The 104,003-nt window shown below is 44.4% G+C and overlaps 1 protein-coding gene across 1 annotated transcript; it reads right to left on the reverse strand.

Moving 5' to 3' along the window:
* Positions 1 to 14,567: 14,567 nt before the first annotated feature.
* Positions 14,568 to 87,955, reverse strand: LOC128835882 (cytochrome c oxidase assembly protein COX16 homolog, mitochondrial). The gene is made up of 4 exons (XM_054025759.1): positions 87,831 to 87,955; positions 66,829 to 66,906; positions 40,920 to 40,982; positions 14,568 to 14,927 (listed from the first exon to the last, which is right to left on the reverse strand). The coding sequence occupies exons 1-4, from the start codon at positions 87,924 to 87,926 to the stop codon at positions 14,811 to 14,813; spliced, it is 354 nt and encodes a 117-aa protein (XP_053881734.1). The 5' UTR covers positions 87,927 to 87,955; the 3' UTR covers positions 14,568 to 14,810.
* Positions 87,956 to 104,003: the final 16,048 nt, after the last annotated feature.

Here is a 104,003-nt window from a genome sequence, read left to right on the forward strand (position 1 = left end):
TGGCTTAACAACCATGTAAAAGAAGCAGTGAGAGATAAAAAGGCATCTTTTAAAAAGTGGAAGTCAGATCCTAGTGAGGTAAATAGAAAGGAGCATAAACACTGCCAAATTAAGTGTAAAAATGTAATAAGAAATGCCAAAAAAGATTTGAAGAATAGCTAGCTAAAAACTCAAAAAACATTTTGTTATTACCTTTTAAGTACATCAGAAGCCTGCTAAACAACCAGTGGGGCCCCTGGACGATGGAGATACAAAAGGAGCTCTTAAAGATGATAAAGTCATTGTGGAGAAACTAAATGAATTCTTTGCTTCAGTCTTCACAGCTGAGGATGTTAGGAAGATTCCCAAACCTTAGCCGTCTTTTGTAGGTGACAAATCTGAGGAAGTGTCACAGATTGAAGTGTCACTAGAGGAGGTTTTGGAATTAATTGATAAACTTAACAGTAACAAGTCACTGGGACCAGATGGCATTCACCCAAGAGTTCCACAATTTCACATTTGAGTTCTTTCAGAACTATTAACTATGGTTTGTAACCTGTCCTTTAAATTGGCTTCTGTACCCAATGACTAGAAGTTACCTAATGTAACGCCAATATTTAAAAAGGGCTCCAGAGGTCCTGGCAATTACAGACCGGTAAGTCTAACATCAGTACCCGGCAAATTAGTTGAAACAATGATAAAGAATAAAATTGTCAGACACATAGAAGAACATAACTTGCTGGGCAAAAGTCAACATGGTTTCTGTAAAGGGAAATCATGTCTTACTAATCTATTAGAGTTCTTGGATGGGGTCAACAAACATTGGACAAGGGGGATCCAGTGGACATAGTGTACTTAGATTTCCAGACGGGCTCCCCCCGTCCCCGTCCCCCCTGCGGCGCGGCTCGGCTCCCCCCGTCCCCGTCCCCCCTGCGGCGCGGCGCGGCTCGGCTCCCCCCATCCCCGTCCCCGTCCCCCCTGCGGCGCGGCGCGGCTCGGCTCCCCCCGTCCCCGTCCCCCCCGCGGCACGGCTCGGCTCGGCTCCCCCCGTCCCCGTCCCCCCAGCGGCGCGGCTCGGCTCCCCCGTCCCCCCCGCAGTGCGGCGCGGCTCGGCTCCCCCGTCCCCCCCGCGGCGCTGCTCGGGTGTCCCTGTCCCCCCTGCGGCGCGGCGCGGCTCGGGTGTCCCCGTCCCTGTCCCCCCCGCGGCGCGGCGTGGCTCGGGTGTCCCCGTCCCCCCCGCGGCATGGCGCTGCTCGGGTCCCCCCGTCCCCGCGGCGCGGCGCTGCTCGGGTCCCCCCGTCCCCGCGGCTCGGGTCCCCCCGTCCCCGCGGCGCGGCACGGCTCCCCCCCCCCCGTCCCCGCGGCGTGGCTCGGGTGTCCCCGTCCCCCCCGCGGCATGGCGCTGCTCGGGTCCCCCCGTCCCCGTGGCTCGGGTCCCCGCGGCGCGGCGCTGCTCGGGTCCCCCCGTCCCCGCGGCTCGGGTCCCCCCGTCCCCGCGGCGCGGCACGGCTCCCCCCCCCGTCCCCGCGGCGTGGCTCGGGTGTCCCCGTCCCCCCCGCGGCATGGCGCTGCTCGGGTGTCCCCGTCCCCGTGGCTCGGGTCCCCCCGTCCCCGCGGCGCGGCGCTGCTCGGGTCCCCCCGTCCCCGCGGCGCGGCACGGCTCCCCCCCCCGTCCCCGCGGCGTGGCTCGGGTGTCCCCGTCCCCCCCGCGGCGCGGCATGGCTCGGGTGTCCCCGTCCCCGTCCCCCCCGCGGCGTGGCGCTGCTCGGGTCCCCCCGTCCCCGCGGCTCGGGTCCCCCCGTCCCCGCGGCGCGGCGCTGCTCGGGTCCCCCCGTCCCCGCGGCTCGGGTCCCCCCGTCCCCGCGGCGCGGCTCCCCCCCCCGTCCCCGCGGCGTGGCTCGGGTGTCCCCATCCCCCCCGCAGCGCGGCGGGGCTCGGGTCCCCCCCCGCGGCTCGGGTGTCCCCGTCCCCCCCGCGGCGCGGCGCGGGTGTCCCCGTCCCCCCCGTGGCGCGGCTCGGGTGTCCCCGTACCCCCCGTGGCGCGGCTCGGGTCCCCCCCGCGGCTCGGGTGTCCCCGTCCCCCCCGCGGCGTGGCGCGGCGTGGCTCGGGTGTCCCCGTCCCCGTCCCCCCCGCGGCGTGGCGCTGCTCGGGTCCCCCCGTCCCCGCGGCTCGGGTCCCCCCGTCCCCGCGGCGCGGCACGGCTCCCCCCCCCCCCGTCCCCGCGGCGTGGCTCGGGTCCCCCCGTCCCCCCCGCAGCGCGGCGGGGCTCGGGTCCCCCCCCGCGGCTCGGGTGTCCCCGTCCCGTCCCCCCCCCGCGGCGTGGCTCGGGTCCCCCCCACGGCGCGGCTCGGGTCCTGGGGGCGGGGCTTGCAGCAAGCTCTGCCCCCAGGAATCGGGCCCCGCTCTTGCTAAAGCCGGCCCTGTAAGTCCATTAATGGCTATTAGTAAGGATGGGTAAGGAATGGTGTCCCTAGCCCTCTGTCTGTCAGAGGGTGGAGATGGATGGCAGGAGAGAGATCACTTGATCATTACCTGTTAGGTTCACTCCCTCTGGGGCACCTGGTATTGGTCACTGTCAGTAGACAGGATCCTGGGCTGGATGGACCTTTGGTCTGACCCAGTATGGCCATTCTTATGTTCTTATACTGAGGTAAAGAATAAGCTATGCATGGGCAGTATGCACAGTTCAGGGGTTGGTTCCTACAAAGCGACCAAGCCAATCCCAAAACGTGTGATGCAATGTATAGTAAATGCAATGTAATGTGTAAATGTATATAAAGGAAGAGGCTTGCTGTGTAACTCTGGATGTGATATGCCATATACTCACCTCCTATGCTTGAGTCTGATCAACTCAGCATAGCTTTGCTGTGTGCCAAATAAAGGAACCTGAGTGATGAGACTGGAGTTGAACTGAATTGCTGGAAAAGTGAGTGGACGAGGTCTTGGGGGAACCCCAAGAGTGCTGTGTACAGTCTTATCCTTAATGGTGTAAGACATCTCAGTGTTATTCATTCTGTCGAGTTGGACGAGACTTTTAAGCCTATGGCTCTGACCTTATTGCTCATGCAACATGTGATCTCACTGAAGGGATGGTCTCGAGGCAAAACTCACCATTTTAGGTCAGAAAAGATCTGCTGGGAAAAAAATCATTTTACCCAAAGATCAGTATTTCATTTAGTCCTGCCCATGCAATCTGACAGCATTTCCACTCCCCGGGTTCTTGGGTGGTTCCCTTCCCAGAGCTGAGAGCTTTGGCAGATTACCCGAGGAGTGGACAAAGCTGGGATTGCATGCTACATCTTAATAAAGGATGACAGGGCTGGATCTTCCTCCACCTTTGTAATTTTCAGAGTAACAGCCGTGTTAGTCTGTATCCGCAAAAAGAAGAACAGGAGTACTTGTGGCACCTTAGAGACTAACAAATTTATTAGAGCATAAGCTTTCGTGGACTACAGCCCACTTCTGTATGCATCCGAAGAAGTGGGCTGTAGTCCACGAAAGCTTATGCTCTAATAAATTTGTTAGTCTCTAAGGTGCCACAAGTACTCCTGTTCACCTTTGTAATGATTATTTACTGCCATCATGAAATCATCATTGCTTTAGGTGTCTCCAAATATAAACCTCATCACAGAGCAGAGCCAAAAAAAATTAAATAAATACTACCACCCAGATCTAGGGTTGCCAACTTTCTAATCGCACAAAACCAAACACCCTAGCCCTGCCCCTTCCCCAGTCCCTAGCCCCCGCTCACTACATTCCCCCTCCCTCGGTGGCTCGCTCTCCCCCACCCTCACTAACTGTCACTGGGCTGGGGCAGGGGTTTGGGGTGTGTGTGGGGAGGAGGGCTCCGGCTGAGGGTGCAGGCTCTGGAGTAAGGCTGGGGACAAAGGGTTCAGGGTGCAGAAGGGGGCTGTGGGTTGAGGGAGGGGGTTGGGGTACAGGCTCTGGGATGGGGCCAGGGATGAGGGGTTTGGGGTGCAGGAGGGGGCTCCAGGCTGGGGGGTGGGGCAGAGGGATTCAGGGTGTGGGAGGGGGCTCTGAGATGGGGCAGAGGGTTGGGATGCAGAGGGGTGCAGGCTTTGTTTGGGGGTGCAGGCTCTGGGGTGGGGCCAGGGAGGAAGGGTTTGGGGTGCAGGACAAGGTTCCAGGCTGGGGCAGAGGGGTTCAGGGTGTAGGAGGCGGCTCTGGGCTGGGGGTTGGGGTGCAGGGGGGGTGAGGGCTCCATCTGGGGGTACAGGCTCTGGGGTGGGGCCAGGGATGAGGGGTTTGGGGTGCAATAGGGGGCTCTGGGTTTGGGGGCACTCAGGGCTGGGACAAGGATTTGGGGCTTAGGGTTGGGGCAGGGGCTTACCCCCGGCGGCTCCCAGTCAGCGGCGGGCTAAGGCAGGCTTTCTGCCCATTCTGACTCTGCGCTGTGCCCCAGAAGCGGACAGCAGGTCCGGCTCCTAGGTGGAGGCGTGGCAGGTTGCTCTGCACTCTGCTCTCGCCTGCAGGCACCACCCCTGCAGCTCCTATTGTCAACAGTTCCCAGCCAATGGGACTGTGGAGCCAATGCTTGGGGGGGGGGGGGGGGGGGGGGAACGCATGGAGCCCCGTGGCTCCCCCGCCAAGGAGCCAGACCTGCTGGCCACATCCGGGGTGCAGCGCAGAGCCAGGACAGGTAGGGACTAGCCTGCCTTCGATCCGCAACACTACTGACCGGACTTTTAATGGCCCAGTTGGTGGCGCTGACTGGAGCCGCCAGGGTCCCTTTTTAACTGGGTGTTTTGGTCAAAAACTGGACACCTGGTCACCATGCCCATATCCTGACCTACAGTCTATGGCAGTTCTTTAGAGGACCTGGGGGAAGAGGCTCAGAGAACTAGCAATGGAATATAGAGCCTTCCACTGTTTTTGCATCAAACACAAGCCAGGTAGGCCTTAAAATGGTGTCCATTACATTGGCTTTTTTTTGGCCGTGTCATGGGGTCCCTGTAGCAGGGTGGCCACCCGCTCCTGCCCTGAAGGGCTGAGAACAGCCCTGGGGGAGGGCTGTGGTAGGGGAAAACCTGAGCTGATTGGGGAAGTAGCCACAGCTGGGCCATGCGCCAATCAGGCCACAGCTGGCCCTATGAAGAGCACAGGCAGCCTCTCTAGGTGCAGAGACTGCTTGGGACTTGAGTAAAGTACTGGAGTAGAGCAGTGCTGGGGAATAGGGCAAGGGAGCCGGGGAGCTCCCGCCTGGAAAACCCCCAGGCTGCAAGCCTAGCCAAAGGCCTGAAAAGGTACTGGGGTTGCAGGGGTACAGCCCGGGGGTAGGTGGAGGCAGCAGGTTCAAACCTCCCTTGCCAACGATGAGTGATATGGACTGTAGTCTGCCCCAGAGCGTGGGGGCTAGATGAGGACTGGCAGTGAACAGTGAACACTGAGGCAAGATGGGGATAGAGGGTGGGAATTCCCCTGGGAGGGGAGCCCAGAGAGAGGGGGTACTGCCAGGGGGCAGCACCCAAGGGAGAGGGGCACCGGGGTCCGGGAGGGACATGGGGCCAGCGACAGCAGGACAGTGACTTGCAGAGGGTGCTCCAATGGCTGGAATGCGAATTCCCTGGGAGACTAGCAGGGGGTGCCGCAGGGGTGAGTCCCACATCGCTACAGTCCCACTCATCTTTAGGGTTCCTCCTCCTGGCTGCTCTGGGGATTAGCTTTTCCCAGATCTGCTGCTCATTCATGTGTCCTGCTGCGCCTCTCTCTCTCTCTGTGGTGTGGCCTTTCTGCCAGGTCATTATAGTCCTTTCACTCTTCTGGCGTATCAAAGTCTTTCCAACCGCATAGGTACTGGAACTATGGGTGCTGGCGGTGCTTCCACATCCCCTGGCTTGAAGTGATTTCCATTATATGCAGGGTTCACAGATTGGTTCAATGGCTCTCAGCACCCCCACTAAACAAATTGTTCTACCACCCTTGAGCAACTGTCTTTGTCAATCTTCTCATTCACTGCCCAGGTGGTGCCATTTCCCCTGTGGCTGGTATGGGAATCCAGGCCCAGTCTGTAGGCCGGGTTCCAGATCAGGGATCCTCCAATCAGTAGATAAGGCCTGTATGATCTTAAGCCTTGCTGCCATTTTCCTGAGCCTTTTCCTACAGCCTCTCCCCTAGGTTTCCCTCCTTCCCTCTCTAATGTCCAGAGAGTGGATGCAGGCTCCCTCATTGCACCCCCTTTCTGCTGCCAACCTCCTGGTTTTATCATAGCCCTGCCTGTTACTTCTCAGCTGGGCTCTATTCCCAATCAGGGGCTGCTTATCCAGCCTAATTCCCCTCAGGTGTGGCCTATCAAGTTAACTGGCCTCCTTCTCATCATTAATCCTTTCAAGCTTAATGTGGAGTGAACATCCCACCACACACTGTCCCCCTCAAGACTGCATCCCTCGGAGGCATGGATGCCTTCTCCCCTAGTGTTGCCAGAGCTGGGTCTGCAGGTCATCCCGCTCCTGCTCCAAGTCGCCCACCATGAGAAGCAGTTTACCCTTCTCCTCCATGGTGTCTTCAAACTTTTCCTTCTAGAATTGAATGTCCTCTATAGCTTCGTGTAAAGCCTTCTCGGTTGCCACCAATTTCTGTTGTAGCACCTTTCCTTGTTGGGTAGGCTCTCCCAGCACTCTGTCTCTCAGGGTCTGGGTTCCTACTGTTTTTAGTCTATTCTTTGTATTTGTCCCAGCATCCCTCATTCTTATCTTTGCAGGACCCTTTCTCATCTCTGGTTCTTCATTACTGCATCAGCATTCTCTACCGCACCTGTGCCCATGGTGCGCTCCACTAATGTTTTGTTCTGGTTCCTAGTCAGGACCCTCCCCTTCCCTGAGCCACAGTTGGGTTACTTGTGAGGGCAATGCCTCCTCTCATGTCCTTAGGGCCGGCCTTAGGGAAAATGGTACTCTAGGCAAACTTGGATTTTGGTGCCTTGGCCCCTGTGGCCACAGCATACACACACCCCGTTGAACAGATCAGGGAGAAGGCAGCACCTATCTTCACACAGGTCTCATGATCAGTGAATGGGCAGAAAAGGTAAGGCTGAGAGTGCTCTGAATGCATAAAGGTTAAATAGGGTTTTGTTTGCCAGCAGTGGCTGTCTTTTAAAAGTGATGAAGGAAAGCATCCATTTAGGGGGGGAAAATGATGACATTTTAAATGTTAGACAGCTGCAGAGAATCCTATATGCATCCTTCTACTGCTAGCAAAGAGGGGAAACAGCAGCAGCCTTAGGGATAAATAGATGGGAGTCTGATGCATGATATATGTAGAGAGAGTTAGCTGGCTCTCTAGAGGGGGTGGAGAAACAGGTTAGTTTGAGGTACTAATGTGTATGTCATGCTGTCTGGAGTGGCTTACAGCTGTGAGTGCCAGACTCAGGGCAGACTGTCAAAAGGCAGGGCAGAAACCCCAAACTGGTTGCAGGGCCGCCCAGAGAATTCAGGGGGCCTCTGCCATAAAAAAAAGTTGCAATACTATAGTAACAGGTATTTGGAAATGTAAAAAATAACCAGTGAAATACATTCAAAAATTTATTTTTAATAATTTGAAAATACACAAAATACATGATTTAAAAACATTAAATGCTTTAATGGTATGTATACATTTGTAATTACATAATGGGCTGTCGCTGGGTGATGGTGATGGTTGGTGCCAATGGGCTGTCGCTGCCTGGGGGTGGCGCTACTGTTGCCCAGGGCTGGGTGGGGAGCTGGACTCTTGGTTGGGGGGTGCCCGGCTCAGAGGGGCTGGGCTCGGAGCTGGGGATCAGGGCTGTGGGGGAGAATGGGGTCGGGATGTGCCCGGCTCAGAGGGGCTGGGCTCGGAGCTGGGGGTCAGGGCTGGGGGGGGGAGGATGGGGTAGGGATGGGCCCAGCTCAGAGGGGCTGGGCTCGGAGCTGGGGGTCAGGGGATGCCCAGCTCAGAGGGGCTGGGCTCAAAGCTGGGGGTCAGGGCTGGAGGGGGTGGGGTCGGGGGGTGCCCAGCTCAGAGGGACTGGGCTCAGAGCTGGGGGTCAGGGCTCAGAGGGGCTGGGCTCGGAGCTGGAGGTCGGGGGGTGCCTGGCTCAGAGGGGCTGGGCTCGGAGCTTGGGGTCGGGGGGTGCCCGGCTCAGAGGGGCTTTCCATGCCGCTTACCCCCGCCTCCTCCCTCTCCCAGAGCCTCAGCAAGCCACATCCAGGAGCTCCTGCCGCTAGGCCTGCCGGAGCTCGCAGCCCCACCTCCTTACCATGCGGCTCCGAGCGGGAGGACCTCAGGCCCTGCTCGAGCCACGCTGCTGCAGCCCTGTCCAGGGCTGCTCCTGGACGCGGTGCGCTGGGGGATGGGGGAAGGCGGAGGCGGGGGGGAGCCTCCAACAGTCTCGTGGGGACCCCTGCGGGGCCCGGTGCAAATTTCCCCACTTGCCCCCCACTAGCCGGCCCTGACTGGTTGTATGTTCTGTAATTGGATTTCATCAACCCAGTAACAAGTGTGAACTCCTAAAGCACTATAAATACATCAGAGGAATAAACAACTCCTCTCCCTCCCTGGTATTTAAGTTAAGTGCAATGTGGACACAAGAACAAATGGATATAAACTGGCCCTCAACAAGTTTAGACTCAAAATTAGGCAAAGGTTTCTAACCATCAGAGGAGTGAAGTTCTGGAACAGCCTTCCAAGGGGAGCACTGGGTGCAGAAACCTAACTGGCTTCAAGACTGAGCTTGATAACTTTCTGGAGGGGATGGTATGATGGGACTGCCTACAATGACATATGCCTATTGGCAACTGCCAGTAGAAAAATCCCCAACGCCCAGAGACGGGATACTAGATTAGGAGGGCTCTGAGTTACTATGGAAAATTCTTTCCCGGGTATCTGCCCCAAGGGTCTTGCCCATATACTCAGGGTCTAACTGCTTACCATATTTGGGACTAGGAAGGAATTTTCCCCCGGGTCAGCTTGTCAGAGACTCTTGGGGCTTTTTGTCTTCCTCTGCAGCATGGGTCACAGATCACTTGCAGGTTTAAACTAGCGTAAATGATGGATTCCCTGTAACTTAATGTCTTTAAACCATGATTTGAGGACTTCAGCGACTCAGCCAGAGGTTGTGGGTCTATTTCAGGAGTGGGTGGGTGAGGTTCTGTGGCCTACAATGTGTAGGAGGTCAGACTAGATGATCACAATGGTCTCTTCTGACCTTAAAGTCTATGAGTCTGTAACAGTCTTACCATGGAGTCACAGATAGACTAGAATGCCCAGGGGGATGATGTTGCCACCCAGGTAAGTTGGACTACGTGATAGATGGTCACTTTACACCAAAAATCACTACAATATTCAGGTTACTCCTAGTCCCAATCACTTACCACAGGTCATTTGTACTCAGATCTGAAATCAAAGACAATGCCTGTAGCCAAGCCTGTAATAAACTAATTCAAGATTTATTAAGTAAGAAAAGAGAATTATTTATAAGGGTAAAACAGAAAACAGACATACAAGACTTTACAGTCTTAGATTTAGAAAGGTAATATAATATAAGGTAATATAAGTTTCTATAATAAGCATCTCTATATGTCCTTTAGGGCTGACCCATGCCAAGCAACGTTGGGATCTCTTGCTTATGTCTGGAAATCTTTGCTCCTCAGAGTCCAGACAGTATAAAAGATCCAGTTTCTCCTTGTCAGGGATTTTTATCCCTGCTACCTCGGAATCCAAGCTGATGGGATGAGCGATCCTGCATGCAACCACTTCATTGGGGGGGGGAGGGAGGGAAGTCTTTGTTCCACAATGGCCCATTTGGATTCAATAGTCCTTCCTGATGGGCAGGAGATAACACCTCTTGTGGTAAACTAATATTTCACACTTGGTAATTCTTCTCCCCTGACTGTGAGGAATTTACAGTCTTAAACATTTTTATATTTAAACACTACCTTATAATATGGGATACCGAAAATATTATAACTAGGATTAATACATGCAGCATCCTACAAGCATTCCGTAGTCTAAACACGTAGTTATAACTCTAATATCTATTTTGATACTGCTAACCCACAGGTAAGCCAGATTGGTTTCCAGCTATGCATTTGTAAGAGTTCAATGAGGCCTAGGGACCTTAGAATGAGCTGGCACCTGGTGTGCCAGTGTCACATTGTAAACCTGACTTCTCTGGGAATTCACACCCTCGATTTGCCAGATCAAGTGTCGTATGTGTTAGAAAACTATATTAAATTGCTCTCAGAAGACTGCATCTTGTACATGGGAGAGAGGTGGAAGAAAGGAATCTATTTGAATAGATGAAAGATAAGAGCTGAAATTATTTAAGATAAAATGCAATAAGAAAGATGTATGAGCCATTATTACAGCAGTCCCTGGGAGTGACCTCTGTAGTTCAAATAGCAAAACACTGTGTAATAATTCACTGTTTAAACATTCCCACAACATTCCAAAAAAATTGCAACATTCCAATTCCATTCATCTCAGTCCAATGTAATTTTTTTAAAAAATCTGAGCAACTTTCATTCAGCCATCTTGAGGTATAATATCGTAAAAATAATACATGTATTATACTGTTATTTATTATTTTATAGACGCTATAAGTATGATAAATGCATCACAGGGAAAACATAGAAGACAGTCCTGAGAAATTTACCAACTTAGGTCTCAAATCTGCAAACATTTATGTACATGCTTAACTTTATGCAAGTCCAATTTATTTAAATGTTTGCAGGATTAGGGACTACCTGGGGATCTTGGCAGCCAAGTGAGGATAAAATATACTTCAAAAAGGGAAGGGATGAGAGTTATTCCAGAGATGCATTAGTGCAAATGAGACCAGAAACGTACCAACTATTTCCCAGTCTGATCACAAATTCATTTTTTCATAGATAACTAAAATATGGCAGAAAGTTCAAATCTGGCATGCAAACAGACCTCACTAAGGCTAAGAGGTTGTCTGATTTCAGGCAGCATGTATCATGTTAGTTCCTCTTTAAAATGAATGTAGATTTCATTAGTGTGGCCTGGGAATGGAGCTCATTGTTGGAGAACCTGTAGAAAAGTGAGTTTTGAGGGAGGGTGCATGATACACAGGATGGGGGAGGACATTCCAGGTGCATTAGACACATTATCTGGGGAAGGGATTTAAAGAGAACATGTCTCTGTGAGTTTTGAAGAGATTTAAATGTACTTGTCTCTGGAGTGCTCCGAAAGTAGCATCTTCTGTTGACCCATGTTTAACTACCCAGCTCTCCAGGAGAGGAGTTTTACATGTCTTTTGCAACACCTTAGACACAGATTCATTGTGGCTGAAAGGAACCACCCAGAAGTAGCTACAAAGACATTCTTTGCAAGAAGGTTCTAAACTTTACCATAACTACTTGCCTAAGCAGTTTTTACATATTAGTGCATGAAGGTGCAGATTCACACAAAGAAGATTGTAGAGAAAGCCAATTACACTGGTCTACAATTTTTGAGACGCCGTCTGCTTCAGAGATAAAATGTGCTATTTATTATGTATTTTGATGTGCTGAATTCAAATATGACAATTAAAACAACTGATTGGCTACTGTTTCTAAGATATTTAAGTTTTTACATTTTATGTCTATGTATATTGTGTAGATAGTAGAGTTTTAATCATAAATTGTAAACATAGGTCTTTTCTTGTGTTTATGGTTGCTTTACATGATAATATTTCACCTGTCCTGTTTATGTAACACTTTAAAAATCAGCAAAAGGGTTATAGAAATAAAATTTATTATGAAACAAAAGGCAAAAAACTATTATGTACATTGTTTAGTCCTATTCAGTGTCTACTCGGCACTTCTTGGCTTGTCTCTTGTATTCATTAAATGGAGCATCTCTTGTCACTGTCCAGCAATAGTCTGCAAACATTGATGGGCTCCATTTGCCCTGATAGCGTTTCTCCATTGTTGCAATGTCCTGGTGAAATTGCTCACCGTGCTCGTCGCTCACTGCTCCGCAGTTCGGTAGAAAAAAATCTAGAGGAGAGTGCAAAAAATTTATCTTTAGTGACATGTTGCAACCAAGGCTTTTGTATGCCTTGAGGAGGTTTTCCACCAAACAACCTGTAGTTGTCTGCCTTGTTATTTCCAAGAAAATTTATTGCCACTAACTGGAAGGCTTTCCATGCCATCTTTTCCTTGCCACGCAGCGCATGGTCAAATGAATCATCTCGAAGAAGTTCACGAATCTGAGGACCAACAAAGACACCTTCCTTTATCTTAGCTTCACTTAACCTTGGAAATTTTCCACGGAGGTACTTGAAAGCTGCTTGTGTTTTGTCAATGGCCTTGACAAAGTTCTTCATCAGACCCAGCTTGATGTGTAAGGGTGGTAACAAAATCTTCCTTGATTCAACAAGTAGCGGATACTGAACACTTTTCCTCCCAGGCTCCAATGACTGTCAGAGTGGCCAATCTTTCTTGATGTAGTAGGAATCTCTTGCACGACTATCCCATTCGCAGAGAAAACAGCAGTACTTTGTGTATCCAGTCTGTAGACCAAGCAAGAGAGCAACAACCTTCAAATCGCCACAAAGCTGCCACTGATGTTGGTCATAGTTTATGCACCTCAAAAGTTGTTTCATGTTGTCATAGGTTTCCTTCATATGGACTGCATGACCAACTGGAATTGATGGCAAAACATTGCCATTATGCAGTAAAACAGCTTTAAGACTCGTCTTCGATGAATCAATGAACAGTCTCCACTCATCTGGATTGGGAACGATGTTGAGGGCTGCCATCACACCATCAATGTTGTTGCAGGCTACAAGATCACCTTCCATGAAGAAGAATGGGACAAGATCCTTTTGACGGTCACGGAACATGGCAACCCTAACATCACCTGCCAGGAGATTCCACTGCTGTAGTCTGGAGCCCAACAGCTCTGCCTTACTCTTGGGTAGTTCCAAATCCCTGACAAGGTCATTCAGTTCACCTTGTTATGAGGTGTGGTTCAGAGGAGGATGGGAGAAAATGTGGGTTCTGTGACACTGATGGTTCAGGACCAGAAGTTTCATCCTCTTCCTCGTCTGACTCAAGTGAGAATGATTCTGGTGCATCAGGAACCGGTAGTCCTTCTCCGTGGGATACTGGGCGTATAGCTGATGGAATGTTTGGATAATGCACAGTCCACTTTTTCTTCTTTGACACACCTTTCCCAACTGGAGGCACCATGCAGAAGTAACAATTGCTGGTATGATCTGTTGGCTCTCTCCAAGTCATTGGCACTGCAAAAGGCATAGATTTTCTTTTCCTGTTCAACCACTGGCGAAGATTTGTTGCACAAGTGTTGCAGCATATGTGTGGGGCCCACCTCTTGTCCTGATCTCCAATTTTGCAGCCAAAATAAAGGTGATAGGCTTTCTTAACCATAGTGGTTATACTGCGCTTTTGTGATGCAAAAGTCACTTCACCACAAACATAGCAGAAGTTATCTGCACTGTTCACACAAGTATGAGGCATCTCTGCTCACTTTGGCTAAACAGAAATGTGTCCCTTTGCAAAATCAAACACTGACAAATAAGACGGCACGACACTGTATGACTTCTAGAGCTGATATAGGGCAATTTGTTCAGCAGAGTGATGTAAGCTTCGTTATGATTGCATCATCCATGACTTCTAGGAATAACATGATGAAATTCATATCATGTATGATGCAATACCAGCTTCAGATTGCATCATTCATTGTTTTGCCTAAAAAGCAAGTACTGTCCAAACCCAGTCATAGATTTATTCATAGATCCAGTCAAAGATGTATTTTAGTAATTTCTGGTTGAAATTGAGATCCCTTCCCTTTATAACTCACTTATCCTCCACCATTCCCAAGTCAAGGGTCGTATATACTGACCCAATAGCAGATCTTTAAAACTAAAGCCAATCAACAATTTTAAGCATCATTTTCGTTCTCAGTGATCCAGAATTAGTAAAGTTTGACTACATTTATTTCAGAAGCATTTTGGCTGTAGAGCAGTGTTACAGGTAAACAGTTTCCCTACATCTATATGTATGTGCACATACATGTATATTGTAACAGTCCTAGGGAGATTTTGCACTTCTCATATTGGGTCAAGAAGAATCTACCACTCTGCTCTGCTAGCTCACATAAAAAACAGCAAGGCTCTTAAAGAGGAAGAGCTCTTATTTAAACTGAAATGTTCCACAGGGAAAGTTGCTGCCTGCAACAGCACATCGATAAAGTGATTACAGAAATCTGACCACAGCTGAATGAAAGTTATTAAAACCATTACCTGCTGGAACTGATTAGTGTACGGGCGAGGTGCTAGAAATAAAACACAAGAGCATTATTATCCAAAAATGTGCATGCTGTTCCTTAACAGCTCTTAAGTCTGTAGAGTACCTCCCATGTTTAAAAGTCTTGAGCCTGAGATCACACAGGAGCTCTCTGCACCAACATGCATCTGGTCACACGCATCTAGAACCATCTGCAGAACCACTGCTCTCTCATTAGGGTGACAACTTGTGCTACTGACAGGCTGAATTCCTAGATGTCAGCCCTCACTGAAGCCCACACAAGATTTTGACCAGTAGCTATTAAAAATACTGAAGGAAAACACTGATATCCTCAATGAAAGAATAGGCTGATCTTTATTAAGAATTAATATACACAGTCTGTGGGCTTCCATGCAAATGGATGCAATTGAACAAAGATCTTTATTTAACATTTCATCTCGGATTGATCTCAAGTAAACCACCTGTCAACTTGTTTTTTCCCCACCCATGTCTCTCCCTGGACACAGGATTAGAAAGCAAGAAAGCCCAGTCACTGGCATAGCAGTGATTCTATAAAGATACCGGAGTGAGAGCACAAGTCAAGATGGCTTGGCATGAAGAACTTGCTGCTGCTGCTCTTGAAGAGACTTGGAATCCTCCCATGGACGGGGCCCTCTGACGTTCTTCCAGTCATCAAAGTCAGAGCTTTTCAGTTTCTATAAACAGTAACAAACATAAAGCTATGTTAGGGCATGAGTGCAGTGCTTTAAATAGAGTTCTTCCAAATGTGCTTGTTTCCTATATCACAAATGTAACATCGTCCACTGGCTGATTAACTTTCACCCAGGACCAAATGATAGTCTATAGGAGAAAAAAAGTCTACAGACAGGAGAAAGAACAGAGAAATATATTAATTGCAACGACTGTAGCTGTAACTGCTCCTCAATATCTAGGGAAGAGCGAGCCATTGGACAAGGCAGAAAAGGTTCTCTTCTTTACTTTTTCTTTTTTTTAAACTATCCTATTTTTCAGGTCAGCCCTTTGACTGCAGGAATTTCTGGTGTCAAGGTATAGAAAGATGCCAAAGAACAACCAAAACCTGGCTTTTGCAGAAGGAACTACTCTTGTGAGAGGTAGGGGAGGGAAGACAATGTCTGATCATTGGTGTCCAGAGGTAGTCTGCCTGTGCAGGGCAGATGGCCTCAAGGGAGTTTGAATCAGCATGATCCCCTTCACTCCATACTACTTTGATATAAAAGAGAGGAATGCACGGTCTTCCAGAATGTGCTTCCTAATTCCAGAAGCCACAAATGGGAGATGGGGCTATAGCCATGTTCCCAACCCACCTACCCATGTCCCCCTTTGGGGTGAGGAATACACTGCAGGGCTTGTCTATATGGTGTGTTAGTCCACACTGAGGGGTGTCCATTAGCGTGTTACACACTAATTGGCCCATGTGGACCCTGTTGGTATGTACTAAAAGCTTCTTAGTGTGCGTTAATCTGTTTGAAATGGGACTATATGAGCCGTGGTCAGATTTCTGTAATCACTTTTAGTGCATGCTAGCAGGGTCCACGGGGGCCAGTTAGTGCGCAACACACAGTCATAGAAATTCTTGTCCATTCCACCTGAGGAATAAGGACAGACGGGCACAGCTAATCAAGCAAGGAGCCCCAGGAGGGGCGAGCCATTTATTTCAATTGCAATTGGGTTCGAGCTCATAAGTCAGCAAGAACAAAGAAAACACTTACACCAAAGCATTATATGCAGTTGCTTATGATAATCTATCGCTCTATGACTGGCCAAAATATGCTATCATTACCATACATAATTAGCAAGCTACATGTATCTGCCCCTCTTATGACCCCTTATTGTTCATCTACTTGCTCCCTCCTTGAGTTATTTTGCAAACCAAGCACTTAGTTATCTACAGGACGCAGGCACAGAAAGTTCCATTGTCTCCAGGTTTGGAGTTTGGCTACATTTCCTCTCGAAGGAACTTCCTGAGTTACGACAACCTATAGCTGATGTTTTCCCTTCTTCTTTCTCCCATGTGTACGTGACAAATTTTCCCCTTGGCAGTTAAGTAGAATAATTTTATATCAACACTAGTGCACACTAGAATTTACACCCCTCTAATGCAGACTAATACATTGTGGAGACAGGCCTGGGGTGTGTTAAGTGGCCAAACAGCCTAGCACTTAAACAATGTCTAGATTTCCCACACAGGTGCTCTGGGGAGTAGACAGGATCTTTCCCCAGCCCCCTCTAGCACCCCTGTTCAAGGGCATCCACAACTGGACTCTTCATGCATTTCTGTGACTGGGTAAAAAGAAGAAATACCCTCCTGTCCTCCCCTGCAATGTACTGCTGTTGCAGAAGGCAAAGGGATGCTCAGATTCCCCCAGGAGTATGGTTGTAGCAACACACAAGACAGCATTTTGGCACAGGACGTTGCAGTTCTTGCTATAGAGAAGCTAGAGAACCTTTGCAGACTATTTTTTAAAGCCTCGCCGGTTCCCATGTCAAAGAACTACAACAGTAAAAGACAAAAGCCAAGAGAGTTTCTGTATCCAATGCATTTTAGTGCAAAGTTTAATTTCAATGCAGTTACTGAAAACAAGCTGGAAGCAAACTCCGCTGACTCTTCCTTTAGTTTAATGCACACAGATAGTGGAGAAGTAGCTGCTTATCGCAAGTCTTCTCCTTGACCATCTACTTTAGTTTGTTACTTCCCCTGCTCTCCACCTCCCATTCTCCACACTTTATTCTTGAGATAGCACATTCTGAACCAAGTCCCACAGTGGTATAAGCAGGCACCTCTCCCACTGACAACAATGTGAGTTCTGCTTGTTTACACCAGGCCAAAATTTGACCCACCTCTTCACAGTGCAGCTAGTTGAGAAATGGAAGTCCCATTTCCCACTAGGCACAGACTCTCTCTAGTCAGTAAGTTCCTAAATTTGGAGCTTCACATCTGCTAACCAGCAGACCTGTGAGGGAGTTTGCACCATCATCCCAAAGCTTCACACTGATGGGACACGGGGGCATTCCGAGTGTTACCGAAGTGGAGAAGATTGTATATTATTAATAATTAAGGCTAAGATTTTGTCATGGTTATTTTTAGTAAAATTTATGAACTGGTCACGGGCAATAAACCAAAATTCATGGAAGCCATGTCCTTCCTGTCTGTGACTTTTGCTGCTGCAGCTCCATGGTTTCCCCCACCATTGTGGTGGCTGGGAGCTGTGGGGTTCCCCCTCCGCCCACAGCAGCTGGGAGCTGTAGGGTGACCATATTTCCCAAAGAGAAAACGGAACACCCCAGCTGCTTGCCCGAGGTGTCCCCCTCCTGCCACACAAGGCTGTTGCCTGTTGCTGGAACCCTGAGGCGGGCCCCCTCAGGAGTCTGTCACCTGTCACTGGAACTTTGCAGGGGGCCTCCTATGGCTTGTCACCAGAACCCTGCCCAGGGCCCCACTGGCTGTCAGCTCCGGAGTCCTGCAGCCCTGGGGCTGAAGAAGAGAATGTCACAGAGGTCTCAGAGTCACGGATTCTGTGATTTCCATGACCTCTGTGACATTAACATAGCCTTATTAATGATACATATTGTAGTGGGACCCAACCCCCGCCTCAGGATCCAGGCCTCACTGCAATAGGAACTTTACAAATACACCAGAAGACACTACCCTTGCCCTACAGTGCTTGCATTCTAATTTGCCTACTGTCAATAGGGATGACAAACAATGAGGGACACAGAAAAAAAAGGGTCACAGAAAAATTTGGCAGCTGTAACAGGACAGGCCTGTTAGTTCATGTTATGCAAAACCTTCATGACACTTCTACAACTTGAAGAAATCTCAATGAGATTAGTCAGATTTCAAAATAAATTAAGCGAGATCCCACAGAAAACACTTGTGCACGCATATACATTCACCAGACTTTTGATATGAGGTAGCAGCAGCTGAATTTTTCATACAGTGGAGTGAGTTAGCATAAGCACTTCCTGAAAACTGTCCTTGCTACTTTATTCAAATTGTGATTAACCAGCCTTTCATTTCCACTGGAAGAAATCTGAACTGACTAGGGAGGAGGAGGAGAGGGAGTTTAGGGAAGGTGCCCCATCATCCCATGCGTCAGCAGCCATCACTGGGATTACAAGAGACCGAATTTAACACCTGACTCAAACGGAAGATTCAAAGAAAATAGACTGCAAAGAACCTTGTGCTTTACAAAGGGAAAGCATTCTGACTTTATAAAACACATATACAGTGCAGCTGTAAGTTTAGATTCTCTACCCACAATGCCTGCTCTAAAAATGTTCAGAGATATTTTCAATAAGCAGTTACTGAAAGTGAAATATATTCAGTGAAACTTACAGTATCTGAAGAGACTAGCTAAGGGACCAACACAAGCAGAATACCTAATAGAGAATAGTCTTTAACTAAAGGTCATACTCAATTGTATTGGAAACCTTAGGAAGGCTTTGAAGGGGTCACTCTCAAGACAAAGGGTTACTTACAGCACAGGGTGTTTCAAATATGTACAGTATCTAAGGAAATGAAAACAAGAAAATATTTCGGTAGTCTTTGTTCCAAATTTAGTGGTATCAGGGTTCCTGAAAAAGACATTATGAATTACATAATGAATGACTTAACATACAAGGGATGAGTATAGTCAGAGTAAATAAGTAGATTAAACTATACAATTGATGAGGTCTACTAACTGAGTTTATCCTTGTCAGTTAAAATTAAGGAGTTATAAATCTAATCAATGCACAGAGAAACCATACATTTGTTTGTTCATGAATGTAACACCTGAACATCATAAATAGCTTGTGACATTCACAATAAAGAGTTCATTTGATGCCTCATTGCAAGTCTAGGGAGAGTAGCTTCTTAAGGACACATGGCAGAATCTGCAACTATTATTAAGGCTGCGATTTAGTCTTGGAGGTCAAGGAATCCAGGACTTCCAAAGACATGTGGCAGGGCGGATCCACCGCTTCTGGCCACTGTGGGCAGCAAGAGGGACCCCCCGCTGCTCCCAGCTCCCGTGGGCAGCAGGGGGGACCTGGTGGCAGGGGGAATCCCCACCGTTCCCATGGACTGCAGGAGGCAGAGGGGATCCACGAAGCTCCCGGCCACCAGGGGTAGCAAGAGGGACTCCCGCCGCTCCCAGCAGCAGGCAGGATTTCCGCTGCCATGGGCAGCAAAAGGGACCCAGGCAGCTCACAGCTGCAGTGGGAGGGGACCCTGGAGCTCCCAGCCCCTCCCCTCCCAGCTGCCCAGGCTACCCATTTTCTCATGGGTATTTTTAGTAAAAGTCAGAGACAGGTCACGGGCTTCCGTGAATTTTTCATTATTGCCCCTGACCTGTCCGGGACTTTTACTAAAAATATGCGTGACAATAACGTAGCCTTAACTATTATCAGTCTAGAAGGGACATGTATCCAATCAGTTATACTTTCAGAACAGCCAAGCTATACAATTTCCCAAATCTGATTATGTCATAAAAGTTTTAAAAAGAAAAGGGGTCCTTTTTTATTCAGGTAAAGGTAAGAAGGAACATCAGCTATGAAAATGGACCTGAAAAAAGTCCCGATTCTCTACGGCTTAGCACCTGTAGTTATTTACATCTGTGCAAAGTGTGGGTACAACTCTACTAAACCAGAACTCTCCACTCACTCAGTCACACTGGTGAGAGCCTTTCACACCCACTTTGTACAGAGGTAAATGACTGCGCCAGTGCTGGGCAATTTGGCCTTCAACTGTTACTGTGCTATTTTTATTTTTCTTAAATAAGCCTGACAACCCTGAAGAGTTAAGTCCTCTTTCTGTCCACTGAATAGGAACAGCACAGGCAGCGGCATTACAAGCTTCCCTCAGACTGGCACACAACCATGTAGCAGGACCACATCTTTGGGTGAGAGGGTAGCTCAACCCCCAAGTTCACTCAGTCTTTGGCTTTTCTGCTGAGTATGCCAATTAGTGCTAGCTGTGATGTGGACACCTGTCCATTAGGACCAAGACTGAGACCCCCTAATTTCACAGAAGTACCACATACAAATGGCAAACTACTTTCAGCCACTCCCAACTTGAGATCTATACAAACTGGCTGTCTAGAGGTGAAAGGCTCTCTACTCTGCTACCAATCCCCTGCACTATTCAATCCACTAAACAGTCAATCACTGAAGGAGATTTAACCAGATCTGATTGACATCCCTTTTGCTACTTGTCTCAAATAGCCCAAAGGATACTGAAAATTAATTGTTTAAAGTTAGAGCAATGTAGTACATCAAACCTACTGATTCTCCTTCTAAATCAGCTAAAAGAACAGGAGTACTTGTGGCACCTTAGAGACTAACAAATTTATTAGAGCATAAGCTTCGTGGGCTACAGCCCACTTCTTCGGATGCATCGAAAGCTTATGCTCTAATAAATTTGTTAGTCTCTAAGGTGCCACAAGTACTCCTGTTCTTTTTGCGGATACAGACTAACACGGCTGCTACTCTGAAATAAATCAGCTAAAAATGCCTCTTAAAAGTCTTTGGCTGACAAGCTGTAACTAGAAGAAAGCTGCAGCTCTGTGAGTAGATGGTGTGGCTAAACAAGCATTCAGCTGCTCACTACACATTTTGCTTTTATAAGACTCCTGTTAAGCAGGTTTCAATATTAGGAATACTGGATGGTATAAGGGACAGGAAGTGGCCTAGGGAATCATTCATTCCCAGCTCACTGGTTCAAATCTGGTCCACACTGATGGTGTTTGAAAATCATTACCCTGTGAGTTTGGGTATATGTTGTCCGTAGAGGGCAAGCCTCCACACCACAAAGAACAAACTGAAGTCAATAAAAATTCATTTGGACCTGGGAGCTCTCAGCACCTCTGAAAAATCAGGCCAAGTTATTTCAAGTTGGCCACCAAAATCAGTGGTCATTTACAACTGTGACTATAGTGTCTCTGTGCTTCACTATCTCACCTGTAAAAACGAGACAATAAAAACTTGCCTCTCTGAGAAGGGTGTTAGGAGGCTTACTTCATTAGGCTTGTGAGGTGCTCAGATACTTTGGTGATAAGCACCCCAGAAATGCCTATACATAAATCAAAAGGGGCAATTACTGCCTGTCACTATGGTAACTGGCATGTAAAATTTCAGATAAAGATGGAAAGATTACAAAGAGAGGAGCATCTTCACAGTTAAAAGGAGCAGGGAAGAGAACTGCATCAAATCAGCTCGGTACGTATTAGAGCAACAAATTACTTCCAGGGCTATAGCGCGTGTAATGAAAGACCCTATTGTAACGTATAGATGTAGGGGGACAGAGTTAAAATGGGTGTTTAAAATCTCCACCTTATTGCACTAATGAAGCTCTGTTTTTGCAGGAAATCTTTCACAAGGCAATCTCTTTGCTCTTTTTATTTTCCTTAGAAAAGTTTGCTGCCACATTTGTTTAGTGATTTAAGGGTTATCACTTTGTATTTAATTATTATCTGTGATTAATCCTGCTCAGACTGGAAAGCTGCATGGAGTAATTCTTTTTAACCAGAGGGTGTTTCTTTGTAGTTTTATGTTATTCATGTATAATGCAAGTTGACAAGGGCTGAAGAAGTTGAGAGAAAAGAGAATGCAAAGTCTGAAGTAAGGTTTTTATTTAGTGAAGGAAAGAATGGTTGTGGGATTGGAGCACAGGATTTAGACCTGGATCCACAAAGGAACTTAGGCAGCGTGACACTAAGCGTTACAGCATTTCTAGGTGAGGCACCTAGAAAATTACTGGAACAACACTGCAATCCACAGAGCCCGAGTTAGGTGCTTATGCTCCCTAGACAATGAATGAGAAGAGATGGGTGCCTAAGAATGCGATCCACAAAAGCAGCACACTAGGCAGAGAGCCAGCTCAGATAGCCAGTGGAAGATGCTGATGGGAGATAATTAAAGAGTTATTGGAGCAGGGGGACTGGACCCCTGGGTCACCCACCTCCGAAATGGGGTCCACCAGGTTACAAAGTCATTCTTGCACTCTCCGGCTGAGCATTACAGCACTGTGACTAATTATATGCAACACAGAACAGCTTTGACAGGCGAGACTGAGGAGCCCTACATAAGAATATCCCCCAGCTCAGTGGTTAGAGCACTTGCCTGTTCAAATCCTTTCTTCCTCACATTCCGGGTGAGTGCTCTAACTACTGAGCTAAAAGTTATAAGGTGGGCACCACGACCACTTCTTTCCCTGGCCTCCAATTCTGAATGGAACCCAAGCCAGTGGACAGCCTCTCTGCATGCTTACCAGATTGGGCCAATGAGTGCATTAGGTGCTCCTCTGCCTATCTTCCCCTGGTTCATGAATTGCAGTGGGTCTTAGATAGGAGATAGGGAACTGGGCACCTAGAAGGAAGCAGCAGTGCACATACCCAGAGGCACAAACTTACGGGAACTTTTACCCTGAAAATGTAGATACTAAGTGAGTTTAGGCACCTACAGGGTTCAGTGGGACTTTTGTGGATTGTGATGGAGCCTAATACTGGGACTTAGGTGCCTAAGTCTGGGGCTTAAGTACCTAACTAACTTAGCATCCAAGAGATCTGGGTTCTCTTCTCAGCTCTGCTGAAGACTTGTGGTAAAATACTGATGATGCTGAGGGCAATGGGAGTTTTGCCATTAACTTCAATGGGACAGGATCTCACTCTTGGCACATGAGCTTGGGTACATCACTTAGGCCCAGATCCTCAAAAGTATTTAGGCTCCTAACTTCTATTGAAATCAGTGGAAATTAAGAGCCTGAATACCTTTGACAATCTGTGCCTTATTATCTCTGTGCATCAATTTCTCCATTTTTCAAATAGGGGCAGTACATCCCTCCTTTACAGGAGTGTGTAAAGCTTAGTTAATATTTGTAAATTGCTTTGAGAGCCTTGGATGGACGGTAGTATGGAGATCCAAACTATTTAATAGCCAGAGTATTTAATGCACTCAGTAATCTGTGGGGTTACATAGCCTTTCCATTTTTAAACTAACCCCACACTGTATTGGCCAGAGGTTTCACCTCCTACACCCCAGAGGGCCCCAGAATACACGCACACGGCAGGAGATCAGCAGTGACAGAAGGCCATTCTTGTATTGCTTTTGGTTCAGAGAATTCACAAGCTCCAGTAATAAAGCCGACAGAACTTGGCCATTTACTTCTACATTATCTTCTTTCCTTAAACAAAAAATCTGGAAAATTAAAAGCAAAATAGTAGTATTAACACAATGTTAAGTCTGCAAGAACAGGCACTGAAAATTCAGTGAGTTCCAACCTTAACTAGGCCAGGATGCACATATGTAATATTTTCTGTTCCTCTTTCCCTTGTTTATGGGAGGTTAGCATATTAAGATACAAGACCTTAGAAATGCTCAGAAAGAGACGGAAGTATTGCTCTTTGTCTCTGAGATGTGCCATAAAATTTACAGCAGGTGCACCGGGGCTAAGGAATTTCTTTACTTTTGAGTGCTTAATCTTGCCATCTTAATATTGTATTAAAACTTTTAGAAGTAAATCCTAGCCAGTATTTTACTACTTTAAAGGGCCCCCTTCCAGCAGAACCAGCAGGGCAGACATTTGAGAGGTGTTCTCTTTCTGCCTGGAGTCCACCTCCATGGGTACTCTCTATGCATCTATGTGCCGTGAGATCTGGGGTGGGGTTGGCCAAAGTGTGAGGCTCCCCTGCTGTGCAGCTTCTCTGGTCTTTCCCCATCCCCCATACACTGCAGGATGAGCACGGTAGGAGAATGGGGGCTAGGGGCATAGTCCAATTGTATGGATGGAGTACAATCTGCAGAGCACCTCAGGTCTTTCTCCTGGACCTAGGTGGGGAGAGGAATACAGATTCCTCCAGCACTTCCCTCTATAGCGGTCCCCTGCAGTCAGCTGAATTTGTCAGGGTGGGCACCAGGGAGAAGACCTACTCCTTTATCTTGCTTTGACTGTAAGCAATTTGAGGCAGTGACCATCTTTTCATTGTGTGTGTACAATGCCTAGCACAATGAGACCCAATCCCTGATCTCCTAGCACTGATGCAATACAAATAATTAACTAAAAACACTCTTTCAAATTTATATACTAAAAACAGAAGATGCACTACTAGGGAGGAAGAAGAAAGGGAAGCATTTCACATATGAGTGCTACCAGAAGGTTTATCCTCTGAAAATTTTTGTAATATAAAAGTTTCCAGGGGCTTCTGGCAAGTGGAAGGGAAGGGCTGAGATGCATGTGAAGGAGTGAGCCAAGGACCCACCATAGCAAGAGGTGATTACCTGCCAAACTAATACATGATGGTGGCATCCCTAAAAACTGTCATGTCAGAATACAGGTTTCAGAGTAGCAGCCGTGTTAGTTCTCCTGTTCTTTATGTCGGAATACAGGCTCCCATAAGACAAGGCTCAAGGAACAGATCTCGAATATAGCTAGGGCCCTTCATTTTCAGTTTTTATTTTAATTTTCCCCAGGAATTTATTAGTGTTCATTACCACAACAACAAAAGCAGGTAAAAAATCAGTACAAAAAACTTAATTTTTTGGGGTAAATATCGGGATTTATTTTGATGGACGGAAAGACGGGGAAAAAGTATTCAGTAAATTAATGCTTTGAATTCCATTCAATCAATGTGGTTTGCTACAGAACTCAAAACACAATGCCCCCTCTGAGTTTATGAAAACAATGCATCTCTAATCCCCAAATAAAACTTTTCATTTGAATAAACAGTTTACTGTTGTAGACTTAGAACTATTAGCCTATAAATATTTACATTTTATAATTGGGCCACACCATTTGCAGCACATACACTCAACTCCAGCCTTGTCTCCTGTGTGTTTTTTAAAAACTTTCAAATACTTCCGGTGTTCTGAAACGTACTCTGATACAGATTTTTGTTTTCTTCCCATTTTAGTGTGTCAAATCTTTAAACCGTTATCTGATAAAAGCTTGAAATGTGTACGTGGTGGGCGTAAGATTCATTAGTATGTTCAGATGTGCATGAACTTCAGACCTTGCATGCGTGCCTGCTTGTTTATTGTGTGTATAGACTAATACATAGCCTTACTTCAACAGGCAGCTTTGCATATACACCCAGACTAATTATTATCATAATACATCTATCTCATGCAATATGTATTTTCCTAATAAAACAAGTTATTTTTTATATATTTGAATAATACAAAAGTAGGGTGAAAATCAGAAAAAAATGAATACTACTTTTTGTAAAGCCCCAGAATTTTTTGGTAAAGATCGGTTTAAACTGAAAACAAAGGGGCTTAAATATAGCCTACACTTAGGCCATTAAGAGCTTTGAAAAGAAAAAATTAAAAAACCCACGTAGCAGATATAACTTAGAAACTAATTCACCCCTCTATATTTGTAAACTGCACTTTCTGTTTCTCAGATGTTACTGTTTATAGACCAGCTGTTGGTTTAGGCAGTGTTCACACTGAGTCTTTTTAGTTAGCTCTCTGTCTCTTATCCACACTCTCCTGCAGATTTTCCACTCATCTCTTCCAGGAGCTTGCTTGACAATTTATAGTCCCAAAACAGAAAGGTTTTGTCTCTGTTAGTAATTCTGATTTTGGCCGGATGCAACACAGCAGCTTCAATTCCTCCAGCTATAAATTATTTCTTCAGTGATGCCAATGCCCACCTTTTGCTTTGTGTTTCTGAGCAAATGCCTGGGAAAAAAATATAAAATAAATCAACCATTCCATGCCACCTCTTGTTTCTTCATTTTGGCTAAAATTCTGTTTTTTTATTTGATAAGGCTGGTAACACTGCTCCCTTTCCCCCAGGACGTTCTTTTTTCAGGCAGATTTCTGGGTGGCACCCTCAAGCTGTGCAGGATGTAGAATAAGTAAATAAAATAAAATAAAATAAATAAATATTGCTTGCAAATAAATTGTACCTTTCTTTCTGAGGGATCCAAAAGGATACTGCAATCACTTCACCTTTGTAGACACATCTGGGATGGAACCAGGCAGCCATTTAACTCTATACAAGAATTGGAGCTATAGAGGGAATTTAGGAAGGAAGAATGCAATTACCTAAAGTGGAATTTGGTCAAGTGATAGTGGTTACAGTCCCTTTTGTTAGAAAAGGGGGTCAGGACTTTGGGGTGGGGAGTTATGACACAACTGTAAAATGGCACTTTTAGCAGCACAGTGCACCTGAGCACTACACCGAGATACTGGCTCTGTACTGATCCAGGGGAGCGTGCTATGGACTATAATCACCAACTACTGTACACTTCCTGAAGCACCTTGACTTACCACAACAGTTTCCCAACCTAAGCACTAACCAGGCCCAACCCTTATGAATGAACGAACTCACAGAACATTCAATTCCCATAGTAAGTGGGATTAATTTGTGTGTGTTGCGGAGCGGGGCGGAACCCTGCACGATCCACTCCCCTCATCAGCAACTGCGATTCCCTACAACTGAATGCTCTTACTAACTACTTTATACTCCCGTATTCCTAATTGTCACTATAAAGTACAACGTCTTTTTCATCAAAAATATAATCAGTGTTGTGATGGGTTGGATCACAGAAACCCCCTTGGGACTGCCATCTAATGTGCTGAGACTACTTCTAACCTGTTTTCCCTGCCAGCTTGGGACTCCAGAACCTTGCCAGTTTGAGCCAGACACACTAGCTTGTTACAAACTCAGACCCAGGTCTGAACCAGGTCCCTCAAAAGCTGCAGGCTAAACTGAAAACAGGTTAAGAAGTGTTCCTGTCTCCAAAACTCAGACACCCAGCTCCCAATGGGATGCATATTAAGAGTCATGAATATATGCTGGAATTATAACTAAAGTGTGTGTGAACCAGGTATGTCCGGGTGAATTGTTAATCAGGTCTATCCTAAACAAAGGAATTTGCATTTACCTCAATTTACATATATGCAGTAAACAAACTGTGACCGTTGGTGCCTTGGAGGGGCCAGTGAGATTGCTCAATCAGGGTTAAGTGCAAAGAATGGGACAGACGATCCCCCAAACTGGTGGTTATTCCAATAAGGAGATTAACCAAACCAGCAACAAAACAGCTTCTACAATACCTTACTGGTTACCCAGAAGCCAAAACCACAGCTTCCTTAAAGCTTCCTGGGCTTCTACCCAGACAGCCAAATCAAATATGATGAGGATTACTGAAAATCTTGTTAATCAGATATAAAGTTTTACCAATCCCAAGGGATCAGACATTACCCACCACATCAATGAATATTTCAGATCTTGTCCTAATACACGCTTACAGCCAATGCTTATTAACTAAACTAAGATGTATAAAAAAAAAAAAGAAAAACGAGAAAGAGTATTGGTTAAAAGGTCATTACACATAAAGATATGAATAAAATTCTTAGGTCAGTTTCATGGTAGAGGGTGCGAGCTGCCGAGTTGCAAAAAGTTATTGCCAGAATCACTTAATCAGGTTATAGTCCAAATAGGTAGTCCATATATAGAGTTTGTTCAAATTCATCCATGAGAATTAGCAGGATACTCCAGCTAATTTTTGATATTATATTTTAAAGTGTGTGGCCAAAGGAAGTTCCCGCCCAGACAAGGAATGGGGGCAGACATTTATCTGTCTCCTGTGTAAATTAAGCATAATAGAATCAAAACAGAAGCCCCATTTGCATAGAAATCAGAAGGGGGAAAGAGAACAGCATGAGGTCAGCTTCTTAGTGGATGGACACAGCAAGCAGAGCACACAGAAGAGCTTCCTGTCTCTTGGCCATTGAGCTTTGGGAGATATAAGCAAGGGCAAAAAAATCATTTTTTGGTATCCATTTCTCGACAGACACAAGGGAACAGAGCTCTTGCAAGCTGAGAAAGATGGGTCCTTCAAACAAGGGGGGGTTGAAGTCTCTGAAACTGAATAGAGGTGAGAAGCCTGTTTAAGCAAAGATCTTTCACCTAAGATGACAAGGGAAGCTAGCACCATGTACCTTTTTGGAAGCTCCTGACTGACGGAAAGTTAGCCATGGCTGGTGATGGAAGAAGCATGACTGGTGATGGAAACCATCTTGAACAAAGGCTGTATCTTGCTAGATTAATTTTTAGACTCTTAGATGTGTGTTTTCACTTTTATTTCCTTGTAACCCTTTCTAACCTTATTCTTTTTACTTAGCATCACTTAACCTATGTCCTATTGTTAATAAATTTGTTTTATTTTACTATAAACCAACTTACTGCGGTGTTTAAAGGGAAGGATGTATTAACCCCAGTTGAGTCAATAAGCTGTGATGTGTGTTGTGTCTTTAGAGAAACAAGTGAACCATATTATTTCTCTGAACTGTCCAGGGCTGGACACTGTAGAGCACATGGTTTTGGGAAAATTCAGGACAGGGAGCGGGCTAGGGTCACCCTGCAAGTAGTAACCAAGGCTAGTGGAAGCCAGAGTGGGGCTGTAGATGGGCTGCTGGGGTGAGAACTGCAGAACCAGGGCTGTCTAGCGCGCGCACACACACACTCAGGGTGTGACCTGCCTGCTGGTAGGCTGGTGGGAGCAGCCCAGGTTGGGAGCTGTAACAGCAAAGCATTGCAAGGCACCCAAAGTTCCATGGCAGGCATGACACAGCCCCGCACTGGTCTGGATTTTATCCCAGAATGTGATGGCATATGAACTGAGTAAAGTTTGGCAAGATGGCACTTAGTGCAGGCAGGCTTCAGGACAGAAACTAGACAGTCTCTGGACCATTCTAATCTCACTGTGAAACATTTTTACATTATTGTAAATATGACACTCTTGGTCACTGCCAAATCTGGACAAATCAGATCCAATCATGCTCTAAAACAGTTGCTATGCACTGTTTAATTGTGTGGTTCAATGTATCTTGCATTGCTGGATAAACATTATTCCCTATATTAATGATTATTATTACTACTACTATTGCTTTTGTTTTGTTACAGAAGGATAATATGAAGCAGACAGAAGTTAAGTGATTTGCCCAAGATCACAAAGCAAGAGAGTGACAGGTGATAATGGATCGCGGCCCACATTTTTGAAGGTATGTAAGCGTTACTGTGCTCAGTATTGTAACACCTAACTGATTCAGGAGCAAAAGTCTCATTTTCAAAAGGGATTTAGGCACTTAGTAGCCTAAAACACTTAAATACATTTTAAAATTTGGGCCCTCTTGTCTCCTGCCTCCTATTGCCCAGCGCTGTACGCAGTGCTGTTGCGGCTGTGTTGGTCCCAGGATATTAGAGAGACAAGACGGGTGAGGTAGTATGTTTTGTTGGAACAACTTCTGTTTCTCTCACCAACAGAAGTTGGTCCAATAAAAGATATTACCTCATCCACCTGGTTTCCTATCTCTTTACTCAAACAACCCTTCTAATTGTAGTTAGCACCCAGTGTGAACAGGGATTTTTTTAAAGTAATCTCTTTAGTGGAAAGTATGCTATAGTCTACTCCATGAGCATGTCTACAGAATAGTTTAACAAGTTAGTTTTTATTTCCCACTACTCTGACCTTGTCCTTCCCCATCCATGAATCTCTGCATTAGCTTCCATTCTCTTCTGCATCAAACTTCAAGCTTCTCCTCAACTCTGCCCTTGTATACAACTCTCACTTGCCTCATTTTCTCCTACATCTACTCCTGATTTCAATTTAAGTTTTCCTCTTCTCCAACCTATGTGTTATCTTAGCCCCTTCCAACTCCACAACATCTTCCATGCTGTCCTAATGCTTGCAATGAACCCCCTACTGCTATATGCTAAAAACTTCTTCAATCTCCTTCATGAAGCATCCAAACTCTAATGGCCAATCCCTACTATCGTCTTGTACATTTGGTTTCCCTTTTGCTCTTAGACAGTATGTTTTTCAGAGCAGGGACTGGTTCACTGTTTGGCCCCCACCTAATACTGCACAGTGCCATGTACACTTAGAGTATTATATAAACGTTTAATAACCACCCCTTGATGTGCAGCTTACAGACTATGTTATAACAGCGTTCTTCTGGAATCATGCTTGAAAAGCATTTCAAACACAGATACTGTTACTTAGGGTTTTTAGAACCCCCAACAGGGGTAATTTAACTATTTCACTCCAGGCGCTGTCAGGAATAAATCAATGGGAGCACAGCAATTCCATCTGATAAAAGATTAATGAAAGTAAGTGTGCTCTATCTAAAACTACAGTTTATTAGATTTAAGCACACAGACACAAGCAATAGGTTTAGAACATCCCAGATATTTACCTAACATCTGGAACCAGATTGCTGGCACTTAAAATGTAAAAGGTTGTAGAGCAGTTTTTAAACTAAGGGCTGGGGGAAAGCCAACAGGTGAGGAGGAGCACGTGGTTCGGACAGAGACATCCCTTAGGGGAGGATCTACTAATGGAGACTCTCTGTGTCCTAGTAAGAAGGAGAGTATGGAAAATGATAAAATACAGGTAGGATCAGATGAGAAACAGTCAAATGAAAAATAGTCTCATTCAATTACATCATGTAATGGGAGACAGCTAAAAGGTGACAGATTTTTAAAGTGCTTATATACCAATGCTAGAAGTCTAAATAATAAGATGGGTGAACTAAAGTGCCTCGTATTAAATGAGGATATTGATATAATAGGCATCCCAGAAATTTGGTGGAATGAGGATAACCAATGGGACACGGTAATACAGGATACAAAATATATCAGGAGGACAGAACAGGTCGTGCTGATGGGGGAGTGGCACTATCTGTGAAAGAAAGCGTAGAATCAAATGAAGTAAAAATCTTAAATGAACTAAACTGTACCCTAGAATCTCTATGGATAGTAATACCATGCTCGAATAATAAGAATATAGCAGTAGGAATATATTACCAACTAGATGACCAGGATGCTGATAGTGACTGTGAAATGCTCAGGGAGATTAGAGAGGCTATAAAAATAAAAAACTCAATAATAATGGGGGATTTCAACTATCCCCATATTGATTGGGTACATGTCACCTCAGGATGGGATGCAGAGATAAAGTTTCTTGACATTTTAAATGAGTGCTTCTTGGAGCAACTAGTCCTGGAACCCACAAGACGATAGACAATTCTTGATTTAGTCCTAAGTGGAGCACAGGATCAGGTCTAAGAGGTGCCTATAGCTGGACCGCTTGGTAAAAGTGACCATAATATAATTAACTTTAACATCCTTGTGGCGGGAAAAACACCCCAGTGGCCGAACATTGTAGCATTTAATTTCAGAAAGGGGAACTACACAAAAATGAGGAGGTTAGTTAAACAGAAATTAAAAGGTACAGCACCAAAAGAAAAATCCCTGCAAGCTGCATAGAAACTTTTTAAAGACACCATAATAGAGGCTCCACTTAAATGTATACCCCAAATTAAAAAACAGTGTAAGAGAACCAAAGAAGAGCCACCGTGGCTAAACAACAAAGTAAGAGAAGCAGTGAGAGGCAAAAAGGCATTCTTTAAAAAGTGGAAGTTAAATCCTAGTGAGGAAAATAGAAAGGAGCATAAACTCTGGCAAATGAAGTGTAAAAATATACAGTAATTAGGAAGGCCAAATAAGAATTTGAAGAACAGCTAGCCAAAGACTCAAAAAGTAATAGCAAAAAAAAATTTTTTTTAAGTACATCAGAAGTAGGAAACCTGCTGAACAACCAGTGGGGCCACTGGACGATCGAGGTGCTAAAGGAGCACTCCAGGATGATAAGGCCATTGCGGAGAAACTAAATGAATTCTTTGCATCGGTCTTCATGGTTGAGGATGTGAAGGAGATTCCCAAACCTGAGCCATTCTTTTTAGGTGACAGATCTGAGGAACTGTCCCAGATTGAGGTGTCATCAGAGGTGGTTTTGGAACAAATTGATAAACTAAACAGTAATAAATCACCAGGACCAGACGGTTTTCACCCAAGAGTTCTGAAGGAATTCAAATGGAAATTGCAGAACTACTACCTGTAGTCTGTAACCTATCATTTAAATCAGCTTCTGTACCAAATGACTGGAGGATAGCTAATGTGACACCAATTTTTAAAAAGGGCTCGAGAGGTGATCCCAACAATTACAGGCCGGTAAACCTGACTTCAGTATCAGGCAAACTGGTTGAAACTATAGTAAAGAACAAAATTGTCAGACACACAGATGAACATAATTTGTTGGGGAAGAGTCCACATGGTTTTTGTAAAGGGAAATCATGCCTCACCAATCTACTAGAATTCTTTGAGGAGGTCAACAAGCATGTGGACAAGGGGGATCCAGTGGATAAAGTGTCCTTATATGTTCAGAAAGCCTTTGACATGGTCCTTCACCAAAGGCTCTTAAGCAAAGTAAGCCGTCATGGGATAACAGGAAAAGTCCTCTTGTGGACTGGTAACTGGTTAAAAGATAGGAAACAAAGGGTAGGAATAAATGGTCAGTTTTCAGAATGGAGAGAGTGGTGTCCCCCAAGGGTCTGTACTGGGTCCAGTCCTATTTAACAAATTCATAAATGATCTGGAAAAAGAGATAAACAGTGAGGTGGCAAAATTTGCAGATGATACAAAACTACTCAAGATAGTTAAGTCCCAGGCAGACTGTGAAGAGCTACAAAAGGATCTCTCAAAACTGGGTGACTGGGCAACAAAATGGCAGGTGAAATTCAATGTTGATAAATGCAAAGTAATGCACACTGAAAAACATAATCCCAACTATACATATAAAATGATGGGGTCTAGATTAGGTCTTACCACTCAAGAGAAAGATCTTGGAGTCATTGTGGATAGTTCTCTGAAAACATCCACTCAATGTGCAGCGGCAGTCAAAAAAGCGAACAGAATGTTGGGAATCATTAAGAAAGGGATAGATAATAAGACAGAAAATATCATATTGCCTTTATAAAAATCCACAGTATGCCCACATCTTGAATACTGCATGCAGATGTGGTCTCCCCATCTCAAAAAAGACATATTGAAATTGGAAAAGGTTCAGAAAAGGGCAACAAAAATTATTAGGGGTATGGAATGGCTGCCATATGAAGAGAGGTTATTAAGACTGGGACTTTTCGGCTTGGAAAAGAGATGACTCGGGGGGGCTATGACAGAGGTCTATAAAATCATAACTGGTGTGGAGAAAGTAAATAATGAAGTGTTATTTACTCCTTCTCATAACACAAGAACTAGGGGTCACCCAATGAAATTAATAGGCAGCAGGTTTAAAACAAGCTAAAGGAAGTACTTCTTCACACAACGCACTGTCATCCTGTGGAACTCCTTGCCAGAGGATGTTGTGAAGGCCAAGACTATAACTGGGTTCAAAAAAGAACTAAATAAATTCATGGAGGATAGGTCCATCAACGGCTATTAGCCAGGATGAGCAGGGATGGTGTCCCTAGCCTGTTTGCCAGAAGCTGGGAATGGGCAACAGGGTATGAGATCACTTGATGATTACCTATTCTGTTCATTCTCTCTGGGGCACCTGGCCTTGGCTACTGTCGGATTACAGGATACTGGGCTAGATGGACCTTTGGTCTGACCCAGTTTGGCCGTTCTTATGTTCTTATGAACGGTATTGAGTAATTAACAGCAGGTTTGCAGTGGCCAGTTGCTCACCCACCATGGAGAAAAAGTGTCAGGAAATAGGTCTCTCAAAATGGCTTCAGAGGACTGCTGCAAAGTACACTTTATTAGCTAAATTTTTATAACTAACTTTTACAAAAACATAGATCAGAATGACCCAACTGGATCATTATTTTTTCTAACTTTTAATAAGCTTTTAATATTAGAGATGTTTAGACTCAAGGCTTTTATTTACTTTTTAGAAAAAAATTGATTAGCAAAAACTGCCAGCTACATTTTAACCTTGTTTTTAAAAGCCTATCTCCAAATTAACCCTTAACTATGCAGTGTTCTATTTCAATACTTTATAGTAGCTAAGTACACATAATATGGTTGCAATTAGCTTAATCACATTCTGGGGTATACACAACCCTCAAATCCAGGGCAACAATGAAACCGTGAATGTGGACATGGCCAAAACTCACTAGAATAATACATTTTCAAAGTAATGCTTAAGGAGTTCACAAAAAAGAGTAAAGAATGAACATGGTAACACAACTACAAGGAAACAACTGTGAAAGACCACTTTACACCATTACTCAAATGATAGCTCCTGGGCTATGTGGAACTAGCGGCCCTGGTGCACTTCCTTGAGGGGCAGTCAATTAGGGGAATGCCTAGAGATTTAGCTGTGTGGCTAAATCCCCATCCACTGCATTAAAATTTTTCCTGCAAGATACTTTATACCAAAGACTTAGTGATTCCCCACAGGGGCACATTTTTTCACTGTATTCTCTGGTGGCTGAGATAATGCATAATGCTGGCATTGAAATGTGGTAATAATCAATCAGTCCCTGTGGCACAGAGATAAAAACACCAAGAAGAGCAGATGAACTGCAAACCATTATGGATAGCTCCATTTTGAAGAGGGGGAGAGAGGAGGTTATTTATTTCAGGCATTTGTATGATACTGATCACAGTAACACTGTAGATGGCTTAGATGAATATCAACCCTCCCAGAAAAAGTTCTATCTAAGGGGAGCCAATGACACTTTAAGCACTAAGGATAGAGATGAAAAGGAGGCTGCCACTCAGCAAATGAAGAAAGAGTTGGCACTTATGGAAAATCTAGTACAAAGAGACGTGTCTTACACTGGGTTATCAATGTGGCCAGACTGGGGCTTTCGTGAATATCTAGCAATAGTGAATTCAAGAGGTGAGGGCCAGCTACTGAGAAGTCCTGGCCCCCTCAAACCTCATTTATAGGACGGTTAACTTAAATGTTCAGGACAAGCACAGATTGGGTGGCAGGTCAGAAAGGGAGACAGTGCCTGGACTAGCTGTGCCCTAGGCTAATTAGGGCTTTATAGATAATAACCAGCATCCTGGCAGGAATGTGTGGTACAAGAATATTAAGTTCTTTCTGGCATGGCCTGCTCTTAATCAACTAGTGGAGAGAGCACTCAGTGTAAGTTCTGGGTGGCGTACCCTACCCGAACGGAAACAAAGGCTTGGATAAGCCAACATTTTCAACAGAGAGAAAAGTCTTGTTGGGAAAGTAAGAACCTTCCTCCTCGTACTAAAGCTCTATTGCCAGAATTTATCTTAGGAGCTTGTTCCATAATTGCTGCCCTGCTTCACCTTCCTGTAATACTTTGACCTTTCCCCAGGACCCACATCTTGAACCACAGGTTTATGAGATTTTTGAAAGAGGAAGAAGGGAGAACAAGATAACTTATGTATATATTGTACATTCACTCAACAAATACAGTACTTAAACACAAAAACTGCCCTAACTAAAATCCACTTGCTGTCATACCTACTGCTAGTCTTGGCATGTGAAAGACTAATAATTAAGGCTATGTTTTAGTCAGGGGTATTTTTTGTAAAAGTCATGGACAGGTTGCAGGCTGTAAACAAAAATTCACAGGCCCGTTACCTGTCCATGACTTTTACTAAAGATACCCGCCATGACTAAAACTTGGGCGTGTGTGTGTGCGGGCGGTCCGGGATCCCCACAGGTGCAGGGGCCGGGCCCAAATTCAATTAATAAGAGATGTAAATGGCACTAACCAGCTTATCAGAGATAATACATATATTATTTCCTTTCACTCACAAGGCATCTTGTGTAGGAAGCAGCCTTCCCAAACCTCTTGCTCTGCTGTTTGAAGACTGAGATGCCATTTAATAATTTTGCAATATTTGCCAGCAATCTCACATGATAAGTAAACAGTTACACATTCCTCATCCAGGGACAAATGTTGCCGCCTCCTCCATGGATGCCAGGGTCATTCCATGCAGCAGAACTGATGTAGTTCTATTGTGCAAAGTATGGGGCATGATTTGGGTGGGCCATTGGACAGGGGATGTGAACCCATTGCATGTGGTAGAGTTCAGTCATATTTCCTCACGCAGACTTCTTAGCTAATCTAATAAACTATGCAAGGTGGAAGTGGATCAGTATCTGGTTTCATATATCATAGAGTTTAAGGCCAGAAAGTACCATTAATCACCTCATCTGACTTTCTGTATATCACAGGCTATTAAGTTTCACCCAGTTATCTCTGTACTGAGCCCAATAATTTGTTTGACTAAAGCATGTCTTCCAGAAGGGCATCCAGTCTTGGTTCGAGGACATCAAGAGATGGAGAATCCACCATTCCCTTTGGATGTTTGTTCCCGTGGTTGATCACTCTCACTGTTAAAAATGTATGCCTAGTTTCTAATTTGAATTTGGTCTGGCTTCAGCTTCCAGCTACTGGTTCTTGATATGCCTTTCTCTGCTAGACTGAAGAGCCCTTTAGTACCTGGTTTGTTATCCTGGATACCTTTGCTAAATTCCAACCCAGGTAATTATGTTTTGTCTTGAAAAATTCTTACTGCAACTATGTATTTGCAGTTAGTTAGTTAAAAGGAAAACTGATAACTCGAAATCTAGTCAGTTAAAGAAAAGACAGAGAGAGAGGATGCTAAAAGTAGTTTCAGGTTCTTCACATGCTCCTGAGTCCCTCTTCCTGCCATTTTTGGGGGGTTTTACAATCATATTTTCCAATTTAAAAATATTTTTCTCTTCTCTTCCGCTGTTGGAAAGACTCACACAAATAATAGGGGAAACTAAGTAAGGCCCCAATCCTGCAAATTTATGTATGTGCTTCATTTTAGGCTTTGACTTCAATGGGAGTACTTCTGTAAGTTAAGTTAAACACAGGCTTTAAGTTAAGTGCTATGCTGGATGTAGGGACATTGAAAGTGATTGCCCACAAAGTACAAAATCTGAAAAGAAAAAAAAAAAGAAAAGAAGAAAAAAACCACCCTAATCTCTTTCAGGTATAGTAATCTTCAGGGTAACATATAATTTAGTAAATAACCAATTTCAAACAGAATTGTGATTAAAAGTTGACTGTGACCCTTTACATTTGCAAACCACTTTAGATCCTGGAGGATGAAAGATACCGTAGAAAAAAAAATTATGATTAGAAAGAATTTTTTTTTGGGGTGTTCAAAATAAATTATTTGATAGGGAACAATGTGCCAATTGGGAAAATAATTCCCCTCCTTGCTTTAATTTTTTAAGTGCCACTTTAGCACTTAAAAAAAAAAAAATACTCTAGACCTCTGTCTTAGCATAAGTTATATACTACACCTCTACCTTGATATAACACGACCCGATATAACATGAATTCGGATATAACGCGGTAAAGCAGCACTCCAGGGGGCCGGGGCTGCACACTCTGGCAGATCAAAGCAAGTTCGATATAACGCGGTTTCACCTATAACACAGTAAGATTTTTTGGCTCCCGAGGACAGCGTTATATCGGGGTAGAGCTGTACTTTGCATTTTTTACAGTTTGTTTAACAAGGCTCAAGCATGGAACATTCACATTAGTACTAATTTCAGCTATGGAAAGGGCAATGATTTATTAGGCAAATGAGAGCAGCAAGGACTAGCTGGCTGTGTGAGAACACAAGGCAAAAGGGAACGTGTGTAAAGGCAGTTTGCTCCTTTGGCACGTCCCAAAGCACAAGATGGATGGAACCAATGATAGACCCGAGAGATTAACACTTCAGTATAGATTATACACACAAATGGTTGCCTCTACTGCAGTCCTTGAAATAACATCAATACCAACTATGCTCCTATGTGGGATAAACTGAACTTCGCACAACTATTAAGTTATAGTGAAAAAAATGTCTTTACATGAAACTTATCACTTTAAATCATGACTTGATGATATCTTAACTCACAAAATTCATATTGAGTCAGGATATAATGTTATAGTACATTGGAAATATCTTTGCCCTGTGAGCCAGGACTCAAAAGGCGGTAGGTAAGCTTTAAGCAGTAATCTCAGCATACCAAAAGAATTCAACACATATATTCTGATAAGAAGAAGAAGAAGAAGAAGTCAACAGAAGGTTTTTATACATCAGACAGTCAAATTTCAAGAAGGACAGTTGTCTTCAACAGCAGCTGTGTAAATTAATGCTGTTAGTATAGCAAAATTGTAAAATAATGCCCTTCTCCTTTGAGTATTACATAATAATTATGCAACCATTTTAGGGCCCTTGGCATTTTACTATTACTGTCCTTAATAAGAGGCACTATTATAACCCTCTAAGTAGTTCTATATATAAAATTCCAAGATGTTCTTAAGCAGCCATATTTTGGGTGGCCTACAGAGTAGTGTAGGGAAAAGGTAGAATATAGGGTCCACAGAGGAGAAAGTTTACTGTACTCAAGGAGAGAGATGACAAAGGACTTGTCCAGTAATCTTTTCAGTAGGAATGGAGAGGAAACAATGGATTAAATAGTCAAACACTCTGATACAGTCTAATCCTGTGAGGTGATATACAACCCTGCTGGGGCACTGAGCTCCTTTAACTTGCACTATAGTGAGAATTTAGGATGCTCAGCACTTAGCAGGTTTGGGCCCATAGTAAAGTTTTTATAATTTATATACTTTTATATATTTGTATTTTGACATTAGAGATGGGCCCCGAACTGATCTGAATCCACCTTAATTATGAGGAATTTCAAATCCTGATGCAATCCAAATAACATATATTGGTCCTCTCTCTATAATCAATCACACTGGAATGCAAGATCTGAATGCTGTGTTGTTTGGTAAAGTTTGGCTCTAGATCTGAACTCTGTGGCGTGGGGCTCACCCGCAGTTTAGATTAAAAAACAAAAATTAAGAATATTTCAGTCATTTCTGCTAACAGGAATGAACCTCACAAGAATTATCTGAACATGCATTTAAGATTGTGTTATGCCATTTTCATTTGATTAACACTGATGTCCCCTACAAGAGTCAGTGCAATTATGGCCGTTTAAATATGGTCCTTCAACCATGTACTTAATTGTGGTTGGGAGAAAGTGTGGCTTATCCAAACACACGTACAGTTCCATTCTGAGCTTAGAGTTATGCACCATGTTAAAAGGACAGGGACTGAAAATGTTATTTTCATTGCACTGTGGTTCTTTCACATTAATAAATCACACCAGAGTTAGAATGCATATAAGGGAGCGCACAAGACTAAAGGCTCCCAAAAGGCAAACGGAACTGTCATTAGTGGATTGTAAATTATGAATTTCAGGCTGGGATTTTCCATTCATACTCAGAGTATGAAGCTTTCTGCCCCCTAAACAGTACAAAACAAAGTTATTTGTAAAAAGTGCAATGCCCCAAATTTGTTTCCAGTCATCTTAATTTAATAACTTTACCATTCTAGAGAAGGAAAAGTCTGTGTGCTTGCATAAGAAAAGCAAAAAAAGAGTACATATTATTATTCTGATATAGATAATTCATGATGGATGGGATAGTGTGATAGAACAGTTTTATTAGCAAGTCCAGTTACTATTAAGGATGTAAATATCGGTTAAAAAAGTTAACTGGTTAAATGATTAAAATTATATCGTTTAATTAACCGTTAACCGAGGTAGCTCTGGCATAGCAAGGGCTGGGTCCGCTTTGGATGGCAGGCCTGGTGCGGCTGTGTCTCACCGGCTGGCCTGGTGCAGCTGAGTCCCACCGGCCGTCCTGGCGCGACTGGGGCTGGGATCCCACTGGCCTGGCGTGGCTGAGGTCCCGCCGGCCAGCCCAGCACGGCCAGGGCTGAGGTCCCTCTGGCCAGCTGCAGCCGGGGCGTGGGTGCCTGCTGCCTGCGCGGGGCCGTCAGGGTTAACGGTTAAGGTTGGTTACCGGGTAAGCCTAATGCTTACTGGTTAACCTTTTACATCCCTAGTTTCTATCATTTGAATATTTAAGTAGGGTGAAATCAAGTACTTGACACCCATGTGTCAGGAATTTCACCTGCAAGTAACTGTAGGCAAAAAACTGTACCCCAAATTATTTGTGCCCTTTTATCCCTCTCCCCCCCACTCAATAACAAAACAAACCAAGTGCAGAAACAATGAGCAGATAATTTGTTGCATTGAATTTTATAAAACTCTACAATTACCTAAAAAACCTTTTCTATATATCAGCGTCATAATTTTAAGGTCTAATATCTTGGAAGGGACTGAGCCTGAAACAAACACCTTTTATCTGTGGAAAGGGATAACAGCTTTCCTCAGGGATAACAAACCCATTTCCAGCCTTGAAGACTTATGAGATACTGGACATTAAACCTGTTGTTAGCTCAGGCCTCCATCTTAGAGCAGTGTAATTGTGGGAAGAAATACATTTGGGGGAAAGGAGGAAATATTTCTCCGTGATATATATATATATATATTGATGGACAAAAGGGGAATGGCAGCTGTGTGAAAACTGCACACATGTTTGGAATATAAGTAGTAGTTATGGAGGCAGATAGATTAGTGGGTAGTGTCAGCTAGGCAGTCACATGGTGCTGCAATTTCTCACAAGGATCTCATCACATCATATGTAGCATAAATGCTGACATGCACATATTCTATCCAAGTCCAGCGTAAGCTTTACTTTTATAGACTAGGCTAGCCACAGAAATTGTTAGCTTCATTTGTAGTGCTGTACTTGGCAACTGGAGATCAAAGCAGGGCTGTGTTTAGAAAGAAACATTGCATGTTCAAAATCTTTTATCAAAAAACCCTAGTTTTACTGGACAGTAGTGAATTAAAGACAAAGAGTTGGTTTAATTTTAATTATGGGCAGGCACACCTGACCAACAGCTAGGGTAGGCAAGACAAGGCTACAAGCCCTGAGCAAGAAGCCTACAGTACCTCATATTCAGATTCCAATGTTATCTTATTCTTTCTGATTCTTTCTTCCAAAGCTGGATCCATCTGTAAGGCAAACAGAAAAGACATCCAAAATGTTTATTTATAAAATATACCCAAATTTGAAAGAAAAAAAAATTCTCAATCTTCTTTTAAAAATAAACTAAATGCATTGCCCAGATACCACGGTGATGGGTGCAATATATGAACCCGAATAGAACAAAGGTCAACAGATTCTAGCTCTTTCAGACTAGCGGGGGGGGGGGGGGGGGGGGGAGGGAGGGGGAGGGAGAGAGGAGGAGGAACTCCAAGTACAATAAAGTAACCTTTATGTTACTTAATTTTATATTACCTGAATTTTATTTTACTCTGCCCATAAATTTTCAATGTACCACTGTTGTTTATATTGCAATGCATGGGAGGGTGTGTGTGTGTGGGGGGGGGGTGGTTCACAGCTGGATGCTAAGAGTATTAGTACTCAGGAAGCAGTTGAAGTTTTGATACTGGAGAGGTAAATTCCTCATTTCCCACTCCAGCAACACTGTATTAGCTGTCCCATTGCCAACTCCCCCATTCCAATAGCTTCTCTTGTGTCAAACAAATGTGGAAATGATAATAATACTCAATACACATTAGACTGAGGTTTTTGCTCAGATGAACAGCACAGGTCCATGGAAATGTCTTAAAATGGTTTGCGTTCTTTCAGAACTAACCCAGAGAGGTGTTATGGGCAACTATTCCTCTGCCCTGAAAGTGCGCTCTTGCCTTGCTGCAAGGCTCTCTCTGTCCTTTCCCCAATATTATTCAATATCTATATGAAGACACTGGGGGAGCTGGTTACACACTGAAAAATGTCAGCAATATACAGATAATACCCCACTGTATGTCTCCTTCACATCAGATGTAAACAGGACCAACTCTCTGCATTCCTAATCCTTAGCACAGATCAACACTTGAATGAAGAGCAGCTGGCTAAAACTGAACCCAGGCATGACAGAATTGGTAAAGGTAGGTGCTCTGAGCACCTGTCTCCTCCATAATATTTCCCTTGATCTAAGGCACCTAACTGCCGACTGTAAAGTCAATATATAGCCTTGGGGTCCTCTTGCATATCTAAGTTCCTAAAGATGCTCAGACAGCTGTGGCTGTGAAAAATTATCATTACCATCTGTGAATGGCTAGAAGACTTCGGACATGTCTACACTACAGCTGCTACAGTGGCACAGCTATGGAACTGCAGCTCTGTCACAGTAGTGCTGTAATGTAGAAGCTTTCTACATCAACGGAAGGAGTTTTTCTGTGACACAATACATCCACCTCTCCGAGAGGCAGTAATGAGGTCAACAGAAGAATTCTTCCATCGACTTAGCTGCATCTACGCCGGGAATTAGGTCAACCTAACTACAGTGCTCAGAATTTTTCACAGCCCTGTGGGACGTAGCTAGATTGAGCTAATTTTTAAATGTACACTAGGCCTTAGTCCCATTGCATGAGTCACAGATCTAGCTACTGTAATACACGTATTTGTGACTTCCAGACTCTACTGCAGCTCATTACATCTGGGAATTAAGCCAGACAGACTAAAAAAGCTAACCTGGTACAAAATGCAGAAGCCTGTCCGGTGAGCAAAACAGGCTTCTGTGAAAAGGCTCCGCTCTTCACACTGCGGGAGAGAGAACTCTCTCTGGAGCAAGAGGAAAAAACCTCTGGACCTCATGGCTAAATGCAAACTTCTCCTTAGTGTCCTCACAATAGCTCTTCACATAGTCCACACACACACACAGGGAAGGTGGAAATTAATTCTTATGCTTTTCAAGCTTTTCAAGCTACTTCTCCAGATGGAGAAGGGAGCAGGGACTGGGGGGCACTCAGATATCATGGTGGTGAGTCCCATAAAAGTACCTACGTAGTTAAATCTGTGTTTTTATTTCAATTACATCAGGCAAAATGTACCTATATGATTATTTTTGTTTTGACTGTTACCATAAACATCTCAATATCCCCTATTTATCTGATTTATTTTACTTATGTCTAGTGATTCTAGTTCATATGGCTACATTTGTGAAAACTCAGGGGATCACTGCTGTTGCTCCACTCCAGGCCCCCTCTGCTCTCAGCCCACTTCCTGTGCATTAATTCCCCTCCACTTGAGGAAGGAGAGGGGAGCATCTAAGTCTAATACACAGAAATCCTGCAAATTTGTAACTAGCTTGACTCAGTCACAGCAATGTTGCCCAAAATAAACCTGGTCAGCCTGAAATTGCTCAAGCAGATGTGCGACAGGTTGCCCCCTTAGGATGCCACCTGATGTGCTGAGATACCACTGATACCATTATGCCAGCCTGGGTACCCTTTTTACCTGTCTTGCTTGAGCCAAGCTATGCTACTAAGCCTCCTCCAGCACACACACAGGCAGGGCCACACCAAACTGCAGGATGAAACAGACACTGAGATCAGTTCTGGGAAGGCTCAGCTTAAGGGACGTGCCCCAGCACTCAGGTGTCCCCCTCCCTTGGGGTGCAGACCCAAAGATAGGTTATGAAATCCGCTTCCTCCCTCAATGTAGAGGAAGGTATGCACAGCCAAGAAATAAGTTTATTAACTACAGAAGGTGAATTTTAAGTGAATATAAGAGATAAAAGTCAGAACAAAGCAGATTACTGAGCAAATAAAATGAAATACGCACGCTAAGCTCAATATACTTAAGAAACAGGTTACAAAATGTAATTTCTCACCCTAGATATTGTCACAGGTAGATTACAGAAAGTATTGAAAGGCAGCTGCACTGGCCTGCAGCTGGAGATTTCAGGTATATCCACTCTCAGACTGGACACCCTCCCAGCCTGGGTTCAACCCTTCTCCCATCAATTCAGTTCTTGCTTTCAGGTGTTTTTCACTGTCTCTTTGGGTGGGGAGGCAGAGGAGAACCACGATGATGTCACTCCCCTGCTTTATATAGCTCTTATGTATGGCAGGAACCCTTTGTCTCCCAGTGGAAAAACAAGTGTTCAGATACAGAAATATCACAGGCCTACGAATTGGATAATCACATTCAGTAAATCATAACCTTTCCAATTATATCTTACATAAGCCATCTTGCATATCTCAGTTATGTCATTCATATAATAAGCATATTTTCATAAATATGGAGTGAAACGTCACAAGATGTTATTCTGTTAACGCTCTCTGGCAAGTACACAGAAAACGCTTCTTCAAGATCCCACATTTCAGTCACCAGGTCTAATCAGAAGAGTTAAACAAGAATACATGTCTTTGGAACCAATGCATTGATCCTGATGGCTGACCATGGAGAAAACGTCTCTTACAAAGCTCCACTTCCCACGACTCCAAGTCTCAGTGAACCACATCTGCAACATTATGGAAAGGAAAGAAAGACAGAATGGGCATATCTTCCCTCTAATAAAGCATTCATTAGTACATGCTACAATTATGAACAGCATGTCAAGCCATAATCAAGCACCATCAGAGAACATTTAGAGTATGGCTATGACCAGGAAAGTAACTATGTCAAAATGACAATGGCAACTCCTTACTCTATAGATCTCCCTGTAAGCAGTCAGACCTCCCCATTTCACAGACACAAACATAGTTGTATTTCCATTATCCTTGCCTAGCCAATACAGTACAGTGAGCTGGAATCTATTCTACTGCGCACATCAGCAAAAGAATCATCAGCTGAATTTTGAGGGCAGAATCTTGAGGCAGACAAAGCTCTGCTGAATTCTCAGATCCCAGTTGGAGTTTGCAGCACTGGCCTGGCAGCTTGAAAATGTTCTTTGGTTTATAAAATGGACTCTTTTGAAATGGAATCACTGAGAGAAACTAACAATCAAATCCAGGAGTCCATCCTTCCACACCTGGATAAGGAAGGGGGCGTGCACAAAGGTAGCTATGCAACATTTTTGCTTTCTTGACCTCGGAGGCTGCTGTGCATTACACCAGCTGACCAGAAGCCCCTATGGGCCATTCTAGTGGCCAGAGATTGTCAAGGTGCAGGAAGAACAAGACTGTGTCCAATGTACCATGGGTTAAGAGGCACAGTGTTCCTATGCCACTGAAGAATTCCTTCAAATCCTCAGGGAGTCCTTTCAGACGGGTTTAAGGTAGAAAGCAGGCTTTGTATTTTACTTTTCTAGGAAGTATTTTTTTTAAAATGCCTGTAGTGGGGCGGCTGCCCCACTCCTGGTGAATTTAGGCTGCAGCAGGCCAGTGGGCCTGCGCAGACGTGCAGCCAATCAGGGCCAGGCTCCGCCCTATAAAAAGGCTGCTCAGGGAGAGAGCAGGCAGTCTGTCCCAGGCCTTTGAAAGGGGAAGCTGTCTCCAGAGGTGGGAGACTAGCACCGTGGACAGTACAGTGCTGGCCAGGCTCGGGGAACAAAAGGGAGCTCTAGCCCATAGCCTGCCAGGCTGCAGGCCCTGAAGGGAAGGGCCTAGTGGGTGCAAGGGGCCGTAGGGGAAGCGGCCCAGGGAAGAGGACAGACGAGGGGAGAGAAGGAGGACAGCAAGGCTGCTGCCAGAGGGTCCCTGGGCCGGGACCCAGAGTAGCGGGCGGGCCTGGGTCCCCCCCAACCCCCCTTGCAGTACACCCAGCCATTGGCCATAGGAAGTGGCCATCATAGACTACGCCAGATCCCTGACAAGAGGGATTAGACTTTGGGGTGTGTGGTTGGACATGGCGGCTGGGGCGTAGAGAGACTGCTGATCAACCCCCCTCGGAAGGGGGTGTGGATGGACTGAGGGGCACTGCCGGAGGGCAGTGGTCCGGAAAAGGACGCTGCGAGTTGATGAGCAACGTGGGTCCACACGCCAACCAAGGGCGAGACAATGGACGGGACACCACCAGGAGAGGGCGCTCCACTGGACTGAGCTAATTCCCAGAGATAACCAGCAGGAGGCCCCAGGTGGTGAGTCCCAACCCTGCTACAATGCCTACTTACATATAAGACCCATTCAAATTAACATTATTTGCCAGAGTATTTTGCACTGCATAGGTTCATTGAAACTATTTAAATGAAAAAAATCCTAAAAAATTGATTGAAGACCAAGTTATTTCCCCAGAAACCTGCCCCAATTTACCCTTCCATTTCTTTCTGAATTTTATCCTTCCCAACACTCAACTGCAGTGATCCGACAGGAACCCAGGATTTTCAGAAGTGTCCAGGCATTTAAGATCAGTTGGAAGATCAATACCTGCCTAGATACACTGAAAATCCTACTAGGTGCATGTCTACATCTTTCGGTATCTACATACCTTTAAAAATCTGTACCCCACTCTTTAGCTTAAGGCTGCCATTATCCAACTGGAGCCAGCTGATAAATGCCCTTCCAAGCACTGGTCAGATTATGGGGGTGGAGGAAGGGTGTCACTTGGGAGCAATGTGAAGCACTTCAGTGCTTGCAGCCCGTCAGCCCAGCGACTCCTGCAACATGCTGCTTGCTACTAGAGTGTTGGCCTCTTCATGTACTTTTGAGCCAAAGGAAATTTTTGTTTGTGACAAGAAGCTGTTTGGCACAAATATAACTAACTGTGCTAACACTAAAAACACTCCCAAGCTAAACACCTTACGCTGATCCTGAGTGACCATCATGCTCATTTTAGTCTAGTAATAAAAAATAGTCTCAGAGAGATGACTGTGAAATTTGTGCATGCAACTAACTACCTCAAGGCGGAGCTGACCCTAGGGGATGGCGAATCAGGGCAAATGCTCCAGGCCCCACGGGCTAGGGCCACATGGGCAGCAGGTGAACCACTGGTTGGGGGAGGCTACCCCTAGCCCCATCCCTTCCACCAGAGGGAGAGTGCACCGGGGGGGGGGGGGGGGGAGAGTGCATGGCGGCAGCGTCGCAGCCTCCCCAGCCCCAGGAAGGCGGGTGGTGTGGCCCCAGCCCCCTGAAGCCCAGTGGTGCTGCTGAAGCAAGGCCCTGTGGGGGCCAGAGTGTGGCCAGGGCCACACCTGGCTGTTTGCGGGAGCACCACCTCATCCAGCCTCCCCTACCTGCCCCCAGCAAGTTTGGTCCTGGAAGCGATGTCGCTTCCGCCCCGGGCCCCAAAGCCCTCTAGGGATGGCCCTGCCTCAAGGGCTAGGGAAGAGGTAGCTTTCCAAAAAAGACCTTTGACACTGAGTGGAGGAATCCAAAGCAGACTGGCAGCATCCCTTCCATTCATCATCCAGAAAGGATGAAAGGGAAGTTTTTTCCCAATGTTCAGAGTAGAATCACAGTAACCAATTATAAACATGAGCTTAGAACGGGGGTTTTAAAAATGAATTTTTGCAACAGCAACTCACACTCTTCTAGTTGTAATTGTAACATTTATTTGTGTGCACACATGTACCGTTTCTGGTCAGGGGCTCTGGTGCAGATCTAGGCTTTAGGACATTTTTGGGACCAATGTTAAGGGCCCACCTACACTGCAAAATGAAACTCCATAAGGGTACAACTGTGCTGGAACCAGCTCCCTTTAGCATAAGTAGCTGTAATGTTGACTAGATCTTAATCTGGTAAACTGGTAAAGTTACATCCAAAGATTGGCAAGCACTGACCAAATATTTGTACTTCAGAACTTCATGGGCTATAAAATCTTTCCAAGTGGGCAGCAGAAGATATTTCTGTGTTAAAACTAATTATTTAGGACTCTTACTACTAAAATATGAGTTTCTTGCCTCCCATCCCCCCACTTAACAATACTAAATTAAAAAGGATTTCAACTTTCATTCTGTAAATAGAGAAACTCTCGTGGTTGGATTTACTGAACAAGGTTTAAACCAAGTTTTTTTTTTTTTTTTTTTTTACCTGCTCACTCCAGTACAAGCAGAGTGGACACAATCTTTCGGAGTATGACTAACACCAGGGCAAGGCCCAGAGTGTGACCATGTACACTAGAACCAGATGAATTCTGTTCCCCCCACAAAGTACTTTATTATCTGAAATAATCCAGAGTAGCAACAGTTGAAGCCTTACAAGTGGGGAAACAGCTTCCTAGAGCTCACACATCATACTTCTACTCCTATAAAAGGCAAAACAGCAATTCATTTCAGAGATTCAGCCAGGTTGGATCTTTCTTGAGAAAGGAGAGGGGGGAAAAATACACTTTAACCTCGTCACATGGATCTCTAACATCAGGCTACTGAACTGTGGTTTATGAGCAGATTTAAAAGCTACAGGCAAGAAGGGATAAATCCCAGAGCTTAAAAGTGCAATGTATAATTACACGGAAGCAACTAAATTAGATGCTATTTTACTTCCCAGGAGGCAAGGGAACAGCAGGGAAGGGTGTAAGTAATATAGTGAAAAGACAGAGAAGGTATTTACAAAATACATTTACCTACAGTTCTTTGTAATACTCTTTAGTTTTATTATATTAATCCAGGGGTCGGCAACGTTGGCACGCGGCTCGCCAGGGTAAGCACCGTGGCGGGCCGGGCCAGTTTTATTTACCTGCTGACGCGGCAGGTTTGGCCGATTGCGGCCCCCACATTGCTCGCCAGCGCCGCTTCTTGCCACCCCACATTGGCCTGGGACGGCGAACCGCGGCCAGCACATCGCTCACCCGTGCCGCTTCTCGCCGCCCCCATTGGCCCGGGACAGCGAACCGCAGCCAGTGGGGGCCGCGATCGGCCGAACCTGCCGCGTCAGCAGATAAATAAAACTGGCCTGGCCCGCCAGGGTGCTTACCCTGGCGAGCCGCATGCCAATGTTGCCGACCCCTGTATTAATCATTTCAGCCGTATAAAATATAGAGATGGGCCCATCTCATCACTCTAGATCTGACCACCTCCAACCACCAGAGACTTCTGAATCCAGATTTGAACTTTATGGTTTGGGCCCATCTCTTTAAAAAAAAAAAAAAAGTGGGTCGATGTAGGAACTCTGAACTTGCCACACAAGGAAGGACCAGTAGTCCAACTGATAGCTGACAATAGCCAAGCTTATGATTCAGAAAATTGCATATAAAACCCTGTAAGGCAGCAGTTCTCAAAACGTGAGCCATAGAGACAAGAGTTGCTGGTCAAGTGGTGTCAGCACTCCTCCTTATTTCCAGCTGTCAAATTGCATTGAGAGAGGCTAAAAATACATTAAGTTCTTCCCTACTATTTTTCCATGTGAACATCTGCTGTAATTGCAGGGGTGTTATGTGGTCAGGAATGGGAAGGGAGATGGTCTGCGCAATCAGAAATGGAAAAGGAATTGTGCACGAGACAATTTATTAAATTTCAGTCCATATAATGAAAAAAATTGAGAATCCCTGCCATAAGCATCCAAATTAGCAATACCATAGATGGGGAGGGATCAACTCGTGCCCCACGATATGAAGACTTATGGCCCTTCTAACTGTGACCTGGTCAGTTTATAGTGGGTGCTATTTTTCTCAATTTTTAAAAATATACTAAGCTGAAGATCACAAATGAGAGTGTTTATTTGCCCCCTACTTAATTTATTGCTAGATTTGCCCTAAGAGCCTGAAACAGGGGATGGATGGAGGGTGCTTTGGCTGCAACTTGAGCACCCTCTAGCTGTTTGGCATAATATTTAAATGTTTCTATATTTTTCTCACATACGTGGGCCATCGGGAAATGGCAGGGGTTGTCAGCCCTCATCTCAAAAAAAAAAAAAAAAAATGTTCTCATGGAATTAATCAATTATTTCTATGCCCTCACAGTCTGCTTCATTTCTAGGTGCATACTGATTTATTTGATTTATATAAACAAAACTAGAGATCCCCTTCCCAAGCTCTGGGCACCCAGCCAATAAATTTAATTTCACAGTAACATTTTAATACAATGGACTGTTCTTTCCCATGTATAATAAATATGATCCAATACATAAAATAACCCCCACTACTAACAACAAGACCTGCAATCCTCCCCAAATGCCTTGGGGGGGGGAAAAGGTGGGCCTTGCAGCATGCCCTGAAGGTTAACAGATTCCAAGCACTGTCCATGCATCTTTCCCAGATCAGACTCGGCAGGACATAACTCTCTAAAAGGAGCTTTCAAAGCCAAGTCCCCTGAGCTTTACTACATCTTGATTTTTCTATACCTCCAATGGTAGGAAGGAAAGAACTTGCTGTGCCTTTTTGTGCACTTTTTCGTGCATTTCTGGCCCTTCAGTGATCCCCCTTCTAAAGATGTAAGCAAGTGTAGATCTCTCTAAGGAATTAGGCAGACCTGACCATGAATGCCACAACTTCCCAATACTCCAGCACAAGGCATTTTGAGAAAGGCAAGAGTTGTTCAGCCTGCCTTTTTCATCAAGGGACTTGGTGCTCTTAGCCCTCATTTCAGTCTAGAGGAAATAAAAAGCAGGCACATGTGCTTTCCTTTGAGGCCAAAAAGTGGACTGTTGTGTTGTTCACAAATAGCACAACCCGCAGTAGGATTTTACTCTGGAGTTCTGCTGCAGCAGAATTTGATGACTCAGCTAAAATAAAATGGTGATGGGTGGAGGGAAGGGAGCGAGAAAAGTAAGACACCCATCTTTAAAATATTAAAAGACAATTCCTCAAGGTGCCTTTGTAAAGCCTCTTTAATATGCTGTACCTGTCCTGTTACAAACCACTTAAACAGCCTGAAGTGCAGGATTTAAACTAAATGCCCTTAGGGTATCAGCTGAGAAAAAGGAAATGTTATATAAGGCAGAGCTTCAAAAACTCTCTCTCCTTTTTCCTTGTCTCCTCAAAGTGGGTATAATTTATGAAAAATTCATTCATTCATATTTCCTTGTAAAAGAACTGAAATCTTTAAATGTTGATTATACCATATGCGATCTTATCTGCAAGTACTCTTTGTTAATCTAACAAACCTCTCTACAAAATTCCTTTTGCTGCTAATTTTTGTCTGACATTTATATTTTCAAAATCTGTTTTTATGCATTTCTAATTTTCCCATCATTGGTATCTGGCTCCTATTGTTAAAACGTTTGATCTTTTTTAGGGTATACAAAGGTACCTAACGTTCCACTCTGAAAAATAACTGTAAAAATGTGTTTTCAAAGACATATCTGCTCATTAGTGATCAAAAAAAAAAAGTTTGCACTCCCTCTATCCCTGCAGAGCTAACACAGGTAAGGGAGAGTGATCTGAAATTCCATTCCTTTTTGTGCATCAAACAGAATTATTTCCTAAGCACTAACTATAGGGTTAATCAGATACACTTGCAGAAGCTTTGTGAAGGCAATGGAGCCACACATGTCACTGAAGACAATCTTTATTACTAGTATCAGGGGGTAGCCGTGTTAGTCTGTATCCACAAAAACAACAAGGAGTCCGGTGGCACCTTAAAGGCTAACAGATTTATTTGGGCATAAGCTTTAGTGGGTAAAAAAAACTCACTTCTTCAGATGCATGGAGTAAAGTTACAGATGCAGGCATTATATGATGACACATGAAGAGAAGGGAGTACCTCACAAGTGGAGAACCAGTGTTGACAGGGCCAATTCAATCAGGGTGGATGTAGTCCACTCCCAATAATAGATGGGGAGGGGTCTCACAGCATGAATTTGCAGGACTAACAGTTTGAAAAAACATCTCTTAGTCTGGATGCCGTTCTCCCAGAGTCACTTTTCATAATATTTATTAAAAGGTTGCTTTTTAATGTATGTGTCAGATTCAGAGCTACAGCCTAAGTGCACACAGTACAAGTCAGCAATGGGGAGAAGGTGCAACTTTGGCATAAACTTCACCTTTACACTCTTAATCATGCTAACGTTCTATACAGCACCAGTTCCCTTCTGCCAAGTTAGGGCAACCTAAGGGCTGCTCTAATTTTGACAGCAAACAACTCCAGGAGATAAAAATGCAGCCGGAGATAAGCATGGCGCAGGAGCATCCTGGCTACGTCCCCATGCCTCCAACACCTCTGTGCACTGCCATACCAGCTGCAAAGAAGGGGAGTGGTATAAGAGCCTTTACATTGGCTCTATGCTTCTGGAGGACCACCTTTGCACTGAGGACTTCCCCCATGAGTCAGTTAACTGAAGGTGGGTCCAGTTTATACTGACAATGCAGCAAAAATAATGGCACCACATACTAGAAGTTCTGGCCCATTATCTTTTGTGCAGCTAGCCAATGCAGATATGCAAAGGAAGTCGTTTAAAAGAAATACTTGACAACGGAGTATGCCCGTTAGAAGAATTAACTTCAAGGGCTCTAAAGTCCCAATTCAGGAAATAATTAAGCATGTGCTTAAATTTAAAGTACATGCTTAATTCTCATTGACTTCAGTAGGACATAAGAACCCTTCCTGATCAAGGATGCTTGATCAGGGTCTAAAAAAGGAAAAATTGATTTTATTTTTTAAAAGAACAGATGTGTTAAAGTAACGTTTTTGCCATCCTAAAACATACTTCATGAAAATGGTAATGACTTCCTGAAGTAGTACGTGCTAAAGGAATTAGACCTTTTATTAAACTGGCTCACTTTCCTGCTATACTGAGAGGGAGAAAAACCCACACTCTCTACAAAGCTCACTGAACAGCGTATAAGTAAAAATGGTTTCTATACTGACATCTAGTGAAATTCTACAGTAACAAAAATAAACTCAACTTTGTCCTAACACTAAACACTCAGATTTTCATATTCACAGTGATTTATTAACTAATTAGTCCTCACAACACCCTTGGAAAGTAGTTGCTACATATTTGTATAATTTTATGCTTTAGAATTAAACTATAATCCCCTTGAAAAGATATTTGTATTTTGAACATTTTTTTGTTAAATAAAAAATAGTGTACATGTTGGCAGTGTCTCAGACACTCTGATGGATACATTAAAATACCTAGAAAGATTAGATTGGGTAGATCAGATCTAATTACATTTAAACATAACTGGTAAAATTGCCAGTTGTCTCACATATTGCCAGTAGGTGTTCTTATTAATTGGATAATTTGACTCTTTTTTTTAAATGCAATTTATCTATTTATAGCAAAATGAAAGAGAAAAATAAATAGCACAAGGAAGACAGTGCCATACTTACAGTTTTTTATTATTAATATTAACAGTAGAGCCAAGCAGGGAGCAGATTCTCTCCACTCTGGCCATTATGCTATTTTTGAGCAGTAGAGGCCCAATACAGTAATCTTAGCTAAGTTAATACTTCCATTAAAGTTAATGCAAGTTTTGACTGACTAAGGACTTTAGTCATAGGTAAGGCTGCAAGTTTGTCACGGAGGTCATGGATTCCGTGACTTTCCATGACTTCTGCAGTGGCCGCTGTGCCTGGCTCGGGGCAGCTCAGGCGCACCGGCCGCTGCTAGGGCAGTCTCGGCCCCCCAACCCTAGGAGCATAGTTTGGGCATGGAGGAGGCAGGGGCATGGGATGAGGTGAGGGGGGCTCTGGGCAGTGCTAACCTGGGGGTCTCCCCAGAAGCGGCAACATCCCCCTTGCTCAGCTGCTAGGTGGAGGCACGACCAGGCAGCTCTGCAGACTGCCTCTGTCCAGAGTGCTGGCTTCACAGCTCCAATTGGCCAGGAACAGAGGGGACAGAGCACCACACCCAGGTGGCGTGTGGGTTACACCAGGCCACTACCACCTCCCCACTGGGGGAGAGAATGCAAGTTCACCTTTCTCCTGCTCTTATCAGGCAGCTTCCTAGAGAGGTGAAACATGACATCACACCAGACCCTAGACTCTTTACCATTCTAAAAGCTAAGCTGCATTTTTGCACCTTATCAAAAAGATGCAGCTTACAACTGCCTAACACCACTCACAGTGGTACTGATTCAGCACTGACTCCAGGGGAAATGCGTCACCTCCTGAATCACCAGTGAAGCTGTAAATGACAAGTTCAGGGACAACTACTGGAAGAGAGTGACAGGTTCTCTTTTCCCCCCTCTCAATTGCCATTGTATTTCCAAAGGGTTTGGGTTCTGCTACTTCAGAATTCTGCAGAACATTAGTCAACAAAAAAACACAAATTAAAACCACAAAGAAACATAAAAAGTAAGGTCATCTAGACACAGCTCACTCTTAAAACTGTTAGAGATGAGGTGGATGAGGTAATCTCTCTTCAGAAGAGTTCTGTGTAAGCTCAAATGCTTGCCTCTTTCACCAACAGAAGTTGGTCCAATAAAAGATATTACCTCTATTGTTTCTCTGAAATCCTGGGACCAACATGGCTACAACTCTTAAAACAATTCACAGTCTAGGGACCGATACATCAGCTCTACATTTAAAGTGCTTCTGTTCTTGAGTTTTGAGCTACTCTCTGGTATCTAATGCTGTTGTCACTTGTTTTGCAATAAAAGTCTGCCAAGTAAAATGGGTCCAGGGCTGTGTTCCTTCTAGCTGCACGGTTGGACGGCCACCCAGGAGCGATTCAAGTGCCACCCAGTTGATAAACAGTGCGCACACATCCGGCAGCATGTGTTCAGGTGCCTCTTCCCCTGTTGCTTTGCAGCCATGTTGCTCTGTCCTGCTGCTGCTGTCAGGACCCTCCTGCTGGTTGTGCAAAGCAGGGGGGTACTGATGTCAGTGTCCCCCTCTCTTTGCCCCTGTACCGCATCTCCGCACAGCAGGGGATAGGGGACAGCCTGGCTTAGGATTGGAGCTGCAGCGGTCTGATCGGTGCGCGAGTGCCTTTCTTAAAGAGACAGTGCATGGTTTGAGACTTCCCCAACAGCCAGCTCTGACTCAGAGAGAGAGAGAGAGAGAGAGAGAGACGGACACACACACACACACAGAGTCTCTTTCACATTCACCTCCCAACACATATTTATATTGTTGTTACTTCTTGGTACCTCCTGCAATGCACATATATTATTTGTACATTTATTCTTTCGAAGTGTGTTATTTTAGTGTTTTGACTGGTCTATGCATTTCATAATGTTTTTCTCTTGCACTTAAATTTAATTCTTTGAGTAGTGAGCTCTAAAATGCCTAACCTGTCCTGGCTGAAGTAATTATCCCTATGGTAACTTTTTAAATATAATCTAGATTTGTTTGTTTCTGCTGGTGGCTCACATCCGCACATACTGTGGTGCACATGACAAAAATTATTCCGCACATGGATGGGAAAAATTAGAGGGAACATTGGTCCAGGGCCCTGCTTCAGGCTACCAAACAAGACAAATAACGGAGATACAGTGTGTGAAAGGCTGCTAAGCATCATAAGTACTTGAAAAAGACCAAGGGAAACACTGCTGAATATTAAATTATGCTTTAGCAAAAATGTGTTGAGAAACTATATGCCAGGGGTTCATTTCAACTGCAATGGAAGAAGACTACTAATTAATTATGGAAGTGTAGTAGAACTCAAAGCAACCAACTAGAATTGTTGGTACTGCAGAAAATTTAACCACCTCAAAACTAACAGCATTATATATGCTGATGTTATTTCCAGCTAGCATGATATCCAACTCAATTTCTACAAGGTAATTTGATATGAACCTATTTTTGATAAAGAAAAAATAAAGCAAACTAATAAGGGAAAGATGTTTTTGTGTTTAAGCACAAGGCTGGGAGACCTGTTTCTATTCCCAGCTTTGTCAAAGAACAGCTTGGTGACCTTGGGCAAGTCACTTGATGCCCAATCTTTAAAAGCATGCATTATTTTATGTAAGTGCACAAGCAAACTATGTTCTGTGTCTGTGCATCAAGTCATTTTATATAGAAGTCAGGTATGAGCAGCAATGTCCACATACTTTTGTGTGCATATGCCTGAAGAGGTAGACCTTTGATACTGAAGACTTATCTAGGATCTTTGGTCACATTCAGAAAAGTTACACTAGCGCAGCACTAAAAGTTTTATAATTACAAAAGCCAGCTAATTCAAAGCTTTAAGGCTCACACAGCAACCTTAACTCTACCCCACTGAGCTTATGTATTATGATCAAGGTCTCTTGGTATTATTACACAACTAGGGTTACCAATATGTCCTGGTTTAACAAGATTGTTGTCCAGGAGGCTTATGTCTATTTTAGGTATTTATAAGGGGCATATGGCCTTGTCATTTATGTATCAACTTTTTAATCTGTTTCACTAGGGTGGTCCTGGTCTAGTTTTTCCTCTCCCCATCTACATTCTATTGGTGTCAGATCCAGCCATGCTCGTAAGACAAAGCCTCCTAGTGCATTAACTACAAGTAGTCAAGCTTGGTGCAAGGAGATAACACAGGGTCAGGGAGGGAGCAAACTACTCCCTCCAGATTGCCCTGCTGGAAGGTCTCCCACTGTGATGCAGAGTAAATTTTTAATCCTAAAGTGTAGCACCAGGGTAGTCCCCTTATCCTGAATAGGATTTTGTTTACCTCGTTTGTTTTGGGTTTTTTGTTGTTTTTTTTTTCCAGTGCGACCACCACTGTTGCTGAGCTAAGGAGAAGCCAGATCAGAGTGAGGGCTTTCACTCCACAATAGTGTATTGGGAGGAGTTGCAGTAGAGCTGCTGACCTTTACAGGAGCAATAACCAGTGGAACCACATAGACCTGGCCCCAAAACTCCCTCCTGTGGCACACAGATGGTGTTGATCTCTACAGAGTCAAAAATCTTACCATCTCCACCACAGCTGAGAGGTGGGGCAACAGTATTAGTCCCTTTCTGAATTGGGGGAAAATGATGCACAATCTCAGCTGATCCATAATCCAGTGCATGGTATCATTAAATTCAATAAGAAAGCATCCAGCAAAGAGAGGGAGTGGCTCAGTTAAGCCCAGGAAAGTGAAAGAATGATTCCTGCTGCTGCCATAACCTATGCGAAAGTCCAGGAGTTCAACATTAGTAGCTGGGCTCTAAACTCTGTAATGGGAGAGGGAAAATAAACAGACTTCCCCATCCAAACAATCCTTTTGGAAGAGCTAATGCTTGAACACCTGGTATGATTAACATATGGAGTATGAAAAACTCCTTTCATTCCTCTGTCATGTTGCAGGTCAGAACTTACTAACTTGGATGATTCAGAACTGGGAACTAAAATGAGATAATGGGATCTAAGACCCCTTTGCTAATAGAAGCAAAGCTATCATAACAGTATCATGTCCCCCACCAATCAGAAGCAAGGCTACTGTACTAAAATATCAAACTACCTCAAATCCTCCACCAAATAGGCAATGCAATGCTTGAAAACAGAAGTATGTTTTAATTCAGTAAAATGCCTCTATTAAATACAGACAAATGGCTGACACAGCTTTGGGTTTTGTAATAAGAACTCATAAATTTGTGCCTCTCACAAGCCCTTTAAACCACCAAAACATTTTAATGTGTTTTTTTTTTTAAAATGACTTACAGCCAAGCTCATTAATGAATTTAGTCTCTGAAAAATCAACTTACACCAAGAAATTAGCTGATGTTTGTCTTCATTAGACTTGAGAGTCAGGCCAACCTGACCTGCTTAAGGAGAAAGAAAAAAAAAAAAAATGAACAGCAGTCATCATCAATCCCCTGCCACACAGCGTTCGTGTGACTAGCTTGCTGAAAACCAATTAAAAACAAGCAGCACAGATAGATGAGAAGACTTAATTATTCTTCAAAGTTCAGTGACAGACAATGCAATGACTCTGTTCCCTAGCTGACAAACTGAAGTTATTTTCCTATCCCCCCAAGTCCCCACCAAATAGGGAGTGTTCAGACAAAAATACACAGATCTTTTTAAACAACCTGCTATGAATTTAAGGGACAGACAGGCAGAGAAAAGCTCTTTCCAGAATCTCACTGTGCCTCAGGGAAAAAACAACATATAGTGGAATAATTCAAAGAGACCCTCCACTTCTCTCCCACTGCCTATTCATCAATACTAGTTTGCTGACAGAGCATCCTGGTAACAATCTTTAGTGTACAGTGCTTCTGCATGTATAAAAAAATTAGATTTAGTTAGGCAGTGAATAAAATATTTATTTTATATCAATGGATTGCTAAAAAACATTGAGCTATAAGTTATTCAAGAGTTTTATTATATTATTATTTTTAATTTTAAGTAAACTACGTTGGTGAAGGGAGTTGGCCTATTTGAATTCCAGAAGGTGAGTCGAAACCTACATGGGACAAAAGGCTCATCTCCTCCACAGAACTCAGAAGAAAACTGATTGCATGGAACAAAAATAAATAAATAAAATGAAAAAGCAAAAATAGAGATGAAGTGTGTTGGGCTGACTTTGCTAAAGAATAAAGTCCTCTGTTTATCTTAGGGACAAGCTGTAGTTGCATGATCTTCCCCCGCTTCACCCCATCCACCTGCCTAAACTCTAGATCGGGGTAGGCAACCTATGGCACGTGTGCTGAAGGCGGCACACGAGCGGATTTCCAGGGGCACTCAAACTGCCCAGGTCCTGGCCACCGATCCGGAGGGCTCTGCATTTTAATTTAATTTTAAATGAAGCTTCTTAAACATTTTGAAACCTTATTTACTTTACATACGACAATAGTTTAGTTATATATTATAGACTTATAGAAAGACCTTCTAAAAACATTAAAATGTATGACTGGCACGCGAAACTTTAAATTAGAGAGTGAATAAATGAAGATTCGGCACACCACTTCTGAAAGGCTGCCGACCCCTGCTCTAGGTAGATGCTTCTAAACATGAGAAAGACATTCAGAAGTTGGCCACACTGCTGAGACTTGCCTGCAAGAAGGTATATTGTGATAGTAGCTTTTAAGATGTGGATATCTATTAGGAACTGAACTGACACAAAACTTATAATGGCCTTCAGTCACTCTCCTGGGCTGGATCTGTACCAGTGACAGAGATGAAAGGCGCCATATGCTACTAATGAGCTATTTCAATCCCATAGGTTTATAATAACCCATTGACTTACTACCATAATTCATTGATTTCCTATGAACAAAATGCGTTGCTGAGACACAAAAATAGAGGGCCAGAGTCTCAGATGGTTTAAATCTACATAGCTTCACTGATTTCAATTCCCTTCTCTGCCAGCTAAATCCTAATGCCAAGCCTCTAAAGAGAGATTCTTGTGTAGTTTCATTATACACAAAATGTGTACAAAGTGCATTTTCTAACACATCTGGAGGTCTTCAAAGGAAGAAAAAAAAAGGGCAGCTCACAGAAAGGAGGCAACAACTATCAGAGCAGCTAGGAATATGCCTGCTGGCAGAAGAAAAGCTGGAAACTTACAAAACATTGTTGCTATCATATGTATTTTACATTGTAATAAAATATTGACATTCCAAACTCCATGATTAGAAAAAAAAATTGGTTTCATCCATGTATTGTTGATGCTACTGACTTGCAATTAAAGATTTGGTCTTATCTTCATTTTACCTGCTGCATTTGTTTTACAGGAAGAACGCACATGAAACACATTTTCCAAAAAAAAAAATGGAAAGTGACGCACAGATCATCATACATTAAGTACATTTCTGGGAATATTTATTTTCCAGTAAGAGAAACAGGCACTTCCTGCTTCAAGGATATTGCCAGAGTCTGTAGTGCACAAAAATCCAGACTAGAATTTACATATGACTATCTCAGGAAAAAACAGTAACCACTAGATATAAAGCTTACAAATGGTATCTAACGGGCAGTCCCTATTACATTCTGAGGATTCATTCGGGAAAAGGAGAAACTCCCAGACTGGATTTCTGGTCCCTCCTGAGATGCATGCTGGATTTATACCTGTTGAGATTCCCTCCGAGACCTTTTCCACTCCACTTACCCAGAACACCTCATCTGGTTCTGGGAGAACACTTTATCCAATACTCTGGAATCCAAAAGCTTGGTTTGAATCAGGTCTTGTCACTGAGGTGTCTTTACTGACATTTCATAAAGCTACAAATGAGGTGATCATGCCCAAATATCAGGAGGTGGGTTAGGGTGCCCCACAATTCCAAAAGCACATAATACATGAGATTACAGATGCAGACTAAACACATATACATTACATAAACAAATCCTAAACTGTCCATAAGATACAAAATATGCTAGTAAACAAAGCTGCAGCTGCAAACTTATCACACATTACTCTCCTTACCATTTCTTTATCTACTAACTACAAGTTTGTTACAAGGTCACTTGTGAATTAATATTTTGTCCACTGTTAACCTCTGTTTCCTTACTTCTATTCTCTTTCACTGTCCCTGGCCCTCATCTAATCCCAAAGGGACTGGTCAACTTTGTGCTCCCATTTCATCCTTATCTGTTTCATCCTGACCCAAATCACTGAATGGAGATTACTTGAGCAATTTCTACCTGAAATAATAATTTACACTCAAATAGTGCCTTCTATATGAAGATCTGAAAATACTTTAAAAACATGTGAATTAATTAAACTCTGAAACCTCACTATGAGATACAGCAGCATTATCATCTCCATTTTACAGATGGGGAAATTGAGACTCATTGAAATTAAATGACTTGTCCAAGTTCATAAAGGGATTTTGCTGCACATTGGGAATAGAATCCAGGAGCCCAATTCTTTCTGAACAGGATATAGGTAAAATGCCTATTAGGGTCAGTGAGGGTTACTTAAACCCTGCCTGGATGGGGACCGAGAGAGATCATGGGGCCTACCTGTGGTCTCTTGACTCCCATTCCTGTGCCTTAACCACCAGGTTGAATGCCAACAACAGGGACCCCAACAATAGGCTGAAGCCCTAAAAATGAATGGGACTAACCTGAATATAGGCACACTGCAGTATTGCCAACCCTAAGGGTTCAAAAATAATGAGTCAGCCCCCCAAAATCATGTAGTGGCTTAAAATTTTAAAATATGGTAAATATTTGGATGATTCTCAAACTTTTGTACTGGTGACTCCTTTCACACAGCAAGCCTCTAAGTGCGACCACCCCTTATAAATTAAACCCCTCTTTTTACATTTAAACACCAGTATAAACGCTGGAGGCAAAGCAGAGTTTGGGGGTGGATGCTGCCAGCTTACTCTTCCTTGTAATAACCTCACAACCCCCAGTTTGAGAACCCCTGCCTCTGAATTTCTGAGCCTGTAGGGGTCATGTTTTCCAGCTTTTCGCCACAACCATGAGGGCTAGAATTGTCCTTTTGTAAAATTAAAGCTGAAATTCTCATGTAATCGCTTGACTCCAGGAGCTGGGCTTTAATAACAAGTATTGTGAGACTCAGGCCATGGCTACACTCAAAACTTCAAAGCGCTGCCGTGGCTGCAGGTACTCCACCTCCACGAGGGGATTAGCTTACAGCGCTGGGGCACCGTTTACACTGGTGCTTTACAGCGCTGTAACTTGCTGCGCTCAGGGGGGTGTTTTTTCACACCCCGAGCAGGAAAGTTGCAGCGCTGTAAAACGCCAGTGTAGCCATAGCCTCACAATAAAGTCCTAAGAGTTGTCAATAGCACAATGACTCATTGGAACAGCCTACAAGTCATCTCTAATCAACGGCTAAATGCAACTCAATTGGTCAGAGGGATTAGCTGATGGGCTCAAAGCACTGCCCTTCTCCCTGGAGCTGAATGCACTGCTTCTGCACTTGTACTGCTGATCACTGCCTCCCCTACTGGTTGCCTGCATCGGAAAATGGCTTTTCCCTCTGGGGAGAAGATGACAGAACACACATGTGACAGATGAGTAGAAACATTGCTTAATGCACTATTGGAAGGCACTCAGATACAATGGTGATATACATGTATAAAAACCTATATAGAATAGAATGGGGCATTTGGAATCAAAGCTGGATCTCCCGCAGCACAGTGCAGTAACTAAATGGCCAACAGGACAGCTGTGAAAAGACATTCCTATGTCTCCTGTTTCGATGGTCCAAAATTTGATCTTCAGAGAAGGTATGTCATGGTTTGGATGGCTACAGTACCTGTCTATTAAAAAATATTCAGGTTCAAATTCCTGTCCTTACAGAAAAGTTTCCTGGAATTTAATAGAAGAATATTTTTTTTCTATAAAGTTTTTGAAGGATTCAACGGAATTCTATAGCAGGAATAAGTTTCACTATTAAATTGAATATATTGGTTGGAATAAAAATGATATAGAAAGGATCTCATTTTCTATTAAAGTCTATACGGTTTTTAGAGTAATTTCTATACAAAGCTATTGCTTTTGCTCCATTAAATTCTATAGGACTTTTGCATAAAGATATTTATTTTTCTATAAGCAATTTTGCTTTGCATCTAATCTTCCCAGAAGTGGGAATAATTAGGCAACCTAACAGGAGTGCAATTTAAATGTTATCTGGGTTTTTATTGCAAAAATTACTTGTGTGTCAATGGAAGTTTTCTTTTCTGAAGGCCAAATCCTCAAGTCCCTACTCACGCATAACTCCCATTGGTTTCAGGAGGAGTTTGCAGAATTATGGACCTCAACATATGGCCCATGGTAAATAAACAAATTGGAATGTTCAGTGTACTGACATAATGTGAGTAATCTAGTTATCTGACTCCTGGGTAATTTAAATGGCTCAGCTCATTCTAAAACATGTTTTTGCTGAGGAAAAGGATGGGCTTTTACCACTCTCAAACCCAAAGAAGTTACTCTAAATAGCTATAACATCTGTTGTTGGGACATTGTCAGTTCAATGGCTGTTACACACTGACATTACTGTTCAGGCCATCATTTTAGCTAGCATGGCAATACTTTTATCAAATGCAAAAATGTCACACGCTAACCTTCTTCCCAACTCCTGGTATCTGACAACAAGCTAGAAAGGTATTAATAACTTAGGAATGTCCTTAATGGGGTCTTCTGTTCATTAAACCATAACAGTGAGAAAAGAAAGTGGTGCTTAGCTGCATTATTCTTGCAACAAGGCCAGCTGCTCTACTGCAGGCTCCTCTCAAATACTGTTGTGGAGTGAAAACCCTCACGCTGATCTGGCTGTCAGTTAGCTCAGCAACACTGGTGGTCACACTGAAGAAAAAAACCCAGGTAGACAAACCCTATTCAGGATAAGGGGACTACCCTGGTGCTAGTTTAGGATTAAAAATTTACTGTGCATCACCGAGGGAGACCCGCCAATAGAGGTGCCCAAACCATGCCTAACCAAAGGCTGCATTAGAAAATTGCCAAGAGACCAAGTTACAGTACCACTTGTCACAAAATGGAGAAGATTGTATTCACAATGAAGCAGCTACAATCAAAAGTGGAACCAACTGAGCCTACAGCTCTTAGTATGCAATGCTCCCATTCACAGTATCCTGGCCATATGCACTTCCATGTTGAGATGGGAAGAAATGAGCTCCTGGATTTTATTCCCAGCTCTGCCACAAAGTCCCTATATGAACGCAGCCAAGTTACCGTATATAGATTAATAGATTATAGGACTGGAAGGGACCTCGAGAGGTCATCGAGTCCAGTCCCCTGCCCGCTTGGCAGGACCAAATACTGTCTAGACCATCCCTGATAGACATTTATCTAACCTACTCTTAAATATCTCCAGAGACAGAGATTCCACAACCTCCCTAGGCAATTTGTTCCAGTGTTTAACCACCCTGACAGTTAGGAACTTTTTCCTAATGTCCAACCTAGACCTCCCTTGCTGCAGTTTAAACCCATTGTTTCTGGTTCTATCCTTAGAGGCTAAGGTGAACAAGTTTTCTCCCTCCTCCTTATGACACCCTTTTAGATACCTGAAAACTGCTATCATGTCCCCTCTCAGTCTTCTCTTTTCCAAACTAAACAAACCCAATTCTTTCAGCCTTCCTTCATAGGTCATGTTCTCAAGACCTTTAATCATTCTTGTTGCTCTTCTTTGGACCCTTTCCAATTTCTCCACATCTTTTTTAAAATGCGGCGCCCAGAACTATCTATTTACTCATTCCTAAGCCGAATTTTTTTAGTAAAAAAGGGAAGCACCACAGAAGGGGGTCGGCTTATGAATGGTATAGAGAGAAAAAGTGGGACACAGCCCTTCCCGCCAACAGAGGGAGCAAGGAGAGGCAGCAGAGCCAGAAGGGAAGAATCAGGCCAGAGTCTCTCTGCTTCTGGCCACACTGCTCTCCCCCCAGCCTCCAAAGCAGCTGCAGCTCCGGGGCTGGCAGGCTGCAGCCGTGCCGCTCGGACCCGCAACCCCAGAGCAGGCTGTGGCTGCACCGCCTGGCCCGCCAGACCATGCTGTGGCCACGCCGCCCGGTCCAGCCTGCTGGAACATGCTGTGGCTGCGTCGCCCAGTCTGGCCCGCCAGAGCAGGATGCGGCCATGCCGCCAGGTGTGCTGGAGCAGCTCCAGCCAGGCCAGAGACATCCTCCCCTGGCCCTCCCCAGATAAGGTGGGAAGGGATGGGACAGGGAGAATGTGGGGGTCCCAGGTTAGGAGTGGGGGGGGGTGTCATGTGGAGGGTGGTCACAGGGGTTACTCCCCTGACCCCCAGCTTCTCCCCCCCCCAAAAAAATTTCCCCACCAATTGCTGTCCCCCAATGCAGGCACAGCTGTAAGGCTGTCCTTCAAGAACCTCTTGCAAAACCTGATACAGGAGGTATGTTGGAGGTGGGACTGTACCATGCAGAGCTTCAGAGTCTCTGGGCAGTGCTGCCTCCCAAAGGATAGCCCAGGGAGGTGGTGTTTGACCCCAGGGTCATCTAAGTTATAAGGGCTTTTCCAGGGCCTAGAGCAGCCAAGGATTGGAATGGAGCTAAGGTGCTGTCTAGCTACATTAACCCACCAAGTTCTGTTCTTCACCTCTTAAAATAATCCAATGATTTTTACAAAAAGTGCCATGGAATCTTTAATGATTACAAAGGGTTAAAAGCTCATTTCTACATCTCACTGGAAAGTCAGCAGCTGAATGACTCCGAGCACTGCTATGACACTCTCTACGTCAAAGTAGCACTCTGGAACCACCATATTCACCAGGGTGATACGAGTATGATATGTTTTGTATAAAGTATATATTGTGAGGTATAATTTTAAAAGTCTTGATCTGTTGAATATTAATATCCTGTTGGATTGTATGTACTATCATTGTATGTGAAGTTATGAAGCATTACTGTTTGTGGTACTGAAATATGTTGTGAGGTTGGGAACACCCACAACCATCCTTTCAGTTACACAGGAGTAGGCATCAGTAGTCAGACAGCGTTAATGGCTCATCAACACCCATCAAGAAAAGAATCCACTATCCTAGAGACTTCTCAGAGAGTAACTCACATCACAGCAAAGATCTTTCCAGCAAGCTGAAAGGAAATATAAGAGAGACAGTGACATCATCACTTGGCCACTCCCCACCCCCAACGCAACACCTGGCGGACAAAGACTTTCAACTGCAGAAGAGTGGTCCCAGTCTGTGTATTGAGGATTTGTAATCTGCTTGTACCATCTGTCAGGGTGAGACACTGCTTGATTCAAATCCTGCTTAGTTTGTAGAACTGAGGCCTTGGCTACACTTGCGGATTCACAGCGCTGCCACAGCAGCGCTAAGCGCGAGTGTAGTCGCGCTGCCAGCGCTGCGAGAGCTCCACCTCTCCAAGGGGAATAGCTTGCAGCGCTGCAGGCGCTGATTACACTGGCGCTTTACAGCGCTGCACTCAGGGGGGGTGTTTTTTCACACCCCTGAGCGCAGCAAGTGCAGCGCTGTGAATTGCCAGTGTAGCCAAGGCCTTAGACAGTGAATTTATTTTTGTTTCTTAAGTAGCCAACTCTGATCTCTATGCCTACTACTTACAATCACTTAAAAAAAAAAATCTATCTTTCTGTAGTTAATAAACCTGTTTTATATTTTACCTAAATCAGTGTGTTTTGGTTGAAGTGCTTGTGAAATCTCAGTTCAGTTTACAAAGGCTAGTGTGAGTCCATTGCACATTGAGGGAGTGGCGAACTACTTAATTTACACTGGCCAGGCTTTTGACCAGTGCAAGACAATACAATTCTGGGGTGCAAAGCTGGGGGGAATTGACTGGAGCCTCACTATTGATGGTTCATGAGTGGCTGGAAGATCATTCATGTAACACAGTTGGGTGTGTCCCTGCCCATGGATATCTGTGTAAGTGCAGTGCCTATCAAAGGTTTGTAGCTTGACATCAGCATCACAGTGAGAGAGGCAGCCCAGGCTGGTGGGTTTGAAGGGCTCAGCAGTCACACAGTCTAGGTTGTACACCGGGGACCCAGTCACAGCCACACACTGGGGCATTGATTCAGTAATGATTCAGAAGTGAGAGTACCACTCAGTGAATCACCAGCACCACTTGCTGCAGTACTCAGTGAAAGGTTCCATATCTAATGTACTTACTTCCCCCAGTTATGGGTTTTCAGTTACAGTACAAGATTCTTTCCCCCCATCCCTTTAGTACAAGTTTCATATATGCGGGAAGATTGGGAGGTGAAGATGGGTCCTCTATCTCCCTCGGGGACCATAGAGCAACCCTCAGTGGGTATGTCTAAACTGGGAAAATGTGACATTTTAAAATGTGTGAACTAATACATGTTGATTAACACAAAATTTTAAACACCACTTATAACGTAAGAGAGATATGGTTTAACGCTTTTTAAAAGTGTGTTAGCTGGTCTTGGTCAACCCTAGGCTCCTCCTACCCCACCTCACTGCCACCTTGGGTTGACCAGAACCATTTAATACCATTTTTTAAGGAGTAACACCCTGTCTACTCTAGGCACTAAATGGTATTTAAAAACATGTCCGTTAAAACATATTAGCTAGCAACTTCTAAAACATCACCTATTTTTCTGGTCTAAATAGGGCCATTGTAACCACCATCCTTCTGGCAAAATCACCCCCCTTCACTGTAACTCATCATTGCTCCCCTTTAAGTCAGAGGGGCTGCTGCACCTAAGCCATGCAAGATGTAGCAGCACTCATCTTACTTTTGCTCTCCAACCTGCCACCCAGGAAAAGTTTTAAAGTTTCATTATCATCATTATTTGTTTTGTGGCGTGCCTCCCATGGAGCCCCAACCATGGATGAGGGCCACACTATGCTAGGCACGCTACAAATACCAAATCATACTATTTTTCCAGTCCTTGCTATTTTTTGGTGCTCTCTACATTTGAAAAACCAACAAACCACTTAACTTACCTTGCTGTGGAGTTTTTGAGCATCATAACGGATTTGAGTGAACTCACGGAGACCAAAGGACCCACCAATAATCAGGAGCTGAAATATTAAACAAAGAAAGAGCACTCACTAAAAAGACAGCACAGTACAACACACACTGGACTACTACAAGAGAACACTGACCTGCACCCATTGCAAGTGTCAGGAGGCCTCACATTCTTCCCAAGGCAGAATAAAAAACAAGGGGTGCATCACCTGATAAGCGGGAGCATCAGAGCTTCCATCCATGATAGTCTGTCTATGGATCTCACCAAATTTCTAATTTATGCAGAAAGGACTGTAGGGGGACTCCGATTTTCTCAGTGCCTGTTCCCCCCCCCCCCCCATCTTCATATATAAATTGTTTTTCAAATGGCTCCTTGATTTGTCAGCAGCAGAGGACACTGCTACTGGATTTCTTCTCACTATTTTCATACCAATGACAGGGAAGTAACAATGCCCAGTTGGTTTATTCTTATGCCTGGGCATAAAAGGACCCAATTAAGTTTCTGGAACAAACAAGCAAGATTGGAACAATGGTCCTGTCGTCATTTATGATGTTGCTGAAGAAATCAAACCCACTGCACTTGTATCTTCATTATTGTCCCATTTATTTTGTTGGAGCTCCCGCCACACCACTGAAGCTTATGGAAAGGAATAATAAAGGAAGAAATAGGCAAGGCAGAGTCTCATGTCAGCATGAAGAAAATCATGAAATGATTCGTTTTTACGACAGGCAGAGAGACGTCACAAAGTGTAAACATCTATTTTAACCTTTAGAGAGCCCTGCCATACTCAGACAAACCTAAAGATCAAGTGCACCATTAAGGGCTGGCCAAGTAATCTAGTTGCCACATGGAAGATCAGAGTTCTGACTCTTGCTCTGGCCTGACACACTCCTTCTGCTGTTCTCTGGCAAGGCCCATTGGCTGACATACAGAATGGGAGGGCAACAGGCTTCAAAGAGAGGCATGTCTGAGGAAGGCAATGGGAGGGGGATGTTCCGAGGACCCCAGAAGAAAAACTATCCTGTATTTTCTCTCTCTCTCTCTCCTCACTGCTAGTTAACTCCTTTTCTGCAGGCTACTGCAATTCACATGGTAGCAGTTCTCCATACAATGCTGGTGTTCAAATTAAATGCATCATGCTCATAACACAGCACGACAACATGCTGAGTCTCATACTTGTTAAAATCATGCTGCATAGACATGGTTAAAAATGTGTGCCCTTCCTAACTAGCACATTACCCCTGACAGATTATTTCAGAGATGCAGTATTTGTTGTTGTTTTTTTGTTTTTTAATGTGACTTTTCTTCTCAGTTTATTCCTCCTGAAAGGTGCTGGCCAAATTGATTTTCCACTGGAAGAGGTCGGGCTGCCCCACAACAGAAACAGCAATAGGTATAACCTCCCCTCAGAAGCTGAAAGGTGACAGATTGATAGCACTGGAAACTGAACCCTTATGGATAGCCTTAGAAATGGGCACCCTTTGGCAAGTGGCAATGAGTGCTCAAAGGAGTGAAGTCTGCACAGTCTCATTCTATCTTGATCTTTTGGATGTACACCTCTACCTCGATATAACGTGACCTGATATAACATGAATTCAGATACAACGCGGTAAAGCAGTGCTCCCGCGGGGCGGGGCTGCGCACTCCGGTGGATCAAAGCAAGTTCAATATAACGGGTTAAGATTTTTTGGCTCCCGAGGACAGCGTTATATTGAGGTAGAGGTGTACATGACAATTGGAGCCAAATGTAGCAGTGGCTTTTGTGATATGGACACCTACCTGATAGGAACTGGACCCAGAACTACAACTCATTTCACAAAGCCAATCAAAGAACCATCAAGTGGTAGCAAATAATTTTCAGTAGCTAACAACCTGGACCATTATGAACCAAACTGGGCCAGATTTCTGACTCCACCATTCAAGGAAGTGATGATATTGTCGTAGATGCTGGATCAACAAAAACACATACTGCAGAAAGCAGGGATTTATATGGGAAAAGCTTCTGCTCACTAACAAATATTTTGGTAATAAGATCGGAGAAGGAAAAAAAAAAACAAAAACCCCAATATGCTGATTCAAAGATCTGCCTAAATATGGCACGGGTGATTAGTCAGCAAATACATTCATTCTTCTCGTTAAAGTTCAATTGCATGAAGCACTGAGCATCTCACAGGATCAGGCAATAACTCTAACCAAATGTGGTTTGAGTCACAGCATTTATTCTCATTAAAACAAGAATCTCCTTTGAAACTGATCCTCTTTCATAGAAAATGACTAGTGTGTTAATTAACAGCCCAATGATTTACCTCACATTCTTAAAGCTCTAATGAACAGACTGCAAGATTGGTTTCAAGAAGTTTATTGCTATCACACACAATAGTTTACCAGCTGGAATCACTCGAACATACAGTATGAAGAATGCAGGTCTGAAGCAGCTGCACTAGAAAAGTATCTGGTACCCAGTTGTCAAACTACTCAGAAATCAATAATTAATCTCGTTAGATCCATTAAGCATTAGTTTGCCCAGCAATGAGCACTCATAAAATTATATTATACAACAGGGGTAAGCAGCCTTTCAAAAGTGGTGTGCCGAGTCTTCATTTATTCACTTTAATTTAAGGTTTCGTGTGCCGGTAATACATGTTAACGTTTTTTAGAAGATCTCTCTCTAAGTCTATATTACATACAACAATAGTTTAGTTATATAAAGTAAACAAGATTTTCAAAATGTTTAAGAAGCTTCCTTTAAAATTAAATTAAAATGCTGATCTTACGCTGCCAGCCTGCTCAGCCCGCTTCCAGCCTGGGGTTCTGTTCACCTAGGCCTGCAGCGGGCTGAGCGGGGCGACTTGAGGTCAGGGCAGAGGGCTAGGGTGTGTGTGGAGGTGCAGGGCAGAGGGCTGGGTGTGGGGGGGATGCAGGGCAGAAGGCTGGGTGTGGGGGGCGACTCAAGGTCAGGACAGAGGGCTGGGGGTGTGTGGAGGTGCAAGGCACAAGGCTGGGTGGGGGGGGGGAATCAAGGCAGAGGGCTGGGGTGCTCGGCTCCTGGGCTGCTCCCAGCCCCCTGCCCTGAGCAGCTCATGGCAGGGGGCTGGGAAGGATATGCCCTGTTCCACCCCCTTCCCCAAGGCCCGTCCCTACCTCTCTCTGCCTCCTCTACGGAGCAGCGAGCATGCTGCCGCTCGGCTCTGCTCTGCTCCGCTCCCCCTCACAAGGGCCGTCACTGGCAGGGAGAGGGGGGGAGGAGGAGTGGCCGGAATGCACCACGGTGTGGGAAAAAAACAGGGGAGGAGGAGAGCTTGGCTGCCGCAGGACCAAGCTTCTGCCCCCTGCCCCAGCAGGGGAGAGCGGTGGGGGTTGAGTGGGGCTGGGGGCCAGGATACCCCCCCCACCGCTCTCCCCTGCAGGGGCAGGAGGCAGAAGCTTGGTCCTGCGGCAGCCAAGCTTCTCTCCTACCCCTTCTTCCCCCAGCGTGGTGCTTTCCGGCCCCTCCGCCCCCTCCTCTCACCGGGCAGGCAGCGTGCCACTCAGAATCGGCTCGCGTGCCATGTTTGGCACGCGTGCTGTAGGTTGCCAACCCCTTCTATACAATGTATGTTCACTTTGTGTCTTATTCACATTAACAAAGACTTACAGCTAGCCTGTTCCTCATAAGCCAAGCCCTACTAAATTAAGAATGGTCAATATACTGTGGTTTGTGAAGCCACTCTTTAACCAAAAGGAAATGACAACGCACACTCTTACTTTGCTGCATCTAAAACACTGTATATAATATGATTTAATAATCATCACCCTTTTGTCTGTGCCATAACGATGGAAAAACACTCAAAATTTCATGAAACAATAGTCATACCACGCTGTATATGTTCTGTCCTGTCTTGATTGGCAGAGACCATTTACTATATACTACCCAGCACAAAAACAACAAGGAGTCTGGTGGCACCTTAAAGACTAACAGATTTATTTGGGCAATAGCTTTCGTGAGTAAAAACCTCACTTCTTCGGATGCATAGAGTGAAAGTTACAGATGCAGGCATTATATACTGACACATGGAGAGCAGGGAGTTACTTCACAAGTGGAGAACCAGTGTTGACAGAGCCAATTCAATCAGGGTGGATGTAGTCCACTCCCAATAATAGATGAGGAGGTGTCAATTCCAGGAGAGGAAAAGCTGCTTCTGTAGTGAGCCAGCCACTCCCAGTCCCTATTCAAGCCCAGATTAATGGTGTTGAATTTGCAAATGAATTTTAGTTCTGCTGTTTCTCTTTGAAGTCTGTTTCTGAAGTTTTTTTGTTCAATGATGGTGACTTTTAAATCTGTAATAGAATGACCAGGGAGATTGAAGTGTTCACTTACTGGCTTATGTATGTTACCATTCCTGATGTCTGATTTGTGTCCATTTATTCTTTTGCGGAGGGACTGTCCGGTTTGGCCAATGTACATGGCAGAGGGGCATTGCTGGCACATGATGGCATATATGACATTAGTGGATGTGCAGGTGAATGAGCCCCTGATGGTGTGGCTGATGTGGTTGGGTCCTGTGATGCTGTTTCCAGAGTAGATATGGGGACAGAGTAGGCAACGAGGTTTGCTACAGGGATAGGTTCCTGGGTTGATGTTTCTGTGGTGTGGTGTGTAGTTGCTGGTGAGTATTTGCTTCAGGTTGGGGGGTTGTCTGTAAGCGAGGACTGGCCTGCCTCCCAAGCTCTGTGAGAGTGAGGGATCATTTTCTAGGATAGGTTGTAGATCGTGGATAATGCGCTGGAGAGGTTTTAGCTGGGGGCTGTATGTGATGGCCAGTGGTGTTCTGTTATTGTCCTTGTGGGGCCTGTCCTGCAGTAGGTGATTTCTGGGTACCCGTCTAGCTCTGTCAATCTGTTTCCTCACTTCCCCAGGTGGGTATTGTAGTTTTACGAATGCTTGATAAAGATCTTGTAGGTGTTTGTCTCTGTCTGAGGGGTTGGAGCAAATTCGGTTGTATCTTAGGGCTTGGCTGTAGACAATGGATCGTGTGATGTGTCTTGGATGGAAGCTGGAGGCATGTAGGTACGTATAGCGGTCAGTAGGTTTCCGGTATAGGGTGGTGTTTATGTGACCATCAATTATTTGTATTGTAGTGTCCAGGAAGTGGATCTCTTGTGTGGACTGGTCCAGGCTGAGGTTGATGGTGGGGTGGAAATTGTTGAAGTCCAGGTGGAATTCTTCAAGGGCCTCCTTTCCGTGGGTCCATATGAGGAAGATGTCATCAATATAGCACAAGTAGAGGAGGGGCATTAGGGGACGAGAGCTGAGGAAGCGTTGTTCTAAGTCAGCCATAAAAATGTTGGCATACTGTGGGGCCATGCGAGTACCCATAGCAGTGCCACTGACTTGAAGGTATAAGTTGTCCCCAAATCTGAAGTGGTTGTGGGTGAGGACAAAGTCACAAAGCTCAGCCACCAGGCTTGCTGTGGCCTCATCAGGGATACTGTTCCTGACAGCTTGTAGTCCATCCTCATGTGGAATATTGGTGTAAAGTGCTTCTACATCCATGGTGGCCAGGATGGTGTTTTCAGGAAGAACATCAGCATTGTAGTTTCCTCAGGAAGTCGGTGGTGTCTCGAAGATAGCTGGGAGTGCTGGTAGCATAGGGTCTGAGGAGAGAGTCCAAGTGTACCCAGCACACTTTCAGCTATATATCACATGATAAATAAAAATGCTACATACACAGACATACAAAAGGGGGCTGGTGATTAGAGTATCTATTTTTCTTGAAAGTCAATATCTGAACTGCACTAACCTAATTTAGATTGTAACACCAAGATGCCGTCTTCCTCCAAATATAGTACAGCACTGAGCACTACAGTATTAAATAAAATATAATCATCATCAAAGGCCTAACTTGAGGCTCTAAGCAAAACAGATCGGTGGTTTCAGACTTGTACACATTACTTGTTTGTTCAGATCACAAAACCACCACCAGCCTCTGCAGTGGAGAGAGAGGCTATGACTCAGCTGGTGTGACTAATTTACTCTGTTCCTTAGAATACAGTTCCAAACCTTTACCTGCCCTAATTTTACTGACATCACCGTTATATCATGAAATCTAAAGAATGTTTAAATTCTGTTTACTTTTTGCCCTTCACACAGTGAAACCAGATGGGTTGGTTCCATTTTCTCATTTCCAAATCAGAAATAGTCATCTTCCCTAACAGGGACCATTGGGTGTGCCATAATATAAATATTTCCTACCACCACTAATAATAAATAATAATTCTTACCAATGTTACAATTATGTATATAATGCTGAGCAACTGAAGGAGGAGCAGTAATTAAGTACATACTGAAAATTAAAACCAGGGTGGATTTGAATCACTAGTGAGGAAGACTCGATTTAATCATGGATTTCTACATAAAAGTGCATTCTTGTTGGTTGTTATAACCTTAATACATATTCTTCACAACTCAGAGATGTAGGTTTCATTTTTAGAAGGTACACACTCTACATGTTTAAAGTGATTTATTTTGAAAACTTTTCAGAATAATTTTACAGCTATATCAGAAAATGAATGATTGTTTGGTTATTTCATTTACCAAAAGGTAATTGAAGCAGATATTTATGAACTCACTGGGAGGTGAACTATCTCCAATTCAACAGGTTAATCATTAATATTTGGAGGATTTTCTTGCCATGCTGTATTAGGAGGAGAACATCAGACAGACATTTAAATTGTTTTATTTAACTAAAACAAAGTTATGCATTTGGATTTTTTCTTCAACAGCAAACATAATATTTTACAAAACAAGCATATGGATTTTTGAAAAATCAAGTTTGTTTTTGTTAAAATTGTTTTTAACTAAAAATAGTTAAATGAAATATTAAAAAAAATTAAATTGGCTATGTCAGACAGGTCAACATGAGAAATTTAAAATATTGGCTTCTGCAGCTAACAGTCAGTCATCTTCACCTTCATTTTCCTGTTTGTTCATAATTCGGAAAAGAAAAAACAAGCTTTCCTGCTTTTTCAGGTCACAAACGATTTCTCAGTTTGGAATGAATTAGTCCAAAGAAAGAAAATATAGTCTTTCTACACCGGCAGAAGCAGCTACTGCTGTTAAAAGTGAGATTATCTCACTTCAACAGTCTCTGAATCCAAGTGCTTAAGTGACTTCCACCAGTGAACTGGTGGGACTTTCTTTAAAACATCATCAGCAAACATATTTCTTAAATGGTTCACCCTTAGCTCTGAAGTTTATTATAGTTGATATTATGGAGGAATGATTGCTGGATGTCCATGTCATAGCCAACTTCTCTTCAGCAGTTTTGACCCTGGTACCGAGTATCAAGAATATCTGCAAGAAAATGAGCTGGAGATAGTGCTTGTTCCATTTGTTTTTTTTTTAATGCTTGTAATTTAACTATCATTTGTGATAGACCCAGGCCAGTTGGGTATAGCAGAAGGCAGATATACTGGCCACTGGATTAAGTTTTCTGTTCCCTGACTGACCAGAGCAGGCGCTGCTCCAGGCTAATGAGAACACCTGACTCCAATTAACCTGCAAAGAGTCAGGTGAGGCCATTAAGCTAATGTGACAACCTGACTCTAATTAAGGCCCCGCTGATACTATAAAAAGGGCTCACTCCAGTCAGGCAGAGAGAGCCAGGGAAGAGAAAGTGTGGCTGAAGGGCTGGTTAATGAAGACACCCTCAAGTTCTTGATAAGGGAGCCCTAAGGTAAGGGTGAAGAAGGGAGAAGCAGGAGAGCTGTGGGGAAGTGGCCCAGGGAAATGTAGCAACTCTGGCAGTGAAAGGTTGGCTGCCAACAGCTGCTACCATTAGGGTCCCTGGGCCGGAACCAGGAGTAGAGGGTGGGCCCAGGTTCCCCCTAACCCACCACTACAGGAACACCTCCTGGGAGGGGACGTCCGGTCCTTGTCAGGACAGGAGGCTAAACTGTTCTAAAACAAGCCCCTAGGGACAACAGCGACTGTGGAAGTTCTCTCACCAACCTCCTTGCTGGCCTATGATGAAAAGGGCTCTGTAGACTGTAACCCTGGCCCTAGAGAGAGAAGGGCTACGTGGAGGGTCACAGAGAGCCACTGAGGCTAGCATATACTGCCTAGAAGCGCAGGACCCATGGGGGCAAGGTCAGAGCTCTGCCATACATTGTCTATTTTTCTTTTTAAGATCTCACTCAGTTCCTTCCAAATTTCAACAGCATCAGCTGTAAAACAGTTATTTCCCTGCATTTTGTTCAAGGCTACAGAAATATGCTTCAGAGTACTCAGCATGTGTTCAACATTTCTCTTAAGCTCAACGTTGAGAACTTTGGCTGTGGGAGTGCCATCTATTTTTTCACGATTTTGTTCACAAACTCATCAGATTAGGTCAGTTCTTGATACAGTGCTCAAAACAGTCCACTACTGAGTTCCATCGCACGTCTTGTGGGAGAGTTAGCTTGGTTCCTCGCATTTTTTTCAGAGCAGCTGCTGCAAAGTGGTTGTTATGGAAGTATATTGCAATTTCAACAACATTAGCCTTTATTTCTGGAGCACTGAAGTCTTAGGCTAGGAGGTGCATCAAATGAGCACTGCAACGGTATGTTATTAGCTTGGGACTCTTTCTACATAATTTCTTCTCATCTTGGATACATTTGCAGCATTGTCTGTGACCAAGATGCATACTAGACATTTGAATTTTTTTTTCAGTTTGTTATAACTTTTATTGCTACTTCTTGTAAGTATTCTGCTGTGTGTGCATTTCCTGATGTATCAATGGTTTCTGTAAGGAAGACATTCCCTTCTTCTGTTGTCACGCAAGCACATACAACAGGATCATTGTGGACACTGCTCCAAACATCAAGACTCAAGTTAACAATTTCACCCTCTAGACCTTTTGCACACTGCTCAATTTCTCTTTCATATACTTTATGAAATTTGCAATTTGCAATTTGCCTGCGACATCTGCTCTGTTGGGTGGACTGTATCCTGGTCTTAATCACTGAACCATGTTAATGAAGTATGGGTTCTCAATCATGGAAAGGAGAGTTTGTTGCATAAACAAATGGGGCAATTTTTTCCATCAACTACCTCTTTGTAATCTGCTGGTTCTTATCACAAACTTATCTATGGCTGTTCCTGGATGATGGAGATTATTTTTTTCTTTTTGCTACAGGTGATATACTGTGGCTATATGACATACATGATATGACTGAAACACTATCATTGGCAGATAACTCTGAAACTATAGAAAGTGATGGTGATCTTGAGGGTGGATAGTCTTCAGAATCCTGTATGTTGAGGATGGATTCTCCTAAACAAAATAAGTCAATGCAGTTATTTAATTATTATTACCATACTGCTCATTTAGTATTACTCTTTGCATTCACTGACACCCAGTAGTACTTTAAAGGTGAAATTGTAAAAGGAAGATCTGTCTATTTCAGCTATTTATTTATCACACCTGCATCTAAAATGATACTCTATGGTACTAACAACTATATTTTTTTTGCTCAAACATGAGAATTCAAGAATAGTCCAGAAGGAAGACAGGCAGTCCTTAAGAAAGAAGTATGAAATAAAAAAAGTTTATCAACCTGAAGATCCTGCATGTTCAGTGTGGCGGGGTCCGCTTACCCCACACTAGCCCAGGCAGGGTTAAGCCCACGTTATTGACAGCAGAAGTCCTGCCTCCCTGGCAAGACTGGGCATGCTCCAAGTGCTCTAGTAGTATAAAGGGAGGGAGCCCAGCTCATTCTGGGCTGGAGGCTGCAGGGGAAGGACCTGCCTGGGAAGCTCCTGTGGAGGGCCAGCCACAGCCCCTGATTGCACCAGGAATCAAAGCCCTGCACGGCCTGCCTGCACCCAGGCGATTGGAGGAACTCTTGGAGATGACTGGCCTTGCCAAACACAGAGGACCTGACATCTCCTGGGAAACCTCAACATAGATTCTGGTAAGAAGTGACCCAGGTAGAGTGACTGAGTGGTACCTATCCGCCCCCCCCCCCCCCCGGGGAAACTCAGCGTGTTTCAGTAGGACCCACCTGCTGAGTGAGTGGCAAGGCACTACGCCACTGTTAAGGCCCTGAGTGGGGCCCAGTGGAGTTGGGTGGGCCCGGGCCCCCCTACCGAGGCTGCCACACCCCATAAGGGGTGCCCCAATCCTATAGACGCTGGCCACTAGGCCCTGCATCAAAGGGCGGCTCTATAGACTCTGGTCGCTAGACCACGCTGCCCTGCACTGAAGAGCTGCTTTATAGATTGTGACCGATGGGCCACGCTGCCCTGACTCTAGGGGCGTGGACTGTCACATTCAGACATGTTCCTTTCATCACCTTCACCACAGCTTCCTCCTGAGAAGGAACACTTCTCATGATGTTGTTTCATTCCGGCAACCAGGCCTTGCATTTCTTTGTTGCACTGTTTGCATTTTGCACACATGCCTGTCTTAACCACAGGTAGAGGAACTTCATTAAAATATTCCCAAACTGGGTCTCTTATGGTTTGCAGCCATTATAGGTTTTCCCTTCTAGTGAGAGTGGTATGGTAGATCTCAAATCAATGAAGACTACACTCAAAGACCTCAAGACTTCTGGAATATGCTGCTCAAACAGTTCCACCTTTTGTTTCTACTGCCTGTCCCTCCCTTCTCACATTTATCTCCGGACTTCTCCTTGTCCAGATCTATTCCACCCCCAACAATCTTCTATTAATTGAACTTTCTGAAACTTTCCACTTTTAGAGAGGTAAGGGATTGACTTTGTGTACACAAATTTGCAGAGGGACAATAGGGTTGAGGCCTGTTATTTCTCACCTCTATTTTATTTATTTATTCATTCATTTAAAAATATTTTTGCTGTTAACAAGCATGTTATCTCTGGAGACAAACCCACAGTTTGAGAACTGCAAAACTAATCATCTTTGATGGTATCTTCTAGACTGAGCACTGAGTTCCATTGGGTGGATAGAAAGATTAACCTAAATAATGTATACAGAAGCCCTTGGAACCCCATAAGATTGGATCCCTAATCCATGAACTAATTTACAAAACTTTTCTTAAACATTACATGAATATATTGTCTCATACTATAGAATTTATAATCCTTATTCGATGAGATGAGCTATAATGTATCCTAATTAAAATTTTTAAATAGATTTTTTTCCTCAAAGCATTTTATCAAAAAATCTGTTAAAATCAAAACTGATTTTAAAAGAAAATCATTGAGTTTTATCCACCCTGATTAAAACATTTACTCACCCCAATTATAGTAACCTGCAAATTGCTGCCTCACATTTAATCAGATGACCCAGCATACCCTATGCTGTGGACAACCCAACTGGAGAACAGAACCAACTTGAAAAAGCTCAGATAAACCTGTATTTTTTTATGTGAGAAAGCTGTTAATATTTTACACTTTATAGAATGTGCAAGAGAAGAAATAAAAAAGGTTCTGACTTCACTGCATGCTGAAATGTCCCTCTAACTAGTTATTTTGAAGCATTCAACATATGGATCTAATGGTGGTATTTTTTCATTGTTTTTTGACATCTAAAGGTCAGCTTTAAAAATAAATACTTATAACTTATACAATACTTTGCATATTAGTAGCACTGCCACCATAAATACCCTCTTAAACGTTCCAAACTGGATTATTCCTATATGCATCAATGATTATCTATAAAATAACCCAACATTTTACCGTAATCATGCATGCACAGAAGACTAACATGTTGCAAAGTAGAATAAAAGAAGGTGACGTAAGAGTACCATCTGTCACATAAATTCAGCAACCTCAGTAAGCGTTTTATGCAAAAACAATTGACATTAAATTCTCCTTAACTTTATTTTTAAATCTACCCATTCTCTTCTCTGTTGAAGTGTGTTATGCAAACAGTTATGGATGGCATTGGGCTGATTATTAAGGCTGCATTTCAGATGGAGAATGCTAGTGCTTGTCACCAATTAAAAGTGAGTTGTTCACTGATGGCATGAGAACTCCCTGACTTACTGCACTTCCCTGAGTTATCCTGAACAATCTAAAGCAGCCACCCTTAGTCTCTTGGGTTAGCAAAATAACAAGAGCCAATTTCTCTGACATCACCTAGCAATTTGCTGTATTATAGAATCCCCGTTGCTAAAGAAACTCATTCCTGCTGCAGCACCGATTGTGAAAGCCAACTTACAAAATTACATTTCCTTTGTCATAAATCCCTAAATTAATCACATCACAATATTCAATACTGGCAACTCAGATCATGCACTGGTGAAAAGAAAGCAGGAAAATGTTATGAAATATATTACTGGAGCAGTAATATGATAATTTTCAAGCCAGTCTTCTCCAAGACAGCTGCTGCCAAAGCCTCAAGCTCTGCATTGTGTAGCTGCAAAACTGGAAGTCATATGAATTTTTTTTTTTTTGGTTTGCAGTGATCAGAGTTAAAAGGTTTTGGGGGTTTCCTTTTTTAAAAACTGTTGTGCGTGCAGTTCAGTGCTGGTGAGAGGTGCCGGTTGGACAGCTCTGGAGAACGAAGTCCTCCATTTATCCACTAAACAAGTGCAGCAGCACTGGAAGCTTCCATCCCACCAAAACAGCTATCTGGCTCAACTCTGAGCTGGAGGGATTCCCCTCTAGGGCAAGGCGATAGTTTAGTCTCCATGGACATTTCAAATCATTGGTCCCTATGCTGTGACTGCTAATAAGGGAGACAATTAGTGCCAGCTGTAGTGGTGGTTTTGTACCATGAACATTTGTCTAAATGGGAAGTTTACTGAGACTCCCAACTCATTTCGTATGAGCAGCCTCCAGATGGTAATGTATAGTCCAGGGATGAGCAAACTTTTTGGCCTGAGGGCCACATTGGGGTTCCGAAACTGTATGGCGGGCTGGGTAGGGAAGGCTGTGCCTCCCCAAACAGACTGGCCACCGCCCCCTACCCGCCTCCTCAGAACTCCCAACCCATCCAAACCTCCCTGCTCCTTGTCCCCTGACCACCCCCACCCGGGATCCCCTGCTCCTAACTGCCCCCTGGGACCCTACCTTCTACCCAACCCCCCCTTGCTCCCTGTCCCCTGACTTCCATGACCCCGATCCACAGGCCCTCCAGGACTCCCATGCCTATCCAACTCCCTGTTCCCTGACCACCCCCCACCCCCGCATCTCTGCCCCATCCAACCGCCCCTGCTCCCTTGACTGCCCCCTGGAACACCCTGCCCCTTATCCAGCCCCCCCCCCCCCCCCCCGCTCCCTTACCATGCCGCTCAGAGCAGCAGGACTGGCAGCTGCACTGCCTGGCCAGAGCCAGCCACGCTGAGGCTGCAGGGTAGGGGGAACAGCAGGGGAGGGGCTGGGGGCAGTCAGTCAATCTGTGTGTGCTAAATCCAAGTGTGAAGACAAATGGGACAGAGAAATGGATTAGGGGTAAAAAAATCATCTCACATAAGCCTCATTTTTCCCCTCCCACCTTATCCCTTCTCCCCTTTCATTTGAGCAGAAATCTGGGTGGGATCATTCAGTTTGGTTCTCCTCCCCACAAAAGGGGGAGGGTCTCTAACTCAGGACTCCTCTTTGTGGCAAAAAGATTAACCTGATTTTCATTTCAGGCCATAGAGCTTCCTTTTGAAAGGTGCTAGAGTGCCTTGAAAAATATATATTTGATGCAAAGCACAAATTAAGAAAAAAAATGTTTAGGAATTGTGTGTTAGCAGATGACAACCAATAGAGAAAGGAGTGAACATCATTACAGTGCATAAATACTTCTAGCTTAGAGATCAGCAATAGCCTCTCTTCTGCTGCAACCTACCCAAGTTGAAAACAAGGGCCAGCCCTGCTGGGAAACCTACTCCTTAACAAACATTGCAACCTGTTGTTCTGACTATTCTGCCTCCTGTAGCCACTGCCAGCAGAATTCTTCTGCACTGTTCATACACAACTACGGAAACACAGAAGGGTGTGTATGTGTATTTCATGAGCAGATAAAATATACTAAGTAAAGGGCCCTGCTGACAACCCTAGGGCAGCAACTTGGTTTAAAAAAAAAAAAAAAGCAGATTGTTCTATTCAAGATTGGAGGCAATGGCATTCAGGCCTCAGATTGCAGGTCTCAGCACACAGTACTCCATCTTGATCCAAGCAACCAGATCACCTGGATCAGTTTGGAGCACTGCATATTGGGACCATATTCAATGTAGTAAGATGAGGCCCTGAAACATAATCCCTTGTATCAGAGGCCTGGTATGAGACTTAAGGCCTGAACTAAAGTAATGGTCAAGACTTTAACATAAGCAAAGTTAAACTGTGAGTCAGAGGCAGGCACTGCTCACAGAAGCTGGCAAGAAGGTGGCTGATAGTGCACGTATACGCATACTTAAAAGGTACTAAGCACTAGTAAGATAAACATGTGCCAGGATGGTACCAGAACATTCCGGTACTAACATTCCACATCGATAATAAGGAACAGGCTGACCCATCCTAAAGACAGGGTCAAAAGGATAATATGATGGATAGAGTTGTTTTGTTCGAATCAACATGTACCAGGAGAGAGACAGCAATATGTCAGGAGTGATGTGTAACTTGTTTGTACCTGTGTATAAGAATGCACCCTTGAGTAGTTGTCTTTTGTCTGGCCTAGGGGGCAGTGAAGAATCCTGCCACTGACTGAACTGGTCCATTGTCAGGGAGCACACATATACAAGCAGAACTGTCGACATCTGATCCGGGGAGTTAGAGACTGCGTTTCATTTGACAATAAACCTGGCCTGGTGCCTTATCGGAGTCTGTGGTCCATGGGGTTGCTCTTGGGGTCTGCTGTGCCAGCTACCTGTGCAGAGCCGGGGCAGCACACAGAGGGACACACACACACACCCACCCCCGTTATCATTGAACACAGCAGAGCATCACAGCGGTGATGCTGGATGACATTCGAGATGCGAATGGCTGGGGGCCACATTGTAAAGCTCAGTTTTGTCACACGCTGTAGACACTGCAGTCTATTTTTTTGGCAAAAAATCTTGTTTATTAAAATGTCCATTTCTTAACGTATGGGAGAATGCAGAAAAGGCATTTAATAGAAACCAATCTCAGAACAACAGAGGAAACAGCAACCCATATGTTCCTTTGCGTGAGCATTAGCAAAAATGGGCTTTTTCAACCAGACTGTTGTCATCTTGCATTATACACAGTGCATAGACTGGTCAGGTGACAAGGGAATTTCACTCAGCAGCTGCAGCTGTTTGGAGAACAAATATGCTGTGGTGGTCAAGCACAGCTTACTGTTACAAACAACACTGCCCCTTTCTTTAAAAAAAAATAAATAAATAAAAAGGGAATCCTAGTACCATTTTAAAAACTAAGTTTACTGCCACCCATAAATCATAGGTGCAAATCCAGCTAAGGTTTATTGTGACCAAGGCTCTTTCCATCTGCTCGCACATTGGTGGTTTCTGAGCGTGAAAAGATATTGGTATAAGTTCAGTTACCATTAGACTAATAGCTACATTACAAAAAACAAAGAAACCATCACCACTGTTGCCATTAACTGTCCCCCTAGTTGTCAGTATTAGGACAGGGCTAAAAACTCAATGAGCCATGGAAACAGAACTAACCTCCTGCCCCTCTCTGTGATTCCACCTGATAAGGACCGAGACATATTGCAGGGCTGTACAGAGGAAATGGGGGAGGAGGAGGAGAAGGAAGCCAACATCACCACTACTGTGTATCATCTTTTCTGAGGATAAACAGAGGACTACAGTCTACATGACTCTCAGGCTGGCCCATTCTACCAGCACTAAATTCACACATACACAATCTATTCAAAATGAAGTTGGGGTCCTATTCACAGAATAAAAGAACATTGCTGTGTTTTCGGAAGACATTCATTCAGAAACTCTCTTACATGCCCTAGACCTAAATCAATGCACTGAAGGACTAAGGAAAGACACTGTACATCAGCTAATTCAGGCAGCCGTACTAGTTTACCAAACTAAGACCAGAGCTGAACCAGCCATAGCAGACCATTCAGGTGTGCACACTAGCTTCCAGCATACCATAGGCTGTTTCAAAGGATGGTCTCACATAGAGCAGTGCCATACTCCAGAAAGGATGCAGCTGAATAAGAGTTTAGAAGCAGTGGTGCAGCAGGGACCCAGTACAGAAACTCATCTCATCATTAGATTAGAGGAGCAGTGCTTGGAATAATAGCCACAGACACATACCGGTGACAGCATATGAATCAGTGGTTGGGAGAAATTGTTTTAAAGACTAAAATAACATTAACAAAAGATTTTATCCTCTATGTACAGCACTAGTAGGTGTTTGTTTACATATACATCAGTTTACCTACAAGACTCAGAAGCCATTTTGGGTCTCAAGGATAAGTATTAAGGCCCATTTGTTCTTCATCTACACATTCTAGGCATATGAAGATTTAAATTCAATATGTTTCATACAGTAAAGTGTATTTTGAACAGAAAAGTCACGAGGCAATAAATATAAATTCCCTGAAGATTCTGAGATTCACATTCTGTGAATTTTTAGTGGAATGCTATGTGTGAGCTTAAGGGTGCCATGATGCTGGCAGAGCATCAAGAAGCAGAGGAAATGCTCCTTGTGTGTTTGTAATGGGAGTTTTGGCACTTGATGCAATAAGTGAAGACAATGTAGTAACGATCTGTGTACCCAGAAATTAACGTCAGCAGTGTCCCTTAGAATCTTTATTCATAGCAAGAATCTTTCTCAATTCTAGGATGTGCCATCTTCACTTAGATCCTACAAGGTAATGGAAGTGAAATGTGCTCAGCATATTACAGGATCAGGCATTCAGAAATTCACCTACTTTTTGGAGTCTGAACCCACTTCATTAAGAGATCCTCAGATAGCCATTTATTTAAATACATTAAAAAAAATAGAGTGGCTTCACCAGACCATTAGGCCTGCAAGAGACTGCCCACCCAAAAAACACATTGCATGGTAAAAAGGCAGGCTCCAGAATGCAGACAAAAATCTTTCTGAACACTAGTCAGAGCTTCCAGAGCTTTCAACTAGCGATAAAAATAACCCCAAAAAACATAAATCCAAACTGTCCTGCCAGCAGAATGTTTATTAATTTAACCAGACAAATAAGTCTTTAGTAGGAGCCTGGCAGACCACTGTCATTCCTTGATGGTGCTTAGAAGTACTGACCACTTATTCCAATGCTGCTGGTGTGTTCCTTCCTGGCTGAACTCTGTTCCCTGCTCTGTATGTGACACAAAGAGCAGAGTGCTGATTAATAGGAACACACAAAATGGCAATGCAACAATATGCACAGCACTTTCAATGCCAGAGGCAGAATTCAGAGGAAGAATGGGAAACACAAGCCATTTTTATTACAGCGCAGAGAGAGAAACCGATAAATGTAAAGAAGACAGAAGAATCTACCTTTATCAGGCTAGAAAGTGCAATAGTTCAAGATGCTACAGTTGAGACTATATCTCTGTATGCAATAAAAAGTTAGAATTCAAGATGTATTTTAAAAAGGTCTACCTGCTATGACTCAAGTTCAGAGCCTCAGGTTTCTGTTTTTCTCTTACAATATCTGATGGCAGAGCAAGAATCATAAGAAGCTCCACATTTATATTCCTTATACAGCTTTAGGTGCTTAGAAAGTCATTGGCTGTGGCAGACAAACGAAGAACAATTAACTTGACTCTTGGCTACTACTGTGAGCGTAGGAGGTGATTTGCAACACTCATTTTAAAACGTTATTTATTTGTAATTTTTAAGTGAGTACGTATTTTCTTAATCATTTGGAAAAACAATCTGTATTTGTCTGAAGGAAATGCATTTCCAGTCACCTTTAAATGTGTTAATTGCACTGAAAAGTAATCTTACATGCTCAGTGTCTCGGAAGAGTGTATGGTGCCAGCTCCATTGGCAGTAGTACAAAGAGCCTTGCTGGCACAGTATCATCTGAAAGTGTCACAGGAGGAATGGGACACTGACAGACATATCCCTATTCAGGCAGACAGAATTATCTGTGGAATAAGAAACAACACTGACTGAAAGCTAGGACCCTTCCTCTGTAATGGAGAACCAAGTGCCATACAGGCCTGCATGATAACCTGCAGGTGGTAATGAAAGAGTTAATCCCCCTGTTCCGTTCTGAAATAGGAAAGGGAGAGAGATGGATACAGCAGGAAATAAAGATAAGTACACTAACTGGATACACAGGCAACACAGCCTTCTTCCTCACAAGGTCAGTGGAGTTCATTCCAACATCTACACAGATGTTACCATCTTAGTGCTTCAGGACTCTACACCCTCTAGCATTCAAGCTGCTAAATGCTGTTCCATGCCAGGTTACATCACTTTCCTAAGCACATGTTGCCTTATGCCAGGCACTGGTATCACCATATGTCAAGTTTGTAGAATTAAAGAAAATGAGATTCACTGATTTATCTTGGGGGTGAGGGTGGAGATCTGTCCCTGTTCATTCCATTGATTTGTTAATTCGCACTCTCTACAGTCCAGCTGGTGTTAGGAAGAAAACACTCTTTCCTGCTAGGATAATGTGACTGAGGAACTTTGATGATCATGTTACTCTCAGAGGCTGATAATTTGAGGCTTTAAAGATCACTTAAAAAGAAAACCTCTTTGACTCAAAGCAGATAAAAAATAGTCTTTAAGATTATCTTTTTCACTCAGATCTGCAGAAAGAGTGGCAGATTAGACTTCAAGTTGTAAAATGAAAGACAATGAGGTTCATTTCAAGGCAGTTTGAATGTATTTTTAAATGAATTTAGTGCTGATGAAAGGGCTGACAGACCTCATGACTAAAGACCTCTTTTTATCAACAAAGCAAGTATGGCACAGGAAACAACATTCCAAGTTTTCCTCACAGTAAAACAATGCTATATGTACCAACAACTTCTGAAGAAATTAAGCCTCTATTCTTTTTGGTTGCAAAGACATTGTTGCCTCAGTTCACAGTCAGTATCTTCCTGACTATGCACACAGATCCAGTGCCACTGCTGCTGCTCCTAGCTTCCCAAACAGTATGAGTGAAGTTAACAAGATTCTGTTTAGCTTCACTGATGCTATTCAGAACTCCTTGAGCAGCTGTGAAATTAACAAGAATCATATCCTCACCACTCTCTTCCTGCACTGGAAAGCTCTGGAAAGCAAAAGAGAGGGGCTCTGAAGTATGTACAGAGGGAGAAAAACTTTAAAGGGAGGGGGCTAGGAAAGAGATATAGTATGAGACTCTCACTTCCCAACCAACAATAAGGCATCCCCAGGGATAAGAGCTATGGTTATTAAGTGTTAAATTTGTTACTAGCCTTTTATTTGAAATGTCACCTTGTTGTTGCATTAAGGAAAGGGGGTAAGTAGGAGCCCCTGATTTACCTTCTTTACATCATTGTTTTACATATCTCTATCAAGTCACCTCTTTGTCTCAACTGTAAAAGGATTAAATTGTATACTTTAATATCTCCTCAGACAGAAGCCCTGCTGTGGGGCTAAGAATTGCTATTGCCTTTCTTGATCCCCTTCCATTTCTACTTTATCTTAGCTTTTTTGAGATGTGTTGACCAAAACTGAACAAAGTTTTCAAGGTGAGGGTATACCATCAATTTATATAATGGGATAACATCAGGATTATTTTCCACTATTTTTCACTCACCTTAAAAATCTTGTTTGCTTTTTTGACCATCACAATACATGTAGATCTTTTCACCGAGCTGTCCACATTGCTGGCTAGGTCTTCCTTTTTGAGTGAAAAGAATGAGGGGTACTTTCGCACCTTAGAGACTAACACATTTATTTGGGCATAAGCTTTCATGAGCTAAAACCCACAAGTACTCCTTGTTCTTTTTGCTGATACAGACTAGCATGGCTACCACTCTGAAACCTTTTTGAGTGGTTACATTTAAAACTCATCAGCACGTTTGAGCACTTGAATTATTTCTGCCAATATGCATTCTCTTACGCTTACCTATACGGAACTTTATTTGACATTACCCTGCGCAATTGCACCACTTTGTTTGGTTACTCTGGAGTTTAATTCCCTTTTCTAATCTTAGTTATCCTAAATAATTGTGCAGCATCTACAGTTTTGCCACATCACTCATCTACCTATTCCTTCATTTAAAAGTACAGGCAGCACAAAAAGCCATTGCAGAGCTACAGCTCAGTAGTAACTAAACCCAAGTCTCACACACACACCTCTATACCAGTAGTTCTCAAACTTTAGAAACTGAGAACCACCGTTGTGATTTAAAATTTTGCCACAGACCTCCAAGCCCCCCCCCCCCTTTGCTTGCCCTCCCCCTCCCAGCATTAGTGCTGCAGCACAGACGCTTCCTACATCTAAGGAAGGGCACTGTAGTTAATCTAACCCGCTGAGAGGTTAAGCTAAGTCATTCATAACCGAGCAGTGTCTATAGTGGGAGTAGGGTTGGCCGATGTGCCTAACGGGTCTGAGCGATGCAGCCAGGTAGGGAAGGCTCTATGTGAACGAACGAACACCAGCAACACCATCGTCTAAGCGCCTGATTTAAACCAACCAAGTTTCCAACAGCGCAGCCTTTGAACAGCGCGCTCGGAAAGTCTTTCACAAAGAAATCGGGGTTTGCCCGCCCCGGTTAGCGTCTCCCGGGGTCCGCCACAACCCAACCCGCTCAGGCGGGGCCTGTCCGCTCTCAGCAGCAGGAGCTGACAGCAGCGACCCGGCTCCGCACCGAGCACCGGCAAGCGGAGAAGGGGACCCCAGCGCTCCGCTCACAGCGGGGCTCGGAGGCGAGGTGCACGGGGACAGCGCCTCGTGAGCCGGACACGACACGGCGGCCTCAGCCGGGCTCCCCCGGGACCGGAGCGGCGGGGACGGGAACCGAACCGGTAACGCCCCCCACAGACACAGCCTGGGCGCGGCGGAGCCTCCCAGTAGCGGGGTCACCGACCGGCTCCGGAGAGCGCCCCCGGCCGCGAAGAGCGCTACTGGCCCCGCCCCCTGCTACTCACCATCATGGGGACCCCGTATCGCAGCGTCTTATTCTTCACGAGCGGCCGCAGCCTCTCCAAGCCCCGCCGCAGGCTCCGCGCCGCCGCCTCCTGCATTTGGCCCCGCCCCCAACACTTCCGGGAGGCGCGGTCCTTTCAAAACCAGCCCCCGCGGACACCGCGCCCTGAGCAACTCGGTTCCGCCCCGCTGCAGGGAGGGGCCACGCTCAGCGCAGGCGCAGCCATAGCATGACGTGAGCTTCAGGAACGCGACTGGACATCCCCCCCCTCCAACCCCCCGCGGCACTCGCTGCGGGGCGCCCCGCTCAGAGAAGAGTCGGGGGGGGGGGGGCGGTGTAACATTAAACTGCTTCCGGTGTAATTTGCGGCAGGTAGCGGGTACTGCAGGGAGGTTCCCCATGTCGCAGCGAGCAACTTCCGCTCGCCTCGCGCCCGCTCCAGGGGTGGGCGGAGGTGGAAGGGGGGATTGTGAAGCATGAACGTCACAGCTTTAGTGTGGCCAGGTAGCCAAGCCCTCAGTAAGCAAAGGGGAGGGAATAAGGGAAATTGAAGGCGGGGGGGAGGAGAGACTCTGTTAATTCCTTGAGTTTAAAATGCCCTGGGATGACCTACCTCTGATAGCAAAGGAGCAGTATTACCGCAGTATCGCCGTTGTCAAGACATGGACAGGAATAAGTGCATTTAACACCCGAGTCACCATTATAGTGTGTGGCCTCACTGCTAACAAGGTGTGTTTTTAACTGCGGGGGATCTTCCCGGCTCTTTGAGCTCTGGTCAAGTGAAAAATTCTCTAATATGCATTAGCTACTAAAAACAATGGGGGGAGACAAGGCACTTCAGTTTCACCACAGGGTAAACTAGGTGAGGTTAATATTATGCCTCTGCCCAACCTATGCAAAGAAGTAACAATTTATGTAAAAATATATTTGATTTTGGCGAGAAGTACAAAAAGCAAACTTGTCAGAATGAAGATCACCAAAATGTATCAGAACAAAATAGGCAGCAAACCTAAAGGCTATAAAATTAAATCTTCAATTAGAAATGTAAACAATTCAGAAGAAAAAACATGTACACAGCAAATGAAATAATAGAAGAGTAGTTTGTGTTTCCGTGTTTGCAGGATGAGAATTACTTACAGAAATAAGAATTTTTAATACATTTTAAATTAAAGTGTGTGTGGGAGGGGAACCATATAAGTCCAAAGTGGCATTGAATGTTATAGTGGGATTCTCAAAAGCCTCTAGGTCCTTTTGTACCTCAGAGAATATTTGGGAACCAAGTACTACACACAAGTGGTGATATGAAAAAGCACTAGGGTACAGGATAGAGAAGCAAAACAACAGGGACTAAGGTGATCCCCATTGACAGATCAAAAGAAACTGAAGAAGTTTTGATATCAACTCAGGAAATCAGTCAGACTTGGTATGCATATGAGCCTGAAGAATAAACTTGAGTCATAAAATAAAGAAAAGAATAGAATTAAAAAATGTAAATTACAAAAGTGAGATGTGATTGCTGACGCTACTAGCAACTATTTAAATATGAATTACTATTTGCTAATAAAAATATAAAAAGCACAATGACATCTGCACAGTTATAATGAAGGAACATGATGACATGCCAAGAGTAATTAAAAATAGCATTTTAAAAAGTAAATAATTTAAAGGAATGAAACTACATTTACAGTGCAGTACAAGAAAAAGGCAGTCCAATTCAGGCAATCTGAACAGCAGCCAAGACAAATTTGTGAACTGCCATGAGGCTTTATGCAGACATATAAACAGATTAGGGCAGGAGCGCCAAAAGCTTCCTAGAAGTGGGAGGGCAACTGTCACCGAAACCATGGCCCTGGCCCCTGCTCTGCCCCTTCCCCCAAGGCTCTACCTCCACTCACTCCTCTCCGCCCCTCACCCCACTGAGCGACCTTAAGGCAGATAAAAAGTGATGGGGTCATTGCCCCCAGCCCATCCTGTTCCAGGACCCCTGGATTAGGTTTTTTAAAAAACAAACAAACAAAAACAAAAAAAACCACTAACACCATGTATGACAATTATAATTTTTAGGGGAGGGTGTACCTGTAAAATATTTCACCAAGTCCAGTCTTTTTTAGCAGCTCAATACATCACTTCAGATAAAGAAGCACAGCCTTATCTAGGCATTGGAATGCACTGTGCCCTTGAGAACACAGCCCTGGGAAGCGGGTGCTGAGAGGTATCTTCCTGCAAGGGAGGAAAGAGCCCCTCTGCCCCTCAACATCCTATTTTTGCAACCACTGCAGAGAGCTCACTTCATTTGAGGTAACTTTTATCCTCACTTCATTTGAGGTAACTTTTATCCAGAGCCCAGGGGTTCTGCCCACCACAGTACCCCCTCTCTCTGGGTCTCCCCTCCCAGGGGAACCCCCAGCCCTCTAAACCCACCTTGCCTCAGTGGCTACTGCCAGTCATCATCTAGCCCCCGCTCCGTGGGGCCGACTGCAGTCTGAAAACCACTCATCATCAGCAAGGGGGTTAGGACCTACTGCCTTTGCCTATCTCTGGGCTACCCCTCTGTAGCCCCAGTACCTTTTTAAGACCTGCAGCCTGGGGTTTTTCTAGGCTGGAGCTCCTCAGCTCCCTCTGCCTTTCCCCAGCACTCCTCTACCTCAGGTACCCTTCTCAGTTCCTAGGCAACCAGGTCCTTCTCCCTCAAGAAGCTAGAGAGAGAATGTGTGCCCTAGCTTCTGGCCCACTGCCCTCTTATAAGGGCCAGTTGGGCCCTGATTAAGCTGGCCACAGCTGTGGCTGTTTCCCCATCAGCCTACCTTTTCCCAGCTGCAGCCCTCTCCAGGGCTGCTTTTACCCCTTCAGGGCCAGAGCGGGGTGACCACCTCGCTACACAGTGCCTCTACCTCTTTCTTAACCCAGACTCCTGCCCCCATCCCAAGGGTTGCCAATCCTCCAGGATTGTCCTGGAATCTCCAGGAATTAAAGATAATTCCTAGAAGATAATAAGGTGATAAGTAACAGTCAGCATGAATTTGTCAAGAACAAATCATGTCAAATCAACCAAATAGCTTTCTTTGACAGGGTAACAAACCTTGTGGATGGGGGGAAGCGGTAGATTTGGTATATCTTGACTTTAATAAGGCTTTTGATGCTGTCTCGCATGACCTTCTCATAAACAAACACAACCTAGATGGAGCTACTGTAAGATGGTGCATAAGTGGTTGGAAAACCATTCCTAGAGAGTAGTTATCAGTGGTTCACAGTCAAGTTGAAAGGGCATAACAAGGGGGTCCCACAGGGATCGGTTCTGGGTCCAGTTCTATTTAATATCTTCTATGATTTAGATAATGGAATAGAGAGTACACTTATAAAGTTTGCAGACAATACTAAGCTGGGAGAGGTTGTAAGTGCTTTGGAGGATAGGATTAAAATTCAAAATGATGTGGACAAACTGGAGAAATGGTCTGAAATAAATAGGATGAAATTCAATAAGGACAAATGCAAAGTACTCCACTTAGGAAGGACCAATCAATTGCACACATCAAAATGGGAAATGACTGCCTAGAAAGGATTACTGTGGAAAAGGATCTGGTGGTCATAGTGGATCACAAGCTAAATATGGGTCAACGTATCACTCTTGCAAAAAAAAAGCAAATATAATTCTGGGATGTAATAGCAGGAGACACAAGAAGTTATTCTTCTGCTCTACTCTGCATTGATTAGGCCTCAACTGGAGTATTGTGTCCAGTTCTGGGCGCCACATTTCAGTCCAGAGAAGAGTAACAAAAACAATTAAATGTCTAGAAAACATGACCTCTGAGGAAAGATTGAAAAAAAAATGGTTTTTTTTAGTCAGGAGAAGAGAAGACTGAGGGGAGACATGATAACAGTTTTCAAGTACATAAAAGTTTGTTACAAGGAGGAGGGAGAAAAATTGTTCTCCTTAACATCTGAGGATAGGACAAGAAGCAATGGGCTTAAATTGCAGCAAGGGCAGTTTAGGCTGGGAGCCAGAGTAGTGGGCAGGCCTGGATCCACCACCCTCGCCACTGGGGAAGTGGCTGGACAGTTGACTGTTGGACATTAGGAAAACTTTCCAACTGTCAAGGAACTGGACTAGATGACCTCTCGAGGTCACTTCCAGTCCTATGATTATCTCTATTTGAAGATTATGTCATGTGATGAAATCTCCAGAAATATGGCCAACCAAAATTGGCAACCCTACCTGTGATGGGGGATCCACTCACCACACTGGTGCCTCCTGATGGCTGTCTCGGGGATTAGTACTGCAGGTCGGTACGTCTTCTCCCAATGGTGTCTCGCCCGCCATCATGTCTGCTCCCAAACCCGCATCACTCCAAGGACCACAGCATCCCTTTCATGGTTTGAGCGTTGGCCTGCTAAACTCAGGGTTGTGAGTTCAATCCTTGAGGGGGCCACTTAGGGGGCTGGGGCAAAATCAGTACTTGGTCCTGCTAGTGAAGGCAGGGGCTGGGCTCAATGACCTTTCAGGGTCCCTTCCAGTTCTATGAGATAGGTATATCTCCATATATTATTAAGGAGGGGAAGGGGGAGAGATAGCTCAGTGGGTTGAGCATTGGCCTGCTAAACCCAGGGTTGTGAGCTCAATCCTTGAGGGGGGCCATTTACGGAACTGGGGTAAAAATCTGTCTGGGGATTGGTCCTGCTTTGAGCAGGGGGTTGGACTAGATGACCTCCTAAAGTCCCTTCCAACTCTGATATTCCATGATTCTATGTCACAATCTCTGCTTCCCCACCATCTGAGGGACCTGCAGTCAACTGTCCAGCCACTTTCTCAGTGGCGAGGGGGGTGTACGCAGGCCTGCCCGCTACTCTGGCTCCCAGCCTAGGGACCCTGTAGATGGCAGCCACGTATTGCATCCTCTTCAACTCAATTCATTTTCCTGGGCCACTTCCCCATGGTCCCAGCACCTTCTTCACCCTCGCATCAGGATGCCAGTCCTAGCACCCAGCCAGTAGCTCCCTCTACTCTCCATTCCTGCCCAGCACGGCTCTGTCCAGGGCGCTAGCTTCTCTCTATCTGCAAGGCACCTAGTCTACACTCCTTAAGCTCCAGGGAGTAACTGGCCTTGCACTGCCTGGGTCTCTTTTTATATGGGCCTGTTGGGCCCTGGTTGGCTGCTTCTCACAGCCCCTCTCTTATTGGCTGTTTCCTGCACAGGCTCTTTAGGGTTCTATGAACCCATTGCATCCCAGTGTGGGGCAGACACCCCATCACACTACCCATCCCTGATTTTGCACCTCTTCTTCCCCTGCCTCTAACTGCTTGACCCTCCTGTGTGTTCAGGTTTTCCCTACACACAGATTCTGCCCATTTCTTGCTTCCAATTTCCCGCCCAAACTTCCGAGGGTGCATGGAGCTGCCCCATTGTCTCTTGGGTTCATGCTGCATCTTCACCAGAACAGGAGCAGGCTCCCCTGTGAATCATTACAGACATAACTTCCCAGCAACTCCAATGATGGGATTCACTCATAATAATAACAAAAGAATGTGGTGCCGCCATACATCCAGCTCCACCATATGGCCATGCAGAGCTTTGAGTGTTTTGTTTGCTTTTCTTCTTACTTTATTACCATCTTGGGAGCCAGGCAACATTTCTCCTCTGCTCTGTACCATGCTAATTGCACTGATGGTGTTCAAGTAGATTCTAACAATACTAAAGGGGCATTAGCATGTTAAAAATGATATTTTAAAACAGTCCTTACCTCTGTTACAAGTATTGCCCTATTACAACTAAATAGATTTTGTAAATTCTGCTTTGCTTTTCAGTGCTAATGCTATTTTGTTGACATGTTTTCATTTCAGTTAATGGATATGAGTGATTCCAATAACTTTTAAAGTATACAGTCTGAAAAGCCTGTGTGCCTCAAACTGGCAAAGAAGTCACTGTCTTAACTCCACAACCCTGGGCCTCCTTCCTTATCACTGCTCTCTAGGATGGGCACTCAGGTAGCTCAGGGTGGGAGCCATGAGGGAACGTATTCTTAGATAACACCACTACATCTGAACATTTCATGTAGCTTAGGACTCACAAGAGTAGATGTGTGTGGTTCACTCCACTGCAATGGAGCATTTCAGTAGCTAAATTTGGGACTTTAGGAACAGAGCAAATTAGACTGTTTATTATACTAGTATAATTCCTGTTTCTCCACTAGATGGCATCAAACATCTGAACATAAGAATGGCCATACTGGGTCAGCCCAATGGCTCATCTAACCCAATATCCTGTCTTCCAACAGTGGCCAGTGCCAGATGCTTCAAACAGAATGAGCTGAACAGGGCAATTATCGAGTGATCCATCCCCTGGCATACAGTCCTAGTTTATGGCAGGCAAAGGTTTAGGGACACCGTGAGCATGGTGTTGCATTCCTGACATCTTAGTTAATAGCCACTGGTGGACCTATCCTCCAGTAGCAAAATTTGGGACTTTAGAAACTGGGCAAATTAACCTGTTGATTGTACTAGTATACTTCCTGTTTTGCCACTAGACGGTGTCAAACATTAGTGCAGTTACTTCACATTGTCTCCATAGAAAGCTGCAGAAAGTTTCTGCCAACTGTGGCAAGGGGGTACCAGAGAGTAACTAAGTCCCTGTCCACACAAATCCTTAATTAAGTTTGTAGCCACTTACTGGCATGGTCAGCTTTTAAATGTGGGTTGTGTCTGGACACCAGGAGGTTAAATCTCAGTGGTTGTAGCAGCTAACAATGGGTCTCCGCATCCCTGCCTGGTCTGGCACAGGGGTGCCTTTCTGTAACCAAATCAGCACACTTGGTTGTTTGGGGCTTTTTGTTTGTTTGTTTTGCAATGCAGATAAGACCGCTCCCCCCCACCATTGTATAACAGGATTGGCCAGTCCTCCTTCCTCCCAGCAATCTGGGCTGGTGGACAGCCTAGAATGCATTGCCCCATGCACTTCTGCTCTGTATTCAAGTTTTCTGGACCTGGAATATCCTACTGAGATCCCATGGGATAACTGCCTAGATTTTCCCAGAATGCACTAATACAAACATTGTTAGGCAGCACAGAAAATTTGTCAGTGTTGCTTATCACCTGTTAAGATGCCTGTTGCCTCAAACCAGCTACAAAATCACAACTACAGTTATGTATGGAGGGACTCAATGATGCAGCAATTTGCAGCCACTTTCTCATCTTCCCCTCTGCCTCCAATTGAGAGAGACTGAAGATGGTCCCAAACCAAAATCCTGAATCCATTTGGATTGCATTATGGTCCTGAGCGCCAAATTCCCAGCTCTTGACTCCCCATAGTGTGCAAAACTCTGAATGCAAGCTTTTTGATTGGCCCATCTCTTTGTAATGGGCTGAACCAAATCCCCAGATCCAAATATTCTCAAAACTCTGGGAAAGTTCAGATCTGGATCAAACATCACCACTGATCCCTCTCACTATAATAGTCCAAATCCTGTGTTCAAACATGATGAATCTTGGGAATGTTTGGATCTAGATCTCGAATTGAAGCCTGATTTTATCAGGGTTTGCCCATCTCTATTCAATACTCCAGCTAAACTACATGTCAGACAGACTGGTCAAAAAAAGAAACTGATCTTTATAGTTGAGTTAGCCCTGATTAAACTCCTACCTGCCTTGCTTCACACATGGCATAACCACATTCTGGAATAATCCATATAAAATACTTCATTCACCCTCACTGAGCAGGCTGGATGCTCTGGCTGTGTGGTCTGGGTGAGCCGGAGGTTGCTATAGCTACAATGCAGGACCTTTCAAACCATTTACAGGATATGAATTAAATAAGGACATTCACTATTTCACACTTTTTTTTTAACTACATCCCACTCAGGCTGTTTAAATTGTATTATCGGTGCTGCATGTCTACTAATTTCTTAACCCATGTGGGGTCGTTTCTCTCACGTTTATTTCTTTAGTTGTCAATCTGCTGCATTCGAACTGAAGTTCCCACCCTTCTCTTAACTGGTAAGGAAGCTCTTCGGGGCAGGGACCATCCTTTTGTTCCCTGCTTGTACAACACTTAGCACAGTGGTTTTCCGATCCATGACTGGGGGTTTACAGGCACTACGGTCCAATACAGTCCAATAATCATGATAACCATTCCTTGACAGCAATTCTGCTGGTCCTGCAGCAGCAATTCAACAGTTCTGTATTTCAGAAGCCAATGGAAATCCAAAGACACCCACTTTGGTATAGCCAGCAGCAAAGCTGAGGCCATTTTAATGCTGCTAAACACTGGTGGGATGGAGGGCATACAGGCTGATACTCTTTCACTTAGGGCCTGACCCTGCAGCCATACTCAGGCAAAATTCCTTTTGGAAGTTAGGGAAGTTTGCCTTGAGTGTCAACCTCTTTGAGGTCACAGAAAGAAAGAGAGAGAGAGAGGCTCTCAGTATAACCCTCAGCAGGGCCGGCTCTGGCTTTTTGGCCGCCCCAAGCAAAAAAAAAAAAAAAAACCTGCGGCAGGGTGCAGGGGGACCGGCTGGGGAGTAGGGGGGAGCGGGCGGGAGAGAGAGAGAAGGGGGCGGCCAAGGCTACAGCAGGGGCGCTACCACGCGGCCCCTCCCACTGCGCCGCCGCCTGCCGCGAGGGCTCCGCTCCCGTCGGCGAGGAGGGAAGGAAGAGGACTGCCCTGCAGGGTGCTCTGGTTCTCCACGCCGCCGCCCCCTACAGGATGGCTGGAGTGGAACAAGAACAACAACAAAAAAAAGCAGCCATGCCGCCCTAGGATTGGGCAGAATGCCGCCTCGAACAATCTGCCGCCCCAAGCACCAGCTTGCTCAGCGGGTGCCTGGAGCCGGCCCTGACCCTCAGGCTGATAAGGAGCTTGGTGTTACCAAGTGGCCAGATGATTTATCACAGAGAATCCCTCAGGGGGATTTCTCCTTCAAGGATCTCAGAGGAGAACATGGTCTTTATCCCCATCTTCCCTGAGACTGTATCAGCTCAATCAGCCAGCGACCAGATGTCATGAAAGAGGCAAAGACTGCAGGGAATCATTTGAGAAGAGAACAAACCCTTCTGCATTGCTTAAAAAACAATCTGGTGTGAACTTTGACAGTTGCTATGGCATTTACAGCCATGAAGCTAATCCTATGATGTTTTTCAGAGAGGTGAAGATATGGGAGGAAAGGGTTGTCTTTTTCAGCCCTGGTGTCCTCTGGGTTCTGGCAGTTGGAAGCCCGGGGATGATTTTGCACTGTGCATGCATGCTATGCAATGCATTCCAGTTGTGAGATGGGTCACACACATACCTGGGTCAATACCATCGCCGGCTGGACTGTCTGTTTTATGGGGAGTATTTGAAAAGAAAAGAAAGTTCAAGTGAAACTCTCTGACTCGGAGTGTTGAGCTGTTTAAAACTTGCCTTTTTGTGCTTCTGTAGGAAACATGTGATAGGAGGACCTGGGTAGGATGAAGTGAGGTTCAAACACAAATTCAGCCTCTTCTGGAAGGCTGAGTTCAAAGCCCACCAGGTCACAGATTAAATGGGTTTAATCTCATCCTAATTCTCAGTGATTTTTTTCCACTTCCCCAGACCCATCCCGCACTTCGGTGTGATTTACAGTCTGAGTCAAACTGGGCCAAGAGGACTGAGCCCCCCTGACAAAGCTAGAAGAGGGCAACATGATGGGATTAGGAAGTGCTGTAGCTCAGGAGGAAGGCAGTGCACTGGCAGAGCTGCGAGGGAGAACAGGACTGGAATAGCTGAGCGTGTTCCAGTTCAGGATTGATGTGCATTCGGAGACCCAGGGAGGAGAAACGTGTACAGCACCTGCCTGCACTATTTATAACTGAAATCAACACTATTAGTCTCTCATTTGATGTTCAAAACAGCACCTTTTTCAACCAGATAAGGACAAGTTACAGGTGTGTTGTCAATTGGCCAAACATTGCTTTAAACTGTGCATGTGTAGTCCCAGCTGACTTTCATGGGTGGATCATTCTTGCCTCTGAGGGCAGAATTTCTCCTATAATGTTTAACTGACTATTAAAGCTCATTGACTAATGCAGTCCTCAGGTTCCAGCTGCCACCAGTTTTTCATTTTAGTCACACGAATCAACACAGCCATGAGTAATAAAACAACAGGTGCATAACTTTCTGTAGGCTCTACAAAAACAAAGCTATAGAGCTTGGACCATCTGTTATCATGGCACGAGTGTGCATTTTAGTTTAGATTAAGAACCACAATGAATTTCTACTAGTAACCACTTGTGTGCGCCACATAGCACCAGGCAGTTGGTGCAAAATGTGTCAGGTGCTGCCACCCATGGAGTTGTATCACCATAAGGTGTTGGCAAAATGTCAGCATTTCCCAGGAACACGATTGCATTGTGCATGCTACTGCAGCAAAGGGGTTCAGTATATACCAATGGATTTGAAAAAGGACTGAGTGGAAGTGGGAGATTGAGAGCTTCCTTAGTAATCAAATGAGACCTGCACAGCCTGAACATCTGGACAGCATCACAGCAAACCTAGATCACTGGTTCCCTGCATCAGTCAATGAATTAATTACAAAGAATTGCTAAGTGCTTCAAACACAGGGCCAGCTCTAGCCACACGTGGCAGACATGAGTATAGTTGACAATAAGAAGGGACCAGGGCCGGCTCCAGGCACCAGCTTGCCAAGCAGGTGCTTGGGGCGGCCACTCCGGAGGGGGGCGGCACGTCCAGCTATTCGGCAGACGGTCCCTTGCTCCCGCTCGGAGCGAAGGACCTCCCGCTGAATTGCCACCGCAGATCGCGATCACGGCTTTTTTTTTTTTAGGGTTTTTTTTTTTTTTTTTTTTTTTTTTGCGCCGCTTGGGGCGGCAAAAACCCTGGAGCCGGCCCTGGAAGGGACGGTGAGATGACGTAGGGAAGAAGCAGCTGAAGGGGAGAGCCTGCAACCAGGAGGTGCATAGGGAAAAAGCAGAGAAGCTGCTGCATGGGGGTTGTTGAAGGGGTGAGGTGCACTCAAAAGGAACAGCTTCTTTGAAGTTCTACATCAGGTCATGGCAGCGAGGAAGATGATGTGTCAACCCCCACTGACACTTAAAAGCCTACTAAACTGCTAATTTAAATTTCAAGCAGATAGTTCAAGGAATTTAATGTCCCATATGAAGGATCCCCAACAGCCTGGAGACCTGACTAAATACAGAGTGAAGAAGAAGAGAATACTATTGAGTGGAATCATAGTAGGAAGAGATGGACAGATCTATTGTAACCACTGAGTCCATCCCCCAGGCTTGGAGTCAGGACTCTGGAATTCTACTCCCACTTCTCTCACTTGTGTGACCTCAGGCCACTGACTTAGGCCAACATTTTCAAAAGTAGATATCTAAAACCAGGCATCTTAGTCCATGTTTAGGCACCTAACTAATTGGCCTGATTGTCAGAGGTGCTGAGGACCCTCAATTCTCCTGGCAGTCTGTCACTATTTATATTAGTAGTATTTTTACAGCAATATAGGTGAGAATGGTGCTTTCTAGACAGATAAAAGTCACATTCCCTGTCCCAAGCAGGTGATAAGCTATGGGTTACAGATTGAAGCCCTCATGGCCCAGTCCTGTTCCCAAGGAACTCATGGTACAGCCCCCACTGACTGCTAACATGCATGACAGGACTCTTAGATTGTTAATGCCACAGGATTTGGGACCAAATTCAACACTGTTAAAGGAGAACAGTGGGAGCAGCTATGCCAGAATTGAATTTGGCCCCTTGTCTTCCTATGTGCTCACTAAGTACCATACACATCAATGGTACTGTATAAATAATAATTGTAAAAAGGATCCTGATTCATTGAGGCAACACTAAGCTGTAGAAACATTTCTGCACTTCAGTGGTGATTCCCCTTTTAGGGCCCTGATTGCTTTTCCACGTTAGACAGGCCAGGAGCATAAACAAACTATGCCTGATGATCAAATATACAATGAAAAGTAAACTGTAGCACATCTGGTGAAGACGCTCTATGCCAGGGGTGGCCAACCTGTGGCTCCGGAGCCACACACGGCTTTTCAGAAGTTAATATGCGGTTCCTTGTATAGGCACCGACTCCAGGGATGGAGCGACAGGCGCCAACTTTCCAATGTGCAGTGGGGTGCTCACTGCTCAACCCCTGGCTCTGCCACAGGTCCTGCCCCCTCCCCTGAGCCTACCATGCCCTTGCTCCTCTCTCCCCCTCCCAGAGCCTCCTGCATGCCACAAAACAGCTGATCAGGAGGTGCAGGTGCTGATCGGCGGGACTGCCGGTGGGTGGGAGGCACTGGGAGTGGGGGAGGAGGGAGCTGAGAGGGGGCTGCTGACATATTAATTTGGCTCTTTGGCAATGTACATTGGTAAATTCTGGCTCCTTCTCAGGCTCAGGTTGGTCACCCTTGCTCTATGCTGATGGGAGAGAGCTCTCCCGTGGGCATAATAAAACCACCTCCACGAGGTAGGAAGTAGCTATGTCGGTGGGAGAAGTTCTCCCATTGATACAGCACTGTCCACGCTAGCGCTTCTGTCGGCGTAACTTATGTTGCTCAAGAGGGTGGCTTATTCACACCCCATGTGACATAAATTATATGAACATAAGTGATATTGTGTACAACTCCTTAATGGTGTTTCCATTCAGTGACCAAATCCTCCAAGATACCAATCCATCTAATGAGATGATTAAGAACATAAGAATGGCCATACTGGGTCAGACCAAAGATCCATCAAGCCCGGTATCCTGTCCTCTAACCGTGGCCAATGGCAGGTGCCCCAAAGGGAATGAACAGACAGGTTATCATCAAGTGATCCATGCCCTGTCACCCAATCCCAGCTTCTGGCAAACAGAGGCTAGGGACACCATTCCTGTCCATCCTGGCTAATAGCCATTGATGGACCTATCCTCCATGAATCTATCTAGCTCCCTTTTGAACCCCATTATAGTATTGGCCTTCACAACACCCTCTGGCAAGGAGTTCAATAGGTTGACAGTGCGTTGCGTGAAAAAATACTTTCTTGTGTTTGTTTTAAACCTGCTACCTATTGATTTCATTTGGTGGCCCCTGGTTCTGGTATTATGAGAAGGAATAAATAACACTTCCTTATTTACTTTCTCTATACCACTCATGATTTTATAGACATCTATCATATCCCTCCTTAGTCACCTCTTTTCCAAGCTGAAAAGTCCCAGTCATATTAATTTCTCCTCATACGGAAGCCATTCTATACCCCTAATCATTTTTGTTGCCCTTTTCTGAACCTTTTCCAATTCCAATATATCTTTTTTGAGATGGGGCGACCACATCTGCATGCAGTATTCAAGGTGTGGGTGTACCATGGATTTATATAGAGGCAATATGATATTTTCTGTCTTATTATCTATACCTTTCTTGATGATTCCCAACATTCTGTTCACTTTTTTGACTGCTGCTGCACATTGAGTGGATGATTTCAGAGAACTATCCACAATGACTCCAAAATCTCTTTCTTGAATGATAACAGCTAATTTAGACCCCATCATTGTATATGTATAGTTAGGATTATGTTTTCCAATGTGCATTACTTTGCATTTATCAACATTCATCTGCCATTTTGCTGCCCAGTCACCCAGTTTTGTGAGATCCTTTTGTGCACTCTGCCTGGGACTTACCTATCTTGAGTAGTTTTGTATCATCTGCAAATTTTGCCACCTCACTCTTTACTCCTTTTTCCAGATCGTTTATGAATATGTTAAATAGGACTGGACCCAGTACAGTTCCCTGGGGGACACCATTATTTACCTCTCTCCATTCTGAAAACTGACCATTTATTCCTACTCTTTGTTTCCTACCAATCCATGAGAGAACCTTCCCTCTTATCCCATGACTGCTTATTTTGCTTAAGAGCCTTTGGTGAGGGGCCTTGTCAAAGGCTTTCTGAAAATCTAAATACACGATATCCAGTGGATCTCCTTTGTCCGCATGCTTGTTGACTCTCAAAGAATTCTAGAAGATTGGTGAGGTATGATTTCCCTTTACAAAAAACATGTTGACTATTTCCCAACAAATTATGTTTATAGATTCATAGATTATAGGACTGGAAGGGACCTCGAGAGGTCGAGTCCAGTCCCCTGCCCACATGGCAGGACCAAATACTGTCTAGACCATCCCTGATAGACATTTATCTAACCTACTCTTAAATATCTCCAGAGATGGAGATTTCACAGCCTCCCTAGGCAATTTATTCCAGTGTTTAACCACCGTGACAGTTAGGAACTTTTTCCTAATGTCCAACCTAGACCTCCCTTGCTGCAGTTTAAGCCCATTGCTTCTTGGTCTATCCTTAAAGGCTAAGGTGAACAAGTTTTCTCCCTCCTCCTTATGACACCCTTTTAGATAGCAGTTTTCAGGTATCATGTCTCCTCTCAGTCTTCTCTTTTCCAAACTAAACAAACCCAATTCTTTCAGCCTTCCTTCATAGGTCATGTTCTCAAGACCTTTAATCATTCTTGTTGCTCGTCTCTGGACCCTTTCCAATTTCTCCACATCTTTCTTGAAATGCGGTGCCCAGAACTGGACACAATACTCCAGCTGAGGCCTAACCAGAGCAGAGTAGAGTGGAAGAATGACTTCTCGTGTCTCCCTCACAACACACCTGTTAATACATCCTAGAATCATGTTTGCTTTTTTTGCAACAGCATCACACTGTTGACTCTCATTTAGCTTGTGGTCCACTATAACCCCTAGATCCCTTTCTGCCGTACTCCTTCCTAGACAGTCTCTTCCCATTCTGTATGTGTGAAACTGATTTTTTCTTCTTAAGTGGAGCACTTTGCATTTGTCTTTGTTAAACTTCAGCCTGTTTAACTCAGACCATTTCTCCAATTTGTCCAGATCATTTTGAATTATGACCCTGTCCTCCAAAGCAGTTGCAATCCCTCCCAGTTTGGTATCATCCGCAAACTTAATAAGCGTACTTTCTATGCCAATATCTAAGTCGTTAATGAAGATATTGAACAGAGCTGGTCCCAAAACAGACCCCTGCGGAACCCCACTCGTTATGCCTTTCCAGCAGGATTGGGAATCATTAATAACAACTCTCTGAGTACGGTTATCCAGCCAGTTATGCACCCACCTTATAGTAGCCCCATCTAAATTGTATTTGCCTAGTTTATCGATAAGAATATCATGCGAGACCGTATCAAATGCCTTACTAAAGTCTAGGTATACCACATCCACAGCTTCTCCCTTATCCACAAGACTCGTTATCCTATCGAAGAAAGCTATGAGATTGGTTTGACATGATTTGTTCTTTACAAATCCATGCTGGCTGTTCCCTATCATCTTACCACCTTCCAAATGTTTGCAGATGATTTCCTTAATTACTTGCTCCATTAATGTTCATCTATGTGTCTGACAATTTTGTTCTTTACGATAGTTTCAATCAGTTTCCCCAGTACTGAAGTGAGGCTTACTGGCCTGTAGTTGCCAGGGTCACCTCTGAACTGATCTGAAGGGTTCAAACACTAAGGTAGGGGGAAAGAATTGTTTAAGGGGATATTAAGGGGAATAACTAGATGTGATGGGATGAACTTAAGAAAAGGAAAACACTTAGGCTGAATACCAAAAAAAAACCTTCCTGACAACGAGACAGATGGAATCATGTCCCATGGGAAATGATGGAAGTCACATAGCTTGGGTCTTTTAAACCAGACAAAGCCCTGGAAAGTATACTGTAGGGAACAATGCTGCCCTAAGCTGGATGGCCTATGAGGTATTTCCATCTCTAGTATCAGGGATGCTGTTCTTTTTTAGCAGGCTAAAATCTTGAAAATTAAAGGTCATCAAGTCACTTACCATAAATGCCACATGTACCCCAATTCTCAACTGCAGAAGATGCAGGGCTGCTTAGCTGGGACTGACATCTTCACAAATGCTATTGCTTCTTGAAGTTACCGGCTATGCAAGAGAAATATGGGCCTGATTTTCAGAGCTCTTAAACGCTTACGACTCCAACTGAAAGTATGTCGGGGGAGAGAGAGGAGCCCCTCTGCACCAGGCCCTATGTGGTACTCAGACTGGCACTTTTCACTGCATTGTCCCAATGCAGTGGTACAAAATTCAGGTAATTAACTGACAAAGACTCTAAAAGCAGAGCTACTGTTTTCTATGACCTCTAAGCATTTCAGAGTTGGGGGTCCCCAAATCCTGGATCAGGAGAGG

The sequence above is a fragment of the Malaclemys terrapin genome, chromosome 4 (genome assembly GCF_027887155.1).
Source record: "Malaclemys terrapin pileata isolate rMalTer1 chromosome 4, rMalTer1.hap1, whole genome shotgun sequence".
Lineage (NCBI taxonomy): Eukaryota > Metazoa > Chordata > Testudines > Emydidae > Malaclemys > Malaclemys terrapin.

Coding starts and splice junctions, on each gene's coding strand:
- LOC128835882 (XM_054025759.1), bottom strand. CDS start 87,926: ATGCAGGAGGCGGCGGCGCGGAGCCTGCGGCGGGGCTTGGAGAGGCTG. Junction 66,907..87,830: donor GATACGGGGTCCCCATGATG/GTGAGTAGCAGG, acceptor TTAATATTTCAG/CTCCTGATTATTGGTGGGTC. Junction 14,928..40,919: donor CATTGGAATCTGAATATGAG/GTACTGTAGGCT, acceptor TACTGTTTATAG/AAACTGAAAAGCTCTGACTT.